The sequence below is a fragment of the Stenella coeruleoalba genome (genome assembly GCF_951394435.1).
Source record: "Stenella coeruleoalba genome assembly, chromosome: 4".
Classification (NCBI taxonomy): Eukaryota; Metazoa; Chordata; class Mammalia; order Artiodactyla; family Delphinidae; genus Stenella; species Stenella coeruleoalba.
In genome coordinates this window covers 620,873-761,275 of record NC_137149.1, presented here as the reverse complement: position 1 = coordinate 761,275, position 140,403 = coordinate 620,873, and the positions used below count along the sequence as shown (strand labels likewise).

The 140,403-nt window shown below is 57.2% G+C and overlaps 3 protein-coding genes across 8 annotated transcripts; 1 reads left to right on the top strand and 2 right to left on the bottom strand.

Annotated features, from left to right (window-relative positions):
• Positions 1–20,973: 20,973 nt before the first annotated feature.
• On the bottom strand, positions 20,974–83,194 carry UVSSA (UV stimulated scaffold protein A). Of its 4 annotated transcripts, XM_079920541.1 has the most exons (14): positions 83,028–83,194; positions 81,969–82,076; positions 80,488–80,818; positions 79,249–79,369; positions 78,159–78,461; positions 77,317–77,429; positions 77,096–77,224; positions 69,410–69,515; positions 64,076–64,220; positions 63,541–63,666; positions 62,673–62,856; positions 62,121–62,244; positions 59,388–59,553; positions 51,428–58,348 (listed from the first exon to the last, which is right to left on the bottom strand). In XM_079920541.1, the coding sequence occupies exons 2-14, from the start codon at positions 82,064–82,066 to the stop codon at positions 58,255–58,257; spliced, it is 2,040 nt and encodes a 679-aa protein (XP_079776667.1). In that variant the 5' UTR covers positions 82,067–82,076; positions 83,028–83,194; the 3' UTR covers positions 51,428–58,254. The 4 variants fall into 4 exon arrangements, 3 of the variants coding, with proteins under 3 accessions (XP_079776667.1, XP_079776666.1, XP_079776668.1); XR_013828217.1 differs by lacking the exons at positions 81,969–82,076; positions 83,028–83,194 and adding an exon at positions 20,974–21,011 and having other exon boundaries at positions 57,341–58,348; positions 80,488–81,523; XM_079920542.1 differs by lacking the exon at positions 51,428–58,348 and having other exon boundaries at positions 59,403–59,545.
• On the top strand, positions 40,757–45,611 carry NKX1-1 (NK1 homeobox 1). The gene is made up of 2 exons (XM_079920898.1): positions 40,757–42,107; positions 44,351–45,611. The coding sequence occupies exons 1-2, from the start codon at positions 41,675–41,677 to the stop codon at positions 45,196–45,198; spliced, it is 1,281 nt and encodes a 426-aa protein (XP_079777024.1). The 5' UTR covers positions 40,757–41,674; the 3' UTR covers positions 45,199–45,611.
• Positions 83,195–90,532: 7,338 nt separating the features above from the next.
• MAEA (macrophage erythroblast attacher, E3 ubiquitin ligase) lies at positions 90,533–121,806 on the bottom strand. Of its 3 annotated transcripts, XM_079919869.1 has the most exons (10): positions 121,725–121,806; positions 106,180–106,362; positions 104,115–104,318; positions 100,089–100,211; positions 99,235–99,348; positions 96,651–96,727; positions 95,599–95,707; positions 92,351–92,484; positions 91,858–92,053; positions 90,533–91,613 (listed from the first exon to the last, which is right to left on the bottom strand). In XM_079919869.1, the coding sequence occupies exons 1-10, from the start codon at positions 121,791–121,793 to the stop codon at positions 91,518–91,520; spliced, it is 1,305 nt and encodes a 434-aa protein (XP_079775995.1). In that variant the 5' UTR covers positions 121,794–121,806; the 3' UTR covers positions 90,533–91,517. The 3 variants fall into 3 exon arrangements, with proteins under 3 accessions (XP_079775995.1, XP_079775996.1, XP_079775997.1); XM_079919870.1 differs by lacking the exon at positions 99,235–99,348; XM_079919871.1 differs by lacking the exons at positions 96,651–96,727; positions 99,235–99,348; positions 100,089–100,211 and having other exon boundaries at positions 91,858–92,049.
• Positions 121,807–140,403: the final 18,597 nt, after the last annotated feature.

Here is a 140,403-nt window from a genome sequence, read left to right as displayed (position 1 = left end):
CCTGGAGAGGCAGTGGTGACAGGAGCACGCGGGGCAGGCCAGCATTCAAAGACAGCATCAGGGACCGGGGTCAGGGGCAGGGGTGAGGGGAGGGAGGGGGGAAGGGAGGGGGAGGGCAAGGGGCGGGGGGCACAGGTGGGCTGCGGCAGGGCTGGCCGGGCACTGGGGAGCAGGCTCCTTGTGGGTGCTGAACAGAAGAGGGCGTGAGCTGACCGTGCCCCTCCCCGTTCCGTGCAGCCGGCCCGAGCGCGGGGTCGAGGGCCACGGCCCTGAGGGCAGGGGGCTCAACTGGCAGGGGAGGGGGCAGCTCTGGAGAAATCCCGGAGGTGGAGCCAGGAGAGGCTGTGGGCAAGAGCTGGGCTGGAGTGAGTGGGCCGGGGCAACTGGCGGGGTGAGGCCAGGTACTTGTGGGGCGGGGAACTCCCGGCCTTGGATTTAGGAGTCTGGAGTTCAAGGTCACCAGTATTCGCATCCCGGGGCTCAGAGAGGGTGGAGGTCCCGGTGTGCACCGCAGGGAGTCGCAGCTGGAGGTCCTGCCTTGGACTCTGCGGTGGAGGAGGGCCGGCCACAGGGTTTGGGTAGGGGGCCCGGCGGCGTGGGGGAGGGCGGCGCAGGGGCCCGGCTCCCCCCCGGCGCCCATCCCCCAACACACCTGGGGCCCGGGGCTTCATCTTGCGCCCCCTGCCCCCAACCCGATAGGCGCTGCGCCGGCGGCCCGGCGGGACCCAGGACACGGGGACACGCGCGCGGGGACGCTGACACCCGTCAGGCCCGATAACGGGCGCAGCGCCGCCGACGCCGCGAGCGCATTAATCTTCCCCAAATTAAAATCTGCAGCGCGGCGTTTAAGATTGAGGCCACCACGGTTCAGCGCGGTGTGACCGCCGATTTTGATAAAAGGGTTTTAAGAGAGGGGAGACGGAGATAAATTGTCTGCGCGGCGACGCCGCGGGTGAGAGGCACGCGGACAGCGGGTCGGAGCCTGGCGCTTCCGCAGCGCGTCCGGGGACACCGGCTCCGCCCGTGGCACCCTCCCCGGTCTGCCGCAGCTGGGAGCGCTCTGGGCGCCGGCATCGCCCCGGTCACTGGGGCTCCGAGCCGGGCCCAGCCCCGCGGAGGGGAGGAGGGAAGGAACGCGGGCGCCTGGCCCTCGCAGCCCGAGGTTCCTTCGTTCAGCGACGTTTCTCGAGCACCTGCTCTTCGGCGCTTGCCTAGATGCTCCACCACCCGGAGTGGAAAGTGGTGGCGGGGCTCCGTACACAGTCGGGGTCTAGCCGGGACCACAGGCGCCTCTGCAGCCCCCTGGATTGCTCAGGTGGAGGGTGGGCTGGGTGCCTGATCACGTGGGGTCAGGCGCCTGGGGGAGGGGTGCTGTGGGCTGCCTGGGGGAAACTTCCCCAGGCCTTCCCTGTCCCCACAAAGAGTGCCACTTCCTCAACTCTCTTTCAAGCCGGCTTTGCCCTTGTCTCAGGTGAGGGCCAAAGCCCTCCCCTCCATGGAGGCTTGCCGGTGGTACACGCCCCAACTCCGCCACCCCCCTGCCCTCCAGTGCCGTTCCCATCGCTGCCCTTCACTCTCCTGCATCTGTCTTTGGAGGAGGGCTTGGACCCCCCTCCCAGGGTCCCCTCTGTCCTCCAGCCATCCCCAGCATTGGTCCCAGCCAGTCCCCCACCCATTCCACAAACCCTCCCAGGCACAGCCTCACTCCCTCCGGCTTCCTGACATCAAAGCCTGGCTGGCTACAGCTGCACCAAGTCAGGGGGGGTTCTGGGGAGACAGATGAGACGTGGGCATGCCCAGTCTCTGAAAGAAGGCACAAACGCTGGCCTAGAGCCTTGGCCACAGCAGGGCCAGTGGTCTGAGAAGGAGCTCTCCTTGAGGGCTTCCTGGAGGAGGGGGCTTTCTCAGCCAACCCCAAGGAAGGAAGAGGAAGGAACGGGAAGGGACTGGCATGAACAGGGTGCAGAGGCACAGAAGTCCCAAGTGGGACTGGAAGGGGGAAGGGAGGGGCCGACAGCCCTGCAGTCAGGATGGAGCAGGACAAGGATGGGACCACTGGGACTCAGGTAAGTCTTGGAAGGCCCCCGAAGAGGGGGGCTGGCATCCCCTCTGCTGGATGCGTCGTTGACAGCTTCCGCCTTTTCTTACAAAGTTCAAGCCAGCAAGAAACACGCAGTTTGCGTCAGGCATGCCTGCCCGCTTCTCTCCTCCCCTGAGCAGCTGTGAAATTGATATTTAAAACTAGTTGTACAGCGCCCTCGGGGCAGCCGGGTCGGGCAGCCCCGGACAGCGCTGTGTTCATTCCATCTCGCCTCAGGCTCTGCCCGTGACCCCAGCCAGGTGATTAAGGGGCTGAGGATGGGGGGCTTATCTCCAGCGGACAGTGGCTGCCCCGCGCCCCGCCCGCCAGCCGGAGCCCCTCCCCCAATCGCCCAGCAGCTGCTAAGCTGCCCCCTCCTTGGACAGTGGCCCTCCCGTCTCATAACATCCAATTACTGCGCCGATTGCTGTCTGGGCTCAGATCAAATCACTCAGCTGCAGTGAGGAGCCCCAACCGGGTCGAGCTCAGCAGGTTAGACACGCTGTCGGACGCCAGACCAAGGCAGCCCGCCTCGGGAGCCGGGGGCAGCGAGCGTGGCCCGGGGAGCGCAGTGCACCCCAGCTCCTCAGTGGTGTCAGCTCTGGCCGCGGTTCAAGGCCAGGGCAGAGAACATCCTCTGGGAGTGCAGGGCACAGTCAGGCATGTACAGGAGGGCGGTGGTCTCTAGAAAGGTCACCAGCAACCGGGACCTCCAGGCTTCCTGACAGCTCCGCAGTCCGTGCCACAGGAGCATCCCTCCAAAATTCCTTTCCATCCAGAACCCACGACTGTGGCTTGCCTGCACAAACAGGGTCTTTGCAAGTGTGGTTAGTTAAGCTGAGGTCATGGTGGAGGCAGTGATGACTGGTGTCCGGTGTCATTATAAGAAGAAAAGAAGAGACACGTATGGGGAGAAGTCGCAGCAGAGATGGGAGGAAGACCAAGCAGACATGGGCAGAGGCAGGAGGGAGCTTCCTGAGAGCCTCCAGAGGGAGCCCTGCCCTGGAACCCGGCTCTGGAGCCTGACACCTTGGTTTCTGAGGAGAGAGTAGATTTCTGTCCTTTTAATCCACCGGGTTGCGGTATTTGCTACGCCGCCCGGGGAGATGAGTGTATCCAGTGCGCTGGCGAAAGCCCCCCTTCCTCCCATGGCCCTCTCGCTTCCCACACCCAGACCCTGCTGTCTGGGGCCTGTCTCTGCCCTGCCTCCTGGTCCAGCCACCCGCGACCCACCCAGAACCCTCAGCCACTCCTGCCCGTCTCAGCCAGGCCACCCGGCAAGGGCTGGTCCCCTGTGGTCCCCACTCCCACCCCAGGGGCCTTCAAAAGCACGCGCAGCACAGCCCCCGGTCCCCGGTGCTCAGCAGACGCTGCTCTCTGCCCCTCGGTGCTGGCAGCCGCCCAGGGCCTCCTCCAGGACCCAGCAGCTCAGTCTGGGGCAGGAGGTGTCACCAGCACGCGGGCTGCTCTCGGCCTGCAGCCACGCCCCAAACGTTACATGGGCAGTGGCGCTCATCGTGTCCTGCCAAATAGGGAGGTGCTCCCGCTTGAGGACCTGCCCCTTGCATTCTACCAAGTTATTAAAAACCTAGTATCCCATTTAATCTAATGGCAACACAGTACAGTCAGCAAGGCAGGCATTACTCCCATTGTCATTCCCACCATCCATCACCCATATTCACTCACTATGATCACCGTTACCTCCATCGCCACCATCACCATCACCACCACCACCACCTATCATCACACACCTGCATCACCACCACCGCCACCATCACCACCATCACCACCACCGCCACCATCACCACCATCACCACCCCTCCATCACCATCACTGCCACTGCCACCATCACCACCACTATCACCATCACCACCACCACCACCATCACCACCACCATCACCATTGCTACAGTTTGAATTGCATCCCCCCAAAGGAATGTTGAAGTCCTAACCCCCGGGTCTGTGACTGTGACCTTTTTTGGAAATAGGATCTTTGCAGATGTAATCAAGGTGAGGTCCCTAGGGTGGGCGCTGATCCAGTAAGACTGATGTCTCTATAAGAGAAAACAGAGGCACAAGGAAGAGGAGGCCATGCAGACACTCAAAGACACACAGACACACAGGGAGCAGACAGTCATGTGATGACACAGGCGGAGGTGAAGTGATGCATCTGTAAGCCACGGAAGTGCTGAGAATTGACAGCAAACACCGGAACCTGGAAGGTACAAGGAAGGAGGCTTCTCTGCAGGCTTCAGAGAGCCCAGCTCTGCTGACACCTTGACTTCAGATTTCTACCTTCCAGAACTGTGAGAAAATCAGTTTTACATGGTCTTAGGCCACCCAGTTTTTGGCACTTTGTTACAGCAACCCTGAGAATGAATACCACCATCGTCACCATCATCATCACCACTGTTGTCATCAACCTGATAATCACCTCCTTGTCATCTTTATCACCACCGTGGGCAACGTCATAACCGTCATCACCACCACCGCCACCACCACCATCATCACCATTGTCACCACCACCATTGCCATCACCACCACCATTGCCATCACCACCACCATTGCCATCACCACCACCACTGTCACCATCACCACCACCACCATCACCATCACCATTGTTGTCATCTTACTATCATCACCGCCATTGTCAACATCGTCACCACCACGTCATCATCCAAAACCAATTTTCAGCTTCAAAGTCAAAGGCCAAGACCCTGGATGACTTGCCCAAGGCCTCTCAGGCAGTTTGTAGAAGAGCCAGGACCCAAACACCTTCCAGCCTGCCGTCTGTTCTTCCCTCCCGGGAGAAGCACCGCCTCAGCAGCCCCCGTGCTGCCCCCACCCCTTCCTCCTCTCTGCTGGACACTTGCTGACTTTCCGGCCTGCGCCAAACCAATTTTGCTTGAGGCCTGTCCCCTGGCCACTGCCTCAGTCATGCCCCGGCTCTGTGAGACTAGAGAAGCCTCTTCCAGAATACCTGATAAATAACCTGGATTTAATTGAATTAATATCGACAGCGTGTAATTGCTCCTCGTTGCTCAAGCCTGCCTAAGAGGGGTGGCGAGGGGCGGAACGGTGAGCTTATTGCTTCAAAGAAATGCCCTCAGCCCCGAGCAGCGTTTTGGCCTTATTATTATAGTCATAATGAGAGCAGCTGATGTGATCTCTCCTTCCACAATAGCGCACACGGCCGGCTACATAAACAGCGCAAGTCCTTTGTCCCTGTGGGCTGTTTGTGGGTAATTAAAATCAATAGGCCCTTCCTCACAGACCTCCTTAGCCCTCCTCCGAGCTCAGGGCTCAGGCCACCAGGCACCAGACCAGCAAATAAACTTGCCCCCTTCCCGCCGGCTGGTGGCCGGGCCTCCTGTGCCCTCCCCCGGCCCCGGGACGTTCAGAAACAGCCACAGTCCCAGAAGGGGTGGAAGGGGGCTTCCAGGGAGTGACGCTGAGCTCCGTGTCTGGGGGTGCAGCCAGTGATGATCAATGGCAGGGCCTCCAAATGGGGTCTTCCGCCTTCCTCGTCCCCGTCTGGGGACCACTGTCCTCCCCCACCTGACCTACAACGTGCGTGCACCCGTGAACCCCGGGCGGGCGCTGGGACGGCCGTGCACTCAGTCTCCTGACAGCTCTCGGCAGACAGGCGCCCATGGCCTCTGCACGCCGGGCCCTGTCCTGGGCTCTTGGGGTGCGTGTTTCCTGGCTCTGCTGAGAGGGGCTGGCACAGAGCACGGGCAGCAGGAGGACCCCCAGAGGCCGGGGCGCGATGCGGGGTGGCCCTGGAGGCGGGGCATCCTGGGAGCACCCTAGAGACAGAGGCCAAGTGTGGCCGTGAGGCCGAGGGGCCAGGGGAGCTGCTGCACATTCCGGAGGAGATGCTGGGAACACAGTGACCTGAACGCGTGAGCAGGTGGGAGACGCGAACCGGGGGCCGCGTCGTGTGGGGTGTGCCCCCAGGAGTGAGCATGGGCAAAACACAGAAGGGACAGGAGTGCCCCTGGGGGTGGGGTGGGAAGAAGAGCCCAGGGCCTGAGCAGGTGGGGGCAGGGGCTCCCCGAGGACGAGCTGCGGTCGTGGGGCTGCAGAGGCCCGGTCACGGTGGCCTGGCAGGGTCCCTCCGCCATGCTCGGAGCTCCCTCGGTGTCAGCCTAAGTCTACACCCATGTGAGGCAGGGACCACGGAGAGCAGAGGGTGCGCTCAGGGCCACACTGCTGTCACCTCGGCCTCCAAGACCACCTCCCCCTCACAGGCCTGGCCAGCCCATCCACTGGAGGGGCGAGGGGTGAGCCCGGGCCAGCGCAGCTCTGGCTGGGCACCCAGCACTTGGCTCTGCTCAGCAGGGATCGCTCCGGGCCGTCCGGGAGCCTGACCGGCGAGTCCTCTTCCCAGACCCGAGGCCTCACCCAGCGCCTGCAGACGCCTGACACGGGAGCCGGGGAGATTCAGTTCTGTACTTCCGCTGGAGCATCGTCTCTGCGCCGTCCTTCTTAATTAAAGGCGACCTGAACTGAATTGCTTTCAGTGAGGGGGGTGGGCGGTGCTGGGCAGCCGGAGGGACACCTCCCGTCGAGCCGGCGGCCCTCGCAGGACAGTGATCCATGGGCCAATATCACTGGTGTCCCTGCATCCGTGTGGCGGCTGACCTCGGCGCAGTCATTAGCTGCTTTTTAATTAACTGTCTGCTGTCCCACCCCAGCGAGGAGGCCCTGGGAGGGGGAGGGGCGTCGTTCCTTCTGAAGCTCTGCTGGCCTGATCCGGGGTCCGCGTCCCCACTGCCCCGCCTCAGGCCTGCGTCCCTTCCAGCTCCGGAGCCAGAAATGCCACCGCGTCACCGTAATTCTTTCAGTTCTCACAGGGCATCCCTGTCTCCAGTCCGCACCTGCGAGGCCGGCCTCAGCAGGAGAAAGGGGCCTCCGGGGAGGGCAAGGCCAGGGAGGGGACGCCCAAGGTGGGAGGGACGGGGGGGGGGGAGGCCGCAGGAGGGTCGGGGTGCGGGGAAGCCCTCTCGCGGGGAGCCGGGTCTCTTGGCCACAGCCCTGCTCTGCACAGCGGGACCTGCTTCCAGGTTCACGCCTGGGGAGGTGGGGCCGTTCACCCCAGCTGGCCCCTGGCACAGGGGCTGCCGAGGTGAAGGGCCCGGAGGCTAAGCAGTGGGTCGGTTGCGCAGTGCAGTGAACGTCCCTGGGGCACCAGAAACTCCCTGCAGCAAAGCTCCCTTGAATGTGAACCCAGGCCCACTCCCGCGTGCAGGCCTGGGCCGGCCGGAGTTCCCGGCCTCCCGGGCAGAGGTCTGGTGGGGAGAGTGGATGGCACACGCAGATAGAGGGGCGCCCTTTCAGCTTGGGCAGGTGGCGGGGGGGGGGGGCTCCCAGAATAGGAGCGACACCGAACTGAGGCCAAGGTCCTCAGGCCGGAGGGTGGTCGGAGGTCAGCATGGCCAAAGCATGAGAAGCATGTGACTGGGAAGAGGAAAGGCAGAAGGGGTGGGGTGAGGGAGTGCGGGGGGCGGGGGGGCGCCCACAGGGAGCGGCGGGGGTGAGGGAGTGCGGGGGGCGGGGGGGCGCCCACAGGGAGCGGCGGGGGTGAGGGAGTGCGGGGGGCGGGGGGGGGCAGGGGTGAGGGACTGCGGGGGGGGGGGGGGCAGGGCACACGGAGGGACGGGCGGAGCTCCGATGGGTCGGGCCGCCCTAGCAGGCTCTGCAGGCCACGCCCCCAGGGGCCGCTGAATCCCCGCCCTGCTGGCCCCCCCCCCCCCCCCCCCCCCCGAGGGCAGGCAGGCGCCCACCAGCAGGCGCTACCTGGACAACAGCTTGCTCCCGGGACCCCCAGGTGAAGCAGCGGGGACCGCACACAAAGGCTTCCACGGCGGACGGGGAAGGAGACGGGGTGGGTGGGCCGCCGGGAGGGCTGCAGAGACACACGCTCACGACGCCAACGCAGCCATGACACTGACACACAACCACCGGCACACGCTCACACCCGCCACACACAGCAGCATACTCGGGTCCCCAGCCCACAAAGGCTCACCCTTGCGAGCACGCAGAGGCTCCCCACGGCGCACACACACACACACACGTGAGCACACGCACACAGGCACGCTAACACACACATGCACACAGCTCCCGGCGCCAGTACCAGCTCACACCCAGCCTGCTGCCGCCACGTGGTACACAGGGGCGTGCTGCAGACACACACTCCCTTGCTGGCCCACACACCAGGCACCCTCACGTGACAACAGGGACCACGGGTGCCGCACGGGCAGCCAGGCGGCTCGGAGGGAAGACGCAGGGCACGACCACGGCCGGGTGAGGCCTCCGTCTCGCTGGCCGCCCTCGGGAAGCTGTCTCCTAGACTGAAGGTGCCCACACTCGCAGGCCTCGTCTAGGGGGAAGCACGGTCCAGCGAAACGCCACCCCTGGCCCTTGGCCGGAGGAGAGCGCGTGGTGGAGGGGTCTGGGCTCTGGTGCTTCCGTCTGGACGGGCAGCTCGGAGCTCACAGGGCGGCCCCAGGGCAGGCTGGGACCAGGCTGTACCCCAAAGTCCCAGCACAGGGTGGGGTGCGGGCAGAGCGCCATCCCAGCAGGCATCCTGCAGTCCTTCCCTTTGCCAGCCCGTCCCCGGGCACAGGGCCACTCCCAGCCATCCCTGCACATCCGTCAGCCACGCCCCCTCGGGCTCCTTCCCTGATCCCCACCCAGGCCGCCTGCGTCTGTTCACCGCACTGGCTGGTGGCGCCTGGTTTCTGGGTTCCTGATGCCAGTTCAGGACCCACTTCCCCCGAGGGAGCGTCTCCCCAGGAGGAGGGCTCTTGTGCATTTCTCTGTGGCCCTGTCCTGTGCGTGCAGGGCCTCGCTGGAGAGCGGATCTCAGGGTCCTTCACCACGTCCAGGACCCCCGGGGGGTCACAGGGCGGGCGGGTGCAGCAGGTCGGTGGGGCTTCTTCCCCAGCCCGGGGTCGGGGGCGCGTCCCCAAAGCCGGTCACCCTGTGTGTGCTCGCGCAGGAACAGGGTCCAGAGACACCAGAATGGGGCCTCCCTGGAGCCATGAGCCGCAGCCAGGCCGGATCTGGAGGGAGTTGGAGCAGGGGAAGGAGGGGAACGCCTGGGGAGAAGCTGACCCGTGAGAGCGAACAAGCCATGATTTCCCGAGTCAGGTCCCGCGGGCGAGCGATCAGAGCCCCTGCAAGGTTCAGGAGCGCGAGGGGGAGGCCGCCGGCTCCACGCTTTGCTCCCTGACAGTATCCATCTTTCCAAATTGATTTTTGATATCCGTAGTGACCTGGAAGGGAGACACGGCGATAACTCTCGGAAAGTGGAAAACAATATTATCGCCACAAATATGAATTACCGGCCGCCAGGTTAAATCTACTGTGCGATGAGTTATGTGACCCCGGCGCTCCTATAATTCTTGGGAATTTTATAGAGTCAGGAGAGGCCTGTGGGCGCTGACGAGCACTTAACAGCCAGAGCTGGTCCCCAGCAACTCTCGGCCGCGTGGCTTAGGCTCCGGGGCACCGCGGGCCGCTGCGTTCTCCTTAGGGACGTCGCAGGACGCTGCGTTCTCCTTAGGGGCGGAGCTGAGGCGCTGCTGGACTCACGGTCTTCGTTTGTCTGTTCTTGTCATTCTCGGGGCTGGAGACACGTGCCTGCCACCCCGCCAGGAACAGCAGAGCAGCCTGCCCGGTGGGGCTGTCGTCCAGGGGCCCAGAGGGAAGGGCGGTGCCGACCCGTGTGGTGCTCACTGAGCGGCTGCATGCCTTCCAGGGGGAGGGAGGGCCCTGGGGCTCACCTGGCCCAGCCCAGCCCAGAAGGGGCCATGTAGCAAAAGGCCGGAAGTCTCAGCCCGAGGAGCAGGGGCCGCGCGCTGGGGTGAGCTCGGCGGGACGCTAGGCGTGAGCCTGTGGCGGGCAGGTGGACCCGGGCTCCGGAGGCCAGGCTCACCCCAGGGCGGGCAGCACAGGGTGGGGAGTTCAGGGCCGTGCTTTAAGCCCTGCCTGCAGCTACAACCCAGTGTCTGAACAAAAAGAATGAGCAAAGAGGAGGTTGGGGGACCCCCCAGCCCACCTAGTCAGGAGGGGCGAGCTCGGGGGCAGGAGTGGGAGGAGGGTGGTCCGCCTGGGCTGAGGCGAACCCCGGGAGGGCATCCCGTTCCTCCCTGCGGGGACCTCAGGCCAGCCTCCCTCTGCCCTGGCGAGGCGCCTGGGCCGGAGCCCAGAGCTGGGGTACCAGAGGCCAGGGCAGGGGGAGGGGCAGGAGTGCAGTGGGAAGGGGTGGCCCGGCTGGGAGGGGAGGGGCTGCTGCACGCAGGGCTGTGCTCAGGGTCTCCCAGGAGGACGCAGGGGACCCGCCTGGCAGTGATAATGACGCTGAAGGCATGGGGTCACTCCTCCCGGACCCCAGACCTGCAGGACTCCAGTTGGGGGTCTGGGCCAGGGGTTGAGAGAGAGGCACGGCCCCTTGTCCAGCCAGGTCCCTTTGGGCCCCTGTCGGGTGTCCCTCACGATGAAGAGGAGGTCCCCGCTCCAGGCCAGATGCCCCATGGGGCCCCCACACTAGGGCTGTGAGGCCCATCGGGGAGGGGGTGGTGATGAGGGACCCCAGGCAGGGACTGCAGCGGTCCTGGCGTGGAGGCGGCCTGGGCTTCGGCCCTGAGGATGGCCTTGGCCGGTTCCAGCAGGGATGACTAGATGTGTCCCCTCCGCTCCTGGACACACAAGACTGCGCCCCTGCGGTAGGGGCCTGCGGGGGCAGCAACAATGGGACAGGACAGGCTTCAGTTTCGGGTGCCAGGGTCTTCCCCGGGAACCTGCTGGAAGCTGAGGCCCCGGAACCCTCGTGCCCAGGAGGCCATGGGGGCCTCCCTCAGTCCTGGGGCCTAGGACCAATGCTGCCCACAGGATGGTGGGCAATCCAGCCACACTTCCTGCACCAGGTGGCCACGGGGCGCTGGTGCCGGGCTGGGTAGAGGGGCCCAGGCGGTGGCCGCAGGACAGGGCACCTGGGGGCCAGTGTCTCCCACAGGGCAGGGAGACAGTAACACAAATGTTATTTAATTTACATGACCAAGTGGTACCATTATTGCAAGCTGACAGAATGCCGCTTGCGGTAATTTCGGAAAATTATTTAAACAATGTAATGAGTTAAATGTCAGCTGGCTAGTTATGTTTATGCTAATTGTTAATTAGCCCTATAATGGAGACAGTCTTAATTAACAATAGTTATGAGTGTGCAAGGAGGTGGGCTCGCCACGGGTGAGCCGCAGCCCCACCCGGTAAGAAAGCCCGTCAGTCAGTCGGGGCCTCTGGCCTCAGCCCGGCTGCGCTGGGCCCAGGGCAGGGGTCCGGCCAGCCAGCCCAGGGGTGCGGGCCTGCCCGCCCCTTCCTGCCCTGCCCTGCGGGAAGGTCCCCATCGCCTCGCCCAGACACGCTCCAGGGTCCGCCCCACATGGGACGGCCAGGAGGCCCAGCGCACCCTCCTCCCCCTCTCCCGCCCCCCCATTGCTCCCGTCTGGCCTCCTGCACCCTACGGGGGGCCACCACTTCCAGAGGCAAATGAAGCCAGCGGCCAGTCGTGCCCAGCTGCCTGTGCCGCCTGAGCCCTGTGGCCGATACGGAGCGAGAGCGGGCTGGAGCACAGGCCTGCCCAGGCCCCATCAGCCGTCCCCACATTCAGGGCCCTGGAAGACGGGCCCAACTCCTCGAAGGGACGTCACAACACGCAGGGGTGGGAGAGGGAAGGTCGTGACCCTGGCCCCCCTCTTTTCTCCAAAGCCCCTTCTGCTGGGCCACCCGGCGGACCGCCCTGTGTGTCGCTCTCAGGGAGCCCCGACGGCAGGGCCGTGCCAGGAACAGGGTCAGCGGTGCAGCAGAGGCTGGATGGGGTCCTGCGGGGATACGGGGCAGAGAACATCCCAGGGCCACCCTGCAGAGCGCCGAGCCTGGAGACCATGCAGAGTTAACCCCTTCAGAGGAGAGCAGAGGGGACAGGAGAGATGGGCCTCCGGGGACGGGCGGGGGTCGCACAGTGCAGGGCCAGGGCAGCAGCTACACCCAGCAGGGGATGGCGAGGACAGACAGAGGGACACAAGGGCACACAGAGTGCTGAGTCCTTTTGGAGACCCAAGCCCAGCATTGTCACCTATGCCCTGTGCCCTGTCACCTATGTCAACCTGCCCCAGCACAGGCCACGGGCTGGGGGCCAGGGGGCCAGGGGGCCCGGGGGGCCTTGCGAACAGCTCCCCAGCATGTGAGGATCGGCGCCCAACTGCTCATCTACGTGGGACAAGCTCCCGGGCAGCACCAAGCGGGGCCAGCTTCCTCTGCTTAGACCGGACGGGGCCCCGCGGTGACAGTGGGCTCTGGTGGGGGCAAAACAGGAGGTAAGCAGTGTCTTCTCCATGGCTCCTGAGCCACTGGGAGTCACACACGTGCGCACATGCACACGCACACGCACACACACAGCACACGTACACGCGCACATGCACACACACGTACACACATTCACACACACACATGCACGCACATGCACGCACACGCACACATGGCCTGCCTCACGCTGAGCTTCACTGCAGGTTGAGTGGGTTCCCCTGCTTCCTAGACCTGGAATCACAGCAGGAGGAGACTCTTGGAGGCTCCACGGGTAACGGACTCTGCAGGGTTCCCTCATTCAAAGACAAGTGGCAGTGACAGGAAGGGATGAGGGGTCCAGGACAGAATGTACCCTGAAAGGCTGCCAGCCTGAGCCAGAGACAGAGGGGGCGGGAGAGACAGAGACAGACAGACAGACAGACCAAGAACAAACAGAAGCAAAACAACACCAGGAACATTTTGCCAAAGAAGAGACAAAAATCTGACCAAACGGTTCTCTATAAAAAGCAATGGATTTGCAGATAAAAGGGGCTTCAAGACAGGAGTCAATCGTTCAAAACAGAAATACAAAAGCTCAAGAAAGAAAGACAACGAAAGGGAATGACTAACGAGCTGACGGATCTCAGGGAGGACGTGAGAGCGAAAAACACAAGCTGCACGTGAGCTGCCCGACCTGTTGATTCAAACAAGGGCACGTCGGATGCAGCGAAAGAGGACGGCCCCGCCGCGGAGCCGGGGCCATAGAGCCGGGGCTGCTGGGACAAGTCTGAGAAGCTGAACCCCACAAGACAGGCAAGGACACCCGCACTTGCCTGACAGCACACCTGAGCATGAACCAAACCAACCATGACACCAAAATCCCAGGAAACTTTAAAAATTAAAGAAAACATTACGGAAGAAGGAAAGATTTGGAAGGACACAGTGTCCCTAGGAAAAACATGGAGAGAGATCAATCAACACTGAATCTTGAAACATACGGTCCAGGACACCCAAGCCAAACAAGAAAACAATCAAGCCACATCTAAGGAGAAGAACAGCGTCAGCAAAACCACTCCGAGTTAGAGACCACGGGAATGGCCTCAAATTTCTTCAGGGAAGAAAGGTAACCAGAAATGACACCTTCTCAAGCATCAGATAGACGCTTCCTGAAGGACTCACAGAAAACTGACTCAACCAACCAAGAGAGATGTGGAGACCGCGGTGGAAGGGCCAGCACTGAGTTTATTTCTGTGCGCGAGAAATAGTGAGACAACCGTGAGCTGACCGCCAGGTGAGACGAAGATAAACTGGCAGGCACGTGGCAGCCATGCGGCATCCGGGGCCACCGCGGGGAGGGGAGGAGGGGCTGGAGGGAGGGGTCGCCCACCACCTACAGCGCAGCAAGGGGGCCGGGAACTCAGAGGAGACGCTGGCCTGCAGGGGGCAGCCTGGAGCCCACATCCACCACGGCCTCACAGGGCGGGGGGGAGAGGAGGACCCACAATCAGCCCCCCTCCCGGTAAACAGGCCCCGTGGGCACCTTACTGCTCATGGTCTGACCACGTCGCTTACTCATGCCCCCAACAGGGAGGGCTCAGAGGTAGGAGGCTTCCCACCCCCTCTAGGGAGGTGCTCACCCCTGCGGGAGCCCACGAAGGCCACCCCCAGCCCCATCTCCTACTGCTGTCCCTGGTCTGGCCTCCTCGACCCCCTCCCCTCATGGTCTGAAGAACAACACAGACAGGCTGCGATGCCTACTGACGGCCACGTGGCAGAGGAGAGGCTGCGCACCGAACACACGCCAGACTGGGCCAGACGGACAAGGAAGATGTACCCTTTGCACACGGGGAAGCCTCCAGAATCAGAGATGTGAACGCAATCCCTGATTCCTCCACCTGCAAGCTCTGTGACCTTCAGCACTTTTCTTCATCTCCGTGAGGAAGGCTGGGATATATATTTACAAAATGAGGATGGCAACAGCCCTCTGGCTGGGCTGTTTTAGGGTGAGGAATAAACGTGCAAAACATCTAGCCTGCAGGAGACACTTGAGAAATGTCACAGGTGATGGTGGTGGTGGTGGTGGTGGTGATGGTGTTAGTGGTGATGGTGGTGGTGGTGGTGATGATGATGGTGTTAGTGGTGGTGGTGGTGGTGGTGATGATGATGATGGTGGTGATGGTGGTGGTGGTGGTGGTGATGATGATGGTGTTAGTGGTGGTGGTGGTGGTGGTGATGATGATGGCGTTAGTGGTGATGGTGGTGGTGGTGGTGATGATGATGGTGTTAGTGGTGATGGTGGTGGTGGTGCAGCTTGGACAAGAGCTAGACAAAGAACAAAACCTCCAGCTGCTGAGGCCATGAAGATGCGTGATAGCGTCACACTCAGTCACTTGGCACCCGTGTTTCTGCCCAACAGGATCAACTTCTGCCCATAGGATCAGCTTGGCTGCCCCTCAGAAGCTTCTCTCCACCTGAAGCGGCATGCAGCCCCCTTTCTGTCCCTCTAGTGCGTGGGATGCAGGGGTCTGCACTCCGCCCCTCACTCTCCCAAGGGATGTAGCCTGAGAGGTGTCAAGGGGTCAGCAAGCTGCTGGGCCGGAGGGCTGAGGAGGGATGGGGGTGGTGCAGGGGCACCAGGGAGAAGAGACGCCTCTAGTCGAGACTGCCCAGCAGGTTCCTTCTCCTCTGAGGGTCTCACACCCTGGGGTCCTTCCTGGCCTCTGTGCCTGGACACGAGCCAGGAGCACGATCACGCTGGTGAGAGGGCCCAGGTCCAAGTGGCCCCAGCACCACCCAGCAGAGGGCATCTGGGAGTTGCAGGAGCCCCTTGGGGGAGGCCAGTGTCCTGGCCAGCCTGGTGCAGAGCCACGGGGATGGTGGGCAGAGCCCGGGCAAACGCATGCAGTCCACGGGCGATTCCAAGCTGTAGGGCGATCTGGCAACCCTGCCACAGACAAGCCAATGCCGATCGTGGGCCAGGGGTTAGAGAGGCCACAAGACAGCAAACTGCGGACGCCAGAGCCACTAACAGTGAGGCTTGGCTTCAGCACCGTTTATGCCAAACAGTAATCTCACATTCACCGTTCGGCCGGCGCTTTTCAAGCAGCGGCTGTGCTGTGTCCCCCTCACTGGCTCAGCAGTGGGGGCTCTGGTGGAGGACGTGGCGGCAGCCCCGGGCGGACCCCTGCGCCAGGCCCGTGGGCGGTGTCGCCCCCACCCCCAGCATCTCTCTGGCTCCCTCATCTCCAGGCCCAGCCCCGCGGTCTCCCAAGGCCCCCTCTGCCCTCTGAACAGAGCTCCTCACCTGGCCGTGACCCCACCCAGCCTGGTGCATGTCTTTCCAGCCCCCTCCCCAATCCTCCGGCTGCAGCAGCTGGGCCTGGAGCCCGCAGCTCCCTCCTCCAATCCCAGCCCCTTGTCCAGGCCCCACTGTGCGTGGTGGAGGCACAGGACACGGACACACACGCACACAGCCTGGTGTCCAGACCTGCCTGCCCCACAGACGGCAGAAGAGGGGCATCAGCGTGCCGGGGGAGTCACCGACGCCTCCATCTGAAGGACTCTCCTCTGGCCACCGCCGCCCCCTCCCCCAACCCCGCCCAGTCACTGCCCGAAGCCTCGGCGAGCTCACTCCAGCCTGCGGGTCCCCAGCCCTCCACGGGGCCCCGGGCGCTCGGCACTGCTCTCAGCCCTCCGGAGGGGCCTGGGGTCTGAGGCCGCCGGTCCCTGCCCACCTGCTCTCCCACCCGGCGCCCTGTGGACAAGGTGCTTTGCCTGCAGCGGGCTCCTCTCAGAGGCCTGGCGTGTCCCCCCGGCCGCACGGGGCACCAGGCCCCCAAGCCAGCAAAGCCATCCCCACATGCTGTTTCAGCCACAGGCCCGTGAGGACGCGGCTCCCTCGGCCCCGGCTCGCGCTCGGTGGGCCGACCCACAGCTGCGCTGGCTCCAGGCCTCCCCAGCCCGAGTGCAGCCTGGGGGCCAGGCCTGAGCCCCCCATCCTGGCAGGAGGGAGGCCGGAGACAGGCCCGCGGCCGGGGGGGTCTGAGGCTGGTCAGCTCAGCCTGCAGGAGGTGGCAGGTGGGCTGTATTTTCCCCTTAACGTGACAGACGCTTAAAGCAGAGAAGGGGCTCACGGCCCCTGTAAAGCAGGGTTTCCGTCTCCTGGGCCTTATTTTACTCCTGGCGACAGTGATAAACGCGCCACCTGTGAGGCCTCCTGTTTCTGGTCCCCAGTTTCGCAGAGACGTCGCTTACCTGAAGCTGCCTGGCCCGCTCACGAGGCCCTCGTGCCGGGAGGTGGGTGCCTACGCGGCTGCCAGCTCCACGCCTGCCGCGGTGCCGGGCTTCCGTCTGCGTGAAAGCCCGGGGCTGGGCCGCGCGACCCCCCGGACCCCGAATCACCCGCAGACGGCGGCCTCAGGTCCCAGCAGCTGCCCCGCTGGCCAGGGAGTGTCTGGGGGCTCTGTGGCCCAGCAGGGCTGCGGGACCTCAGAGGGGGCCGGTCGGGGCTGCGCTGGACATGCAGGCGGGTGTGGAGGGCAACTCCTGATCTGTCTGCAGTTAAGCCCAAGGTGAAGAGGGCTGGCCAGCACTGGGTTCTCAGGAGGGTCCCCAGGGACGGCCCCCTCGGCCAATACCCAGGGGTCCAGAGCGGGAGAGTCAGAGTGGAAGAGAGGAGAGGTGGGCAGGAGGGGTAGGTAATGCCCCCCGGGGGGCGTCAGGGGCCTTCGGGGGGCCCACGAGTCTCTCTGGATGTGTGTCTGGAGAGGGGCTCTGGGCGGCGGGACACCCAGAGGGGCCTGTCCAGTGGGCAGCGGGTGGACGGGCCTGGAGCCCAGGAAGAAGGCCTGCCCGGGAAGCGTGCAGGAGACAGGAGACTGGAGAGGGCTGGGGGGCTTGGGGGCTGGGGGCCGCGGGGGCGACGGGAGAAAGCCAAGCGCACGGCCACGGTCGGCACAAAGGGGGGCGACAGGAGCCCCCAGGGGACGCAGCCCCCGAGCTGGGCCCAGCCTGACCCAGGGCCATGTCAGCACGGACGCCCCGGAGCACCTGGACCCCCACCATCAGACTGTCCTGGCAGCCCAGCCGGGCCCTGAGGAGGACAGAGCGGGGCGCAGGCTCTGACCCGCCAAGCGTGCACACTCAGGCCTGGCCTGGTGCCGGAGGGCAGTTTAGGGCGCATTGACCTCGGCCTTGACACGGAGGCAGCGCTTTGCTGCACAGGGAGGACACTAGCGCCTCCCCGACCACCGGCTGCGGCAGAGAATGGATGCCTCAGAATCAACCAAAGCCGGCGGCTTCTCGGTCAAGTAGAGGCCCGGTCCCGAGTCTCCTGCCGCGTTACCGTCCTTCCTGTAACTGCAGAATCAGACCCTGCTGTTCAGCACCGAGGTGGCCACGGGACCCTTTGTAAGCGCCCCCTTCTCTCCTGCGCATCCTTCAAAGGCCCCCAAGACACACTCGCGCGCGCGGGAAGCACTGAGATCCAATCTGGAGCCAGCGACGGGCTCTAGGAGACCCTCGGGGGCGCTGGGCTGGGTCGTCCGGGCGCCTGCAGTGGGGGCTTCTCTGCCCAGGATGGAGGGGCCCAGAGGACACCGCAGTCACTGTGATGTCCTGACCTGAGGGTCCCCGCGCTGCCCAGGACGGACCTCCCCCCACCGTGGGTTTCGCCCTGAAGTGTGCCCAGGACCACGCGTGAGTCAGGCTCTCCGGAGGGGCAGACCCGCAGGACGGGTCTGTGTACTGACAGGTCCACTTCACGGAACTGGTCTGCGCACTGTGGGGCCCGGCCAGGCAGGGTAGGCAGGGCTGGTGCTGGGGTCTCGCCCCCTCCGGGAGCCGCTGACTAGGGGAGGCCGCAGGGCCCTGGGTCGATCTCCCTTACTTCCGTGGACTGAGGCTGGACGTGACCCCCACCTGCTGACGATACACAGCATCTCCTGGGGGGGGCTGCACCACCAGAGCTGCGCCTGCCAAGTGCCCCACCTGCGCGCGGGAGCTCAGGGCTGGGCTGGCCGCAGGGCCTCAGCCGCCACCCGTACACCACCAGCGCTGCGCCTGCCAGGTGCCCCACCTGCACGCGGGAGCTCAGGGCTGCGCTGGCCGCAGGGCCTCAGCCGCCACCCACACACTCCTGAGGACCACGGGGCTGCTTCTACTCCGTGCTGGGTGGCGGGAGGGGTCACGCACAGAGAACAGGCCCCTCTGGGAACCCAGACACAGCCACCGAGACCCACCCAGCCGGCGCCAGGCGTCTGCGGCTTCACCCCCTCCTGCCCCACCCCCAGCGCTTTCCATGGTCACCAGTGACTCCCCTCCCCAGGCCAGGGGTCGGCCTACCGGCGCCGCTTGTATCCCCTCTCAGCAGGCCCTGGCCCAGCAGGGCACCCACTCCGGCCCAGACACCGTCTGCCCTGGAGAGAGTCCAGCGAGCTCAGTGGCTCTGAATCTGGGCCTGGAGCCTGAAGACAGGGGCGCTTGGTGGGCACTTTCTGGGCGGTCGTCAGGCCCACTGGTTGCCAGGCCCAGGAACGTGGCCAGCGTGGGGTGGGCCGGGTCCGCCCAGCAGATGGAAGGGCAGGCGGGGCCTCTAGTGCCCAGGACCCAGGCTCAGACCACGTCATGCTCACTGTCACCTGCCACCCCAGGGCTCACTGCTCCTTTGGCCGTAGCCCCGTGACCCCATTTCTCTCTCAACCCAGATGGTCCCCTGACTCTGGACCCCAAAATCCAGCTGTCTCCTCAATGTGTCCACTTAGCTGTGCAAATAAACCTGACGAGGGAATTCTCTGGTGGTCGAGTGGTTAAGACGCTGCCTTCCAATACGGGGGGCGTGGGTTCTGCGCAGCCAGATAAATAAATAAATAAAAATAGGGCTTCCCTGGTGGCGTAGTGGTTGAGAGTCTGCCTGCCGATGCAGGGGACGCGGGTTCGTGCCCCAGTCCGGGAAGATCCCACGTGCTGCAGAGCAGCTCAGCCCATGAGCCATGGCCGCTGAGCCTGCGCGTCCAGAGCCTGTGCTCCGCAACGGGAGAGGCCACAACAGTGAGAGGCCCGCATACCGCAAAAAAAAATCCTTAAGAATAAATTTAACCAAGAAGGTGCAAGACGGGTACAGTGAACACTACAAAACATTGCTGAGAGAAATGAAGACCTGAAAAGACAGAACTATATCCTGTGTTCATGTTTTCAAAGACTTAATACTGTTTTAAGATGACAATACTCCCCAAATTGATCTTCAGATTCACTGAAATCCCTTTCAGAATCCCAACTGACTTCTTTGTGCAAATTGACAAGCTGATTCTAAAATTTCTGTGGAATTGCAGGGGACTCAGGATAGCCAAAACAATCCTGAAAAAGAAGGATAAAGTAGAAGGACTCACTCTCCACAATTTCAAAGCCTATTAAGCAATGGTAATTCAGGTGGCACGGTCCCGGCACAAGGACAGACACAGAGACCAGTGGACTAGAATAGAGTCCAGAAACAGAGCATGTGTCTATGGTCAACGGATTTTTGACAAGGCTGCTAAGACCATTTAATGGGTAAGGAATAGTCTTTTTAACAAACAGTGCTGAGAAGACCAGATATCCACACACAAAAGAATGAAGCTTGACTCTTACCTCACACCAAATACAAGGATTAACCCAAACGGATTGAAAACCATGTAAGAACCAAAACTATATAACTCAGGAAAAAATGATAGGGGTAAATCTTCATAGTCTCAGATCTGCAATGGCTTCTTGGATATGACACCAAAAGCACCAGCAACAAAAGGAAAACTAGATGAACTACATGTAATCAAAGTTAGCAATATCTGTGCTTCAAAGGGCACTATCAAGAAAGTGAAATGACATCCCAGAGAATGGGAGACAACATTTTCAAATCATATATCTGAAAAGGACCTTGTATATTCACTATATAAAGAACTCTTAAAATTCAATAACAAAAAGACCAAATAATAGTTTAAAAATAGGCAAACAATCTGAATAGACATTTCTTCAAGGAACATATACAAATGGCCAAAAAACACATAAAAAAGATGCTCAATGTCATTGGTCATCAGAGAAATGCAAATCAAAACCACAACAAGATATCATCTCGCACCCCTAGGATGGTTAGAATCAAAAAGTCAGGTAGGGCTTCCCTGGTGGCGCAGTTGTTGAGAGTCTGCCTGCCAATGCAGGGGACATGGGTTCGTGCCCCGGTCCGGGAAGATCCCACATGCCATGGAGCAGCTGGGCCCATGAGCCATGGCCGCTGAGCCTGCACATCTGGAGCCTGGGCTCGGCAATGGGAGAGACCACAACAGTGAGAGGCCCGCATACCGCAAAAAAAAAAAAAAAAAAAAAAAAAGTCAGGTAATAATGAGTGCTGACAAGGATGTGGAGAAATTGAAACCCTCCTACAGTGCTAGAGGGTATGTAAAATGGTGCAGCCACTTTCAAAACAGTTTGGCACTTCCTCCAATGATTAAACGTAGAGTTACCTATGACCCAGCAATTCCACTCCTAGGTATAGACCCAAGAGAAATGAAAACGTATGTCCACACAAAAACTTGTACATGAATGTTCATAGTAGCCTTACTCACAAGAGCCAAAAAATGGAAACTATCTAAATGTCCATCAACAGATGAGTGGATAAACGAAATTGGTATATCTGTACAATGGAATACTATTAGGCAATAAAAAGGACATGAAGACCTGATATATGCCACAACATGGAGTCCCAGAAGGAGAATAGAAAGTATAGAAAAATATTTGAAGAAATAGTGACCCAAAACTTCCAAAATCTGCTGAAAGACATACCTTTACAGATTCAAGAAGCTCAGTGAACTCCAAAGAAGATAAATAAATCCATGCCCAGAAATATCATAATCAAACCACTGAAAACCAGAGACAAAGAAAAAACCTTGAAATCAGCCAGAGGAAAGTAATTACATATAGGGAAACAATAATACAAAAGACTGTGGATTTCTTGTCAGAGACCATGGAAACAAGAAGGCAGTGGAACAAGATGTTCTAAATGCTGACAGAAATGCACTGTCAACCCAGAGTTCTATATCCAGCAAAAATGTCCTTCAGATATTAAGGCAAAATAAAGACATTCTCAGACAAAGGAAAACTAAGAGAATTTGTCACCAGCAGATCTGCTCTAAAAGAAATGCTAAAGGGGGGTTCTTCAGGCAGAGTGAAAATGATACCAGAATGGAACTTGGAACTTTAGAAATGAAGCAAGAGAAAACATAAACATCTGGGTAAAATCCTATTTTTCTTCTTACTTCTTTAAAATATATATGATAGTTGAGAGTGAAAATTATAACACCGTCTGAGAGAATTTTGAATGTATGTGGTTGTAATAATGAGACAACTACAACTAAAAAACGAGGTAAAGGTGGTTTGGTACAAAGTTTTCTACATCCCACTTGAAGTGGAAAAATATTAATTCTAAATAGCCTGCGACAGGTTCGGTATCTATATTGTAATCTCCAGAACAATCGTTAAAGATTATAATTACACAAGGAGACATAGTGAAAAAAATAGATAAAGTGGGATACTAAAAAAAAATAGAAATCATCATAGAGAAGACAGGGAAGGGAAAACAGAGGAAGAAAAATGAGATGAACAGGCAGGAATAATGAAGTGTTAGCCCTGAATCCTAACACATAAGTAATTGCATTAAATGTCAATGGTCTAACCACCAATTAACAGAGATTTTTACACTGGATTAAGAAAAATCAAATTACATGCTATCTACACAAAATCCACTTTCAATATAGCTATAGAATTAAATTAAAAGTTAAAGACTGTGAGAGCAGTGGCCAAGATGGTGGAGTAGGAAGAACCTGAGCCCACCTCCCCCCAAGGGTGCACCAAAATTACAGCTATTTACAGAGTAACTATTGATGAGAAAGACCTGAAGACTAGCAGAAAAGATCTTCTACATTTAAAGGTGTAAAGAAGGAACTACAACAAGACACGTAGGAGGGACAGTCACAAATGCGAGGATAATTTCAATTGCAGAGGTTCTCCCCAAGGAGCAATGGGTCTGACCCCACATTGGGCTCCCCAGCCTAGGGGTCCTTCCATGAAGAAGAGCCCCAGAACATTTGGCTGTGAAGGCCAGAGGGCCTGACTTTCAGGAGAGCCAGAGGGCTGTGGGAAATAGAGACTCCACTCTTAAAGGGTGTACACAACATCTTACATGCTCTGGGACCCAGGACAGAAGCAGTGATCTGAAAGGACTCTGGGTCAGAGCCACCTGCTGATCTAGGAGAGCCTCCCAGAGAGGCAGGGGGCACCTGGAGCTCACCCTGGGGTTACAGACGCTGGTGGCGGTCACTTGGGAGGAGCTCATTCTACCACGAGGGTGCCGGGGCTGGCAAGGGCCCGTTTGGAATCCTCCATCTAGCTTATTAGCACTGGGGTCCAACCCCACCCACCAACAGACCCCTGAGCCCACAGACACCCCTGAGCACAGCCCTGTCCACCAGAGGGCCCAGGACCTGCCGTTACACACCAGTGCACCACCCTGGGACCAGCCTTACCCACCAGTGGGCAGGCACCAGTCCTAGGATTCCCTGGATCCTAGCACTGCCCACCAGCAGGACAACACCAGCTCTAGGACACATTGGGCCCTCAGCCAGCCAACCCAGGATCCAGCACCACTCATCAGAGGGCTGGCACCAGCTTTGGGACACCTGGGCTCCACAGCCAGCCATATCAGGAACAAGCCCTGACCACCAGCAGGCTGACACTGTATCTGTGACACAGCTCCACCCACCAGTGGCCAGCAGACTTCGCACAGGCTGGGCCTAGCAACCAACTGGACCGGGGCCAGCCAAGCCTACCAGGCTACCCGCAGTAGTCAGCCTGCCACTACGGAAAGACCCACATAGCCCACAGAGGGGGCACCCCTAGAGCATATACCTCTGGTGATCGGAGGTGAGGGTCCTGTTGAACCCCAGAGGAATCTCCTACAAAAGGCCACTCTTCCAAGGTTGGGAAATGGAACGAACCTACGAAATACATAGAAATAAAAAAAGCAAATTAGGCAAAATGAGGCAACAGAGGAACATGTTCCAAATGAAAGAACAGATAAAACCCCAGAAGAAAAACTAAGTGAAGTGGAGATAAGCAGTCTACCTGAGGAAAAATTCAAGGTAATGGTTGTAGAGATGCTCAAAGAACTTGGGAGAAGATTGGATGAACAGAGAGAGGAGATAGAAGTTTTTAACAGAGAGTTAGAAAATAGAAGAACCAAACAGAGATGAAGAATAAAATAACTAAAATAAAAAATACACTAGAAGGAACCAACAGTAGATTAGATGATACAGAGGAATGATCAGTGAGCAGGAAGACAGAGTAGCGGAAATCACTGAAGCAAACAGAAAAAAGAAAAAAATTAATAAATGAGGACAGTTTAAAATACCTCTGGGACAACATGAAGTGTACTAATATTTGCATTATAGGAGGAGAGAGAAAGGGACGGAGAACATACTTGAAGGCATAATATCAGAAAACTTCCCTAACCTGGGAAAGAAAACAGACGTCCAAGTCCAGGAAGCACAGAGAGTCCCAAACAAGATGAACACAAACACATTCACACCAAGACACATTGTAGTTAAAATGGCAAAACTTAACAATAAAGAGAGAATATTAAAGGCAGCAAGGGAAAAGCAACAAGTTACATACAAGGGAACGCCCATTAGGCTATAAGCTGACTTTTCAGCTGAAACTCTGCAGAACAGAAAGGAGTGACATAATATATTTAAAGTGATGAAAGGGAAAACATACAAGCAAGAATATTCTACCTGGCAGGCTTTCACTCAGACTTGATGGAGAGATGAAAATTTTACAGTTTCAGATAAGCAAAAGCTAAAGACTTCACTACCATAAAACCAGCTTTACAAGAAATGTTAATGGGACTTCTCTAAGCAGAAAAGAAAAGGCCACAATGAGAAATATGAAAGTCATGAAAGGAAAAATCTCATTGGTAAAGGCAAATATACAGTAAAAGCAATAGATCAACCAGTTACAAAGCTAGTAAGAAGGTTAAAAGACAAAAGCAGTAAAAATCGTCTATATCCACAACAAGTAGTTAAGGGACACATGAAACAAAATAACGTAAAAGATGATGCAAAAAACATTAAATGTGTGGGGAGAGTAAAAATTATATATATATATAAAATTATTTTTTGTTCCTTTTTCTCTCTGCCTCTGTGATTTGATGAGTATCATTAGTGTTATGTTTGGACTCCTTTTTTCTTTTTTGTGTGTGTATCTATTATAGAGTTTTGGTTTGATGGACAGATCATCCACACAGAAAATCTATAAGGAAACACTGGTCTTAAATGTCACATTAGATTAAATGAACTTAATAGAGATATACAAAACATTCCATCCACAGCAGCAGGATCCTTTTTTTTTTTTTTTTGCGGTACGCAGGCCTCTCACTGTTGTGGCCTCTCCCGTTGCGGAGCACAGGCTCCAGACGCGCAGGCCCAGCGGCCATGGCTCACGGGCCCAGCCGCTCCGCGGCATGTGGGATCCTCCTGGACCGGGGCACGAACCCATGTCCCCTGCATTGGCAGGCGGACCCTCAACCACTGCGCCACCAGGGACGCCTGAATACATATTCTTTTTAAGCACACATGGAACATTCTCCAGGACACATCACATGGTAGGCCACAAAACAAATCTCAACAAATTTAAGAAGACTGAAATCATAGCAGTCATATCAAATCATATATTTCCTGACCACAATGCTATGAGACTAGAAATAGACTCTAAGGGGAAAAAAAAAACCAACAGAAACACAAGCACGTGGAGGTTAAACAATATGCTAGTAAACAACCAGTGGATCACTGAAGAAATCAGAGAACAAATAGAAAATACCTGGAGACAAATGAAAACCAAAACACAACGATCCCAAATCTGGACTTCCCTGGGGGTCCAGTAGTTAGGGCTCCATGCTTCCACTGCAGGGGGCACAGGTTCGATCCCCGGTTGGGGAACTAAGATCCCACATGCTGTGTGGCATGGCCAAAAAAACCCCCCAAAAAACAAAAAGCAAAAATAAAATCTAAGGGCATGGCAAAAGCAGTTCAATGAGGGAAGTTTATAGTAATAAAATCTCACCTCAGGAAATAATAAGAAAAATCTCAAATAAACAACCTAATCTTACACCTAAAGGAACTAGAAAGAGAATAAACAAAACCCAAAGTTAGTAGAAGGAAAGAAATCACAAAGATCAGGGCAGAAATAAATGAAATAAAGACTAAAACATACAGAAAAGGTCAGTGAAATGAAGAGGTGTTTCTTGAAAAGATAAACAAAATTGATAAACCTTTAGCTAGACTCATTAAGAGAAAAATAGGGCTCAAATCAATAAAATCAGAAATGAAAAGGGAGGTACTTCCCTGGTGGTCCAGTGGTTAAGACTTCACACTTCCAATGCAGGTGGTGTGGGTTTGATCGATCCCTGGTCAGGGAAGTAGGATCTCACAAGCCGTGCAGCACGGCCGAGAAAAAGAAGTTACAATTAACACCGCAGAAATACAGAGGATCATAAATGACTACTATGAACAATTATACGTCAATGAAATGGACAGCCTAGAGGAAATGGACAAGTTTCTAGAAATGTACAATCTCCCAACACTAAACAGGAAGAAACAGAAAACATGAAAAGACTAGTTAGCAGCAATGAAAGTGAATCAGTAGTTTTTTAAAAATTCCAACAAACAAAAGTTTAGGGCCAAATGGCTTCACAGGTGAATTATACAATCATTTAGAGAAGAGTTAGCACCTGTCCTTCTCCAACTATTCCAAAACACTGCACAGGATGGAATGCTTCCACACTCATTCTATGACTAGCATCACCCTGCTACCAAAATCAGACAAAGATATCAAAAAAGGAAAATTACAGGCCAATACCACTGATGAACATAGATGCCAAATTCCTCAACAAAATATTAGCAATCCAAATTCAACAATGTATTAAAAGGATCATACTCCATGATCAAGTGGGATATACCCCAGAAATGTAAGGATTGTTCAATATCAATCAGTGTGATACACCACATTAACAAATAGGGGAATAAGAATCGCATGATAATCTCAACAGATGCAGAAAAAGCTTTTGAAAAAAATTCAACGTTCATTTATGATTTAAAATATCCTCTCAAAAAAGTGGTTATAGCGGGAATATAACTCAACATAATAAAGATCACATGCAGGGTGGTGCAGTGGGTGAGGGTCTGCCTGCCAATGCGGGGGACACGGGTTTGAGCCCTGGTCTGGGAGGATCCCACATGCCACGGAGTGGCTAGGCCCGTGAGCCACAACTACTGAGCCTGCGTGTCTGGAGCCTGTGCTCCGCAACAAGAGAGGCCGCGACAGTGAGAGGTCCACACACTGCGATGAAGAGTGGCCCCCGCTCGCTGCAACTAGAGAAAGCCCTCACACAGAAACAAAGACCCAACACAGCCAAAAATAAAGAAAGAAAGAAAGAAAGAAATATATAAAATTTTTTAAAAAATCACATGGAAACAGTAATGAAGAAAGCTGAAGTGGCTATAATAATTTTCGATGAAGGAAAACTATTAGGGGTAAATAGAAATATTACATAATGATAAAAGGACCAATTAATCAAGAAGACATAAAAGCCTACATGTGTATTCACTTAACAACATAACCAACATGACCGTCAAAACACATGAAGCAAAAACTCACAGAACTGGAAGGAGAAATTGCAAACCCACAACTATGCAGGGACCTCAACGGTCCTCTCTCAGTATCAGTGGAACAAGCAGACAGATCATCAGCAAGGAAATAGAAGAACTGAACAACACCATCAACCGATGTTCCTAAATGACATTACAGAACAACACTCCGTCCAGCAACATCAGAATACATATTCTTTTTAAGTGCACATGGGACAGTCTCCAGAGAGACCACATCCTGGGCTATGAAACCAACCTAAGAGATTTGAAAGAATTCAACTTACATAAAAATATGTTCTTGACCACAATGGAATTAAACTAGATAGCAATAACAGTAAGATGTCTTTAAAACCCCAGATGCTTAGTGGTTAACAAACTTCTAAATAATTCATGGATCAGAGAAGAAGTCTCAGGGGAAATTAGAAAACTTTTTTTTTTTGCGGTACGCGGGCCTCTCACCGCTGTGGCCTCTCCCATTGCGGAGCACAGGCTCCGGACACGCAGGCTCAGCAGCCTTGGCTCACGGGCCCAGCCGCTCTGCGGCATGTGGGATCTTCCCGGACCGGGGCACGAACCCGCGTCCCCTGCATCAGCAGGCGGACTCTCAACCGCTGTGCCACCAGGGAAGCCCAGAAAACATTTTTGAACTAAATGAAAAATTTTAAATATCAAAATTATTTGTGGATTGCAGCTAAAGCAGTGCTTAGAGGAAAATTTATAGTATTAAGTGTTTATATTGGAAAAGAAGGAAGACTGCATCAATGATCTAAGTTTCCCTCTTATAAAACTAGAAAAATAAGAGCAAAAGAAACCCAAAGCAACCAGAAGAAAGGAAATAATAAAGATGAAGCCCAGATCATTGAAGTTAAAAACAGAGAAACTTTAGATAAAATCAATGAAATCAATAATTGGTTCTTTGGAAAAGTCAATTAAATTGATTAATCTTTAGCTAGACTGAAAAGGAAAAAAAAGAAAAAGAGAGAGAGAAGATACAAACTACCAATAACAGGGGTAAAAGACAGCCATCACTACGGAGCCCACAGACATTAAAAGGGCGATTAGAGATGACTCCACACACTCAGATTCAACCGTTTCAATGAATGGACCAATTTCTTGAAATCCACAAACTATCAAAACTTCCCCAAGAACGAGTAACGTGAATATCCCTCTATCTACTAAAGCAATTGAATCCGTAGCCAATGACCTTTCAAAAGAGAAAACTCCAAACCCAGATAGTTTCACTGGCAAATTCTTCACAATATCTAAAGATAAAAGCAACCCCAATTCTACCTAATCTCTTTGAGAAAATAGAAGAGATAACACTTTCCCGTTTTATGAGGCCAGCATTATCCCAACTCCAACAGCAGACAGAGACAGAACCAGATAAGAAGCTACAGAACGCTACCTCTCATGAACAACCATGCAAAAATCTTCAGCAAAATACTAGCGAATCAAGTCTAGCAGCATCTGAAAAGAACAAAAACGTTAGGACCAAGTGGGGTTTATCCCAAGAATGCAAGACCACTTCAACACTGCAACACCAATTATCACCACTGACCACAGGAACAGACCAAAGAAACCACATGATCGCAGCAGTAGGTGCAGAAAAGCATTTGATAAAATGCAACATCTGTTCATGATAAAAACTCAGAAAACTAGGAAGAGGAAGGAACTCCTAAGCCCATGGCTATCGTAAATTTCTTAAATTTCAGTTTCCAGTGGTCGATTGCTAGCAGATAGAAATGTGATTGACTTTTTGGGGTCGTATCCTCTGAGCCTCCTAGTTTCTGAGTCCCGGGAAGTCAGTCCTTGGGATTTTCTGTGTGGGTAATGGTGTCACCTGTACGTGGGGTAGTTTCGCTTTTCCTTCCCAATCTGGATACCTTGTTTTGGCTTGTTTCTCTTGCCTGAAATATTTACAGGTGAAGGGACCTGATATCTGATACGCTTTAAAATATTCCAGAAAGAAAAGCGTGGCTGTGAATGGATGAACTCACAGTGACAAAACGTCTGTAATTGTTGAATCTGAGTGACAGCACAAGGGAGCTGACTGTACTCTTCTGTGTTTTTCTGCGTGTGTTTGAAATATTTTAGAATAAAGAATTTCTTTAATCTATTACAACACAATAACCCCAACAGCTGAACAAATAGAAAAAGGGCAAAAGGCAGTTCATGAAAGACGGACACAGGACCAGTTCCTCGCCAGCGTCCGCAGAACAAAAATCACAGCAAGACAGCAGATCCGCCCGCCTCGAGCCCGGGAGCTCCGGCCAAGCGGGGCCTTGCTGGAGGTATCGTCCACGTCCTTCCCTTTAACCCAGCAGCTCGTGTCTATTTCCTCTTGCAGAGGGGGTCACACCTAAACCAGGGCCCCCACCACCGCGCACAGAGCACCCCGAGGCGACCCAGTGATGCCGAGCTCTGGCCTTGGGATGGAGCGGGCCCGGCAGTGGCTGCAGATGGCGTCATCTTGGCTCGTGATGTAATGTGGGGTAGAAGAGCGGCTGCCGCAGCTGGACACACAGCACCAACGTGTGTGTTTCCAAAAAGCAGAAAACAGGATAAGAGAGAAACAGGCGAGATGTGAGCGGGGCCATGGCTGTGCTGTGGGATCATGGGAGACGTTCTGGCTTCTCTGCACGTGTCCCCTCTACAGTCATAGAGTGTGGCAAGGCCGGGCTGGGTCAGCAGGGAGCCAAGGGGCTCCCTTCTTCAGCTGGGAGCCGTGGCCCCCAAACCATCGCTCCTGGCCCTTCGTCCCCGCTGGCCTCCACCTTGCAGGCCTGGGTATGCCACCTGCCCCCTTCTCTGCTTACAGTGCCCTGAGCTGTTCCCACATCTGCAGCGTCAAGGGAGGCGGGAGGGGACCCAAACGCTCACCTGTGCCATCGATGCGGTGACAGAAGGCGCCTGGAAGAGGTGCGGGGAGGAGTCCCAGGGGGCACAACCGGGGCGTCTGCCCTGGGGCTCAAAGAGGCAGCCACCGGGCTCCACCTCTAGTACTGGGTGGGCCGTTAAGATATCACGGAAAAACCCGAATGACATTTCTGGCTAACGCAATATTTGAGACCAGGAGCACGTGGACAGAGCTCTTTCCAGCAATCACCGGGAAACGAAGCAACCAACAGACAATAAGTGCCTGTGTTCGGGGCCCGGGCCGCCGGGGGATGGTGAGAATTTTCTTTTATTGAATTTTTGTATCATCGGTAAGAAATTAACCAATTTAATACTACCATGCAAAAGAGGAAAAGGTAATGGGTTGGTACTTTTAGATCGTATTAACGTATTTAGTAAACTGTTCATCTGGGAATAATTTTAGGTCCAAAGAAGAGTTGCACAGTAGATTTCCTCCTACTCCCCCCACCCCCGGGGTCAGCACCTCCCCGCCGCCCACCGCATGCCTGTCCCTGGAGACACATCAGGGCTGGGAACCTATTAAGGAAAACCCAGATGGGGTTTCATCAACTTTCTCCCACGAGCGTCCTTTCCCTGCTCCAGGATCTGGGGCAGGACATCACGGGGCACCGGAGGGCGCCGTGGGGATGGCGCCCAGAATGACATAGTGAGGTCACCACGTCCTGCGTCTCTGTCTCTGTGTCTTTTTATTTGTGGCCTGCTGTTTACACGTGGTCACGGGTGGAACACAAGGATGGAGACAGGCGTGGCCTGAAGCAACGTGGGGCCACTCCTGGCCGGTCTGGGGCCTGGAGACCCTGGATTCGTAGCTGGCTTCGTGTGAGATGACGCTTACAAAGCGGAAGGAGAAAACGTGCAGTCAGAGGGTTACGGGCGTCCCTACGAACTGTGCCGTGGCCGCAGCTACTGTCTAGACCTTGGGCCGACAAAACACCTTTTCTGGGTAGGAGTATTTATCACTGACATTGTTGAGAATCACTGCGCTGGTGACAGCAGGAAGAGGACAGCCTGCTAGCTGGCTTTACTTGTGTTTTAAAATCCCTGCAGCCGGTGCCCTGCTCCCACCGTCCCACACAGCAGCAGCCCGGCCGTGAGGAAGGGGGCAGGCGAGGGCCAGCCGGGCAGAGGCCTGGGGGCTGACGGGGAAGGGGAGGCACCAGCCGTGAAGGGTGACAGTCCTGCAGAGGTCCTTGCCCCCTCAGGGTGTCCGCAGAGGGTCCTGTCCCCAGGCTCCGCTGAGGCCCAGGGCCGCCCCACCCTCCCGGCGGCCTATCTTCTCGGGGCCCGACTCCTGAGAAGCAGCTGACACCACGGGTTTAGGGGAGGATCCCAGGGAGAGCAGGGTGGCCTCCTGCAGCGGGAGGATGGGCCAGGGAAGGAGCAGTGTCGCTGAGCACACCTGTGGGCGATGCACCTGCACGTGGCCCTCGTCCAGACCACTGTGTCCTGGTTTTGTTCACAGGACAACTGTGCTCAGCAAAGGCCACCCCGCTCAGAGGCAGCAGTAGCGGCCCATCGTTCCTCCATCCCACCAGCATACAAATAACCATCGTCTTGGGCAGACACGGTGCAGTAGCTGAGACAGGACCTTCAGGCAGGTGCCGCTCGACATGAGTGTCAACGAGAAGATGGGGGGCTGGGCGACGGAACAAGGGAACGGCCAGTGCAAAGGCCCTGGAGCGGCAGCAGGAAGGCCTCCTGGCAGGGGTGTGGGAGCCCACGGAAGGGAGACGAGAGGGGGTGGGCTGGGCAGCTGGAGCAGGCCCCTCAGACCAAGGCAGCAGGCTTGGCTTTTGTTCTCTGTGCTGGGAAGAGGTTGGACGAGCACGAGGTGAGGCCTGCGAGCCGTGCTCTGAGCACCTCGGAGGCGGGAGCCCTCCGGCCTAGGCCGTCACTTCGGAGAGAGATGGGGAAGCAGTGGGGGCGGGCGCGGACCAGGACAGCCCTGCAGGGCCTGCAGACCCTCCTTCTCCCCCAGCTGCTCAGAGGCAGAGTCCCTCTTCACGGCAGCCCCACAGCGCGTGACCCGGCAGACCCCTGGTTCGAGGGAGCCGGCTGTGTTGGGCTGGGTTCGGGGCCCGGGCAGCCGGGGGAGGCCAGCGCGGCGGGCGGCAGCGTCCTCGGCCTGCACGCGGCCCTCCTGCACCTGTCCCCAGATTAGATTCCTCCTTTCTCATTACCACCGTAATAGGTCCTTCAGACCTCATTCCAGCCCGAGATATTATCTGACCCGTATAATTAATTAATTATAGCCCCAATATTATAGATTATTAAAAATAGCATAACTAATAGTGTAATCTCTCAAGCTGTCGACTTTAATAGTCAACATTGTCTTGGCGGTGCTTATCAGCCTGGGACACCCGGCGAGAATATTGATTCCGGGTAATTTTCGCCGTCATCTGCCACCCTGACGGCGAATTGTCAGGTCCTCACCCAAGCCGGGGCTCATTTGAAATCGTTAAACCGCTGTGTGGCTCACAGTGGATCTTAATGTTTCCTTTTTCTCCCCCTTCAATATGTTTCAGCAACAGAGGAAAATAAATAGAGAAGTGGAGAGAGAGGGAGAGAGAGGGTGGGGGAGAGAGGGTGGGGGAGGGAGGGGGAGGGCGCTCTCAGGGCAGGGGAGGGAGGACCGATTTGTCTCTCCCCCTGGGGACCCCTGGCTCCCCCCATCCTTCCCCAGCACATCTTCTCAGGGATTCTCCCGGCTGAGCTGTGCAGGGGGAGGGGCTGAAGGACAGGGCTGAGGGGTTGGAATCAAACACGAGGACAAGACGTGCTGCAGCTTGGCCTGGAGAGGGGGAGCCCACCGGGGCCCCTCAGGGTGGCCTCCGCCTGGTCTGCGCCCCAAAGGGCTCCCCAAACCCACACAGGTTACAGAGATGGAGAGTCAGAACCACACCACACACACGTATACACCCAGACACACACACGCACACAGATCCACTCTGGGCACATACACACAGTCACACAACATGGATGGACACACGCAAACACGTGGACACCCAAACACACACACGCAGAGTCACACGTGTGAACGGACACACTGGCACCGGTGCGTGGACCACAGGGACACATCCTCAACCGTGTCGACTCACTGCGGAGCTCCTGGGTGCGGACACAGCAGCGGGGGAGGGATGAATCTCACCCGTGAGGGGACCGTGGAGGGGGGAGGGAAGGGGGGCCTCGGGAGAGGAGGGAATGGAGAAGCGTGAGCTCCTCCCGGCCCGTCACCCCGAAGCCTCCCCCTCGCCGGCTTCGGGCCAGGAGGGCAGCTGCGGGTGGGGAAGCCGCTGGGCGGGGCCGCGGGGGCCCCTTCTCCCCAGCCCCCCCGCCCACCGCCCGGCCAGCCGCGTCTCCGGTCCCGTCCTGCGGCTCAGCGGCCCAGGGGCGCGCACGTCATCTCGTGGTGATGCGCAGCCGTCCTCGGACACGCGCCCACCCCACGGACACTTCCTCTTGGGCACGCAATCTCCCGGGCCGCCAACAGCTCCCCGAGTGCACACGCCCCTCCCCACCGCGGACCCCGCCCCGGGACCCCAGGAGGGCCCTGCACGCCAGAGTCGCTGCTCCGAGGCTTCCCGGAGCCTTACTCAAACTTCTAATTATGATTCATGCGTGTGATAATAATAATTTAATAATCAGGGAGCCTCGCAGGAGGCATTAACCTCAATTAAGCTCATTACGCCGCCTGACTGCCCCCCCACATGCCCTCCTGACCCGCGGCCGCAGGCCCCGTGAGTGTGGTAGGGCCGCTGGGCGCCTACGACTTCTGTGCCTTCGTTTACTGAGCGCCTCCTATGTACCCGGCCCTCGCGCCCTCCCCGCACCCTCAGACCCCGCTGGACGCTCCCTACTCACCCCACCCCTTCCTCCCAGCACCCACCCAGCTCCCTGCTCGCTCTCCTCTGGGCCAGAAAGGGCACCTTCTCACCTCCCTGACCTTCACCCCCACCCGCCCTCCCTCAGGTGGTGTCCGGTGGGCGGTCTCCGCCTGCCCTCCCTGGTGGCTGGGTGACTGCCCAGGCCCCTCGAGGGCAGAACTGCCCATCTTGCTCTCTGCTGCCTCCAGACCCAGCCGGGACTCACCCTGTCAGGCCTGTGGTGGGGAGTGCAGAAGCATGGGCATGCGGGAGGGACACACTGTGACTGTGGTGGCTGAGCCAGCTGGTGGACAGGTGGAGGTCTGGTCACAGAGGGAGAAACGGACGGGAGAGCCACGTGAGCCGGGAACCAAACAGACAAGTGGGTGGGTGCTGACAAGGCCACGTTTTCTCAGCCCTGCTGCGTGGACTGTATCAGTCAGGGCTCTGCTGCAATCCCGCTGTGTAACAAACGGCCCCAAAGATCTCAGTGGTCCACAGCAGTGGTCATTCCTTTCCTGGTGGCAGACCAGGATCGGTTGCCAGTTGGCACCCCCTCCCCTGCCGGATTCATCAGGTGGGGTTCAGGCAGCCTCCATACCTTCATTCCCATTCCCAGCTGATGGACCCTCAGTGCCCTGGAGCAGGTTCTGATGGAAGAGATTGGAAGCTGCAAGGGGCAGAAACTCAGAGGCCCCTGAAGGCCTGGTCACTCCTGCCCCTGCAGTTCACGTGGCCAAGCCCAGCTTCAGCAGGTGGGAAGCATCGTTTCCCCGTTGGAAGGCCTTGGTGGGGAGGGACAATGAAGGGAAGGGAAAGCTGGGGCTAAATTATCCAATCGATGACATTTCTGATTTAACTGGAGCTTTTCCAGTGGCATGGGGCTGGGGGTAGGGGAGACGCATTACTGTAGATGTCCACACACGCACTCGGCACAGCAGGGGTGTCATTCCTCCCTGTACAAAGACTCCCCAGGTCTGTCTCCTGACCACTGACCCCCGGGGAGGCCCGAGCAGAGCCAGCGGCAGCGATTCAGGCGCCGGCGATTCACTGAGGCAGGAGAAATCCAGGAGGGAGTGCAGGAAAGGCAGGGACAGAACAGAGCAAGGATGCCCTCCTTTAGCCCTGCCCCTGGAGGAAGGGTGGTCCCCGGGGACAGGCGCCGCCTGTTAGCCAGGCCAGTTCTCCCAAGCAGATCGTGGTGTGAGCTTGGCCCACCACGCTCAGCAGCTAGACCTGGGGGTCTGGGCAGGCCACCACCTGCATCCACTGCACCAGGCAGAAAACTGATCAGTGCCAGGTCACGCTGTCAGTGGAGGACAGAGCCGAGGCGGCTAGGGCAGGACAGACAGACTAGGGAGTCAGAGCGCCACGGGGGTGGCCGCGCGATGCTCGGCCGCAGGCTCCGCCCCCCGCGTCGCTCCTCGATCTTCCTCATCAGTGTGAACGTGCTTTTGCATCCTGCATCCTGCACCTGCTTTGATGGGGGACACGGAGTGGGTGAGACTCACACAGAATGTCCAAGAGCCCCCAGCCTGGGGCCAAAAGTGAACACATAAAGGTCTCACGACACGTTAAGACGTGACGGAGCGAAGCTCGGGGTTCGGATGGGCACCCAACGCTAAGGTGCGCAGGAAGGATCTGTGTAGACAACAGCCAGGGGCCCCGCCAACGGAGGCACTCGGCAGCCAGACCGTCCAGGCTCATCAGGAGCTCCGGGCACAGGGTGCAGACCGTGGAGCTCCGGGCACAGGGTGCAGAGACTGCGGAGCTCCGGGCACAGGGTGCAGAGACTGCGGAGCTCCGGGCACAGGGTGCAGACCGCGGAGCCAGGCAGCACATCCCACAGGACACAGTCAGGAAGCCCTTGGTGCCAGGCTGCAGAGCCCGGAGTCGGCCCTGGGCCATGGCGGCCTTAAGGAGTCTCTGGAAGAGGAGGAGTGTGACTGGACTTGTGTCTTAGAATGATGGGGATAGACTGCGGGGCTGGGCTCCAGCAGGCGCAGGAGAGGCGCTCACCAGCAGCAGATCCTGATACCCAGGGCCAAAGGCACCCCAGACCCTCCACTCGGGAGGGTCTTCTCACCATCCACCTCCAGACAGAGAGGTCTTGGGCATTACCCTGGGGAAAAAAAAATCCATAGAAACCCCAAATAACTCTAGTGACCACTGACAGTGAAAATGCCTAAGCTTGGAGCTCTGGACCCTGAGGGACAGGAGGGAAGGTGGCCATGCTGGGCAGGGTCAAACCTGGACACCCCTGCTGCCCCTCAGAGATGAACAGTGACAGGCAAAGAGGCTGGAGAGGACAGAGGCCACAAGGGGGACAAGGAGAGACCAGGCCTGCAGAGGCAGGGACCCCCCCGTCACCGGGCACCCCACCTGACCTGGAGACCAGGCCTGCAGAGGCAGGGACCCCCCCCCCGTCACCGGGCACCCCACCTGACCTGGAGACCAGGCCTGCAGAGGCAGGGACACCCCCCGTCACCGGGCAACCCACCTGACCCGGAGACCAGGTCTGCAGAGGCAGGGACCCCCCCGTCACCGGGCACCCCACCTGACCCGGAGACCAGGCCTGCAGAGGCAGGGACCCCCCCCCGTCACCCCACCTGAACTGTCTTCCCTGTGGCATCTGTTCGTGCACGTTAAAGACGCTGGCACCGGAAGGACCCAGCGTTCACATCAAAGCTCCACCACGTGCCGGCACGTCACCCGTCCCCTCCAGCCTCGGTTTGCTCGTCTGCAAGCGGGTGACTCCCACCCCTGGCCTGCCGTCTGGTCAGAAAGCCTGTTGGAGCCAGGGTGCCCTCTGAGGCCGGGAGAGGGAGCTGGCGCTGTGTCTACAGCCCGGGTGCCGAAGCCAGGTGCCCCTGCCTCCACGCCAGCACCCTTGGTCCCCCACAGCCTGAAATCACTCCCATTGTTGATTTTTGTTTGTTTTGGGTTTTGTTTAAAGGGTTTATGGATCTTTTTTTTAATTTATTGTATTTTTGGCTGCATTGGGTCTTCATTGCTGCACGCAGGCTTGGGCGAGCGGGGGCTACTCTTCGTTGTGGCGCGCGGGCTTCTCATCGTGGCGGCTTCTCTTGTTGCGGAGCACGGGCTCTCGGCACGCGGGCCTCAGCAGCTGTGGCACTCGGGCTCAGTAGTTGTGGCTCGCGGGCTCTAGAGCGCAGGCTCAGCAGTTGTGGCGCACGGGCCTAGTTGCTCCGCGGCATCTTCCCGGACCAGGGCTCGAAGCCGTGTCCCCTGCAGTGGCAGGCGGATTCTTAAGCGCTGCGCCACCAGGGAAGCCCTGTTTAAACCTCACCTTTGTATCTGATTCCTTGCCTCCAACCAGGCCCAGCGCTACATGCTCTTTATCTCTGAACTCATGCAGCTTACAAGCAGGCGGATTCAAACCCAGGCAGTGAAAACCCCTGCCCTTTGGTAGGTCGTGGTTTGGCCTAGGTGAATGGGCTGCTGACAGCGCGTTGACGGTGCTGGGAGGCGAAGGCGCCTGGGGCCTGGGGCGCTGTCCGCGGTGTTGAACATGGGCTCCGCGCGCGCTGCCCATGGTTCTGAAGACGCCCCGACGCCCGGGCTGCGCGGGGCTGGGGCCCTCTTGTCCCCAGATCTGCAGCGCAGTAGCCCGTATTCTCTCCCTTCTCTGGTGTTCTGAGTGTAGGGTACCCTTTCTCGAATAGTCAGGAGACCCCAGGAGAGGTATACCTTAGAGAAGATGAGCAAACAAATAAGCAGAAAGTTCCCCTTTCACTTGCCAAACTCCAGGTGAGAAAGCGGTTGTGTGGGTCGTTTGGGGGTGGACAGGCAAGAGGAGGGGGCACGGGGGCTTCTGTCTCCAGGCTCTGCCTCCACCTCTGCCCCCTCCCACACGTGCACAGGACAGTAGCCCGTTCAGAGAGAGCACAGCGTCAGCCGCGGGACCCAGGCGGACTGGAGGAGCCGAGGCATCAATTTGCAGAGGGGGTGGTAACCCCTGCCCTGCACAGTTCACAGCGATGCTGAGAGGACCCTGGGCGGTCTGGGGTGGGGTGAGCTTTGCATGAATCTAACATCATTCAAATTGGGGGTTACTTATCCAGGCGCCCTGGGAACACCTAAGCACTGCTGCCCTTCCAGGTGCAAGATGAGAAGGGAGGCCCCTCACCCCACCACCATGTACAATGAAGGCTGTAAACTTGTCGCCCTTCGACCTTCGAGCGGAGGATATGGGGACCTTAGAGGTCATATGGAATCCAACCCCCATAATTCACAGATGAAGAATGGAGGAGGGGGTTCACAGACACACGGTGAGTTAACGGCAGAGGTGGTGGGATCTCCCACCTGCTCCAGAACCTCCCAAAACTCCGTTGCCGAGGAGAGGATACTGGCGATGGGCTGAAAAGATTGAGTGCCCCGCTCTCCCCCTTCCCTCCCTTTCCAACACCTCCCTTCCCTCCCCTCTTCTGCATAATCTCAGCCCCCACTCACTCATGTTCCCGGGGCCACTTTGAAGGCCTTTTATCACCAGTCTCTCCCCAGATTTCTACCCTCGTCCATGTCGGTTCCTGCCTTGACACCCTCCCCCCCGCCAGCCCGCCAATGACCCCAGCTGGCCCTGACTGATGTGCAGTGTGTGTGGGCTTAGCAGCGAAGGCGGTTTCCTGTCCACTGGGTGGGTGGAGACATCCCCAACTTAAGCACTGATTTCACCTGTCATTGCCCACCTGAGGCCCCACAAGGGAAGCTGGCGGCTTGGAGATAACCTGATATGGCAGATGGGTAGAGATTGCACAAATGACGGTCTAATTGACAATCAATTGTGATTAGGAGCAAAAGGACGTCTTTATAGACCCAGATGCTCTAGGTTGAAGTCGGGGAGATGGGAGGTTGTTTCCAGGTGTCTGGGAGAGGAGGAGGGGTGTGCGCATCTCCACGACAGGTTGCTCCTTAGAGATGGGAGAGGGGTGGGGCAGTAGAGGATGCCGCGATCTTCCTGACCCTTGTCCATGCACAGCACCCCCCTCCCCATGGGAAAGCGCCCCGAGGTCTCCCGTGTAGCTCTGGAGGTCCCCCTCACACCCCACTGCCCTGCCCCTGCTCCAGACTGAAGACTGCAGACTTTGCCATTCACTCCCTGCCTGCCAAGCTCCCAGTAGAATGTTTAGGGGCAGGGAGGAAAGGGGAGGGAAGGACCTGCAAACTCCAGGACAGGCACAGTGCTTTCATCCAAGTAGCACTCAGCCCTGATCAGCCCACCCCTCTCGGCAGGGAGAGCACTCTGCTGCGCCGAGTGTGGGCACGCGCTTCGGGGGGGAGCACAGTGCGGTTGTATATTACAGTATAGTATCCCTTTATGCGTATTACATATCTACTTAACATGTTGTATTCTACTTACTATGCTCTAGTGGCAATCACCATACATTATACTACATCCACATCGTATAAGACGTCATTTTATGTGTGTTTGTGTTCATGTTGAACGAAAGTCCTACCAAGAGAGCTCACGTATCTCCTCCTCACGTGTGCGTATAACGGGGGTGAAAGCAGACCCCTGCCGCCCCCTGCGCACCCAGTGAGGTGTGGCGGCTTGGACTGCTGCGTTTGTGCCTCGCCTGGTGACCTGCGGAGGGACAGGCATGGAGCGTGGGCCTGCCTTTGAGAGGCTCGTGCCACCCAGAGCCAGGTCAGGGCCCAGCCCTTGGGACTTGGCCCCTTAGGGTGCCTAGTAGCTGTGCCTCATGCGGGATCAGGCGGCAGCTCAGGGGACGGGGGACCTCGTGTGCCCCTCCCCCAAGACCAGCCCGGAGCTGGTGGGCGCATCTGTGAGCCGCAAGCCCCACGCGGCGTGCCCGGGGGCTCACGAATGGATTTGCGCTCGTGGGGCGCGTGCTGGAGAATGCGCGTGTTTGTGTGTGTGAGTGCGTGTGCACATCTATATTCAAACTTTGCTGGGGGAGGGGTGGAGAGAGCCTAAGAGTCCCTCCAGGAAGGTGGGGGTGGGAAGGAGATAATTACCTCTCTGTGATGAGAGATTATCCACCCTCCTTCCCCCAGAGGTGATTTATAATTTAAAGATAAAGAATAATCAAGTCCTGGCAAGAAAGGACACAGTGTTGTGGGTCTGATTAGAATCTCAGGACCGACCAGCACGCGGGGGAGGGGACCGGCTGGGGGAGGGGAGGTCTTGCCTGCCCCCTCCCCCACCCCCACCTCCCCTTCCCCTCCCCCGCCTCCTCGAGGCTAAGCATGTCCGAGCTTGGCCCAAATTACAGTCAATCGGTCCCCTATTATTTCTCCCAACTTTTAATTTCTGCTTCCAAAGGATCATTGCCCGCGGTAATTGCAAAGGACCCGTCCTCGTTCGCAGAGCAGGCTCCGGGGACCGCAGTGTGAGGCGGTGCACACCGCTCACGCACACGCCCGCGCGCACACAGCCGCGCACCCGGAAGACACTCGCACGCGCGCTCCCACCGCCGGCTCCCGCCTGGGTCCCGCGGTCGGCAGGTGTGCGCGTTGGCGGGCGCAGGGAAGAGGGAGCAGCGGCCGTCCCGCCCACAGACGCCAGCCGGTCCCTCCACCCCGAGGGCCAGGGCCCTGGGGTGCAAACCTCGCCGCTGTAGACAAATGTGCGCACATAAAGACCCGGACCGAAGGACTTATTTCTCCGGGCGTGGGAAGGGGGAGTTTGCTGCGACGTTTCTCCTTCCTTGAGGCTATCGATTTCTGTGTAGGCCTCCTGCCGTCTGTACGATTTTTTCGGTTCCCGTTTTGGGGGGCGGGGGCGGGAGGACCCTCCAGCCGTCCCCATTTTCGATTCCACGTCTAATGAGCGACCCTGGGGGCCGCCGGCCCCGCCCCCGGCGGGGACTCGAGGCCGGGCCCTAATTTGACGACGCAAAAGGGGCAGGGGCGGGAGGGGACAGAGGGCCGGAGACCCTGAGCGAGGGAGACCCCGAGACACGAGAGGAGACCTCGAGCGGAGCGACGGAGAGAGGCGGGACCGAGGTCCACGGAACGCCTGGGAGGGGGCTGACGACGCGGCGAAGACCCCGGGAGTCGGCCCGCGAGGACCCCACTCCTCGCCCCAGCCGCCGAGGGGCACCGAAGCCTCGGGAGCCGCCAGGGCGCCAGGGCCCCGAGCGCCGGGAGCGGGGGGTGAGGCCGGCCGGCCGCCGGGATGCCCCAGCCAACTCTTAAGGCGCGCCCGGGGGCCTCCGCGGCCCCTCCGCAGACGGATCCCGCAATTATTTAAAAGCCGGGGCTGTCCCCTCCCCCTCCGCCCAGGAGGCCGGCGCGTCGTTTCCGGACCAGCGGAGGCGCAGCGGCACGCCGCGAACCGCGACAGCCGCTCGCGGAGCGCACTCCGGCTCCGGGCTGTGGGTCTGTCGGTCGGGCCCGGAGCGCAGTCCGTGTGTCCCGCGCGGGACCCGCCTCCTCCGCCCGGGACCGTTCGCATCCAATTAGGCGCGCGCGCTAACGAGGGCGGCGGAGCCCGCGGCCGCCTGCGGGCGCACGTGTGTGCGGCGAGTGGGCGCGTGGGCGCCGCCGGCGGGGCCGCCATAAATGAGCGGGCCGGGCGCGGCGGGCGCCTGAGGCGGCGGCGGCGGCGCCAGGCAGCACCGGCCGAGCGCGGGGCGGCACGGGGAGCGAGCCGAGCCGCGGCCGCCGGCACGAGACCGTGCGGCGTCGCCCGGGCCGCCGGGGATGGGAGCCCAGTAGCCGGAGGGGCCCGAGCGGCCGGAGCGGCGGGAGGCCGGCATGAGCGCGAGCGGCCCGGCGGCTACCGGGGACGGCCCCGCGCTGCCGCCGCCGCCGGCGGGGCCCGCACCGCCCGCGCCCGCCGCCGCCGCCCGGGACGCCATGGACGGGCGCGCTGAGCTGCCCGCCTTCCCGCGGGCCGGAGCCCCGCCGCTCGCCGCCAGCGACACGGTGCCCGCGGCGCCCGAGGGGGCTGGGGCGGCCCGGCCCGGCCCGCCGCCGCGCCCCACCTCCTTCTCGGTGCTGGACATCCTGGACCCCAACAAGTTCAACAGCAGAAGACGCCGCTGTGTGCTGCTGGGCCCCGTGGCGCCCGCGGCGTGCGCCCCGGCCCCCGCCGCCCCGGGACGCCCGCCGCGCTCAGAGGAGCCGGAGCGCCGTGCCCTCGCCGCCGCCGGAGGAGCTGGAGCCGGTACCGGAGCTGAGCCGCCGCGTGAGTAGGGCACGGCCGGTGCCGGGTCGCGGGGGTAGAGGGACGGGCCGCGTCTACGCGTTTGCGCTCCCGGGACCCCTCGGCGAACCTGACCGGCCCGGCGCCAAGGCTCGGTGGAAAGTTCGCAGCGCGCGGGGCCCGCACCAGCCCTCCCGCCGCCTGCGTCCGACCCGGACTCCAGGGCCCGCACCGCCCGGTGCCTCCCGGGATGCCTCCCCCAGGCCGGGCCCAGGGCTACGAACTGCATGGCCGGCACAGGTTTGGCCACCGCGCACCCCCGGCATTGGAGGGCAATAGGTGGCAGAGGAGGGGGAGTCGTGCGCGGCGGCTAGCCCGTGACCTCCCCACTCCCACCGCAGCCTCCGGAGACCTCCCTCCCTCCATTCTTTTATTTCCTTTTTTTTTTTTCCCGTTCTCTCTCTGTCTCTCTTTTTTTTTTTTTTGGACAAATCAGACTAATTGTGACAAAACGCTGGTTATCTCTGGAAAAACAATTAAATCCCTTCGATTACAGTTAAGGGGAAATGTGCTTAGCGGCGGAAAGCGGCCGGTAATGGGGCGGCCCGCAACCCCGGCCTGGTCGATATCCCATTACGGCTGCATGCATATCTCTTTCAAGCACCTTGCAAACTCCCCCCGAACATCTAAATTATAGGGTCAAAATTCGGATAATTACTCGATTAAAACCTATTACACTTATTAGGGGCCGCTATTGATCGAGAATTGCATTCGACCGGCGCCTGATTGCTTTTGGTGCCCCCTCCGCCGGCCCTTCCTCCCTCCAACTTCCCGGGCCCTCTGCCCTGCGGGGAGAGGCGCGCAGGGCCGGCAGGGCTCGGGTGGGCCTTTTCAGGCGAGGGGCCTCCCAGCACCTGCACTGGGCTTCCTCCCGGTTGGGCGGAGATGAAAGAGGAACAATCTCGGGAAGGCTGGAGGGGAGCCCCTCAGGTTTTCGGCCTGGCCAGGGTTCTGGGATTTTCCACCTGGAGCCTCTGATGGGGAAGACATCCCAGTCGGAAGGCCCAGTTTCTTGGTAGTTTAGGGAGGGAGCTGGGTCAGGGCCCCTCCTTAGCCCACCCCTGGACAGAGCAGGAGCTGTCAGGGTCACCTGGGGGACTGTCTCTTCTCCTGCTAAGGGGTGTAGGTGGGGGCCAGGATATCTGCCCTGCCGGCCTCCACGCAGCCCGTGGTCACCCTGGAGGAATCGGACTGAATTTGTCCTTTACTCTCCAGTTGTCCGTGCCAACCTGACCGGGGCCTGGTGCCCGACGGGGCGGCATGGTGTTGGGCGCTTGCCCTGGCTTCTCTCCTGGTTGTATGACCACCTGTGGGAGCAGGGGCTGCATAGAAACGCCCTCCCCTCCCCTCCCCGCCACCCCTCCCCTCCCCGCCACCCCTCCCCTCCCCGCCACCCCTGCCGGGCCCTGACCGGCACAGATGCTTTTCTTCCAAGTTTCTGAGATTCACATTGCAGCCACCGCGCGGGCCTCTGCTTGGAGGATCCGGAGCTGCTGCTCAGACTTGACCTAGTGGGGACTCCCATCCCGGCTGGTCTCAGCGCTGCTCTAGACCCCCACTGCCCACTGGTCCCTGGTTGGGACCAGCCTGGACCTGCTGGGGTCTCAGCCGAGGGGCCAAGGGTGGCCAAGTTCCAGGGCCCCAAGTCTTGAGGTAGGGATGGATCCAGGGCAACTTTTTTGGTCCCCGGAAATCGCCTCCTCACAGCGGGCTCCAACCTTACGCCAGGACTCTGGCCCGGCCCACTCTTAAATGCCCAGTAATTGGCTGGCTCTGTTGGAGCCTTGTGGTAATTGGAGGGTAATGTACGCTGAAATAAATTAAATGGCCGTTAACTAGTTTCTACATTACGCAAAATGAGTTTAATTAAGTTTGTATCTGCCCCATGGATCGATGGGATCTTTCCGTCTGCCGTAAGCTCTGCGGCCCCGTCCTGCCCGGCTGGGGCAAAGGCGCAGGGCTCGGGAGATGGCGGGAAGGGGGGCTCTGGAGAGAAGGAATGCACAGGGGACGGAGAGAGAAAGCGCGGGAGGGTGAGAAGAAAAGGAGGGGAGAGGGCAGGGAAACGAATGCGCTAAGGGGAAAGGGAAGCAAGAAGAGAAGCAACGGAAACAGGAAAAGGGATTCGTTAAGGGGAGCAGGGCGCCGGAGGGGCGAGCGAGCGGAAGGGAGGCGCCGGGTCCTAACTGTGCTGTCCTCCCTCCCCGCCCCGTCCCCGCCCGCAGACGCCGGCGACTCCTGCAAGGCGGACGAGGCCGAGGCCAACGGCTACAGCAGCGACGGTGGCCGCAGCCCGAGCGCGGACAGCGGGGACGAGGCGCCCGATGACGAGGACGAGGCGCCCGAGGCGGGGGCGGCGCGCGGCGCTGAGGCGCGGGGAGGCGGCAGCGGCCTCGGGGCCCGCGGGTCGGGCTGCCAGGGCGAGGCCGAGGCGCCCCCAGGCGCTGTCGATGAGGCCGCTGTCCCCGGCCCCCGTGGGAACTCGCCCGGAGCCCCGGGCCCGCCGGGAGCCTCGGCGGCGCCCGGGGACGCGGGGACGACCCCGCAGGGCGCGGCGACGGCGACGAAGCCCAAGCGGAAGCGCACAGGCTCCGACTCCAAGTCCGGGAAGCCGCGGCGCGCGCGCACCGCCTTCACCTACGAGCAGCTCGTGGCGCTGGAGAACAAGTTCAAGGCGACGCGCTACCTGTCGGTGTGCGAGCGCCTCAACCTGGCGCTGTCGCTGAGCCTCACCGAGACGCAGGTGAAGATCTGGTTCCAGAACCGCCGCACCAAGTGGAAGAAGCAGAACCCGGGCGCCGATACCAGCGCGCCGACAGGCGGCGGAGGGGGACCGGGGCCGGGTTCCGGGCCGGGTGCGGGGCTGCCCGGTGGCCTCAGCCCGCTCAGCCCGTCGCCGCCCATGGGTGCGCCGATCGCCATGCACGGCCCGGCCGGGTACCCGGCGCACGGCCCCGGCGGCCTGGTGTGCGCCGCGCAGCTGCCCTTCCTGTCGAGCCCGGCGGTGCTGTCGCCCTTCGTGCTGGGCTCGCAGACCTACGGCGCGCCCGCCTTCTACGCGCCGCACCTCTGAGCACGGCCTCGGATCAGGATGGGACGCCGGGCCGGGCAGCCCCACGAGGCCCTCGCGCCCCTGAGGCCGCGCCCAGGACCCGAGGGCGCCCGCCGGTCGGCCGTTTTGTAAGGCTGCGGTCGCTGACTCTGTATATAGCCGATTGCTACAGAAGAGTTTTAAATTTATAAACGACTGTCCGCGCGCGTTGGGGCCGAGCTCGGCCCTCTGGGAAGCACTTTGCCGAACTCTACTTAATCAATAAACCGCAGGAGGCCGCGCCCAAGTCCCTCAGGCTCCCGCGTCGCCCGCGCCCCGTCCTCCTCGCCGCCCTTCGGTGGGGACTTCGGCGCGACCGAGGCGCTCCGGGGTGCTCGACCCGGCGCGAGCCTTGGGCCCCAGTTTCCCCGCCGCCCGGCGTCCCGTGGCCAAGCTTGCCGCATCCTGCGTCGCCCGGGTACCCCCACGCGCTTGGGAACAGGCGCGCGGCCTCGGTGCTGTGTGCGCTGAGGCTCCGGTCCAGGAGTCCCGTGTCCTCGCTCCTTCCCTTCCCCACCCCCCTCCTCCGCTCGGGGCGCTTGGGGGTGAGGGAAGCCCAGCGGGACAGTGCCCGCGCGGTGGGGCGTGGGGGCAGCGCTCGCGCCGGGCGCCGACCCCGCCCCCGCCCCAATGCGCATCCGCGCGGCCTTCCCTGAGCACCAGGCCGGCCCGAGGAGGAGGGGCCTCCCGCCGCTTCCCAGTGGAGGAAAGCTGGGGCTGGCCGGGATGGAGCAACCTGCCCAACGGCGCCTGAGCCGGACCCCGAGCCCGGCCCGCGGGAGTCCGGCGCGGCCACCTCTCCTCCAATAGCCTGCAGTCCGGCTCTGGGCGTGGTACCCAGGCGGGCTCCTGGAGCCCTGGGGAGAGAGGGGAGGCGCGAGGCGGCGGCGCCTGGGCCGGGTGGCCGACTCGAGGCGAGAGCCGAGGCTCGGGGACGCGGGCGCTGCCGCGCGGTGAGGGGGTCCCCGCCGCAGCCCCGCCGGCACTCAAGGTGGGTGTCCACGGTCGCTGGACGCCAGCGCGGTGAAGCCGTGCGCCTGCCCCGCCCCCTGGCTGCTCCGCGGCCGAGCCTTGCGCCCGCAGAGGGGACATCCCTCTCCATGTGCGACCAGCGAGCTTTCAGACTCTTCCCTGCGCTGTTCAGCCCATCACCCACCACCGTGGGCAGGGCTGGGGCTGAGGCTAGGGCTGGGGAGAAGGACGACCCTGCGGCGGGTGAGTGACAGCACCGCCGTCCAGGCCCAAGTCCGGGAAGCCGCGGCGCGCACGCACCACCTTCACCTACGAGAGGGCGCCCCACGTTGTCCTCTCCATCACCCGTGGGCAAAGGGTGGGGGAGGAGCAGCCCCCGACCACGGTGCAGCGGGGAGGGGCGGAGGCAGCTGGGACCGCCCTGCCCACTGCTGCAGCCCCCGCCGCCTGGGCCTCTGGCCTCCCGCAGGCGGCTCCTCACCTACCTCAGACCTGAGCACCCCCCCCCCCCCACCATGCACCACTCCGCCTCTGCCTTCCCCGTCAGCTTGGGGCGGGCGTTGCTGAAATTCTCGGAGTATTCTCGCAGCTGGTGGTTACAACCGCCATCCGAATCCTCCACCCAACCTGCGGGCAGCCGGACTGTCCCCGAATCTAACCGGCCGGGGTGCAGAAGGGTGAGGACACCCCTGAGGCCTGGGCCTCCAGGGTGTAGACAGCTGACAGAGGAGCCCCAGAAGGCTCCAGAAGGTTCCAGAGGGCTCTCGGCCTCAAATCATCAGCATTACTGTGCACTTAGCCCAAACAGGATGCCAGGGGCTGCCAAGCAAGAAGCCACAGCCTCCACTTCCAGGAGCTGGGGGGAGAGGCCAGAGGAGGGCAAAACCATCAGGACCTTGCAGGAGCTGGACACCTGTCCCTCAGGGGTCCCCTGCCTCCCCTAAGGCCACCTTGCTGGGCCGGAACCTGCTGGAGCAGAGGGAGAGGTCAGGGAAGGGCAGTGCCCCCGACCCTCCACGAGGCCTGGTCCTGCAGCGTTGTCCACGGTGGGGCAGGAGGGGAGGAGGAGGGAGGGAGTTTCAGACTCCAGACTCGACAGCTCCAGTCTCCTTCCTCTCCCCATCCCGCATCCTGCCCTCACTCACCAAGATCGCCCAGAAACAAAGCGGCCACACCGCTGGACCCTTCAACATCAGTCCCCCGTGGCTCAGGACACGGGGGCAGGGGGCCGTTGGAAGCCATGAGGCAGGGAATCAACGGCCCCCGCCCGCCCGGCTCCACCTCCGGGCTCGCAGACTCAGCCCTGAGCGGATACCACAGCCATGATTGGCCCACGCGCTAGGCATACACTGGGCTGCTCTGAGCACCTGTGCAGGCCCTGCTGCGGGCGCAGGGACGGCACCCTGTCACTTCCCTGGGCCCCTCCAGTCTCTCTTTGGTGCGTGCCTACCACGTGCTGGGCCCTGTGTCAGCCCATCTGAGCCTCCCCACACTCGAGTGGCATCCGAGCTGCGGGTATCTGCACATGGTCACGTGGGAAGAAACAGGCCCTGGCCCCGGCCTGGGTGCCCTTGCCCCTCCTGGAGGTGCCGACAGGCCCAGCTCCCACCTCAGCACCCCCGCTCCCTCTCCTATCAGGTGCTTGGAACCCGCCGCGGACCTGGGGAACTTGGGGGTGCAGGCTCCTCTGGCTGCTTCCCCAGGGACCCTCCAGCTGGCCCTACCACCCTTGCTCCCAATAGGCTATGGGGGGCCCCTGCCTGCCCAGTTCTCAGCTTGGGGTTCCTGAGCTGGAAGCAGAGGGCAGTGGTGGCCCCGCTGGTACCTGATCCCTGTTCCCCCCCATGGTCCCACTTTGTTGTCAGTGCCATGAGGACTGGCACAGCCCCCAGGATCTTCATGTACTCTGGGAAGGCCCTCCTCCAGCCCCTAGGACCAGCCCTGGCCCCAGACAGCATCCACCCCCAATCCCAGAATGGTACTCAAGTAGTTTCCATCACGTGGAAGGAGCAAGCAAGACACAGCCCCTGCAGGTACGAGCCCGGACAAGCACAGGCACCCAGAGCCCTCCCTGGGGGGCTCCCCTCCCCACACTGCCCCCCAGTCTCCTGCCCAGGGACTGTTGAGCCCCACCCTCCTCCCCTCCTTGTGCCCAGCCCACAGCTGGCTGGCTGTGGTCCCTTGCTGTGTGTTAGGCTTTGGTTGCATGAAAGAGAAAAACTGAATGAACAGAAGTTGAAAGGAGATTGTTTATTTTCTCTTGTGTGAGGGAATGCTGGCCTTTGGCAGCCCTGGGCAGCTAGGACACCTTCCCAGGGTCCTTGGAGAGCCAGCTCTGTCCAGCTCTCCACTGCCTCATCCTAGCTGGGCTGGGCCCTCATCCTCATGGACCCATATAGAGGGTGAGGCTCCAGCCATCACATCCACGTTCTAGGCAGCAAACAGGAAGAGAGAAGAGGGGCACAACTGCCTCCTTTTAAGGTGATTTCCAGAAGCCCATGTAACAGCTGCTCACATCTCATTGGCCAGAACTTGGTCACATGACCACTCCTAGCCAAGGGAGTTTGGGAAATGTAGTTTTTCTAGCGGATGCGCTCTCATTCCTGGTAAAAAGGGGAGGGGTTGCGGGGGCTGCTGACAGACCTGCCACCCTTGCAGAGCACCCTAGCAGCTGCACCCGTTTCCCTGCCTGCCTGTCCCACTTAACTTTAACCAGCTTTGTTCCGTTTGGGCGTGTTGGAGACCCTCGGCCTTACCCAGTCACGGCCAAACCCTCAGGGGACACACCTGGACTGCGGCGTGCCCCTGGCCCACTGTGCTCACTTCCCCGCTCAGGAGCCCCAGTGCCCACCGCCCCACCCCCACAGCAGGCTCATGCCACCTGCCCGTCCTGCCGCAGCCCTCCCCTCCCCCTTCAACGGTGGCCCTGCTGCCACCTCATTCCTGCCCCCCCCCACGGTCCCACTTTGGTGTCAGTGCCATGATGACTGGCACAGCCCCAGGACCTCCACCCCTCCTTGCCCGGCTGTACTGGAGTCCAAACACACTCTAGTGTCTCCACCCGACCCGGGATTGCTTCTTCCGGCTGCCTGCAGTGTGGCCTCCTTTCAGAGCCCAAGTTACCAAAAGAGCTGTCTACGCTGCCTTCCCTTCCCCCGCCCATCACACCACCCTCTTGCCCGCCCACAGCCCATCCTGCGCCCTTGCCAGGTCTGCTGCTGCTCCTTCCTGCCGCGGACGCTGCCGATTCCTTCTCAAAGCTCGGGGTGGGGGGGGGACCCATTGTGCCCACCCCTGTCCTGCAGAGGCAAGGATGAGCCCCAAGGGCCAAACCCAGCTCTGCCCCATCTCAGATGTGCCCCCAGCCGCACCTCACTCGCCTCCCAGGACCCAGTGAACTCCCGCTCCGTCCCCCCTACACACAGCAGCTCTCCTGTGGCCCCCTCTCCAGGGCCCCCAGCCCTCCCCAGGCCAGTGGTGCTGGCCCATCACTCAGCCTCCTGTGCCCCTCCCCCCTTCCCACCCCTTGCTCCAGGTCAGCCAGCGTGACCTACCATGTCCCCCATCCCAGGGTGGCACCCAGGTCTCCGTCCTGGGCCACTGAAGTGTCACTCAGCTGAGGGACCTTGCCCAGCCATGTGCGGTTTCCTGGAGGGTGTGATGTTTCCACAGGGAAAGGGCAAGGCTGGACAGACAACTCGGGGCGCCTGGGGGCAGGCAGAGGAGTAGTAGCAGGGAGGGGGTGGGGAGGAATCAAACAGGTCATTCTCAGGGATGCAGGGACTGTCACTCAAGGGGAGGGTGCAGAGCTGAGGCACGCAGGTCCACGGGGTGGCGGGGGGAAGTCCCGTCCATTCCACGGCCACATCCCCTGTAGGCAGGCCGCAATTCCGGGTGCCATGTCCCACCCCATACCAGACAGCCGTGTGGTGGCCCCCTTTGGAGAAGCCCCTGCTGGGCACTGACAGGTTCTCCCTCTGGCGAGGACACAGCTGATGGCAGCTGGGCGCCCATCCCCAGAATAAAGCCAACTTCTCCTGCTTTCTGGGCAGCTGGACGATGCCGTGTGACTCGGTTTGGCCAAGTTGGCATGAGCAGGGTGTATGTTGCTGGAGGGGTTCCCAGGGAGGCTCCTCACAGGAAATGGCTGAGCCCAAGGCACGCACCCCTACCCCCCTTCTGCAGACCCAGTGATGGCTGGAGCTCCAGCAGCCACCTTGGGCCAAGAGGTAGCCTTGGGGATGCAGGCCCTGTACGCTGACACTGGGAAGGGATGGGGGCCAGTGGCTCCGTGCGGCCTCCTCCCCAGCCTGGGCACCACCTTAGGACAGAAGCACATTTAAAGCCTGCGTTCACAAGCCACTGTCACGCAGGAGTTTTCCATTCTGTGCAGCCGGCTCTGACTGCCGCTGTAACAGCCCTGCCAGTCCTCCCTCCTGCCGTCCCTCTGCCGCTCCCTGGGCCGGCCCAGCCAGTCTGCCTTGGACCAGGGCACAGCACCTTCCCACCCCGCACCCCACGGCAGCCCCCGTGGTCCCAGGCTGGAGCCGGAGCCCTCAGCGCCGCACGAGCCCTCAGCGCCGCACGAGGACCCGCTCCCACCAGCCCTGTCCGCACTGCCCCACACCACCCGCGCTGACAGGGACTCCCCACTCACTGCTCCCGCCCTCCTGACGAGAACCTGCCTAGCCCAAACGCCAGCACCGACACCCCCTGCTACACGGCTTGAGAGGCCCTGGGACCCCACCCCCCCAGGCAGTCCCACTCTTGCTTGCCAGGTCCTCACTGGAGTGCCGCTCTCCCACATGCAGGTGGGCTCCTCGAGGCACTCGGGGTGTAGCCTTCCCCTGCTGGCTCCAAACCCACCTACTGCCCAGGCTGTCCCCGGCCCCCCTGCCCCGCCCTGACTCACGGGGTCCCAAGAAGCACGTGACAAGACAGGTGGGGGGGGCACTGGGGGCACCAAGGGAGGGGGTGCAGCTTCCTCTGCTTCCGCTGGGGCCTCTGAGGAAAGTGGGACCCACCCAGGACCCCCTCAGCACCAAGTCACTGCTTGGGGGCCCTGGGCTCAGAGTGGTGGAGCCTGCTCCCCGAGGTACCGTCCACTGGGCCCCACCGGCCAGGAGGGCCAGCCCAGCTCCCACTGCTGCTCCCCCAGCCAGAAACACATGGACCTGTGGGTCTGTCTTAATAAACACTCGTGGCGATTCTTTAAAAGATACGATGCAAAGAGCCCCAGTCACCGATCAGTCATGAATTAAACTTTATAGAAACACTAGTTATGTAACTTCACCTGAAGTTATACAACAGAGAACAGAAACACAAGAGGCTTTGACATAGGCATGTACTACCAAGGCACAGTAAGTACAACAGTATGATGAGATGTAAACAGGCAGACGAGTTGATGAGCTAGAACAAAGTTCAGAAATAGAACCACTGTACGCAGGGACTTCAATAAATGATAAAGGCAGTATTTTAAATCTGCAAAAACAAATTAATTCATCACTGGTGTTGGGACACCTGGATGGGTATTTAAAATAAAAAACTGAATTTCCAGAGCCATATTTTATATCAGACTAAATGTTAAGTAGATCAGTGACTTAAACATGAAAATGCAACCTATAAAAGTACTAGAAGAAAAGATGGAAGAATTTTTTGGTACAATCTTTGAGTGGGGAAGGAATACAAAAGCAGAAGCCATGAAAAGTTGGTTAAATTCATCTGCATAAAAAATCTACATGGCGAAAACAACATAAGCAAAGTCAGAGATAAAATGAGGAAACATTCGTGACTCACCATGTACAGCTCGTTACTGAATAAAGAGCTCCCACAGCTTAATAAGAAACCAATAAGCTAACAGAAAAATGGGCAGAGGGTATGGAATACAATTCACACAAAAGGATAAACAATGAATGCTTTAACATTATGAAAAATGCTTGCTCTCACTCCTAAGAGAAACGTCAATTAAAACTATAACACGCTACTTTCTCATGGAGCAAAGACCAAAACATTCATGAAGTGAGAGCCAAGGCAGAGTCAGCAACCGGCTGGCAGAGCGCTGAAGGTGTGCCCAACACAGACACACGCACACACAGCTAGTCGGGAAACCACCAGACTCACTGGATCAAAGCATTTAAGGAAATCTCTGTCCAATCATTAGCTAATCACTAAGCTGCCTTGAAGATACGTCCACAGGTCCAGTCTGAGACACAGTAAAAAGAACGAAGAAAACTGAACAGGCCTCAGAGGCCAATGGATACCATCAACCAAGTGTGTATACATGATGGAGAGGAGAGGAGAGAGGGAACAGGACAGAAAGAATCTCAGGAGAAACAGTGGCCAAGTTTGATGCGAAACAATCTCTACAACCAAGAAGCTCAGCAAATTCCAAGCAGGACACACACAGAGAGACCCTAACTAGACACTTCGTGGTTAAAACGGAGCATAAAGACAAACAGCATCTTGAAAGTAGCAATTACAAACCCAACTCGTGTTCAAGGCTTCTTTCCAGACTAACAGCTAGCTTCTCTCCAGAAACCCTGCAGCCCACGAGGTTGTGGGATGACTTGCAAGAGGGCTTCCCTGGTGGCGCAGTGGTTGAGAGTCCGCCTGCCGATGCAGCGGACGCGGGTTCGTGCCCCGGTCCGGGAGAATTCCACGTGCTGCGGAGCGGCTGGGCCCATGAGCCATGGCCGCTGAGCCTGCGCGTCCGGAGCCTGTGCTCCGCAACGGGAGAGGCCACAGCGGTGAGAGGCCCGCGTACCGCCAAAAAAAAAAAAAAAAAAAAAGTGTTGCAAGAAAAAGACTGTTAAACCAAGAATTCTACATCCAGCAAAACTATTCCTCAAAACGAAGGAGAAATGAAGACATTCCCAGAGAGACAAAAATGAAAAGACTTCACTGCTAGCAGACCTGCCCTACAAGAGACACTGAAGGGAGTGCTTCAGGTTGAAGTGAAAGATACCAGATTCAAATCCTCAAAGAGAAATTAGGGCACTGGGAAAGGGAACTACAGAGCCAGATAAAAGACAGCATAAATGTGCTTGTGCTTGTAAAGCTTTTCTTTTCCTACCTGATTTAAAAGACAACTACATAAAGCAATAATTACAAAGCTATGTTGATGGGCTTACAATCTACTAAGATGCAATTTGTATGACAAAAACAGCAGAAAAGAGCTGGAAGGAAACAGAGCTCTAATGGAGCAGTTTTTGTACATTACTGAAATTAAGTTGTTATTAATCCAAACTAGATTGTATTCAGTTGTTCATTGTAATCCTCAAAGCAACCACTGAAAAAAATTACTTAAAAAACAGTGGTAGAGACACAAGGGAATTAAAGTATTACAAGGGAATTAAACAGCCATTTAACACACAAGAAAAAAAGGTAACAGAGGAAGAAAGATTTAAAAAGATATGTAGAAAAACAGAAAAACGGCAGACATAAATCTTACCTTATCAGCAATTACATTAAAGGTAAGTAGATTAAACACTCCACTCAAGCAGCAGAGACTTGGTAGAACAGATATAAAAACATGATCAAATATATGCTGTCCATAAGACTTGAGATTCAGAGATATGATGCAAGTGAAAGGCTGGAAAAGGATATACCATGCAAACAACCAGAAGCTACGCTAACTCACACAAAAGACACCTTAAGGCAAAAACTGGTACTAGAGACAGAGAAGGCTGTGCTGTGAAGGGTCAGCCCATCGGGAAGAAATAAGAAGTATAAACATACATGCACTTAACAGAGCCCTAAACTACACAAAGCAGAAACTGACAGAGAGGGAGGAACAGACAATCAAACAACAACAGCTGGAGATGTCAATACCCCACTTTCAATAACGGATTTCACTGCTGGGGTAAAGATCAACAAGGAAAAGGAGACTTAAACAGTACTAGAAACCAGCTATAGACCTGACAGAACACCCATCAGCAGCAGAATACTCATCTTCTCAGCTGCACATAAAACACTCTCCAGGATAGATCAGAAGTCTCAAATGTTAAAGAACTGAAAGCACACAAAACGTGTTCTTTGGCTACACAGAATGACATGAGAAATCAAATAACAGAAGGAAGTTTGGGAAGTTCACAAGGATGTGGAAATTAAAGGACCAACTCCTAAATAAACAGTGGGTAAAGTAAGAGATCACAAGAGAAGTTAGTAAATACTTTTGAGATAAAGATGGACACACAACATACCAAAACGTACGGGATGAAGCTAAAGCAGTACTTAGATGGAAATCCATACCTGTAAACACCTACGTTACAAAGAAGACAGGGCTCAAGTCAATAAGCTAAACTTCCACTTAAGAAACTAGAAAAAGAATGAAAACTACTAAACACAAAGCAACGCAATGGAAATAATAAACATTAGAGTGGAAATTAAGTAAAAAATGAAAAATAATAGAGAAAAACAACTTTGAATAGATCAGTAAAACTGATAACCCTCTAGCTAGACTAACCAAGAAAATTAATGAGAGAAGACTCAGATTTCTAAAATCAGGAATGATAGAAGAGACATTACTATCAACCTTACAGAAATAAAAATGACTATAAAGTAATGCTATGAACAACTGTTATGTCAACAAACGATAACAAATACCCTAGATGAAATGGACAAATTCCTAGAAATATACAGACTACTGAAACTGACCACGTGGGATTTATCCCATGAATGCAAGTGCGGTTCAACATATGAAAAACAATGTAACACACCATACGAAAAGAATAAAGGACCAAAACCACACGATCATTTCAATAGATGTAGAAAGTGCATTTGACAAAAACTCAACTCCCTTCACGACAAAAACACTCAACAAACTAAGAACATAAGGAAACTTCCTCAACCTGATACAAGGCCATCTACAAAAAAACCAGCTACCATTACATTCGATGGTAAAAGACTGAAAGCTTTTCCTCTCAGATCAGGGACAAGACGAGGATGTCTGCTCTCTCCAGTTCTATCTGGCACTGTGCTGAGGCTCTAGCCAGAGCACCCAGGCAAGACAAAGAAATAAAAGAAATCCAAATTGCAAAGAAAGAAATACAACCTTCTCTTGCAGATGACATGAGAGTGTGTATAGAAAATCCTAAGAAACCTACACACACATACAACTATTAAACTAATAAGTGAGTTCAGCAAGGTTTCAGGATATAAGACCAACATAAGAAAAGTAGTTGTATTTCTAGGCATTAGCAATGAACAATCCAAAAATGACATTCAGAGAACAGCTGCATTTATGACGACATCAAACAGGATAAAACATTTAAGAATAAATTTAACAAAATAAATACAAAACTTGTACACTGCAAACTGCAAAACACGGAGAAAATATAAAGAAAACCTAAACAAATGAAGATATTCTAAGTTCACTAATTAGAAAATTTAGGATTAAAATGACATTACACGTGGCCCTTGAACGTCTCAGGGTTTCGGCGAGCCTACCGAGCCTACCCTCCATGCAGTCAGAAATCCACGTGTACCGCACCCTCAGCCCCTGCGCCTGTGGTTCTCCTCCAAGGAGTCAACCAGCCATGGCTCATGTGGCCCTGCAGTGTTTACTGCTGAAAAAGTCCTTGCGTAAGTGGACCTGTGTACTTCAGACCCGTGGTTTTCAAAGGTCAGCTATGCTTTCCACAGTGATCTCTAGGGTCGACACAATCCCTAAAATCTCAGATGCCCTTCTTTTTTTTGGTGGCACGAATTCATTCATTCATTCGATCATTCATTTATTTGTGAGATTCCATTACTCTCTGTTTTTAGCAAGAGCGACAGACACATGAGGTGGCTCAAAAATTTGTTTGGAAACGCAAAAGACCCAGAATGGCCAAAACAATGTTTAAAAAGAACAAAGTTGGAGGATTTCGAAACTTACCACAAAGCTACATTAATCAAGACATTGTAGCAGTAGCATAGGATTTATAGGTCAAGGGAATAGAAGTGAGAGTCCAGAAGTGAATTCACACATTTATTGTCAATTGATGATCAAGAAAAGTGCACACAATTCAACGGAAGAAAGAATAACCTTTTCGACAAATGATGCTGAGACAACTGAAGAGCCACATGAATGAAGCACAGACAAAAATTAACTCAAAATGGGGCTCCCTGGTGGCGCAGGGGTTAAGAATCCGCCTGCCAGTGCAGGGGACACAGGTTCGAGCCCTGGTCCGGGAAGATCCCACGTGCCACGGAGCAACTAAGCCCGTGTGCCACAGCTACCGAGCCTGCACTATAGAGCCCACGAGCCACAACTACCGAGCCTACGCTCTAGAGCCTGAGAGCCACAACTACTGAAGCCCGAGTGCCTAGAGCCTGTGCTCCGCAACAAGAGAAGCCACCACAATGAGAAGCCCGCGCACTGCAATGACGAATAGCCCCCGCTCGCCCCAACTAGAGAAAGCCCATGTGCAGCAACAAAGACCCGACGCAGCCAAAAATAAATAAATAAAAGGTAAATAAAATTAAAAAAAAAATTAACTCAAAATGGACCAAAGACCTAAAATGAACAACTACATCTTAAAACTCCTAGAAGAAAACATAAGAGTATATGTTCATGACCTCAGAGTAAGCAACAGCTGCGTGGATATGACACCAAAATCCCAAGTTACAAAAGGAAAAATAGATACATTGGGTGTCATCCAAATTCAGAATTTTTGTGTTTCAAGGAATACCATCAAGAAAGGGAAAACACAGAATGGGAGAAAATATTTGCAAATCATATAAGGATCTAGTATCCAGAATATATAAATTACTCTTACAACTAAAAACAACAATTCAATTTAAAATGGGCAAAGGATCTAGATGTTTCACCAAAGAAAATACACAAATGGCCAATAAGTACATGAAAAGATGTTCAATATCCTTAGTCAAATCAAACCACAATGATACGCCACTCCACACCAAGATGGCTAAAATTAAAAAGACTGATAAAAGCAAATGTTGGCAAGAACATGGAGAAACGAGAACCCTAATATACTGCTGGTGGGGACAGAAAACGGTGCAGCGGCTTTGGAAAATGTTTTGGCAATTCAATCAATAAGTTAAACACAGAGTGACCACGTGACCCAGCCACTCCACTTCTAGGTATAAACCCAAAAGGAATGAAAATATACGCCCACACAAAAACTTGTACACAAATGGTCATAGCAACATCATGCATAATAACCCCGAAGTGCAGACAACCCGAGTGTCCACGATGAACGGATCAACAAAGTGCAGTACGTTCATACAGTGGTGAGTTATCCGGTCATAAAAAGCAATGAAGCACGGACAGAGGCCCCAGCAGGGAAGAACCCAGAAAACTGTGCTAAGTGAAGGCAGCCAGACACAAAGGGCCACAGGCTGCTATGACTCCATTCACAGGAAACGTCCAGCAAAGGCAAATCCAGAAGCAGGAGACCAGAGGGGGCCGGGGCTGGGGGAGCAGGGTTTCTTTGAGGGTGATGAAAAGTTCTGGAAGTAGACAGTGGTGGAGACTGTACGACACTGTGGGTGTATTTAACGCCACCGAACTGTACGCTTTAAAGGCATGAGCGTTACAGTACGTGAGTTACGTCTCAATAAGGTTGATTTTAGAAGAACCAAGAGTGAGGTAGTTCCCTGGATTCCGACGTGGAACCACCACCAGCAGGCCTATGAGCTGGAAACGCCGAGAGCAAACAGCTGGCTCCCCTTCGTGTCAACGTGAAATGTGGGTTTTCCTCCGAGGCGGAGAAGGCTGGGGGGCAGGGCTGGAGGCTGCGCACTCGTCTTGGACGTTGAGCGACCCTGAATCACACCACAAAGGGCACAGGCTGTACAAGACACCCACCTGTGGACACGGTTACCCGAGTTCATCCCGGGCTACTAGGCAGTCAGACCCATAAGCGATGGCCGTGGTCCCCCGCAGCAGGGGAGAGGCCACACCTCTGGGGCACTTGAAGCAGAAAGTGCACCTTTTCTTCACGTTAAATACACACTATAATTGTGGCTGTTGTTATAGCCCAGACCCGGGTCTGCCTTCCCATCCTAGCTCATCAGCAGAAGAAGAGGAGCTGACGATCACAGTGGACCCGGCCTGGCGCTCTAATTCAGCGCGTAGTTAAACTGGTTTGCAAACTTCTCATGCTTCTTCTGGTCCATCTGGTTCATGGCTGTGACCACCCTCTGCACAGCGGCCCTGCAGGGAAAGCACAGCGAGACGTGATCAGGGAGGCACCGGTCAGGACTCCGGGCTGCTCACTGCAGCCTGGCTGGGTTCAGGCACGGGTCCTGGGCCGACTGCCCGTCCGCTCCCTACGGACGGGCGACACAGCTCGGAAATAGCTAGAGCTTCCCCGTCCAGAGCCGGACACCACAGTGAATGGCTCTGCCCCCGAACATGGCCTTGGCCGCGTCCTGGCACCTCTCCCGTCGCTCCCTGAGCCCTGAAGGCTGCTCCCAGGATCCCCAATTCTGCCAGCACCAGGGTGCACCCCAGAACGAGGGCGCAGCCTGCCCAGCAACCGAGCAGGAAGCAGCGTGTGGGCAGAGGCGGTCAAGACACGCTGGATCCACTCAGCCCAGCTTGCTTTCACCCCACTGTGCACAGAGCTCGACATCTGGCGAGGAACACACGTCTCACGGCCAGCCTGGCTGCCGTGACGAGGTAGCGCCTCTGCCTGGGAGGAAGCCGCTGGGGCCTGGCAGCGAGGAGGCCCAGACACGGGCACCACTCCAGGGATCAGGCACGACCTCCCTCACAGATCACAGAGGCTCCGGCCACAGCTCCCAGCCCCTCGGAGGACGCCCCCGGGCCCCGCTCCTCCGGGCGCCAGCACCCACGGCACCACCCCCCTGGCTGAGCCACGGGGAGCCAGCCTCGTGCCCGGAGCCCGGGGGCCGAGCCCTCCCCTGGATGCAGACGCAAAGGCAGGCTGGCGGTGAGGAGCCGTGGGCATTCCGCGGGGTGCTCAGGAAGCTGCCCTCCTGCTCACCCGACTTGGGCAGGGCCCTGGCGCCGCCTCCTCTGCCCAGGGTGGACGGCGCCCATGGGGCCTGGGCGCAGACACCCTCGTGCCTTCTAGGGCACCTAGCAGCGCCGCAAGGAGCGCCTCTGGCCGCCAGAGCGGTGGGGTGGGGGGCGGGCGGTGGGGGCGCGGGCTGGCGGCCTTCTCCACTCTCACCACCAGCGACACCGGGCCTGGGGCGGAGTGCGGGACCCCGCGAGGAGCTCTTACTTGGCGAAGACCTTCTTGGCGATGCGTGCACGCGCTGTGTCCGCCTGCCGCTTGAGGTCGGTGAGGCCGGACCGCCGCCGCCTGCCCTTCCCACCGGGCCTGGATGAGCCAAGATGCACCCCAGTGGCTGCCTCCACGTCCCTCATGAGCTCAGGGTCCTGCCAGGCTGCAAACACACCCGACACTGCAGAAAACTCCCGGCACCGACCTCACCTGAGCCCCAGGCCCTCCCTGACACGGGGGCAGGGAGGGCCACCGGCTGCCCAAGGAGTGGGCGCAAGTCCCCGTAGGCCAAGGTGGGCGCCTCCACTGGCCCCTGAGGCAGGAAGGCAACCGAGGCCGGTGGCCAGGGGCAGTGCCACGCGCAGGCTGCTTCCGCCTCCAGGCTGACGGTGCCCCGCCAGAACCCAGGCGTGGCCTCCGGACCCGTGTGCTGGCCAGAGGGTGTGCACAGCAGGGTGGCCACGGCCTCTTTACTGGTCCAAAGAGAACTTGGCCCCAGGCCCCAGCGATGAGGGTGTCGGTTCAGGCAGGCGGCCCTGCTCCTCCCGCCACGGCCCAGGCCCTTCGGGTCAGAAGATGGTGCTCCGCGGGGAAACAACCGTCACCCAGCCCCAAGGCCTAGTCTCACCAGACCCGGCTGCAACAGAGACAGGTGAGTGTGCCTGTTCGCCAAGACGGGAAACGTTAACTGTCTAGATGGGGGGCTCCCAACGCAGCAGGCCCAGGCATCGGAGTCAGAGGCCCGCGTCCCAACTCCACCCACCACTGCCCTGGCAGCGACTTCTGCCTCGGTCTCCGTCCGCTGGGTCGGGGGCAGGGCTGGGTCGCGTGCAGGTCCCTGAGATGCAGGCTCGGGAAGGCCACCCTGGTCAGGAGTGTGACAGCACAGCTCCCCAACGTGCCCAGACCTACGGACCCAGGCCCTGGCTGGCAGAAGGGGGCTGGACACCCCAAACCCCGATGGCGCCCACCAGGCAAACAAGAGCCCCATGGGGGGCTGCGGCAGAGGGGCCGGGTGGCAGGCAGGGCACGTCCAGTGGGGGGAGAAGCCACGCGCCCAGACAGATAGCGAGGCCTCCCCGAGTTGATTTTTGAAGTGAAGGAATATGGGGCGGCCCAATCCAGATACAGGAACGATTAATCCAAGATTAAGGAAAACTGTCCAAACAGTTTATCTCCCAGAACGAGAAGGCGTCACAGTTTAGGAACCCGGTGAATGGAGCAATTGTTTAAACACAACAGAAAAACGCCGGCACCCAGTAGAGACGGAATGAGCATCTCAGTAAAATGAAGGAGCAATTTAAAAGCCTTTGAAAAAAATCAATAAGAGCCAGGCCGCGGCCGTCCTGCGCGCTGATGGGCCCTGGAGCTCCGCGCGCATTGTCACCGAGGTTAGCGCCGGGAAAAGAAAACTGCCCGGCGTGTGAGGGAGGCGGGGATCGATACTGTAGTTAGTAAAGAGATGCTATTTCACATCTGACTGGCCAGCGCGGGCCCGCGGCCCCGGCCTGATACCTGTTGTTAACAAGTCACCGAGGGCTGCAGAACCCGATACTCTTCAGGGCTGACACAAAAATAGGCACTTAATTTGCTCCCGAGTGGGCCACCAGGGAAGGCCTCGCTTGCGGATTAATGGGTCAGGGCCCCTCCGCGCCGCCCTCCAGGGCTCCAGGCGCCAACCCTGGGTGTGAGGCCGAAATCTAACATTTGTCTCTCGTGACAAAGGGAAAAACCCTGCGAAAGAGGACACACGGCCCAGCTGAAACCCACACTAGCACCACCCCTACAGACACAGCCGCCTTCTGCCTCGGGGCTCTGCGCTGTGGGCCTGGCCTTTCTTTTAAGGAAAGGGGCCCAAGGCGGGACGGCCTCCAGACCCCAGCCCAGATCTGACAAACCACGGGATGTCGACACCGGTCAGGGCCGCACCGTTGGGCCCACCACCCCCACCCCAAGTGTGCTCGGGTGCTGCCCTGCCCAGGACGCCGCTTCTGCGGGTCACCATCCTGCCCGGCTGTTCAGGGGCCTCTGGGGGCCAGGCAGCCGCCACCCCGCGGCTCGTGCCAGAACACAGCGCCGGCTCACGTGCCAGGATGACATGAGCTCCCCGAACGGCGGAGAACAGCGTCTCGGTGGCTTTGGCAACAGGCCTACAGGCCGGAAAATGGGGGCCCTGAGTAGGACCCCAAGAGAGCGCTCCAGGCTCAGAGGCTCAGCAAGGATGCCTGGGACCACCGGGCAGGACCCTCACCTTCTGCCCACACACGCGCACACACAGTCCACGTGCACGCAAATCACACACCGCACACACCGCAGCCCTCCTGCCCGGCCCCTCGTGCACGGCTCTGCAAGACAGCAGGTGACGGAGGGGGGCAGCTGGCGTCCTGGAGGCAGCTCGGGGCTCAGCCAATTAACTTTTCATGCCTTGGTTTTTCCATTTGCTTAAAAACAGGCTTAAGAACCCAGAACCCAAACCAACGATGACAAGGTGGTTTCCGGCCGTGGGCGTGTCCACGGCGCCCGTCAGGAGCCGCGTGAAACGCGGCCAGGCTGGTGCTCAGTGCTCTGCTGGCCCCGAGGACAGCGTGTCCCGGCCACGCTTGCCAGTTATGACTGAGTGGGAGGCGGCAGGCGACCACACGTGGCAACCACGGGCCACCCTGTCGGCTGCCAGGGTCCAGGGCGCCCCCCCCACGCCGTGGCTGCCGCTACCCTGTCCCCCGGACCTACCTGGGCGCCCCCCCGGCCTCTGCAGCTGCTGCTTCTGCTTCTGCTTCTGCTCGCGGGCCCTGTCCTCCGGATGGAGGGGCCGTCCCGTGTCATCTCTCGGGATGATCTTCCCGTGGAAAGGGCACTGAGGCAGAGAACGGAGCAATTCTGAGGCGGGAGCGGGCCACTGGCCATCCCTACCTTCACGGCTCCCGGGGCCGGCCGGTCCACACCACCCTCTGCTCACACACCCCTCAAAGGAGGGGCCCTCGGGCACAGCCGCGACACAGCCAGGCAGCGGATGGAGATCTGGTGTCAGTCTGGCCAAAGCCCCGCCTGGCGCACAGTGCCGCCTCCGTGGACCCCCGGCCCAGCACAGAGCGTGCTCAGGAGACACACGTGGGCAGGGACACAGGAGCCAGGGCAGAGCAACCCAGCCCTGTGCCCGCGTGTCAGACCACCCACCCAGGGGAAGGTCCTGGCACCAGCAGCCTGGAGCCCAGCGCCCCCTCCGGCCCCATCCTGGCCTGGCCGAGGTGGCCACCCCACTGCCCAGCCGCCCACCCTCCTCACCTTCAGGCGGTCTTGGCGCTCGCAGAGCCGGCCGTCGGGCCGGGGGGCACGGCACCGGTGCTGCACGGGCTCAAATCGCCCCGCAAAGGTGATTTGGCGGCTCCGGAGAGACTCAGAGACAGCGGCACTCTCTACTTCCGCGTCCACCTCGCGGGGCTTCCAGAAGCGGTGCTCCGAGTCGGACCTGCACACGGACCAGACGCTCAGCGCCGTCACGGGGTGGCCACCACAGCACCCGCAGCAAGGCCGGCCTGGGCGGCTGAGCAGGGGGCACCCCTGGGCTTGTGAGCCCGTTCGGGACGAGTAGAGACGCTGAGTACGGTGGGGGCACCGCCAGGCACCCCACCCCGGTGGCCCGCCTCCCTAGCCTGGCCTGGACCCGGGGCAGGGGCTCCCTGACGGAGGTTAACAGAGGACAGATCCGCCCACCCCCACCCCCACGCCCACGCCCACTCCGGAGAGAAAGCGTCCAGCGCAGCAACGGGGGCGGCTTCCCAGAAACTCTCTGCGGAGCCCCAGGCCGGGCCCGCGGAGATCCGAGTCAGAGGACCAGAGGGCGGTCATGACGAGGGCCTGAGCAGAGAGCCTGGAGCAGTCCTAGGCAGACAAGCCTCATGCTGTCTGCCATGATGCCCAACCATCAGGGCAGACAACAGGGAACGTCCCCCCAGGGAGGAACAAGGAGGTTCAAAGGAGGTCCACAGGCCTCTGGGCGGGGCTGTACGACCCCGGGTAGGCACCATGCCTACGAGAGCCCGAGAGCTGCGCTTGGCGGGACGCGTGAGGGCCTGCGCGGCAGAGCCGGGCCCTGCGCCCAGGCCGGGGGCAGAATGGGTGCCCACAGGACCCACGGGACGCCCGCGCTCACTTGAGGATCTTCCCAGCCATCGGCTCCTCTCGGCCCCAGTAGCACAAGTCCACCCCGAAGGGCACGACAGGTGCCCGGGCCCGCTCTGCCGCCAGCTTCTTGGCCTCCTCTGGACCCAGCGGCACCCTGGAGACAGCAGAGGAGTCGTCAGTGCTGTGCCGCCGGGAGCCGGCCTCGGCCACCTGCCTCTCCGCATCCCCCGGAGCTCCCGGTCACACACCTGGGCTGCGACCTTTGCCACCTCGGGCCTGGAACCCAGGGCAGCCACTGAAGCCCTACGAAAAGGCTGGCCACCCCAAGACCACACTGGGAGCTGGCCTCAGATCTGCGGTCCTCACGGTGGGCCCAGGGGTGTCCTGACGCCTGACTCCTTGAACCCCAGAGCCCTGGCCCACTCCCATGGCCTGGCCTACACACCAGTGCTGAGGACCCCCGGCCCCTGCAGCCCCCGCCCCAGTACAGATATTGGCAGGTGCTTGCCTGGCCGGGGGTGCACATGTGGGGCTGCCTGGGCAGGGGTGGGTGTCGGCATCACCTGGGGCTCGGGGGTGAGGCCGGGGGCAAGTGGCGCTGGAGCCAGTGCAGCTGGGCAGCCGCAGAGGTGGGGTCGCAGGCCTCCTCACTGCTCCGCGTCCTCTTCCTCGCCTGCGAGGCCGGCGTGGCCGGGTCTTTCTCCGGCCCTGCGACAGAGACGTATCTGCTCTTGGCCACCATCCCCATGACCCCGGACAGACCCCTGGAGGGCGCCGCGTCCCCATCCCACGGTGACAGCACAGCACGTGTGAGGGCGCCGAACCCTCCATCAGCACAGCACCTGCCCCGCCAGCCAGATGAGGCCCCAATGCCAGCATCTCAGCAGCAAGGCCACCGGGCCACCTCTGCAGGCCAGGGTCCGTGCCCAGGTCCCCAGGGCGGGGGGAGGGCAGCTTCTCTGACACTACTGGGCCCCACTGGCCCAACTGTGCCGATTCCCGGGCTGTCCCTGACCCCTGCCAGCCCCTCCCAGTTGGGCACCTGGGCCAGGGGCTGCCCAGGAGGCACGGGGCAGGGTGTGGGTTAGGACCTCAGAGGCACTCCATCCCGAGAGCGAGGGCAGCGCCTCCCTCCCCAAACTCTCCTCCAGACAGGGAACCACTGCCAAGAAAGAGGTGAACAAGAAACAAAATATCTGGAAGGTGAGAAGGAAAGAGGAGCTGGAGACCCACCAGGGCCCCACAAAGAGGGAGCCAGGAAGACGAAGACAGCGGGCAAGCAGAGGAGAGGACGACTCCAGGCCGGGCTGAAGGACAGCAGGGCGGCTGCACACCCATGGGCAGCTCTCTCTGGTCAGAGACGTGAAGGGCATTCACACAGGCATCAACTTCCTCATGACTGGACCCCAGAAAGAGGAAAGATAACTGGAGTGGATGAAATAAAAAGCCCAATCTTCCTGGAATCAGAGCAAGAGCAAGACCGAGGGGCTCACTGAGTGTCAGGAAGGAGACGAAAGGAAGAACGTGCAAGTCACTTACAAGGATGTTTAGGAATGCGAGAGATAAACACAATGGTCTGAGAAGCTTTCCTTCGGAAACCATAAGCATCCCACAGGCACCAGTGTCTTTCAAACAACAGTGAGTGTAAGGTCTGGGGAAAAAATCAAACTCGGAATTTTATACCCAGCTACGCTAGGTTTCAACATGCAGGTGAAGGACACAGCCTCACCTGGAGGTTCAGGAGGGTCTGCGGGACATGGGGAGAAAAGGCCAAGAAATGACTTCGTAAGATTCACTCCCGCCTCCCCCGAAACCTGAGTACCCACAACCATCAGAAGTAAGTTGGTACCTGGACGACCCAATGTGCCGGGCTGGGGGGCCTGAGCGAGCGGGAGCCAGCATGTCCCCCATCCTGTGCAGGCCGTGGGGACAGGGACGTGCTGGGAGGTGCATGGCGAGGGGAAGTGTGAGTGCAACTCTCCCGAGCGGGCGTCACCATCAGAAGCGAAAATACTCGTATCGTTTTATTTATACTGGATGAACGCTTTCAAAACCCGCAGAAAAAAGGTTTACCCAGCAAATAAAAGGTAGGGAAAAGAAAAAACCAAAACAGTAGCAACAACAGCAAACTGAAGAGGAAGGCTGGCAAACAGATGCGCAGCACACTGGCAGCCCCAGCTGAGAACACGGCGGCAACTCAACGGACTCAAGTCACCGAAAAGACACACTGACGACGTGAAAAACAAGCAGCAATTTCCCACTTTGACGAGAACCCCTTAAAACAAAAGGTTAACAGAGACTAAGAATAAAAGAAAAGAAAAGAAAAAAAAACAAAAGGATGAAAAGACGCTCGCTGTGCCAATGGGAACTAGAGGGAAGCTGAGCCGACGTCACCACAAAGAAACTGGGTTCTACGTCAAAAAGCTACATAAGAGGAGTGTGTGAAGGCGTAACGGACGCGAACGGCTCTGCCTCAGGAGCGCCCGGGCAGTTCCGGCCCGGCCCTGGCCAGTGGGGGTGGACGAAGGGTCAGTGAGGCCATGCCTTCTACGACAGACACCCTGGGGCCTCACGTCTGAGAAGTCCTTCCCAGGACACGTGGAAAACTGACAAGACAGCCAGGCAGGCAGCTCCAGGGGCCAAAGGGCCGCCACGGGAGCAGAGCAACACCGACACCGACGCGAAGCGCTGCCCGCGACGCCACGAGCCTGGCCTTCCTGATGGCGCGTCTCCATCCCTCCATCCACGTGCACGGGCTCGAGAACATCCCCCGCTTAGAGTGAGAAACCAGAAAGGAAACGACACAGCACTGAGCGCTGGGCGCCAGGGGAAGTACTTCCTGGAGGAGGAAGGGGAAGTGGGAGGGGGTGGGAGGGGAGAAAGGCGAAAAGGACGGGCTGGGAAGGCTGGCTCAGGCCACCATCAGCTCCGGGCTCTCTGCAGCAGGGCGGGCGGACCTCACGGCCAGGTCCTCCCGGTGTCTGCACGTGGCCTCCCCGCGTGCACGGCCGGAATGCTGTCCAGTGCTTTTGTAGATGATAGCAGGTGAGTAGCTGCGACAGAGGCCTCATACTGCCCACAAATCCGAAACCGTTTACCCCAGGCCCTTCACGAAAAACTGCCTTCCCTGGCTGCTCCAGACGCCCTCCGAGTTTGCGCACGGCTCTGAGAGTACGGGGTCCACCCCTGCTTCTCAGGTGCCTGTGGCTGACAGTGGAGGACGTGGGGCAGAGCCACTTGGCGTGGCAGGGTCCACCTTGGTCACCCGGCAGCACCCTGAGCCCTGAGGCCTGGGTGCTCTCGGAAGGCCGGCGGGGACCCGGCCCCGTCACCAACACAGCCCGGGTCCAGTCACAAAGCCTTCCAGATGCCCCCACTCGGGCACCGACAATGCAGAGTTACCAGCTGGTGCAGACCCCGACACGGGCATGCGCACACATGGGGAGGCGGGACTGGTAAGTGGCCGCTGTGGCACTCATGTAGGTGGCTACAATCGCAACCCAAAGATCGATACGAGAACTCCTAAGAGTTACAGGAATGAAATATATTTTTCATTGATGTGTTGTTTTAAGCCATTAAAAAGATGGGTGAGCGTGCTGAAGCAGAGTAAACACTCACAGCACTGAAACAACACTACCGTTCCCACACTGCTGTAGAAAATCAACCTCCCTGACACACTTTCAAGGTAAAAGTCCTAAAAGCAGACGTGTCCCCCGGCCCCGGGTGCTGTGCTTTCGGGGAGACCAGAGGCCACAGGTCACGGCGAACCCCGCCAGCCCCACCCACCTGCACAGGGGCGTCTGCCTCAAACACAGACTCAGCTCAAATCTGCTCCCTCGGCGGCTCTGAGGAAGAGGCGTGAGAATGCCCAAACCCCCGGGCTGGTTTAAACTGACCCGGGGCCCCTCCGTGCCTGCAGCGCTAGAGCACATGGGGCGGGTGGGATCGATGGCAGGAAATGGAGGGGCGGGGCTCCGCGTGGAGGGCGGCCGCGCGCCTGACACTATTGATTTTACCTAGTTCAGCTGGCCTTGTAATTAAAATGTAAATTTGAGAAAGAGATTACGTCCTGACAGAAATGGGAGGATTAACGGCAAGATAAAAGCCCCTCAGTGAAAATTCAGAGAAAGAAATGAGAAAGGAAACGGGCACCCGTCTCCTCAGCTGTGGATTTAGACGGAATCTACTGCAGTCACCTGAGTTTAATTGAAAAACCAGTGACGGACTATCAACTACAGTTATGGACTGGCACACCCAGCACTTCCTGCAGGGGCCTCGTGGCCCCGAGCTCTGTGCTCCAGACCAGGCACCAGACCCCTCCTGGGAACGGGGGGACAGCACCCAGCCCCCCCACTGCCGCAGGACAGACCCGGAGCTCAGCAGGTCCTGTCGTGCGAGGGCTCCCAGGCTGCCCGGCCCACGAACAATCAGGGGATGGCTCAGCTCCGCTCTGTCACACCTGGGGCCCCGCTGGGAAGACAAGCGGTGGGTCGGCGACACCTGGAGGTGGTCACCCACAGTGGTGCCTGGCGACCTGGGAGCCTCCTGGCGGGGCTGGAGCTCCCTTGAGGCGGGGCAGCCAGGGGAGACCTAGGAGGGCAGTCATGGCACCCCAGGGCCTCCAGCACCCCTGGCAGCCTCACGGGTGTGGGACGAGGCCTCGTGGGGGGCGGGCCAGGCACCTGGAGGACGAGGCAGAACAGAGGGCACGGGGAGTGGCCCAGTGGTCAGAGGAACCCCACTGCTGGGATGGCGCGGTTGGGGCAGCCGGGACGGAGGGCGGGGCAGTGGCCGGGAGGGCAGGAGGCAGGTGGAGGCTGCACCCTAGGGCACCCAGGGAGGGTCACGTGGCGCAGACGGCAGGACCCAAACACTGGAGGGCTGTGAAGCTGGTGTGGTAACTTGGTGTGACACGCCTAATGGGTCATGCCCTCACACTCCAACTGCCTGAGCATCTAAACTAACAAATTCACATCTCATCTCACACGCTCTGATTCAAATCAACTTGTCCACGTCGCCACAAACCCACATGTGATCTTGGTTTTATTAGCTTCCTCTGGACAAAAGATGCCTCCTGTGCAGAAGAGGCTTTTGGAGACTTTTTGGAAAAGAAAAGAATGCTACACGGGAAAGACAGGTCGCGCGGGTAGCACGCCTTCTCAAGGTGTGTCATTGCTCCTGGGCCAGACGTCAGGCTGCGACTCCATCAACGGGAAGGAGGACACCGCCTGACCTGTGACGCCCCTGAGAAACGGAGACTGGGCAGCAAGGGAGCCCAGAGAATGTGGGGTGGTTGCGCCCCACCCACCGAGGCAGTGGCGTCCCCCCCGACTCCCTCCCAGCCCAAAGGGCCCTACCGCCACAGTAACCACACCACATGCCCCCAACACCCTCCCCCAAGCCCAGGAGGAGCTCTCTGCTCTGAGGGTGCCCTTCCAACCCTGGACTCGCTCCCGACGGCTGAGACTTCTATGACCCCAAGCAGGGCTGCCCCTCACCGTGGTGAGGCCTGAAGCTGCAGGGCGGGGGGGTGGTCAGCATGGGCCTGTGGGGTGGGTCAGGGGCCTCTGTGTGTGGACAGCCTGGCCGCACCCACAGGAACTGGCAGCAGGGCCTGCCCACCAAGTGGACTGCGGGAACCCAGGGCGGACCTCGGGGAGGGGCCCAGGCCAGTGAGCACCCCAATCAGGAAACGAGAATCACATGGTTTTCAATGAAGGCAGCTCCGCAGGGTCGACGGGCAGGGACGCAGTGAACCTCAGGACCAGGTGGCACAGACTCGGAGTGCCTACCACGGCCAGCTCCCTGCTCGGCGGGCCCCAGGCCGGACGTGAGGTCTGCCCTGAAGGGCAGCGTCTGGGGCGGGACCTCCTCCCGTTCCCAACCTGGCCACTCACCACACTCAGGCTGCAGGTGCTCAGGGACGCAGGCCTCATAGCCCTCCTTCTCCGGGACCTCCACGAAGTCCTCGTCGTCCTCATCCTCGTCCCGCGGGGCTGCCGCCTGTGGACACACCCCCAGACCTGTGAGTGGACAGCACAGGCAGAGACCCGGACAGCCCCAGTCCTGCTTCTGTGGACTTTCTCCAGGTTGGGGTTTACTGTCGACCGTGACGGCCGCATTGGAGGTCCGCTCCCGTCCCTAAACCACACGAGCTGCACGCGCTCCTCCACCGGCCGGCCCTGAGATGCGCGGATGGGCCCTGCTTCAGCCCACAGAGCCCCCACGAGCGGCAGGTCTCAGCCGCACAGGCAGGGCCTGGATGACAGCCCTCCATCCAGCTCCAGCCAGGCCAAAGCACCTCGTCCTGCCCCGGGCTGGCTCCCCACCTGGGTGTCCAGTGGTGCCGGTGTGACCTACAGCACTTCTGCAATACTCTACCCTCAAGACGGCTTGTTAAGAAACCACCGAAGAGGAAGCTTCCTCTGGACAAGGCCAACCTCCCCACCTGCTCCGTGAGGCAGGGTCACTGTGCTATGCCTGGAGCCCCCTCCACCCCTCAAACCCAGGGACCCAAGAACCACCCAGGGCATTCTTTTCAAGACCCATTCACTCCGCCTCTGCCCCCACGCGCTCCTGGGCAGTGCCCAGCTGGGTAGGAGCGGCAGGGACACGGAGCACGGAGGGCTCACGTTGTGGGGACCAGAAGGCCCTCCAAAAAGCAGGACGACCGACGGCCTCGCACACGTGCCAATGTGCTGGGGCCACGTGCAGCACGGACGAGGTGCTGGCAGCCCATGGCGCGCAGACTCGGAGGCATAGCCCCTCCAAGGCCAGAGCAGCTTCCTGCTCCCCTTCTCCCTCACCCATCCTCAACGGCCCCCCGCACTCCAGGACAGGGCGTGGGGGCCTGTCCTTCTTGAGAGGGTCACGGCAGGAAGGCGCCCAGAAGCCCGGCCCCGCTGCCAGCGCCATCCTGAAACACTCGGGGGGCGCTGCCTGCCTCCAGCCTCTCAGGCCCACCCGAAGGAAACGTCCAGAGAGGTAGCCTGCTATCGGGGTGACAGCAACCAATGGTTGTATCCATCAGGCTTGCCCTCCCCTGCAGAGCCCATCTTGACAGCAACGCCTCAGGGGCACACAGGCACGCCGGAAGAAGGACGGAGGGCCCGGCCCGCCGACCCCCAGGGCAGGAGGCCAGCCAGGCCGCTGCCCTTGGCACTGCCAGGCCCGGGATGCCCCACGCCCCGTGGACCCGGAATCCACGGAGGAGCTGCCCGCGAGGCCTAATCAGATGCAAATGCACTGAGCTTGGACACAACCCGCGGCGTGCGTCTGGGAAGCACGGAGACATTAATCATTGGAAACTGTAATTTTTGTTATCGGTCTAACACTGATCAAAAGGGAAGCCTGTCTCCGCCGCTGACCTGTGAAACGTCCCAATTATACTCTTTGGAAATGACAGGGGCACTTAACTCCAGAGCTGAGCAAATGACGACGATCAATCACGTTTGAATAACAATGAGCCGCGGACCTGAAAATTATTTTTGTATAGAATCTGCCCAGGAATTTATGAAAGGTGGAAAGCAGCCCAAGGTTTTAGGGCATTACGGTCCCGGCTAGTGCAGTGCGTATCAAACACTAAACAGAATTTATGTGTTTTAATTTTCTAAAAGGTAGATGTGGACCGAGTGCCACAATGCATAGCACGTGGTGCCAGACTTTAAATACGGGGCTCATTTTCATACAATACTAGGCTTACTGCTCACACCCTTGAATTTCACCGGGAACTTTTATTAAATTTTCATTTCCTAAAAAATAATTAGTTGCTTAGCTAGCTATTAGGAATGATACCTTCTTTCTCCCCAACTAAAGCTGTTTATCCCCACGATTAAACACTAAAGCCTGGCTCCCTCTGTTCTTGAAGTCTCACTGACGAGGCCATGAGGCCGTACCGCACCCAGGAAGACCGTCTGGCCCTCAAGAGCTGCCTCCTTAGGGTCCCCGGCCAGATCCTCGGGCACAGCTCTGCTGTGAGCGGCCCCGGGCCCTCGTACGAGACCTACCTTGGCCATCGCTGCCACGCTCGCGTCCTAAACCCCTTAGCAGCTGGGGTGACCCTCAAACCACGGCCCTGCGGAAGGAAGCAGGGGCTTCGCTGCTGATACTGAACTCAAGCTTGAATGAACCCATTCTCGAGTTCTAGTTCATACGGGCTGGGCTGGGCTCTGCTGTCCTGAGCACACAGCGGGACCTTCTGCATCCGGCTCTGGGCACGCTACCCTCATGGGAGAACAGCAGTGCAGATGTCCCAAGGCACAATCCCTGCGGCTGGAACACCTGGGGCCAAGGGCCTGTTCAGAGGAAGGGACCCCTGCCCGCAGGCTGGACAGTCCTCTCCAGGCCTCCGGAAAGCACATGGCTGGAGACACTGAGGCCCACGAGAAAGCAACCACCTGTGCTCGAGGGGCCAGCCCAGGGGTCCCAGGCAGTCGCGCTGGCAACCTCCCCTCAAGGCTAAAGGTCACATATCAGGTCAGACGCCACACTGGGTGCGGGTAGAGGCACTACGGGCAGAGCACGGGTGAGGGGAGGCCCGAGGATCCTAGGAGGAGGTCACGCCCTAGGGAGGAATCGGTTGAGGGTGGGTGGCCTTCAAAATGGGGCCAGACTCGCCAGTGGTTCTCAAGAGCAGTTTGCTGGGAGCTGAGCTTCCCAATTGGGAAGAAAGACCACCAGACATGCTTGAGAAAGCAGCCCGCCCTCGTCCGGGGGCCAGGAGGCCATGCCAGGCCGCCCCCAGGGGAGCGCCCACCCTCCCTAACAGGTCAAGCCCCAGGGCCTCGGAGGCCCAGGCAGGCGGTCCGAGCCCTGTGGTCAACCGTCTGGGTGAGGGCCAGGCCCCAAGCTGAACCCTCCCAAGGCCGCAGGGAGGTGTGGAGGACGCCCTGGGCTTTCCTCTGGTTTCACACAAATTGATTCTCGCCCACAGTTAAAAGGATTTAGAAAAATGAGGCTCCCCGATCATAATTAAACAAGCAATAAAAACAGCTAAGATATACAACGTAATCTGTTTACAGAACTAGGGCAGCGGGCTGCTAATTACTTGAGAAGGATGGGAAGAGCTACCTCCCAGGTCTGCCCGCCCAAGGCACACCCGAGATACAGCTGGACCATTAAATAAATTTTGTGCGATCTAATTAACTCGGGGCGCCATGTCCATTACTTTTCACCCAAGAAATCACTTTTGTTCAGTTTCATGTGTGTCTGTTTCCTTTTTAAAAAAGATGATGTAAGGCCTCGTCAGACAAGTGAGCTCCGAGCGGCGTTTGTCTCCGCGGCTTGATGGGAACGCATTGAAAACCCCATTCCATCTTACAAACTAAAAATTAAACGTGCTCAGCTGTGATGGCCGTCATCACATCTGCTATTTATATGCTAATGCCCTCCCTGGACGCAGTGCAAATTGCCCAGCCAGGCCAATATCTCACGCGCATCTCCACTGCCCGGACGCACCTCAGAGGGCAGAGGACGCGCAGTGACCACCACGGGCCCGCGGAACAGGAGGCGGACGGGGCGTGGAGCACGTGCTCACCTCCCGCACGGGGGCCTGAGAGCCACCAGACCGACTGTCCCTTTCTCACCCGCCCCCACGCGGCCGAGCCCTGGGAGCTGCCCCAGCACCTCAGCCAGCCTCCGGGGGTGCGCAGGGAGGCCACTGAATGCCTGGCGTCCATTTCCAACCGAGGCCGGGTGGCCTGGGCCTGTTCTGCATGCAGATGAGCGGCGCTCTCCTCCCTCGGCGCGACCTCCTAGCAAGAGCGAGGCGCTTGCTGTGCCGCCTTGCCTTGGCCAGAAGACCCATGCGGCTCCGCCTAGACTCAGTCTTCCCATCCGTGAGAGGACGGTGAAAATGGAATCGACCTCACAGGGCTGACTTTGGAATTAACGGGACCACACGTGAAAAGTGTTTGGAAGAGAGCGGCCACCCTGGAGGGTGCCGGGGAGGATGGGCTGCAGGGCAGGGAGGGCCCAGGGGCTGTGGGGGAGACGGCTGGCCCCGCCCCCCCCAGCAGCTAACACGCTCCTGGTCCCCGTCCTCGCGAGCACGTGTGCAGCCCCCTCCCCCGGCTCCAGCCCTCACACAGCAGCCTTTGGCACGGTGGTGGTGGTGATGGAGAAGCCGCGTCACCAGGAAGGTTGTTTACTGGCCCTGACGAACACAAGGTCCTGACTGCCAGCTGATTTAGTTCCCTTGCTTCCCTGGGGCGCCCGACACGGTCAACATTTCACTCCCCTTGTTCCCTGCTCCTTCCTTTTCACCTACAGGAAGCCAGCACTCAGCTCCGGCAGCAGAGAAACGCCTCGCCTCCAGCACACAGAACAGCCGTGACAGCAGCCTGGCCTCGGCCCGCGCACCCGCCTGGGCGACCAACAGGAAGAAAACCTCACCCAGAGTTAAGAGGAGCGATCTCCACTTTTGCAATGAGAGGGAGTGTGTCTGAGTTAAAAGCCTGTGGCTGCCACCTCAGACCACCAAGGGGTGAGAACGAGAGCATCCGTGCGGGCATTCCAGCCGTGGAGGCGAGGAACCCGACAACTGAGCAGACGCCCACACTGTCCACAGCTTCAACAGGCTGATACTTGGAATTATTTATTTCTGACTTACTGGTTGGGGGAAGGTTAATATTTTGTTAATTACACAATACAAAGTTAAGTGGCGATCGTAGCTGCGCAGTTAAACAGCAGGCAATTTGGAAGTTTCCGAAGGATTTTTATCAGCTTAACAGATGTAGCAGCCACGGATTACTAGACCTCTCCTCTAGCAGCAGAACCGGAAACTAAATCTACCAAACGATGCTCCGTATCTATCTAGTTAAGATTTTTCCCCGGCCCGCTTCCACAAGGAACTGGGACAGATGCTCTATAAAACAAACGTTGAAACGTATTTAAGCTCACTTAAGTATTCTTTAAAGACAGAACGTCTACGTCAAAAGGAAAACAATACAGCAACACACAGACTGAAACAGGAAATCTGAAAAAAAGGCCCTTGGCCTGGCTGCAGTTAGGCTGCCCAGGAGAAGCCCCTGCACGACCCACTTTCCACGGTCGAAGCCATCGCCTAAGCTTCAGCACGACCGTCACAACAGCTTCGGTCTCTTCCACGTTTGTTAAAATTCTCAAATATTTAACTACACGCTCCCAGCTCAGCGCATGCTAAGTGGGTAAACACCAGGCAAAGGATTTAAGCCCCGGACATTTTACGTGAAAAGAGTGAGCGAGAAAGACTGGGCCGTGATTCTAATCGCCACTGGGCCGCGCGGCGCGGGCACAGGTGCGCAGATACCACAGCCTGCCTATTCTGGGAAGCAGGCTACCCGAGCGAGCGGGCGCTGCCACTCAGCGGCCCAGCCCCAATCACCCCATCAGCAGGCCCGCGCCACCGCTAGTGAACCAGCCAGCACGCTCTCCGAGGATTCAGGGCCTCTGGAATCAACTCCTGGAGGAGCCTGCCAAGGCAGCGCCACTCCCACACCCGACCACGCGCCCACCCCGACAGACCCTGGCCACCCCAGCTCGTGCCCTCAGCCGCCTCCCTGCACGGAGTGCACTCCGACCTGACCGTGCCGCCACGTGCCTCCCGGGCTTTGGGGCTGCCCGGCCACCGTCAAGGATGCGTTGATGTTCCAGCTGGAACCAGACGCAGTGGGCCGTTCAGGGCTCGCTCCCAGCAGCTGGCCTCACCTAGTGGCTCTCAAGGGAGCCACGTCAAGACATCCGGAAGGTTCTGCTACCAGTTCTGGGCTCCGAGTCTTGCCGGCCCGGGAAGTGCAGGCTGGCCCCCGACCCGGAGGGACCAGACTGTGCTGCCTGGTCTCTCCTTGAGGCTCTCCCCCAAAGCCCTGGCTGCTCCAGGATGCCTGCTGCTCGGAAAAGGGGGGAGCTGCCCCAGCCCCACCAGACACGGTGAGGGAAAGGCGGCCTCAGGTGCCTGTGAAGGGGGCACACGGTGTCAACCCCTGATCCCCACACCCCTCACTGCTCTCAGCCCGGCCTTCCACCCTGACACCGCGCCAGGAGTCCGCTGAGGCTCAGAAACACGCCCCCCCAGACCTGAGAGGATGCAGACCAGACCAATTCCTCCCCCGGGCCCAGAAAACACCCTTTCTCATCGTGAAACAAGTATCTCGGTCAAAATTCACAGAACTAACTTACTTCCTGTTCAGTTATGCACCGAGCAGAGCCCTAGCGTCCATGGAAGCAGGGCCAGGCCCCCAGCTGACGACCAGGCCTCGTGCCCGCGTGTCTCGGGAGAAGGTCAAGATCGCCCTCTGCCGGTCCCCGGGGGCTGCACACCCGCAAAGAGGAGGGCAGACGACGGCCCTCGGCTCCGGAAACTCTCGCAGGGCCCATCCCCGTGGGCCCCTGGGGGCAAGGATGAGGCACCCAGGCCCAGGGTGCTGGCCACTCTCCCCTCTAAGTCTGAGGAGCTTCAAACTTGACCTTTTCCTCAGCAAGGAACAGCGCTCTCCCCACCCCAGGGCTTCCTCAGGAAACGGGAGAGGGACCTGCCCCTGCCCCCGCCCTCCTCCCCCTTCAGGTGCCACAGCTCAACCCTGTGGGGTTCGGGCTCTGGGTGCCCCTGGGGCGCAGTGCACTCTGCTACCTGTTTCCTTGCTGGTTCTCACCAAAGGCTTCTTGGCTCTGATGGCTGACGACGTCCAGCTCTGGCTGTCACCTCTCCCCACACACACCCTCCAGCTGTAGCGCCTCCCCGCCCCCCACGGCCCCCTGGAACACCCTCAGAAGACCCAGCTCTCCCTGTCCCTTTCAGGCACGAAGGTCCAGCTCCTGGTGCAAGCCCACGGGAGGGGCCCTGGACGCCACCACCTCTGAGGTTCGGGGTCACCGCACAGGGGCCTGGTGTCCGGGAGCAAGTGGTTTTACCCCTGCCCAGTCCCCAGGGCCCCTGGACCAGGGCCACACGCCTGCCCCCGCCCCACAAGCCTTGCTGGGGACACAGCCATCGAAGATCAGCTCCCCGCTCCCGAACCATGTGGCACCTGGGAGGCGGCGCTGTATGCCCAGCAGATGGCGGGCCTTAAGCACCCTCCCAAAACCGGGCACCAGTCCCCACGTCCACCCCACTTGGCCGCCCTAGGCTGGGACACCGCTCTGCGCGTAAGAGACATCCTGGTCTTCCGTGTCCTGCAACCACCCTCGGCTCCAGTGCACAGACGGGAGAAACGCCCAAGGCTGGACGTTGCTACCGAGTTCACAGGAAGGGGCCTGCTAGGTGCTTGGGCCGGGCGGCAGCCTAGTCTCAGCGAGGCCGCCTCCCACACATCCCTGCCTGGGCCCTGGGAGCCCCCTCCCCAACTAGAGCCTTCCGCCCGCTGCCCAGCCCACCTCCCTCGCCCTTCTGCCAAGACCCGGTCCCAGTCCCTCCACGTGTGGCGAGGGCCTGGCTGTGGCCTCTGGTGCTCAGTCCAGGGCTCCCGCTCGGGGAAGTCGGTTCCCAGGGAGAAAGAGAAGGAACAACGCTGGGGCCCCAGGGACGCCTGCTTGCTTAGGAGGCCGAGCTGGTATCAGAGGAAGGTCCCCTGGCTGTCCTCACGGGCGGACGGGCCGGTGGCACTCACCTCCCTCCTGCAGCCCTCCTCGGGCATGACATCCAGCTCCCGAGATCGCCTCAGGGCGGTTTCCAGCTCGGCCTTCAGGTCGATAGCACCCTCCAAGTGCCTGCCACGTGTCCCTGCGCGGGTGAACAGCTACGAGGACGGGGAAGCGCTCAGCAGGCTGGGCACCCTCCCTCCCTCCCCCGGGCTCGCCCTGGCACCCTCTGCCCACACGCCTGGCCCACCTGGACCCAGGAGCACACGGCTGGCAAGAACTTGTTCTGGATGAGCCTGAGCGTGTCCCGGACCACGTGGATGATGACCAGGTTGTCCTCATCCTCGTGCACCTTCAGGCTGTCTGCAGCAAGCACACAGGTCATCAGAGTGACCACCGTCCGGGCAGATCACCGGGCACCCCAGACGGGCCACCCGCACTGCCATCCACCCTGCCCCAGCCACACATCACCCGGGACCCCAAACCTGACTCCCTAAGGAGACTCACTGCCTTGTGATCTCGGCCACGATGGATTTAGCCTGACCCCAACGCCTCCCTCCACGCCAGGCGGTCGGGAGACCCTCCCCGCACTACTTGCGGGATGGAGGCCGCACCTGCCCCTGGGCCCCAGGGTCCTCCCTCTGAGCTCTGCCACGCCCGCAAGCCTCAGCCAGGCACCCCAACCTCCAGCACGCCCCTGCCTCCATGGCCCCGGCCAGAGGGTGTCGGTTCCTTGGGGCTTGCAGGGCTCCTCCTGCAGCCCAGCTGTCCTCCAGCCCCGCCCCAGGGGCCTGGGCCACATGGGGTTGGACGGGGTGTCAGTGCCCCTGCCCCACCGGTGGCTGGAAAGCAGGAGCCACGTGAGGCCAGCCTGTCACCACCTGTGTCGTCACAAACACGGTGATGAGCTGTTTCTCAATGACTTCTTTCTCCCAGCCACCCTCCGACCCCTCCGCAGGGGCGCCCCATCACTGGCGCGTCAGGCCCACCCTCGCCGCCGGGCCTGCGTGTCGCGATGAGGACCCACAAGCCTAAGTCACCCCTGCCCCCACAGCTCGGGAAGCAAGCCCAAGCTCTGGGCCGGGCCCGCACCTGAGGAGAGCTCCACCTCGAGCGTGTACTCGCGGGAGCCCAGCCCGTGCCGCCGCACGAAGCCTTCGGGGTCGCTGTCCTCGTCCCTGTCCCCCGCGGGCGGGCCCTCCGCACCCGCGGCTCCCGGGCGGCGGGTGCAGGCGGCCAGGGTCTTGCTGCAGCAGGGCTGCTCCTCGTCCCTGCCACCCTCCTCGGCCATGGCGGGCCAGGCAGCCCCCGGGGTCGGGTCGAGGTCAAAGGGCACCAGCAGTCGGAAGCAGCTCTCCAGCTCCATGAGGCAGCTCCGGATCTCCCCGGACATTTCTGGGAGGACGAGACGGGGCTCGCTGGGTCCCATCAGGACTTGGCCGTCGAGGGCGGGGATGCAACCAGCCGCCCGCCCCGTCCCCCACTTCCTCCACAGAGGCAGGCAGGAGCCCTGCTCCAGAGAGCACCCAGCCGGCCGCGGCAAGGCCGTCCTTCAGGACGTCCTGGGTACCACCCTCAGTCCTGACTCATGCTGCGACGGCACCCGGCGGCGTCTATGGACACCCAGCGAGAGCCTCTGTGGGCAGTACTTCTGGAAGAGAGCAGCCAGCCGAGGGGGCACACCACCACCGTCCCGCTCTGGCCGCCCCCCACCCTCCCGGCATCTCCCCCGGGCCGACCACCTCTCCCTGCTCTGCGGCTATCCTAAGGCCAGGCCTCCTCCCCAGGTGCTCCCACCCTGGCTGCCCTGCACGGGAAGGGCTGGCCAATGGCGGGGATCTGGGGAGGAGGCCGGCAAGACCACGGCTGGGGGGTGGGGGAGCGTCAAACGCATGGGGTGTGCAGACCACGCGGGGTGCACGTCTCAAGCGCTACCGCCGGGGCCGCGGGGGAGGCGTGGATGGCCTGCAGGGTGCCTCCTGCTGCCGGCCTCCAGAGGGGAGGGCTGGGGTCTGTGGCTGAGCGCCTCCCCCAGCCCTCAACCCGAGCCAGCTCCGCCCAGCCAGCCTGCCCACGGGACCAGGCCCTGGGACGGGAGAACAGAGGGCTGGGCGGAGACCCGAGCTCTGCCTGGGAAGGGGCAGCCGGTGGGCGCTGGGGCACCCCGTTCCCCACAGCTCACCTTCCATCTCCCGCGCGGCCTGCTCAGACCTCTCCTTGTAGATTCTGTCCAACCGCTTCTGTTTCTCCTCTGCTCGCTTTCTCTCCGCCAGAGTCCTAGCGCCCACATCTTGGAAATCTACCTGAGAAGTCGAGGTAAAGATCAGATCTGACCATCGCGAACCCAAGTAAAACAAGAATCAAAAACGGGCCTGAGGGGGCTTCCCTGGTGGCGCATACGTTAAGAATCTGCCTGCCAATGCAGAGCACACGGGTTCGAGCCCTGGTCTGGGAGGATCCCACGTGCCGCAGAGTAACTAAGCCTGTGCGTCACAACTACTGAGCCTGTGCTCTAGAGCTCGCGAGGCCACAACTGCTGAGCCCGCATGCTACAACTGCTGAAGCCTGCAAGCCTAGAGCCCATGCTCTGCAGCAAGAGAAGCCACCGCAGTGAGAAGCCCACGCACCGCAACAAAGAGTAGCCCCCGCTCGCCCCAACTAGAGAAAAGCCCGCGCGCGACAATGAAGACCCAACACAGCTAAAGATGAATAAATAAAATAACTAAACTCAAAAAAACAAAAACTGGTGTAAGGGAAGACGGAGCCTCGCCAGCTACAACCATGAGCTCTACGGGTCTCGAGTTCACACGCGCTGTTTTAACACACACAGCAACACGCTCAGCTGCGATGTTTAACCCCCGGTAAGAACACAACCACCGGCGTCTCCCAGTAAAATAAAACGTTAAAAGACTTCCATCCCCACGTGTGCTGCATGCAGGCAGGCAGCAAGCTCGCTCCAATTAGTGGGAAGGAAGGCTGCTGGCTGGACCGAGGGGCCTGAGAACAACGCTCGAGTGGACCCCTAGGGAGCGGCAGGAAAGGCAGCAGCCACAGGCCAGGAGCACGGGCACGTGGGGGAGGCTGGCGCTACTGGTACTGGTAGGTACCATCCACCGGGCTGGCCAGAGCCTGTGGCAGCCCAGGCAGCAACTCACACTGAAAGCAGGGGACAGCCCAAGCGCAGAGCCCAGCACAGAAAAGGGCTGCGTCTGAGCAGCTGAATCTCCCTCCTCCTTTTTTATCTTTCCTAGAAACCAGGTCCAAAGGCTCAGCACTACCTACACGTGGGGACAAGCTGCGGCTCTTCCCCCAAAGCTGCTCCTCCTGTCTTGGGAGCCCCTGAGGCCCACCCCCTTCGGTACCCCCAGGGGCCAGGCAGGTCTCCCCGCGGGGAGGGCAGTGCAGCTTGGAGCCTGCCTACCTGTTTGTTGTGCGTTAAGAAGTGGAAGCCCAGGGCCAGCTTCTTATAGGCTGTACCATACTTCTCGTTCCAGCCGCGGATGGCCCGGGTGGCGGCCTGCCTCAGCTTCTGTGCCACCTCTCTGGGCGGTGGCAGAGGCCGCTCGTGGTCGGTGCCCAGTGTGAGCTCCAGGAACTCCTGGAAGTTGGAAACGACTAGCATCCTGAAATGGTGAGACCTGGCAAAGAGCTGGTCCAGGACCTGGAAAGCGGAGAGGCGGACCTCGGCGTGCTCCTGGCTCAGCTGGGCCATCAGCAGGTGGTAGGTGCGGCCAAGCTGCTCCTCTGAAGACCTGAGGACACAGCCGTCCTCACCAGGCGCCTGACGCACCCACAGGTGGCAGGGACGCGGGCCCTCCCACAGCCCTCTGCCCTTCCTCCAGAGCAAAGTGGACGAACTACTGCCCGCGGGCCAAACCCAGCCCCTATTTCTGCACAGCCCACAAGTCAAGAACAGTTTTTCCTTTTTTTGCTTAAGACAAGTCAAAAGAGTAACACTTCCCGACGTGTGAGATTCAGCGTGGGTGCCCAGTTTTATTGGGACCCAGCCAGGCCCATTCATTCATTCAGCGGCTGACCGCCTGTCCACAGCCCAGTGCCCACAGCAGACCTGACCGCCTGCGGAGCCTGAAAGACTCCCCGCCCGGCCGGCCCGCGGGTAGAGGCCTGCCGGCCCTGCACTCGCGTAGCAGAGACCCCACCCCGAGGAGAGACCACACGTCCCAGCACCCCCAGAAAGCTCTGTGGGCCTCTGGGAGCCGCCCTGGCAGGCCGGCGCACACCCTGACCCCTCGTTGCTCCTCCTACCGGCTATCCCCGCCCCTGCACACACCCTGCTCTTTGGGGGGATTCTGGGGCGTGCGGCAAAACCTGATCTGAGCCACTATTTTCTATCAAAACGTAAATCACTAACAGGATCACTTAAGTTTCCCTGCTACGTAACCACAGGATAAGAACGATCAGTAAATCCCCTCGGCTTACGTTCCCAGCATCTGAGAGGCCCTCGGCAGTGAGAAAAAAGAAGGGGTGGTGTTGAGAAACAGGTCCTGCAGAGCCCACCTGCTATGACCTCTAACCTTCCTCCCATCCTTTGTTCCAACAGTAACTAATCCATAAGTACCACACGTGCGCTCAAGGACACACCCACACACACACACACACACACACCCCCACGGGAGTGAACAGACACCAACCACAGCCCTGCTGTGTTCTCCCGCATGCCACACAGCCCCACCTGGGACCACTACCCAGAACACGACCAGGCGCTGCAGGGCCCTGGCGAGACGTCCCAGGCGTGTCCCTTTACTAGTTCTCTCCTGGCAAAGGGTCGATCGTGGGGACAGGCAGGGGAGGGCGGACCCCGGGGGAGCCCCACGGTCTCCCAGGGCTGTCACGGGCTTGCTGAGACAGCCGTCACCTAAAACGTGAACGCTTATGACGTACTTGCAAATTTTCTTCAGCTCCTTCATTTTCTCGGGATTCACTTGGGGCTCTCCTGAAGTCGTGAGCTCTTCCACCAACTCTGAAAGTTTCTGATCCATACGTAGAAACCTGGAACGCAGACACGCTAAATGACCGCCTATTACTTCAGGGCCCTGGGTTTCATCGGCAAGTGTTTGCTGGGCTGCACTCTGTGCTGGGCATCGGGGTGTGGGCGCGAGGCTGGGGCCTCGCTCCCTGGCCTCTGAGAGGTGACCCCCGATGCTGAAATACAACCATTCAAGGAGACGTTCCAAATCAGACCAACAAGACGTTTTTGGTGGAAGTTAGGAAAAGAGTAACAACAGCTCGTGAGCTCTGGAGGTCTACGGTCCGACCCCACCAGCGCGGCAGAGGCTGCAGCCCCGGCTGTTCTCCGCCTCTGGCCACGCACTGCGGTAAGGCAAGGATCAGAACGGTCTAAGTTGCACTTAGTTAAATTAGCTTTCCCACAGGACCGCCGCCGCCCCTCTTTCCTCGCCAACACGACTATCCATCCAAAGGCCACAAGGCGTCCTCTACACCCGGAGCGAGCTGCTGCGACTCGATCTGCGCGCGGAGAGCCGCCCGGAGGCCGGGTGCGGCGGAGGCCGGGGCGCCCGCGCAGCACTTGCGCAGGAAGGAAGGGGCCGGGGTCGCCCTGAGCCTGGGGCGCCGAGGACGCCTGGCTGGCTGCAGGGCTCGGCTTCACCAGTGGAAAGAAGGGCCGGGAAGGTGGGCGCAGCCTCTCCCGTCGCGCCCGCCGACAGTAACGTTTATCGTCGCCGACCCTCGGCGGCCTGGGCGGGAGCCGCTCTCCCGAGCACACGCCAGCACCCGGCTGCCCACGGCCCTGTCAGGGCCGACTCCGCCCCCGTCCTGAAGTCCGGGGAGCGGCCGGACTGAGGAGGGGGCGTCTGGGGAGGGGTGCGGTAGGGGCATCACGGGGGGGACGCAGGGGTCGTCCCCGAGAGAGGGCTCGCCCTCCGGGCCCCGCCCCCGCCCCGTCGCCCCTGCCCGGCGGCGCAGGACCGCGATACCTACCGCGCGACCCGGCCGCTCGCCTCACCTCACCCTTCCGGCGAAGGGCCCGCCCCCTGTCACATGCCCCAGATCGCGACAGTCATTGGCTCGCCCTGGCCCGGGCGGCGCGGGGGCGAAGGTCGCCCCGGCCACGATAGCGTCTACGCCGCGACGCGGCTGCTCTCAAGTTAGCCCGCCCCTTCCGGATGAGGCCCCGCCCACCTCCTGTCACGCGCCGCCGAGCTCGGCAAGCAATGGCTCGCCCTGACCTCCGAGGCGCGGACGTGGGGTCAGGGCCGAGGTCTGCGCGGTGACGCAGGCGCGCTCCCGGCAGGGGCGGGGCGGCCTGGGAGGGCGACGCGCGAGAAAAAGGAGGCGGGCGGGCGCAGCAAGTTCTTAAAGGAGCCGCGTGCGCGGGGGACGGGGCGGGGCCGGGCTGAGGGGTGCGAGCTTGGCGTTCACGGCGTCGCCGCCGGGAGGACTGCTGTCCCCCGGCCCGGCCCCGCCCCTGCGACGGGACGCCCGGGTGGGCGCCGCTGCGCGTTTCTCCGGGAGCGCCGGAGACCCTTCCCCAGACGCCACTCGGAGGACCCGGGAGGGGGCGCGGGCTCCCCGGGGCTGGGGGCCTCGGCAGCTGACCCCCAACCCTCCCCGAGGAGTGGCGCCCCCGCTGTCGGCACTAGCCTCGCCTGGGCGGCTACACTTCCCGGGTCCGATGGCAGCGCTGGGAGCCGTGTCCGGGGGACCCTCCCCGGGAGACGTTGCCGAACGTCCCGGAGGCGGGGACACCCCGGGCTGGGCGTTGTGTCCTCACGCGGCCGGGGACCCCAGGTGCCAGGTGACACCCCCAGCCAGGTGGCCCCGCACCCCAGCCGCCCTACCCGGCGGCCCCTGCGTCCTCGGAGCCCCGCCGCAGCCAGGCCCTCGGGAGGCGCTCGCCCGCTTACCGGCCCCGGGCGCCCGGCCCTCCCTCCGCAGCGCCGCCGCCTCCCCAGCTCTTGCCCGCCTCACTCGGGCTCTGGGTGCCGCGGCGCCGGCACAGAGAGGCGTCAGGGGGCAGCTGGGATGTGCCGCGACCCGGGGTGGGGGCCGAAGGGGGTGACGGCGCTGGAGGCCGCCCGCCCCTGAGCGCGGCCGCCGCGGCCTTAGCGCGCAGCCCAGGCAGGGCCCCTCCCTGGCCGACGGTGACCAGACGCCTGTCTCCAGCCTCCAAAGGGCTTGAAGCGCTGAAACGCCACAACACGAGGGACCTTAAACACAGGACACTGAGTGAAAGGAGGCCGTCAAAAAGAGCAAATGTGTGATGCCACTTGGACAAAATGTCCAGAAGGGGCAAACCCACGGCAGAGGGAAGGGAAGGGAAGCGCCTGCACATGGGCACAGGGGTTCTTTCTCGGGGTGACAGACGTGACCTAGAATTAGAGGTGGTGGCTGCCCAGCCTCCTTACTGTATTAAAACGTTGAGTTTTACATTTTGAAAGGGTGGCTCTTGTGGTATGTGAGTTACATCTCTATAAGTAGCTATTGAGAGAAAGGAAAAGAAAGAAGGAAAAAGACAAAGATGAATTAAAAAAACGACACAGAAAAGAGAGAGGCAGTGGCCACCCGCCCTCTCTGTGCCCAGACCTCAGGCCTCTGGTTTGCTCCGAGCAACCAAGAGCTGCTTCCCTTCTGCAGCTACAGGGTAACTGTCTCCTGACAAAACGAGGCCCGACTCTTTCCAGCTCCTCCCAGCCCTGTGCGGCCCAACTCCTAAGAGCTGTCCCTGCCCCGACCCAGGTTGCCCAAGATGCTTGTGTGGCCCAGTCCAGCCTTGTGCCCGCACCACCTGAGCCACCTGCCCACCGCCCTCTGGTGTCAGCTGATGGATGGTGGTCTGTCCTTCCACTCACTCGGGCCAGTGACCTTGGAGTCCCCCTGGACCCCTCTTCCTCTCACCCGACTTGGAAGTCCAGACAGGCCCACTTTCAGAACATATTCAGAATCCGAGCACTTTCCGTCACCCACAGCCACCAGCAGGTCCCTGCCACCATCCCCCTCAGCGGGTCACTGCAGTCACCCCTGCCCACTCCGCCCTCAGACCCCTAGGGTCCATTCACCTTGCAGCAGCCAGAGGGACCCTCTAGAGGCTAAGGTCAGATCATGTCACCCCTTCGCCCCTGCAGTGGCTCCCATCCCAGAGCAAAGCAAAAGCCTTTATCAGCCCACGGGGCCTTCCTGGTCTGTGCCGGCCGCCCCACCTCCTCCCTCCTGCTCTCCCCTCATCCCTGCAGCCACGTCAGGCTTCCTGGAGCCACCCCGTGCCTGGAAGTCTGTTCATCCCACCCCAGCACTTTCTCCTGCAGCCTGTCGCCTCCCTTGCTGTGACAAGCCTCCCCTCGCCCCGCCCCCTGCCCAGCCTGCCTGCCCTCTAACCTCCTGTACTTTGTCTCACAGCGCTCACAGCTCTATCTCACACTCACGAGATTACAGGCTTGTAATCTTATTACTCGGTTATTGGGGTTTTTCCCCTTCTGCTCTCAGGACATATGCTCCGTGAAAACAGAGATCTTTGTCTTGTACCATGACGCCAGGCACACAGTAGGCGTTCCACACTCGTCGAATGTTGAATCAGTAAATAAAATTAGCCAAGCTGAACTGTGGTGAGAACTAAAAAGATACTGTAAAACAACCAAAGCGGATGTTTCAGGATGCTAACCCCCAAGCAGCGTGAATGTGAAGAAAACCACTCAAGGCACGTCATAATCAAATAGTGGAAAACCAGTGACAAAGACGCACCTTAAAAGCAGTCTGAGAGAAAAGGCGTGTTGCAAAGATAAGAGAGCCGCAGATTTCTCGCCTGAAACAACACAAGCTCCAAGAAAATGGAACAGAACCCTTGCAGCAGTAAAAAAAAAAAAGACACTGTTAACCTTGAATTGTATGTACAGTGAATTGTCCCCCCAAAACTAAACTAAGGTGAAATAAAATCATTTTCAGACAAATAGAAGCTGAGGGAATTCATCACCAGCAGATCTGTGGTGGAAGAAATGTTACAGGAAGGTCTTCAGAATTAAATCAGAATTTAATGACAAAAATATCTGGAAAATCTCCACGTATTTGGAAATTAGCCAACAGACACCGAAATAGTCCGTGGGTCACAGAAAAAAATCACAAGGGAAACCAAAATGTTTTGAACTGCATGAAAATAAAAACAACGTTAAAACGTATGGGATGTTTATGTTAGAAATGAAAGGCCCCAAATCAGTCATCTAATCTTCCCCTCAAGAAGCTGGAAAAAGAACACTTAAACCCAGAATCAGTGGAAGGAAGAAAACGAAAAGAGCAGAAATCAGTTACACAGAAACAGTCAAACAACAGGGAAAATAATCCAAAAGGTGCTTCTTTGTAATAATCTATAAAATTGATAGAAAACTGACTCTAGCGAGACTGATCAAGGAAAAAATAAGGAGAAGCCAATGACCAACAACGGGCATGAGAGGGTACATCACTACATGTCCTACAGACATTACAAAATGATAGAGTACGTCATAGATCATGTGCTTAGCAAAGGCCTAGCAGAACAGAGCCAGGATACATTAAGAATATAACATACCAAGTGGGATTTATCTCAGGAATGCAAGGTGTGTTTAACCACTCAAAATCGAAAAATGTAATTCTCCATGACAACAGAATAAAGAAGAAGTATCATATGGTAATTTCCTTAGACAAACTAAAGAACATTTGACAAAATTCAACATCAGTTTATGGTAATAATTTTCAGGAGACCCCCTCAACCTGATAAAGAACACCCAGGAAAACCTACAGCAAGCATCACCCTTAACAGTGAAAGAGAATGCTTTCCACCCAAGATTGGAAACACGGCAACGGTGTCCACCCTCCTGTTTAGCCCTGAGCTGGCGGCTCTGGCTGGTACAAGAAGGGAAGAAAAAGAGAAGCAAGGCATGCGATTAGGAAGAAAGAAGTAAACTGTCTTTATTTACATATGATACAGTTGTGTACATAGAAAATTCCTTAAAATTTACCAAAAAGCTACTAAGATTAATGAGGGAGTTTAGCAAGGTCACAGGATGCAAGGTCAATATACAGAATCGCTCTATGTCTGTCTGTTACCATATTGGAAATGTTGCAAAGGTAAATTTAAAGATTCAGTTTACAATAGCGTTGATCATGAGATAGGGCTTCCCTGGTGGCGCAGTGGCTGAGAGTCCGCCTGCCGATGCAGGGGACACGGGTTCGTGCCCCGGCCCGGGAAGATCCCACGTGCCGCGGAGCGGCTGGGCCCGTGAGCCATGGCCGCTGAGCCTGCGCGTCCGGAGCCTGTGCTCCGCAACGGGAGAGGCCACAACAGTGAGAGGCCCGCGTACCGCAAAAAAAATAAAAAGATCATGAGATAATTAGGGTTAAAGTAACAAAATATGTGCAAGGTATGTACACTGAAAACTATAAAATGTAAATGAGAGAAATGAAGGTAGATCTGAATAAACATGTGGAGAGACAGCCTGTGTTCACGGGTTAGAAGACTCAGGACTGCCGATTTTCAAGTCCCTGTTACAGACTGAATCGGCACCCCCTCCCCCAAACCCATATCTCCGTGTGACTGGAGGCAATTAAGGGTTAAGTGAGGTCACAAGGGCGGGGCCCCGATGCAGCAGGACTGGTGCCCTCCTGGGAGGACACAGGGAGAAGGCGCCGGATGGGGTCTCGCTAGGACCCAACTACCAGCACTGTAGTCCTGGACCTCTGGCCTCCAGGACCGTGAGGAAGTATCCTCCTGTCTCAGCCGCCCAGCTTGAGCAGACTAAGACTGTCCTCAAATCGATCTTGAGATTCTACGCAATTCCAGTTTAAATCCCAGCGGACTGTTTTTTTTTCCCGGTAGAATTTTAAGAGCTGATTTTAAAATTTACATGTGGGTGCAAGGGAGGTAGAGCGGCTGACACAATCTTGAAAACCTAGAAAATAAGTAGAACAAAAGGGACTCGCACTCCCTGGTTTCAAGAATTCCATTGAAGTTCCTGTGACTGAGGTGGAGTGTGGCGTGAGGACATCCAGAAGGGGACCCAGACAGAGAGTCAGGGGATGGTTTTCCCAACAAAGGAGCCGCCATCATTCAATGGGGAGAAAGTCTTCTGATGTCGGAACAACAGGGTAAACACACTGGGGAGAAACGATCCTCAACCTCTCCCTCGGACCACACACACGGGTTAATTTGTGATGTATCACAGACCTAAACATAAAAGCTAACACTAAACCTTCTAGAAGATATAAGAGAATATCATTCTGATGTTGAGATAGGCAAATATTTCGCAGAATACAAAAAGGCATTCACCATGAAAGAAGAAATTGATAAATTGAACTTGACTAAAATTAAAACCTCGGCTGATCAAACGACAGTGTCAATAAAGTGTATGTACATATTTCTGACAAAGGGTCGGTAGCCAGACTGTGTCATGAATCCCTACTAATGAAGATAACCGGTAATCCAACGATGAAGGGGCAGAAGGCTTGACGGAGTTATGACTAACCTCTCAGCGGGTAGTGAGGCAGACCCAGCCCAGGAAACGCAGAGCACAAACACACACAGCAAAGAATGAGGTGGGGCGAGCGGAGGGGCGTGGACCGTGTGGCCACTCCAGGAAGTCCTCAGTGGCTGCGACGGTAAACCCGTGACGACACCAGGACACAGGGACTCTACTTCCAGGTTTTTACCCAGGAGAGAAGAAGGAATGTCCAGAGACGGGGGTGCCAACGTCCCGGGAAACGCCTGTGTGTCCATGGCCGGGTGGACAACCAGGCCGGGTGCGCATAGGGAAGCAGCGGCCCCCAGAGACCACGGGAGTTTCTGGGTGAGACAAGTCAGGGACCAAGAGCTCAGTCCGTGATTTGATTTTAGTGAAGGCGAAACTCACCTGAGTCATGAAAACTGGAGTGATGGCCGTGTGCAGGGCAGGCAGACAGTCTGGAGGGGCCGGGAGCGCTGGCCACCCGGGCCCGCTGGCTAATGTGTGTGAACATTTATCTAGCAAATCTCATCCAGCTGTTGACTTACGATCTGTGTTTCCACACATACCATTTTCACAACTAAACAAGCCCACAGGGAGCGGGTGCTCACAGCCGACAGCACGTGCAGTCCACGTGGAACGCCGGGCACCGGCGGCAGTGTGAGCGGGGGGGCCCATGCCGGCCAACCGTCTATCTAGCAAAGGTAACACAAGACCGGCACTCCTCCCACAAAACACGTGTGTGTGTTCAGCAAAAGCCACGCACAAGAGCGCTCCGGGCAGGTTTATCTGGAAACAACCAAGTGTCCACCAGTGTGTGGACGGGAAGTCACCCTCCACACGTCCAGTGGGACGCTGCACACAGTGGAAAGGATGAGCTGCCCCTGCCCGTGGGCGAGCCACCCAGGGAGCCGACGGTAGGGTTCTGTTTTCACCAAGTCTGAGAACCGCTGAGCCACTCTCACCAAGAACCACCGCTGCTGGAACACTGGCCTGGGAAGGACCCGGGGGCAGCCCTGAGGGCCCGCTGGCCCTCGGGCCGCACGCACAAGCACACGTGCAGAAATTCATCCTCGTGCGTGTGCTCAGTTAAGACCTACTTCTACAGAAAGGAAAGGGCAGGAAGGCAGGCAGAGAGGATGGGGATGGGGCCAGCAGAGACCCCGCTGCTCCCTCCCTCGGTGCAGGTGGCGGCAAGGAGCTCTGCACCCCTGCGGAGCCGGGAGCCCCCGTGTGCGCTGGGGCCTGACTGGTGGCAGATGGGCACGGGGAGACCCACTCGGACGGCGCTGCCATCCTCGGCCCCCACTGAGCAGAGCACACGGCGACGACCTGGAGACCGTGGTCTCTGGGATGTGGACCCCGGGCACAGGGGTCGGCGTGGGCGCCTGGCAGAGGAGCAGAGAGCTGGGACCAAGGCCGGGAGCCACAGCGGCCAGCACCCAGCAAGCAGCCCGGCGGGTCAAGGGTCAGGGAAGCACAGCAGTGAGGTCAGGAAGGAGGCCAAGGAGCCCAGAAGGCTCGGCCGACATGGCAGGAACAGGCGTGAGGGAGTGGTTAGCAGGGGCCGCAGAACCCAGCGCCGGTCCTAGCAGGAAACGTCTGCAGGAACGACGGGGACAGAGATTCGCAGCACAGAGCACGCCTGGGGCCAGGTGCTGGGGGCCTGGTGGAGCTGGTGGCCCTGCCCCGACCAAGCCGGAGTGGCCTCCAGCTGCTTCTGAGCCCCATTTGGCCACAGTGACAGAAGCTGTGTGAATTAAGAGGAATTTGCCAAAGGGAACTGGGCAGCTTCTGGACTGCAGGGGGCCGAAGCAGCGGGCAGGGGAGGGCCCTCCACCGAGGCACGACCTGCTAGGCAGAGGGGCTCATGCGGTCGCCCGCATCCTAACCCTGAGCCCCCTTGCCGCGCCATCCCTGCCGAAGTTCAGCGGGGAGATCTGAGCAGCGGCCCCTCCTTCCAGCCTGGCACCTTCTCAGCAGGAGACACGCTCTGCTTCAGGTGCCTCAAATGACCCCAGAGGGACCCCCAGTTACCAGGTGCTGCTCGGGGGGCAGCGGTGAGGCTGAAGGGGCCCTGGGGCAGGACTCTGGGACGGAGCTCACGTGGGAGCAGCTCTCCGCCAACCCAGGCCCCACCCCGGACCAGCGGCCAGGTGGCAGACACCAGCGGCGGGGTGGGATGTGCATGCGGAACAAGAAGTAGAAACCTTTTCATTCCCGTGTCTTACATTTACATTTTATTAGCTAATCAACATCAACATGCAAAAATAAGCGCTGAATACAAACCTCTACGATATGGTTTCGTGTAAACTACGACGGTTCATCTGATTTGGAAAGTCATCGGTGCTTACCTCAACTGAACTATTATTGGCTTCTGCAATGAATAGTGTTTAGAGCTAAAGTTACGGAGCCGTCGGCAAGGCCTCTGCAGACCCCGGTCCAGTGGATTTCCACGGATACATTCTCAGGCGGGAGATAAGGCGGCACGAGCGACATGACACCGAGCCTACACACATCCTAACACGGCCCCGTGGGCGCGGCCGCAGGCAGGCGGCGGTCCTGGAGGCCGGCCCCTCCCGCGGTGCTGGCGTTTTGGCAGCAGCTCTACAGAGAAGTGACAGGGTCCCTCGTGGCACCGAGTGGCCGCAGGGCAGTCTGGCATGGCCACCAACGCTCCCGGGCCACGGCCGAGGACTAGCCTGTCCCCCGGGGTTCCTCGTTAGCAAAAGGGAGGGAACTGTGAGAACACGGGGAAGGGATCAGTTCCTATGGTGAAAGGTTCTAGCCTCCCTCCGCGTGGTCAGTCTTTCAAGAAGTTTCTCTGAAAGGGGAAAGCGCTTCAGAAGCGTCGAAGAGCTGACTTGTTACAAAATCAAGTACGAGCTTGTTAAATCTTACTTCTTCTCTTCCCAAGAGTGTCTGTCGTTGCTCACTGATCTTTGGTCGCAAGAAACAGAAAGGCAGGCAGGCAGGGGCCCGCAGCCGCCCGGGTGCGGCGACCCGCCTACATGATGTACACCTTCTCGGCCTGGGAGAAGTGGAAGACCTCTTTGGTTCTCGGGCAGACGACTTTATCATCCTGCCGGATAGACAGCAGGGACTGAAAAGAAAGACCAGGCGCATTAAGACGGGCCAATATGGTTTAAATCAACGTTTCTATGAGAAACCCACAGAACCAAGGCTCGGGAAATAAGTCACTGCATTTCGGAGAAGTTACTTCCGGCAGGTACCCCTGCCCTAGGCCTTCAGGGCCCAGCCCTGCTAGCCCCGCCCCGCCCTCTGACCCCGCCCGCTCTCCCTACAGGCCTCGGCCCTCCCTCCCGCAGCCCAGGCCCCGCCCTCACGTTGTAGCCGTAGACGTAGCCGTTGGGCAGCATCATGGGCGGGTTGTTCTCGTTCATGACGTCCCCCGAGATCTTGCAGACCAGACGCGAGTTGGCGCAGTGCGCCATGGGCAGGGGCTGCGCCAGCTTGTTCAGGGAGCGGCTGCACACTGGGCAGTCGGGGCTCCGCGAGCTGCCGTCCTCCTTGTAGCACTGCCTGCGCGCGGGTTAAGGAGGGCGGGGGCCGGCCGAGGTTCTAGGGGGTCCCCCGGGCACCACGGGGGAGGCTGTTCCGAATGGCTCGATCCGTGGAGTTTGGGCAGGTTTCCACTGGGCACCCCCTCCCCCAGTCTCAACACCGTGGGGCTGCAGCCCAGTTAAGGAACGGGCCTGAAGCCGGGGGATGCAGCGCCCGTTTCAAGGTGGAGAACGAGGGCGCTAAGAAGCGGGGTCTTGGGCCCCAGCCCCACACTAAGAGGGGCACACGGGGAGCCACTCCCAGCGCGAAGGATACGGTGTCTTTATGGCCGAGAGGCCGGCCTGCAGGGTGAGGGTGAACACGGAGTTGTTCCCCAGCTGGTGCAGCCGGTAGTTGTCGTACCGGAACTGCTGGATCAGCATCCGCCACCGGGCCGGGTCCAGCAGGTCCTGGAAGAAGCGGGGCAGAGTTGGGGTGACAACAGCAAACAAACGCGACTCTTCATCCCTGCAGATGAAAGGTGACGGGAGGAAGAGTCACCCCACTAACACGCAGGCGGCCCGCGGCGAGCCCGCTGCTGACTCGCTTTCTGGGACACCGACTCGCTGGGCGGGGACTCGGCTGCCCTAGAGCACGTGTCCTGCGGCCTCGAGGCAAGTCAAGGACTTGAGGCTGCAAGGCCAGCTCAGCACGGAGCGAGCAAGAGCCTCTCGCTAAGAGCATTAAGGTCTGAAAGGAGAAGCCTTATTCCTGGAAACCACTTACTAGAAGAGAAGATTAAATCACGTCCATGCCTAAAACCACCCAGGTTTAGACTCAAGAAGAGAGCGCAGGGAGGGAGGGGGAGACACACACACAAAAGCACAGCCAGAGGTTCTGTGTGAGCTCCTCAAGAGTCCTGGCGTACGGTACACATCACACTCCAACGTTTAAGAAACGCTTTTAATATTTCTTCTATCCAAGTCCACGGAGAACGAGGTCCACACCCGGGGCTGGCACTGCCCAGTGCCGACTCCGAGGCCCTGCGCAGCCTCTGCTACAGCCGCCTCTCAAAACAAAACACTTCGGCCTGTTCCCGCCGTGAGCCGTCGGGACACGCCTGTGACTTCCCACCACGAGGGACGAGGGTTTCGCTCCCTTAACCAGGCCGCTCCAGCGCGTTTCAGGAGTATCTGCCCCCCTGCTCCTGCTTCCAGGACACTCCACTGTCCCAGCTCTGCTTCTGCGTTTCCCGCACCCTAGGTCCCCCGCTTGCTCTGGGCCGAGGTTCTCCTGTGTCATCTTGCTCTTCTCTTTTGTGCTGCTCAACCTGTCTGACCAATCTTCATGGGTGGGAGGCTGTGTGGGGAGCCCTGCCCCGGGGAGGGGTGGCCTGCCCTGGCGGCTGTGGCTTCCGCCCTGGCCCGGAGCCCATTCTGAGGCTCGGCCCTCCTGTCCACAAAGCCATGATGGCAGCACTCGCCTGGCTCTTTACAGCCCCTGCAAGGCCACATCGGGGAGGGAAGGGACACGCTCCGTGCCCTCCTGAGCTGGCCATCTCGCCCCCAAGGGCAGGCCCGCCTTTCCTGCACTTCTAACAACTCTCCAGAGCAGGAAGACCCAACGCTGTGAGTTGAAACCTGAGTTTAGACCTGAAGATCTCTGTGACCTGCTGACTTATATTCCCAAACACTGCAGAAGGCGTGAGTTCAGTCCGGGCGACAAGCTTCCGGCCACCTCCCGAAGGCCTGCGCCACATGCTCTGGGCGGCAGGGGCCGGGTCTGCCAGGGGCCCCACAGAACTCTGCAGGGCAAACACTCAGGGCCTTGGACAGAGACCAGCTTCAAGGCCTGGAGCACAGGGCTGGCTCACCACACAAAGAAGGGGCTTTACCCTCTCCCTGCACACGCTGAAATGCTGAGGCCCAAGGCGATGGTCAGGGAGGCCCTCTGGGAGGGAATGGGGTCACGAGGGTGGAGCCTCGTGAAAGGGATTAGTGCCCCTCTAAGAGCGCTCCCGACCCTTCCGCCACGGGAGGACATAGCAGAAGTCTGCAACTCGGATGAGGGCCTCACCAGACCCCACTGGCACCTGATCTTGGACTTCTAGCCTCCAGAACCATCAGCAGTACATTCTGCTGTTCACAAGCCCCCATCCGTGGTGTGTTGTTGCAGACGCCAGAGGGACTAAGACAGAAACCTGCTACCGGAAGTGGATGCTTTAGGAAACAAATACCTAAACACGGGGGTGTGGCTTTGGAACTGGGCAATGAGCAGCAGCTAGAAGCTTGGAGGTGATGCCACACAAAATGGACCATTAAAAGGTGGGCCCAGGAGGAGGAGGGGAGAGCGGCAGGGAGCGCCCCAGGCTCCGCAGAGAAACCTAGGAGCTGTGGACTGTCAAGGCCACTGTGATGAGGCCTCAGATGGAAGAGGATCATGTTACTGGGAACTGGAGGGAGGGCTCCTTGTTACGAGGTGTGCCGAGCCTGGCCGAACTGTGTTCGTGGACGGGGGAGCTGTGGGTGATGAGCTGTCTCTGAGCAAAGTGCTGAAGGTGCGGCTCGGCTTCTCTTGAGTGTTTATAACAGAAACCAAGAAGAGAGGAATGACTTAAAGATAGAATCGTTCATCAAGAGGAAGCACAACTTCAGGATTTGGGAAACCCTGTTCACACTGTAAACACTGAGACAGGCTGTTGAGGAGAGACCAGTGGTGGGCGGCACCCAGGACTCAATGGGCCACCCCAGAGAAAACAGCCAGTTTGAACCTCAGGGGAAGGAGAAGGGAAGGAATGAAGGGGGGCTGTCAAACTTCTTAGGTTTTACAGGACGGGACTTGTGGTGTTTTTCCAAGAGAAGGTTCAAAGGTCATTAGGGCGGCCCCCAGGTTTCAAAAGGACCACAGCTGTGGGGGGTATGCCCCTGCCCAGACCCACATGGAACCTCAAGGTCAAGGAGAGCCACCCAAGGGGGAGGGACCGAGGACAGATGTGCCCAGTGATCCTGGCGCAGGGAAGAGAAAGCAGATCAGGAGCAAGCGAGGTCAGGAGAGACACTGGCAGAGCCGTGCAGAGGCCCCGGCCTGTCCAGCCCTGACCAGGCACTCCAGAGAGCGGTGCCCCGGGGAGGGGAAGGGAGCGGTCAGGCACTCGGAGCTGCGCTTTGCAGCTGATGTGCTTCGGGAGGTTTTCTGATATAAGCTGTTTTTGGTTTTTTGCGGTACGCAGGTCTCTCACTGCTGTGGCCTCTCCCGTTGCGGAGCACAGGCTCCGGACGCGCAGGCTCAGCGGCCATGGCTCACGGGCCCAGCGGCTCCGTGGCATGTGGGATCTTCCTGGACCGGGTCACGAACCCGTGTCCCCTGCATCGGCAGGCGGACTCTCAGCCACTGCGCCACCAGGGAAGCCCTGATATAAGTTTCTTTTACCAGCATAATGGGAACAAGACGGGAAATGTGACCCTGGGTCCCACGAACCAGGCCCAAGACGGGAAACGAACAAGTCGTGCGTGGGCCACGCTCGACTGTGGCAGTGGCTACAGACCAGACCTTACGAGCGCCCGGGGCCCCCAGGCGCACCCTACCTTGTAGGGGGAGATGTGCGTGTCCGGCGGGAATGCCAGCATGCCCATGACCTGGCGGACCTCGTCCAGCTGGCTCCCTTCGGCCTGACTGAAGTGCTTTCTCGCGTGTCTGGAAAAGGACAGCGCGGCCTGTTGAAGTCTGCGCTCCCAGCGCAGGGAAGCTGAGCTCGGCTCCACGGTAGCTGTGGGATCCTGGGCCCCGCCCCCACCCAGACACGCGGAAAGCCTCGGTACTCAGGTACCCCCTCCTCCAGGGGACGGGGACGGGCTGCGAGGCACCAAGTACAGAATCCCACCTAGAGAACACCCAGAGGCAGTGCCTGAACGCAAACGGTACCTGCCCGAGCCCTTCCAGGTGACCCTGGGTGCCACGAACCGGGCCCAACGACATCCATGGCACCCGGATCCGACCCGCCCCGCCCCTCCTCCTGCACAGCCCCTGGGGCCCCAGAGAGGGTCCAGCCTCCCGCCTCTGCAGTGACCCCCAGAACAGCCTCACTCGCGTCCACCGATCAGACCCGGGGCGCTGAGCCCTGTCTGTGCAGGTGGAAACAGCAGGAGGGGGCGGGGACCCCTGCCGCCACGCCTGCACTCCAGCCTCCTTCCCTGAGGCTCCCCGTGGAGAGCAAAACTGGCCCCGCCCACCCTCTAACCACCACATCCTGGGCTGGGAGCCCCCCAGCCCGGCGCCCCATGCCTCCAGGAGACAGAGCTCAGGGCGCCAGGCTGAGGCTGCAGCAGCGGGAGGACCGACACAGCTGCCCAGGGCTCTCTTGCCCTGGGGACACTGTGCTCCCCGCTGCCCACAGCCTGACCTGGGACGGCCATTTGCTCCAGGGACCACGACGGGAAGAGTGCGGTGGAGGCCTGGCCCTGTCGGGGGCGCCCGTGGCCTCACCCCCGCTCAGCAATGGGAGAGAAGCAGGGCAGTGCGTCCCTGGGCAGGGCCCAGCCAGCCAGAGAAGACCTGCCAGACACCCGCCCTGCCTGCCCCAAACCAGACCGGGAGGGGACCCGAAACGCCCGCCCCGAGAGTCAGGAGGAAGGCCTACCTCACAGCATCCAGCCTCTTGTTCTGCCGGATGAGCTCAATGAACTCCTGGATCCTGAGGCTGAACTCCAGGCAGCTCTGAGGGTGAAGACAAGACAACGGGCAGCTTACACGGGGTCACCGGAGCCACGTGCCAGCTTGAGGCCACGCGCACAGCGACAGCCGCTCCGAGTCGCCAGGGAGGCAGGGCTGCCACTGAAACCGCGATCTCAATCACAGTCATGGCTTTCTGGGCCCGGCCCCTCCCAGCGCAGCCTCGGCCAAGCGTGCCCCCGAGTGCGTCCCTCGGGCCAGGCCGGGGAGGGCAGGGAGGGCCGGCAGGCGGTGCTGGGGGCGAGAAGCAGCGTGGGCCGTCGGCAGCGCAGAGGGCGGTGGGTAACCGCACAGACAAGCGGCCCAGTTCCTGTAAGTCAGCAAGCGTGCGCCCTCCTCTACCTCCAGCCTTGCCGGCCGGCAGCCCTCAGCCACACGGGGCACCTTCCACCGCCAGGCGGCTCCGGAGCCGGGCAGCGTTGAGGCCTGGGCACCCGGTGGGTGGGAGGGAGGGAGCGCTGGGCGCGGACCCTCAAGGTGGGGGCCGTGAGAACTCCGAGAGAATGCTCCAGGCAGAGGGATGAGCCAGTTCAGAGGCCTGGGGCGGGGGGGTGGGGGGCCTGGGGCACTTGGCCAGGACCAGGTGAAGGAGGCAGAGGTAGCGAGAGCCAGTCAGGGGCTGGTTCCTGGAAGGGGCAGGAGCCCCAGGATTTGCCAAGGGTGCGGGGGGGCTGGGGCTGCTGTGCCAGGAGGTGGCCGTCTCCCAAAGGCGTCACCTGGGAGGCGTAAGTCGCAAAGCTCCACGGGAGACTCTGCGGGAGGCTAATGGGGCCCCAACCAGGGGGGTTGCTTGTATGGGAGCCCAAACTAACTTTGAAATCTCGGCGATATCAATCCAATTGGGGCTAAAACCCCTGCGGTTGGGGGTAGAGGGCAAGCAGGCAAAGTGAACTTTCATGACCTAAGGTGAAAAACCTGGATTATTTTACAAGAGAAGTAATTTAGATGATCACATCTCGAACATGGTTTCCACCAGAGACAGAATACCTGGAATTAACAGAACAGGACGCAAACCTCACTGTCACTGCCACAGCGCCCAGGTCGCAAGATGGCGTGAACGGTGCTCTATGCCTGACGCTTCAACTCAGGTTTGCCAACCCCGCGACTCCCCACCCAAGCCCCGGCGTGCACACTGCATTCTGGGGAAGCACCTGGGCCGGACCCTGGGAGGACACCCTACACAAAGCCCCCAGCCCCACCCCAGGGACACGGGGTGAGGCCGGGCTGACTTGACCACCAGACCGTGCTGCCCAGGGCGTCCAAGGCACGGCAGAGATGCAGAGAGCCACTTACCTGGTGCCCACACATCCACCCCACAGGTGCTCAGGGAAGGCGGTCTCCCAGCCCGAGCCCCACTCCCTGCCCTCTGCACGGGGGACGAAGCCCTGGGCAGCAGTCTGTCCTGACCCCCGACTGGCTGGGGAAGGGCGCAGGCCGCCTGGGCGGTGCCGCACGAACCAGTGAAGAGGACACGCCCCCTTCAGAGGCCAGACCAGCAGGGCCGAGAGGGGGAGCATTGGGGAGAGGCCCCGCCTGCCTCCGGGGACCAGGTGACTGCTTCCGCTTGGGGCCGCCGGTGGATGTGCAGCCGAGGAGCGCCACGGGTAAACGCCGGGCCACAGCTTTACACAACTGACACGTGGAAATGCGTAGCGTTATTTACGGTGGCTCTTTGCTCTCCAGGTTAACCTTCAAACAGTCCGCTGAGAGGGAAGCAGGCGGTCACACTCCACGTGGACGGCTACGATCTGGGTGACGTCATGTGCTGCTGGCTGAACACGCCCCGTGCTGTCTGAGAAAGGCGTGGCGTTCTCCCATTTATGACCCCTTCCGAGTTTGCAGACACGCGGCACACACGCTGCTGCCTCTGTTAGCCTGACGTGTCCAGAGACCCAGGTCAACTCCGGAGACTTTCCTTGCTGCGCCTACCCTTGGATGTATTTCTCAACTGCGGGAAACGTGGGTCTCAGAGTTTCTTTTCTCGTCTAGAATCTCATCACTGCTCTGAGGGATCCCTGGCATCTGGCACGGGCACCCCTGACCCCCCGCCCCAGCTCCCTCCCCTCCCCGGCCTGCGAGTGTGATCTAGTGCAGGAGCTCACGTGTGCCCACACATGTACGAACTGTACAGTGCCTGCGCACTGACTTGTGTTCAGACGCTATCTTGTACTGAGCACGTTCCAGTGGCATCAGGTTGTTCTCCAAGTGCGCTTCTGGACGACTACTTATGCTCCTTCAAGTTACACGGCGAGGTCACAGGAATGTACCATCCGTGGATTCGGCCCCTGCCAGCCCGCCCCTGGTAGCTGCAAGGCCCCCGCTTTGACCCGGCCCACGTGGTGTGCCCTGGCCAAGCAGCAGTGTTCTCTGGGAGGGAACAGGGCTTGTAGAAACCGCCTTTCGCGACCGGAGGCCTATTTTCCTTCTGCCCTGGTCCCCACCGAGCGCACAGCCGTGGGGGTGGAGCAGGAGAGCGGGCGCGTGTTACATACCAATTCTGGCTTTCCTTTTATGGTTTCCATACCAAGATCCTCACTCTCTTTAGGGGAGCCACTGGCCACTCTACTTTTCCGTCCCGTCTTCGCGTCGTGCTCGCTTTGGCGGCCCTGGGTGGCAGAGAGTGTCACCCTTGGCTGGTGACTATGTGCACACGACAAGCTCAACGGGGCGGGGTTAGAGGCACTCAGTTTAGAACACAGAAGACAAAGTTTTTCTGACAGAGGCAGGAAAGGTTAATACAATCAAGCATTTCTGCAAGCCCTAAGGCAAATGACACCTTTCAGTAAGGATGTTTAAATTCTGCAATTTACGTTTAAGTGCCTATTTTTAAAGCTGCTTGTGGGTCTCAAGAAAGGCTGTATTGGAGAATATCCCAGCCTGGATCTCTGCACCCTGGCAGGCGGGTACCCGCTCCCACCGGCTTCCCCACGTGTGTGTGGGCCAACCCGGCGCCAACCCCCCCCCCCCCCCCCCGCAGCGGCCACGCGCAGCGCAAGCCCGGTCAACACCTCGTGCTCAGAACTTCTGGCCAAACCATAATGCAGAGGGGGTGCACTTTTCTGGGATTTTACCTAAAACCCAAACGCCACCCCCAATAAAACCCCAAAACCCATACCAAACCCAATAATCCTCCACTATGAATCAGAACCCCAGAACTCTGAACCAACAGGTGAAAGCACTTCGGCTCTACTGCAGGTGGCGAAGCTGCCTCCCCACCCTGCAAGCTCTGCCCAGGCGCGCCCTGCCCCCTCCAAGAACCCTGTCAGGTGCAGCCCCGCCCCTCCAGGAGCCCCGCCCAGGCGCAGCCCCGCCCCCAGGAGCCCCGCCCAGGCGCAGCCCCGCACACCTTCATCTTGCGCAGCCGGGACTTGTTGTCGTGGCACCAGGCGAGGCAGGTGGCTGTTTCTCGCCTCTCCAGGGACTCCTCCACCTCTTTGGCTGTCAGGAACATCTCGATGTTCACTAAGTCCTGCAGGGAAGGAAGTACTGGCTCAGAGCAGGGGACCCCGGACCCGCCGAAGGCCGGCCCGACAGTCTCATCTTATAGGAGCACCCCCGCCCCCTGCCGGGGCAGCCCCTCCGCGGGCCAGGTCTGCACAGCAGGCAGGCCTGCGCCCCAGTTAGATGCTGGCTCCCAGGCCCCCTGAGAGCCCAGGCCCTGCCAGAACCTGGGGCCCTGAAGGGCAGAGGTCTGCCCCCTCGCCTCTCAGGGCAGCCGCGGAGGCCCCAGCAGCTCACACTCTCATTTTCTGTGTTTTGCTCTGCAGATTGGTTTAAAGTTTAGATTTCTGAGAAGGGGCAGCGGGGTGGTTAGGGGCTGCAACTCTGCCCTCCGCCGTCTGCTCCCCTCTCTCCTTCCCCGAGGCCTGGCACTCTGGGAGGGCAGGCCAAGTGCAGCTGCATCTGCGGGGCAGGAGGATCCCAGCAGGGCCAGGGACCCGCAGGAACGAAGCCACCAACTCAAGTGCACACCTGCTGCAGTCAAGGGGGCTCTGTGTGGTGCCGGGAAGAGCAAGGCCCCCAGCAAGAGGTTGGGTTACAGCCAGCGAGAAGGACCTCCCTGGTCGCACACGGCAAGGTGATGAATGCTCAGACATCACAAAAGGAGGGGGGTCATTAGAAGAAAACGAAAATTTCAAAAGGTAAATTTCTCTTCCATCTGGAACAGACTCGAGCAGAAAACGTTAGTGAAGGTCGTTTTCTCAGTTACCAGGTGGAACACCCAACCCAAACATCCCTGGAACCCCGTGTCTCCAGGGTCCCCGCTCAGGCCTCATGGGCTGTTGGGCACTGCAGAGCACAGGACAAGAGAGCTTTCTCGCCCACACTCTCTCGACCAAGGTCTGCCACGGCAAAGCAAGCCAGGAGCTCGCCACCGAACTTCCGTACCCAGGCACCAGGCCATGTCAAGCTCCCTGTGGGAGCTGTGCTGCAAAAGGACACAGGGTCCTACTGGTGGATGCAGCGTTAAGGTGCAAGCTTTTAAGTAAGAGACACCTTTTTTTTTTTTTTTTGTGGTACGCGGGCCTCTCACTGCTGTGGCCTCTCCCGTTGCGGAGCACAGGCTCCGGACGCGCAGGCTCAGCGGCCATGGCTCACGGGCCCAGCCGCTCCGCGGCACGCGGGACCCTCCCAGACCGGGGCACGAATCCACGCCCCCTGCATCGGCAGGTGGACTCTCAACCACTGCGCCATCAGGGAAGCCCCAGAGACACCTATTCTATTTCAAGAGAAAGTCACTGAATGCATATAGCTATTGATGCTGCAGTGAAAACCAGGCACTTACAGCAAAATTAACAAGAAGAAATAATCGAGTACAGTTACCCATGGACCAGCTAGCTCCTGAAGCATCTCCTGCGGAACCAAATGGGTCAAGGGCAGAAGAGCAGCTGACCAGAGGGCCCGGGGTGTGCTCCTGTTGTGTGTGTGTGGGGGGGGGAACACTGGAGATGCCCTGTCAGCTTTCCAGCTCCTGCATGGCCGCTCCAGACAGCGGGCAGGTCAGGGTGGCCACACAAGGGCAGCTCTACCCACGTCCTCAGTAGGGACGGCGGCTGGGCCCGCAAGAGGCACCCCCAACCTCCCCGTCCTGACCGACGATTACAGAACAGGACCCAGTCAGACAGGGCTGGGAGTGTGGCGGGCCGAGCGCCACGGCCGCTGCTCCTCCCGGCTGCTACCTGGCGTTGCCCTCCCGAGGGGAGCTCTGATGACGAGGTACCCCGTGGCTGCCGCAACCAGGACTCACTAATCCAGTTCTCTGCTCACCGCCCTCACTGCAGAGGTGGGCTTTCTCATGTCGCTTCCTTGGCCATTTCTCCACTGTCTTCTTTCTCCTGAACCCTTCCCACTGGGCAAGGCCAGGCGCCCAGACGACATTCTAGTCTTTCTTCTCTCCCATTTCCCACCTTTTCCAGTTCTGCTCTAAATTCCAAGAGGTGGCCTCTCCTGCCTGCACACCCCCCGGCATCCCGGGTCTTTCCAGGTCTTTCCTTTCCTGCTGACGGTCCTCTGACATCCTTGGACCCTCAGTTACGGGAGCCACAGTGAAGATGTTAAACCAGCCGGCGGGAGGCGGGCCAGAGCGAGCGCCAACCACAGTCCGCTCCCAGGAGGCGCAAGCAGGGACCACAGTGGACTCCACCGGGCGTTCCTCCCTTCTTGGCCGTCTGCGTAGCCCGCACTCCCCCTCTTCGTGGTGTCTTTTGATGAAAAGAAGTCCTTGACATTAAGGAGCCCCAGCTGCAGCCTCTTCCTGGGAGGCCTCGCCCAACCCCAAGGCCAAGAGGATGTCCTCCTGCATCTGCTTCTGAAAGAGACTTGGCTTTCCGCGCCCTGTGTGAAGCTGGGGGCTCCTGTGGAAACCCCCTTCCAGGACTGTCTCCTCGACGAGGTGCACGCCGATCTCCTGGGGCTGCGCCCTTCTGCTGAGGACCACCAGCCCCTCCCCCGCCGCCCTCCCGTCCCTCTTGGCACTTCTGCAGACACGTCACCTTCAGCAAATCTCGTCTGACTTCGTGCTTCTCCCCTCTACAAGGTACACGTTTGGGGGCCAGGAGGCGTGGGGAGCTCGTGCCTCACCAACCACCGCAGGTGTGCGTGGCCACGCCCTCGCAGGTGTGCGGGGGGGAGGGGGCGCGGGAGTGAAGCCTGACGCCCACCGCAGATGGACAGGCTGTGCCAGGAATGTGAGGCTAGGAGAGCCCGTCGGTCAGAAGCTGGCTGTGCTGGGCAGCGGAGGGAGGGGTGAGGAGAGCAGGCACCAGGGACCACTGGGCACCGAGCTGAGACTTGTGGCCCTGCCGCCCACAGCAGGAGCCTGGGCACGCGGCACATGCAGCTCCGGGGAGCCGCCCGGGACTGGGGTGCAAGGGTGAGGAGCCTCCCGTCCCCAGCCCCACTGCACGAGCGTGTCAGCCACGTCGAAGGAAAGGCCTAGGGCTGGAACTAGACAGGGACATGGACACAGCAGGAAGTGGGGCCAGGGCGCACAGTGAGGACCTGCGGATGCCGGTGTGGGGGTGACAGCACGATGCTGTCAGGGACCCAAGGCCACCTGCCGGGACAGGGGGCAGGGTCTCATGCTGGGGTTTCGAGCAGCTAGGGCTGAGCCCCTCGACCCAGGGTGGGAGCCACACACACACGGGTGACGTTTAAGCCCTGCCAGGGGATGGGACTGGCGGGGGGGCAGGTAGGCCCCAGGCGGCCAGCAGCGCTCAGACTGAGAACTTGAGAGTGAGGAGGGGCGGAACCAGGGGGTCCCGAGCATGTGGCAGAGGAGCAGGCTGAGACGGGACCCCACGTGGAGACGAGGGAGACACTGCCGTCCACACGGATTCTGCCGCCAGAGGCTCTGGTCGACACAGGACGTGGACAGGGTCGGCTGGCCACGCACTCTGGTCTGAGCAGCCCGAGCAACTGTTCCTTGCCCCCCCGCCCCCCCAGTGAAGGCTGCCCTCGGGACACCAGGGTACCACTGCCCCCAGCCACACAGCCCCAAAGGCCAGAGAAAGGTGCGGGCCGACCTGCAGAGGCCCTCCGCCACCGGCCAGCAGCCTAGGGTATCGAGTACTTCCACACCTGCACCCCCGGGGTCACCACACACGGACAGATGGAAAACGTGCCTGACCCCAGAGAAAGGCGTCACCCCAGGGGGACAGTCACGGGACGCGCCTGGCGGCAGGAAAGCGGGCAGCGGTGCGGGGAGGGATCCCTGTCCACACTCCAGCTCCTCGGAACACGTGCAAACCATGCGGCAGGTGCGACGCACCCCTAGAGCCGTCGCGGGCGGGAGGGGACCTCCCGGCTCAGGACGCGCGAGCGGCCGAGAGCAGCCTCCACGAAGGGCTGGGAGGCCGCGGCCCGCGCCCACCTCGATGCCGCTCTGGCGCGCCAGCTTCACGGCCGTGCTGTAGTAGCCGCAGCGCAGCAGGTGCTCCACCATCATGCGGTCCATGCGCTTCCTCTTCCACACGCTGGCCGCTGCCGGCTGGTCGCTGCTGTGCTCCTTGAGGTGCTCGATCCTGCGCTTGCAGAGCTTGGCGCTCTCACCCTCCGCCTGGATGGACTCCACCGCCTGTGACACGCGAGCAGAGGGGGCGCTCAGGATGGGTGGAGACCGGGCACGCCACCCCCATCGCCGAGGACCGGGAGGCAAGGAGGTCAGAGGGGAGCTGGGGCCCAGGGCCACAGACAGCAAGAGTGTGCGGGGCTGCTGCCACCGAGCGGATGGCAGGGTCTGTCCACCTCCTCAGGGATGTGACTGCTTTACATACGCTGGGGCTATGCTGCCAGAGGCGTAGAGCTTAAACTTTGTCATAGCTTCCTGGTTAATGAAACTACTTGTCATTATAACACGACTTTCTATCTTTTATAATACTTTCCCTTAAAGGCAATTTTGCTCAAAATTAAGACAGCCAGGTGGAAGTGCCCTACGTCTGCGCGTCACATGGCAGCCACTGTCAACCATCTGAAGTGTAGCTCGTGCAACCCCAGCAGGGAATTCTTGATTTTATTCCATTTAAATGTTAGTGGGCACAGGTGGCTGGTGGCTACGCACTGGACAGCAGGTCCAGAATTCTGGTCGGCCCTTGTTTCCCTCCAGCACATTCCACCAAGGTTTGGCTTCCAACTGGCATCAAGAAGTCAGCTGTCAGGATACTTGCTGCTCCTTGACAAGTGGATTTTCCTCCACCTGCTTTGAAGATTTTTCTGTCTCTCTTTTCTTCAGCCTCACTGTGAAAGTCCTAGTTACGTTTACTTGTATTTAACCTGTTTATGTCTCCGCGTCATTCTCCCGCCCGCCTCTCCTGGACTCTGGCCCACTGCACAGTCCCTGCTCTGTTCCCTAATCTCTCACCCTCTCATGCACTCTCATCTCTTCATCCCTGTGCTGTATTCTAGGTAATTTCCTCAGACCCACCTTCCAGCTCACTAACTCTCTCTTCAGCTTGGTCTGATTGTTAAGTGTTAAAATGTTTGTTGTAAGCAAACATTTGAGTTTTTCATTTGCTACTTTTCACTTCTTGTATTTTTACTTGGTTCTTTTTAACTTTAAATGACATACTTTCTACTCCCTGCAGATATTTTCAAGCTATTTTTTCATTCTTTAAGCACAGTAAAGTATGGTACTTGATAGTTTCTGTACCCGAAGTCTGTGCAGATCTCTTTCTATTCCTGCTGTGTTGCAGTCGTGGTGTCTTGTGTACCTGTCCTGGTTACTGTAGTTGAACCATCTGATGCTCAGATGGAAGGCATCCTCCACTCAAGAGAACTGCATTTACTCTACCTGGAGCCTGGAGGCAGCACCTGCTGGGACCACTCAGACCAGGCTGAAGGAGGGGGTGGGCGGCAGTGCTTCTCCCAGCAAGTTCACTTCTGGGCACCCTCACCTGAGGTGTAGTGCTGCTGGGTCCTGCCATCAGGCCCCCAACTCTAAGGGCCGTGAGTCACTGGCCAGTGAGGCCCTTGCTGGGGGCTCTCTCTAGGCAGCAGGGGTCCCTCGCCTTCTAGCCCCCCTGACCCCCTGCTCTCCAATTCTGGCGAATAAAATGTTTTCAAATATCTTATCTCACTTTTTAGGGCTTATCAGTGGGCATACCTACCATTCCCAGAAACAGGATACCCTATGTGCTGTTCTGAGGTGAAATTGTGAAAAAAATAAATCAATCTACTACCCATCCTGGCCTCCCCGACCTGGGCTCCCTGGGACATCTGGAGTCAGGATAACCTGGCCCTACAGGAACAGGAATGTGGGTCGGGAAGCCGGCCTTACAGCTGACAGACTCCAGAGCGCGGACAGCAGGGGAGGGGGGCCCCTCCACCGCAGCTCCCCCAGGAGGCGGCCCCTTCTCAGGACAACTGGGTGAAGGGTGCGCCTGTGGGGTGCGCGCAGCCTGGGGGCAGGGCAGGCAGCATGGCCCGGAAGCAGCACTGACCTTCCTCTTGAGCACACTGAGCTTCTCCACCACACCATCCAGGAGGCTGACCACAGAGTCCACGGCTGGACAGCTGCTCAGGGTCTTCTCTAGCTCAGCCACTACCATGGTGACGTGGCTTGTCTCCCGGTCAATGTTCTTCTGTGCGGCACGGAAGCGCTTGTTCAGTGTTTCGTAGGGCACCTGCAGAAGACAGAAGGCCACTAACTCCACACGGTCAGCGGGTGGGCACCACCCATCGTCCACGCAGGACGTGCGGGCCTCCTTCGTGGCACTTTTTGAGGCAAGAGGCTTCGGCTTCTCATTCTCTAAAAATGTATCTCCTCTAAAACCTGCCCAAGCCCCACAAAAGGCCCGTGTGAGTGAGGGTCTCCTGTGCTCCTAGACAAGGACACAAAGGCTGAGATGCACCCTGACCCACATCTAAGATGTAGTGCAGCCTCCACTCTTCCCAGAAACCTCCACAAGCCAGCAGACAGAAAGATCACCAAGTTCATCTAGAATAACACAGCTAAGGAAATGAGCAAAAAGGAGAGAAGTACTGGGGGCTTTAATCGATGGACATGAAAGCCCACGATGTGCAGCAGAGATGCCGATGAGCCTGGCGGGCACCAGGCTGAGGCCGGACAGAAATCAGCACCTCAGGTGCACCTCAGGGTTAGGAAGGTGACGGCATCAGCACCCATGGGAGATCATAGGCACACATTTAACTGATCTCAACGAGAGGACGCCCATTCCCCTGAGTTATTAAAAACCACCCATTCCGTCCAGAGCATGGGAAGATAGAAAACCCACGAAGCACCACTGAGAAGTCTGGAGAACTGCTGCTCACACACTCGTCGGCCCCCAGGGTCATCACAGCGCAGTAGGCAGGGTCCAGCACCGCACCCCGGGGACCCCTAGGGAAACCCACCGAAGACAGGGACTCCCTGCCAGCACTCCCTGCTCACACGGCAGGTCTCCATGGGATTCTGCGACGGCTGCCGCAAACCGCCCCTGTGAGCGCTTCGTCTTCAGGCCCGCCCAGCAGGGAAGCACCCACTCCCGGGGCACTGCTGGCTCCACCGACACTTGCTAGGCACCAGCCGTGTGCCAGGTACTGTGCCTGGCAGGGAGGAGACCCAGGCCTGGCTCAGAGCCTGGGCTTCCCAGCAGCAGAGACCCTGGGGTGATGGCAGAGCCAGGCTCCAGCCACGGAAGGACCACCACAGCAGGACTCTTGGCCGGAGACCCAGCAAGGCCAGCACCGTCCTTGCCCTCAGCTAGCACTCCCATTCGGCAGTGCATAAACATGCCTGTCCACGCCTTGGGTTCCGCCAGTAGTCTGAGGGGCAGAATGCCACGAGCTGAGCCCCATCTGCCACGTGTGACGGGGTGGGCTCGGCACCGGGTGGCCACCCCGCTGGGACTCGGGCTCGCTGATGACTGCTGTGGGTGGCTATCAAAGCACAACCGAGCTACGAGGCCAAGCCCAGCAGGACACGGGACACGGCCTCACACGGACGTTCGGGGCCACCTGCTGCTGGTGGGCGGCGTGGGTCCCCCTGCATGGGCCACCGGACTGGGCTCTGTGGTCCACCCCCCACACCGGCCGCATCCTCTGGACTCAGTACTTCCTGTAAGAAAAAACGGAGGGGCTCCTTCGGTGTCCACTTGGTCAGAAAGTGACCACTGCGTACAGCACCCAACACGGTGCCAGGCTCGCGGCAGACAGCAAACCGCACGTGGTGAAGGATCCCCTCCAGCTCCTGTGGAGGGTGTGTCCTGCCACAGGCTGGGATTCTGGAGGGTGGAGGCACGACCCAGCCTTCAACCACCACCCGTGGTCTCCACGACCAGGACTGGGGGCGTTGGGTCTCTGCAATGGGAGCGGCACGTAGAGCAACCCCAAGATTGTGTGACGCCGGCACCGGAGAAGATGCCCCAGGGTCCTCAGCTGCCTTCGGTTTGCCCCCCAACGCCACCGTCCTGACCCGACGACCCCCCCAGGCAGCCTCCATGGCGCGCAGACAGGGAGAGACGCCCGCGGGGGGCTGAGGTCAGGGCTGGTGGGGTCACTGATGACTGCACACGCCCTTCCAGGCTGCTTGTTAAACCCAAGTGAGCGCAGGCGTTAATGTTACTGCTTGAAAAAGTGAGCACTCAGTTCCAGAACGACTGGGAAGTGGGTCACCGGCTGTGCCCTCAGGACCAGGGGCCAGGAGCGGAGGCAGCCTGCCCGGGTCCCGCAGGCCGCCTGCGTGAACACACTGTGTATTTGGAATCTGAGCTGGACCGATGCATTCATAAAAGAAAACAGAGTGGAATTACTAGAAAACAAGTTGAACAAATCCCACGATGCACAATGAACAAAGCTCCTAAGGTGTTTTTTATTATCACATCCAGACGTTACAATTCTCTTCCAATAAATATAATCAAAACCACCATGACACAGGAGAAAAGAGTCACGTGCCTGCACAGGCACGGGGGCGACCACGGGCCAGAGAGCCTGCACGGGCCGCGCACACACCGGTACACCCGTGCGCGTCACCGAGGCAGGGGGATTCCAAAGAAAGCTCCGTGGGCTGGGATCCGACTTTCAACTCTTATCCAGAAAAGCAGCCAGCGACGCTCTCACATTCATCCGCAGCCCATCGTCAGGATCCAGTCCCAACAATTTACGCTGTAAGGTAACAGTCAAGCTTACCTATTTCTCTTCTGAGGCAAGAAGCCGACTCAGGGTCTGGCATACGTCCACTGTGCGGGAATGGAACCATGGCACAGTCCGGCCGGTGGTGGGGGTGGTGGCAGCGAGGGTGCCACCCCCGCACGTGGCCCACACCCCGCCCCACCCAAGCTCCTGACGGCTCCGGACACTCCCGTCCCCCAGAGGCCTCCCCTGCACCTGCACCAGCCCCACGCCTCTCCTGGCCCTGGCCATCCTCGCACGCCCCAGGCCACCGGCCCACATGCTCGGGGGCCACGCGCTCTGCAGGGCTGAGCTTTCGGGTCCCACCCTCTGCTGCCCATGCGCCCCTGTGAGCTCGGCCACCCACCCCCTGCACGAGCACCTGGAATCAACGTCCCTCCCGGGGACACCGGGCCGCCCAGGCCTTGCCTCTCCCGCCTTTCCCCAACTGTCCCCTGCTGTTCTGTCACCAACAGCTCCACAGGTTCCTTCCCAAGGGGCTTTTGCCAAAAGAAGGGGTGGAATTTCAGAAATGCTGAAGACTCTAAACCATGCCAAAGTATCACTGAGAACGAGGCACAATTGCGATGCCTGCAGATAGGCAAGGCTCCACACCCCTCAGCAGCCAAGCCCCTTCTGGGAGGAAAACTACTGAGACGGTCCTCGGTGAGACAACAAAACCACAGGGACATGAGAAGTGCAGTGAGGTGGGGAAGCGACAAGGAGCCAGACCGAGAGAAAAGCTCCGTGTTCCCCAATACACTCCTAAAGCACAGGCAATGAAAGCAAGGGTAACAAAGGGGACTACATTAGACTTTAAGACGTCTGAAAGCAAAGGAAACAATCGTCAGAGCGCAACGGCAAACCGGGAACGGGAAGAGATGTTTGCAGACCACACGCCTGGTAAGGGTTACTATCCAGGCTTCATAAGGAACCCCGACAGCTCCACGACGGAGAGACAAATAACCCAACTGAGAACTGGGCCACAGACTTGAACTGACATTTCTCCGAAGAAGAGACGCGGCCCCGACACGTGTGGGGAGGCGCTCAGCACCACTAACACTCGGGGAAACGCCAGTCACAACCACAAGGAGAGCAGCACACACCTCGGGACGCTCCCAGCGGGAACAGGGAGCAGCCGTGCTGGGGGGTGCCGGCCCCTACTCTGGGACTCCACCTCCAGGACCGGAAGGAACAGTGTGTGCTGTGGGGCATTCTGTCAGAGTGGCCCGAGCTGACTTAAGAGAGTCCTAGAGATCTGAGCGCGATACAGCACTGCTAGACACTTAGAAATGATGGAGCTGGTTCATTTGTTTTTTACCTGGATAAAAAAATATCCTGAATGATTTTGGTAACATACGGGCAATGGTGCCTGATTCAAAGCACTGGTCCAGGAAGGCATGGAGACCAAGGAGGGTGGGCGACCTGGGGGGTGGACCCACGTGCATGGTCCGTGTGGCCAACCAAAGAGACAGGGCAATTCAGGGCAGAGAAGACCGGCTGTCTCCGCAACAGAGGTGCCGGGACTGGACCCCACGTGGGAAAAGGACAAACCTCAACCTGTGCCTCATAAAATCTGCACAAGATTCTCTTGAAATGGACCACAGACCTAAACATAAAAGCTGAAACTGTAAAAATCCTCGACGTAAACATAGGAGAAAATCTTCACAACCTTGAAATAGGCGAAGATTTCTTGCAGGTATACAGAATGCACTAACTGTAAAAGAGGAATCAGTAAATTAGCCTTTATCAAAACTAAAACTTTCGCCCTTTGAAAGATAATTAAGGTAAGCTGCACCACTTTTTTTTTTTTAAACCACCCCCCCCCTGCTTTTTGTAATTTATTTTTGGCTGCGTTGGGTCTTCGTTTCTTGCATGTGGGCTTTCTCTAGTTGCAGCGAGCGGGGGCTACTCTTCGTGGCGGTGCGCAGGCTTCTCACTGCAGTGGCTTCTCTTGTTGCGGAGCACGGGCTCTAGGCACATGGGCTTCAGTAGCTGTGGCTTGCAGGCTCTGGAGTGCAGGCTCAGTAGTTGTGGCACACAAGCTTAGTTGCTCCGTGGCATGTGGGATCTTCCCGGACCAGGGCTCGAACCCGTGTCCCCTGCATTGACAGGCAGATTCTTAACCACTGTGCCACCAGGGAAGTCCCCCTGCATCACTTTTTATTTTACCAATTTCTAATTGAGATATAATTCAGATACTATAAAATTCACCCTTTTAATTCAAGTATACAACTTAGTGGTGTTTAGTATAATCACAGGCTGTGCAACCATCAGCATCATCTACTTCCAGAACATCTTCATCACCCCAAAAAGAAACCCGCTGCCTACAGAAGCACTCCCCAGAGCCGGGCAACCAGCCGCTGACCTACTGTCTACCTGAATGGACCTGCCTATGCTGGACATTTCATCTCAACGGAATCATACACTCTGTGGCCTTCTGTGTCTGGCTTTTTCTTTAATTTAGCGTAATGTTTCCAAGGCTCGTCCATGATGCAGCATGCACTTCATTCCTTTTTATGGCTGAATAGTATTCCATTATGCGAATGCCACGCTTGTGTGTGCACTCATAAGCTGATGGGCATTTTAGTCGCTTCCACTTTGGAGCTGTTATGAATATAAGGCTATAAATTCCTGCACAGGTTTTTGTATGGGCGCGTTTTCACTTCTCCTGGGTAGATTATCTAGGAGTGGAACTGCTAGGTCATATGGTAACTCTGTGTAGCTTTTTGAAGAACTACCAGACTGCTTTCCACTGTGGCTGCACCATTTTACATTCCTCAGAGTCTATCAGGATTTTAGTCTCTCCACACCCTCATCCAACACTCGTTACTGTCCATCTTTCTGATTACAGTCATTCCCATGGGTATAAAGCAGTGCCTCATCATGGTTTCGTTATTTCACCAATGATGAATATGTCGTGCATCTCCTCTTATGCTCATTAGCCATTTGTATCTCTTCTTCAGAGGCGTCTCCTCAAACCATTTGCTCGTTTTTACATCGGGTTATTTGTCTTTATATTATTGAACTGTAAGAGTTCTTTACATATTCTGGATACTAGATCCTTATCAAAAATGATCTGCAGGGCTTCCCTGGTGGCGCAGCGGTTCAGAGTCCGCCTGCCGATGCAGGGGACACGGGTTCGTGCCCCGGTCTGGGAAGATCCCACATGCCGCAGAGCGGCTGGGCCCGTGAGCCATGGCCGCTGAGCCTGCGCGTCCGGAGCCTGTGCTCCGCAACGGGAGAGGCCACAACAGCGAGAGGCCCGCATAACGCCAAAAAAAAAAAAAAAAGATCTGCAAATATTTTCTCTCTGTTCTGTGAGTAGTCCTTTCACTTTCTTAACAGAATACCTTTGAAACACAAGCTTCTTCCCTTTAATGAAATCCAATTTATCAGTGTTACTGTAAATAAAACTCTTTTCTTCATTTCCCTTTTCACTGTTCATTTCTAGGATACAGAAATACGAATTATTTCTATTATATAAACTGATCTTGTATCCTGCAACCTTGCTGAACCAGATTATTCGTTCTAACAGGTTTGTGTGTGTGTTGTGTACGTGTGTATTCCTTAGGACTTTGCATACACAAGATGATTTCATCTGCAAATTGAGTTTACTTACTCCTTTCCAATTTGAATGCCTGCTATTTATTTTTCTTGCCCAACTGCCCCAATTGGAACCTCCAGGACAATGCTGAATGGAAATGGGGAGTGGACATCCTTGTCTTTTTGCTGATCTTAGGGGAAAGGTTTGGTGTTTCACCACTAAGCATGATGTCGGCTGTGGTTTTCTCAGAGATGCCCTTTATCAGGTAGAGGAAGTTCTCTCCTATTCCTGGCTCGTTGAGTGTTTTTATCATGAAAGGGTGATGGATTTTGTCAAGTGTTTTCTCTGCGTCTACTGAGGTGATCATGGGTTTTGTCCTTTATACTCTTAGTATGGCATTGCGTTGACTTTTACATGTTGGGCCAACCTTGCATTCCTGGGGTAAAGCCCACTTAGTCACGGTACATAATCCTTTTCATACGTTGTCAGATCCAGTTCGCTGGCACGCTGCTGCGGATTTGAGCGCCTACATCCATCCGTAAGGACTGGTGTGTAGTTTTCTTGTGGTATTGTCTGTCTGGTTTTGGTATCAGGGTAAAACTGACCTCACAGAACAAGCTGGGAAACTTCCTTCCGCGTCCATTTTCTGGCTGTTTGTGAGGCAGCAATGTTAACTCTTTTTAAAACATTTAATAGAATTCACCAGTGAAGCCATCATGTCCTGGGGTTTTTCTTTATGGGAAGTTGTTTTTTTTTTAATCTTTTTACATGGTATAGGCTATTCAGCCATCATTTTTACAAAAGGGTGATTTTATGCGGTTCAACTCAACACATTCTTCCTTCTACATATTTTCTGTTTGTATTCCTCACCCAACACTCAACAAGGAAGAGGGCATTGGAGCTTTCTCATCAATTTGAACCAGGTTTTTATGGTTCACATTTGGCGGATTTTTTTAAGGTTTGTTACTTGCTTTTAAATTCTGGTTTTATCTTATCTGGTTATACCAAAAAATTAAATTTGTATTAGTCAAATCTACTTAATGTTTCCTTGGTAATTTGTTTCACTACAGCTTTTAAGATCATAGAATTTCTCCATTTAATTAGTTGAATGTTAAATTATATTTCCTCCAGTACCTCTTTCCCCTTCAGTGACTCGCAAAAAGTAATCCTTCCTGTTTTCATAACTGAAGCAGAATCCGGCAAACACCCTCATCGAGACCCGTATGAAACACCTGTACTCTCATCCAGCTCCACGGCAGCCCTCCCACACCGCGCCACTTGCTTTGGTACGTGTTTCTTCAAACCTTCTCCAGTGTTTGCTGTGGGTTTTCTCACAGTATTTGCTGACAAAGAGATGCACCTTAGTTTGTTCTCATAATGTGTTCAGCCATTTTTACCAGCACAGGAAGGAAGTATTTCCCCAATGGCAGGAGGCCTTTTATCTTTCACAATTAAGAAACCTCAGAAGAGGTTTCTAAATATTTATCACAAAGCTAACAACATCCTGTAAAGTGTTGCACTGAGCCCTGAATGGCAGCAGACAGCCCTGCCTGGCCTGGAGAGCTGTGCCTCGTGTTCCGGCGTGTGGCACGGAAGTCTCACGAATCACACGCGCTCCTGGGCTGACCTCCCCGGGCACAGCACACACCTGAGGGAGGCTCACGAAGGGCAGGAGTGCTTCAAACCCCCTCTTTCAAATAGGCTTCTTGAAAACTGACATGTTGCTGGCCCACCTCTAGGGGGATGTGATGAGATGGACTTTTCACTCCGTGAAGTGCTGACAAAGCTGGAGGCGGGAAGGGCACCGTCAGCACCTCCATATTCTCCCTCCTGGGGGCAGGGTCCTCTCATCCGCGACTGCTGGTTACTCACAGGCATCTTTTCATGCCACTGGTCCACCCCAGCAAGGGCAGCACGGGTAAAACAGAACACGCTGCAAGTGCTGAGTTAGCCGGCGTGCACACAAGGCAGCCTGGCACCAGCCCTCCACGTGAGCGTCTCCAGGCCGGGGGCGGCTCAAGGACCAAACACGACACACAGAGCCCGAGCAGGCACCGTGCCGACTGTATGCATATGCAGGGGAACACTGGCTCACCTTTTCCATACAACATATAACCAAAGCCAGCAACTTTGCAACAAGGCTGCTACTTTCGCAGTTTCATAGCAGACCCTGGCGTCCAGCAGAGACACCCTTCTTGGAGCTTCCCTCATGATAAAGAAGAAAGGTCTGATCAAGCACACAGAGAAGTCAGATGGTGTCTTTCCAGCTACTGTTAGCATCTTCAAACAGAAACCCAGCACCCTCTGCCGCTGCCAGCCACGGCGCCTCCACTGGCGCCCACTGCTGGTGTGCTGCAGTCACCCGAACGCTTTACTCTTCCTGGCATTTTCCCAGGAGATGTTCTACTGGTTATTGCTGGGATGCAGAAGAGTGAGGACTTCTGTCTGCTTTTCATGTACCCAGTTACTGTGCTGACCTTTCTAATTAACTGCAGTCATTTTCTGGTTAGTTTGCTTGTGTTTCTGGGTACATAAACATATTCTGTCTCATTCGTTCTAACAGTTACATTTACTTGTTTCAATCTTACTTCTTTGGATAGAATTGCCAAAATAATATTTAATAATTCATCTGTTATTTGAAGAGTTATTTCTTCTACGCCCTCCAAAGAGCTTATAATCCCAGTGGTTAGAAACAAAGAAGCAAAACACAGTTAAGTCAAATGGCAGCGGCAGCTAAGGAGAAGAACAGAGCAGAAGAGGGGATGGTGGGACTCCCAGTCTCAATAAGGTGCTCGCACTGAGAAGGTGATACCTGAGCAGAGACGGGGGAAGGTGAGGGAATAAGCCAGACTGACATCTGGGGGAAAGGATTCTGGACAAAGTAAACAAGAGCAAAGACTCTGAGGCCCCCCATGCTGGCACATCCTGTAGCAGCGGGGAGGCCACTGTGGCTCAGTGTCCAAAGGAGTGGAGGTGGGGGAGGAGGTGGCGGGGAGGAGGGAGAGGCGAGGAGGTGGGGGAGGGGGAGGAGGACGACGTCGGGGAGGAGGTCGGGGGTGAGGGGGAGAGGTGAGGAGGTGGGGGAGGAGGACGATGTGGGGGAGGAGGTCGTGGGGAGGAGGTGGGGGGGAGGGGGAGAGGTGAGGAGGTGGGGGAGGAGGACGACCTGGGGGAGGAGGTCGTGGGGAGGAGGGGAGGGAGGTGGGGGAGAAGGTCGTGGGGGAGGACGTGGGGAGGAGGGGAAGGGGGAGGCGAGGAGGAGGGGGAGGGGGAGGGGAGGAGGACGACGTGGGGGAGGAGGGAGAGGGGGCCAAGTCATGTGGCCCCGGAGGGCCACTCTAACAACCTTGGACTTTACCCCGAGTAAGACGGGAGGCTGCCAGGAAGAAGCACGGGCAGTGCTGGGGACAGCTGGGGGCTCCTTCAACAACCCGGAGAGGGCCTGGTTTAGGCCACGGTGGCAGAGTGAAAAGGATGTGAGGACAGGCTGGATGTGAGCTCTGAGAACGGAGGGGTCGAGGCTGGCTCCAAGGTTCCAGCGTGAGCCAAACGGGATGGGAGCGCTGTCCGCCACTGAGACCAGGAAGACGGGGGAGCGGGTTTGCGGAGGAGTTGGGTAAGACAACGAGTTCAGACTTCCACATGCTGAGACACCTTACAGACCCAAGAGGGGACGTCTGACAGGCTCCCGGGTCCAAGGCTCTGGGGCTGGCGAGGGGATCCAGCTGGGAGTCATCGGTACACACGGGGGTCCTCAAACAAGGTCACCAAGTCAGCGAGCAGTCCCAACAAGGAGGATGAGGGGCGGCTGTGAGTCTGGGAGGAGCCAGGCGTGCGTGGTGTCACGGGAGCCGCCTGGGGCCCTACGCCGGGAAGGAAGGGCAGCCTGTGGCACACGTGGTGAGAGGTGGGGGCGAGCACCAGACGCTGTCAGGGGCTCAGGCAGCCCCATGGGGTCACCTGGAGACCCTGGCCAGAAGCCTGCCAGGGATTGCTGGGGCAAAACCAGCCCGGAGGCCGCTCGTGAGACCGGGAGGTGGCCATCTCGAAGGGGGTGCCGGAGGGTGCTGTCCAGCTGTCACCTAGAAGGTCACGGCATGCACACCGTGAGTGGACAGAGGGGCAGGGCGCAGACACTCCTCCCCGGCAGCTGAGCCCTGAAGGAAGGAGAGAGGGGTGCGGGCCGGGGTGGGGGGGTGAGAAAAGAAACTCCGAAGGCTGCCACACCCGGAATGCCGCTCGTGGACAAGAGTGAGATGTGAATGTTTACGGGATTTCTGCCCAGACAGAAGAGATGCTCGCTCGGCCAACAGCTACCGCCGGTGCCCCCCACGGGCCAGGAGCTCTTCCAGGCGCTGGGAGGGCAACAACCGCCCCGACACGGCCCCTCACTGAGGACCAGCGTCCCAAGGGGGCATCTGACAGAAAAAGCGCCAGAGGGTGACCGAAGCCAGAAAGAAAACCCCAGGGTGAGGGCCAGAGCGCAGGGGCCGCAGGGCCGGATCCGGCTCAGGGCGGTGGCCTGGGGCCACGTGGGCAACGACACGTCGGCAGTGCCCTGCCTAGCCGGCTGGTGGAGCGCTAGGAGGCCGGCTCCCATGTGCAGAGACCTGGGAGGGACACAGGATGGGGCGAGGAGCCGGGGGAGGTCTGGCTCAGATGGGGCAGGGCACGGGGGCCGCTGTCATGATGGGAAAGGGGACAAGGCCAGGCCCCAGGGGCTGCGTGTGGTGGCAGGGGAAGGCTGGCTCTGTGGACAGTGAGACCATCGACCCAGCTGGGGGTTTTCTCCCCTCGGCCACATTCTGCGCGATAGTCCAGTTATCAAACTACTCAGCAATATTTAGTTGTTAACTATTGGTTAGTAGTGATTGAAACAGTGAATAATTCTGGTTTTCAAAAGGTTGTAAAAAACGTACACCTGAAAATAACCAACTGTTACCCCGGTGGAAACTGCTTGGCCAGGTTCAGGTCAGCATCAAACATCCCACCTCAGCCTGCCCGAGGCCTTTTCCCGGCCCGTCTTCCCACCCCGCCCCCCGGCCCGTGTCGCCAGCCAGGCACTCAGTGGCCCCTGCCCCCTTTGCAGGGCTCTGGGGACGTCCGAGCTGCCTTGCTGCAGTGGGACCGTGAGCCTTCCGTGTCAGGGTTGCCAAGACTTAAACTCAACCCACATGGCTCCTCCCCGAAACACGCCTCCCCGGCCACCCCCAAACAAGTGCGCTGAAACCCTGTGTCCCTCGTTTAATGCCTCCTGCCACCAAGCGTGTGACCAGGACGGGGCCTCACCCGTCTCTCGGGGACCCCCTCTCCAGGGTTTGTTCCGAGAGTTCCAAGAGCGCAGATGTCACGTGCTCAGTGATCATGGTGGTTACAGACCCGGCGGAAGCCAGGGGCCCGAGGCGTGTGTGGTGGCCACACGGCTCCCCCACCAGCTCTGCCACCACCTGCCCAGGGCTGAGGGTCAGCGCTGGCTCCAACAGCCCACCCCTTACAGAGAAATGGAGATTAGAAAGCCCTTTCCTCTCCAGACTTGAAATCTGCTTAAAACACTAACCATACTTAAAAACACAAGCAGCGAGCAGGGACCCCTCACGTCAACCCACGTCTCTCCGGCAGGGCCCGGCACGGAGGACGCAAGGACAGGACATGCCACCAGGTCGCCTTTGTTTGGTCAAACGTCCCTCCAGCGACAGTGAGAGAGAGGGGAGCGCGAAGCCAGGAGGACGCGCGGCACACACTTCAGAGAGGGGCACGCAGCGGAGCTCTGGGTGTGCAGGGCTCTGGAAGCCAAGGCCACGTGCGGGCTCTTTCAGCTGAGAACAAGCACTGCCCTGAAGGTGTGACGAGGCTGCAGCCTGAGAAGAAGGCAATCATGACGCAAGCAGCTGCGGACCAGAGACGGCCAGCGTCTGAGGGAGGGACTGGCTCACTCGGGAAATCACAAAACCTAAAGTAGAAAGAGGTTAGGCCCCAGCCATGGCCACCACCTGGGACACAGCATAATCAGATACTTGTCTCAAAAGTCCAAACACTTTATGCTACCAGCGTCTCTCAAATTTGAGAACACGTGATTCCCCCAAGCCAGGCTGAGGCCAAGTTTGTAAAACCGCACTGAAAGTTATAACTTTAGCATGTAACTGGCGCACAAACTTTCTACAAGTACAAAGCCAGGATTTGAAATTGCAGGGCAGTACTTGGTCAACAACACTGTCACCACATTAAAAGCAGCAGATTTTTTCAAAGACACAGGAGAATCTGCCTCCAGGCCCAGCTGGGAGCAACGGCCACACTCCCAGCCTGTCACATGTGGCGAGGAGGGGACGGCTGGGAGAGGGGCTGGGGAGCCAGGATGAGGCTCCAGGTGAGCCCAGAGATGGGTCCAGGTGAGCTCAAGGGGAGGAATCAGGGTCCAAAGCAGGTTTCCAGCGACGATGCCAGGTCCCTCCCCTGGGCTGAGCGAACTCCCACCTGACCTGGACGGTGACAAAGAAGGCCTCTAAAATATGATTTTCCTTCAGCTATCCAAATGAAAAAACAGAAATAAAAACTCCAAAAACGAATGGGATAACTAGCAAAGTCATTTGGAGAATAAACACAAATTGCTTTTATACTCAGAAAAAACTTCTAAAAACATAATTAGAACAGGGTTTCCAGTTGATGAGGGTGGATCACGCACTCGAGCTTCCATTTCTCCTTCCCTGAGGCCTGAGGGGCACGGCCCACAACCCCACACACTGCAGGGAAAGGTGCCAGCCAGGGCCAGAGCACCAGGTGCCCGGACACGCCCGCTGCAGTAAGAACAAGTTCCCCACAGCAAGGTGCAGACCAGTGGTTCTCATGGGGACCACCTGCGCCCCCAGCCCAGGACAAGCGGCAAAGCTAGAGGCACCCAGAGGCGTGCTCCCGCCGCCAAGACGCATCCATACGTCCACAGGCCCCAGGGGGAGCAGGGGCTCCGGGGGAGAGGGCCCGGGTCAGGGCGAGCCGGGAGCCGCCACCAAGGGCCGCTCCACCCTCTGGCCACTCTGCCAGGAGAGAAGAGCAGAAGAGCTTACCAGCCCTGAGGCTATGACGAGGCTGCCCAGCCCTCCAACAGGGAGGAGTCCCCATCCTGTGTGAAGGGGACTTGCCGGCTGCACGCTCGTCCCTGCTACCCTGCAGGAGGAGCTGCCTTCAGACTAGAGAAGCACAACCTATGCCTTCCAGAATGCCCACCCTCAGCCCTCACCCCCTGCCCCCCTGCCCTGTCCCCCTGCGCCCCCTGCCTCTTGACTCTCTCCAGACCATGAACAGCACAGCTCCCGAGCCAACAGCTCTTCCCATGTTCCTGGTGAAACTTCCTCATTATCCAGTAGAAATTACTCCTGATAAAAATGTTAACTCAGCAGTGACACACATGTCAAGAGAACAGAGGAATTATCCTGTGGGATCTAAATAATCTGTCAGGGAAAACGCAGATAGTACCTTGCAAAAATTCTACTTTTGAAAATCATTCCAGAAAAGAAGTAAAATTTCTTTATTTGGCAAGCTCACTTGAAATGATACTATAATATTTCTTGGGACTTCCCTGGTGGTGCAGTGGTTAAGAATCCGCCTGCCAATGCAGGGGACACGGGTTCGAGCCCTGGTCCGGGAAGATCCCACATGCCGCGGAGCAACTAAGTCCATGAGCCACAACTACTGAGCCCGCGTGCCTGGAGCCCGTGCTCTGCAACGAGAGAAGCCACCGCAATAAAGAGTAGCCCCCACTCGCCGCAACTAGAGAAAGCCCACGCGCAGCAACGAAGACCCAATGCAGCCAAAAAACAAAAACAAAATCCTTTACCTCTAGAAGTATCTGCCTAACTACATTAATCAAAGCCTGTCTGATAAGTCTGCAACTCAGACTCCGTTCACGGTTATGAAACGCGAGAGCACGACTCGGAGGAGGGATCCTGCCTGTCCGGTGTTCCCCACATTCACCACCACAGTTTTCATCCCTGAACCTTCTTGTCTGTCCGTCAAGCGGCAGGCCCGGCAGGGGCTGAGGGAGACCAAAGCTCACAGTCAGCGGTTCCCACTCACACCCCTTTGTTTTGGTCGGTGCCTCGGGCAGCAGAGAATCGTGGCCTATGAGCCGCAGGGTCTTGGGGAGTGGAGTGTCAGAACAGCACGCCCTACACCTGCGGTCCAGCAAACAGGCATCTGGCTCAGGCCGGCAGCGCTTCCCTTCCTTCCCTTCAGCTACCTTCCCACAGCCAGAGCCCTCTCTTCACCCTGAGCCGACCCAGGCGCCAGGAGTAAACAACCTCAGAGGCGTTGAGGACCCTCCCGAGGTCTCCCAGGAAGTGAACGCAGAGCTCACAGCAACCTGGCCACACCGCACCCCCCCTCTGTCACCACTGACGTGGACAGGGATGCTGGGTCCTCCGGGAGGAGAGATGCGACGTGGCCCCCGGGAAAGGAATTCAGACGCACGTAGGATCGGCCGCAGCTCTCCTGGGAATGTTATAACCTTGAGCGTTGAAGGAATTTACTCCCAGGTGCTTCGCTGTAGTCAATCACCATCGAATCCTCTACTAACTAGGGAAGAACTAGCACCGACCCCTCTCCCGGGAACACCGATTTCATCCCAGCGTTAAGTCGACTTGCCTCAGCGACCATCCAAGGTCACCCAACTGGCGACCGAGTGGCAAGGGCTGTATTTCAGGTTTGGTGACGCCCTGCAAATGGGTTCCCATTGGGTCGTGAGGTCTCTCCTCACAGGTTCCCTAATTAGAGGCTGGAAGCCATCCATCAACACCGTCTGACACGAGCTTCCGGGAGGATAGCTGGACACCAACCGCCCTTCACGGTGGGCACTCTGGCTGGGCGCCCGCGACCCCACAGCCCTGAGACCCCAGCCTCCAAAGTCGCCAGCCTGTCTACGACCAGGACTGTCGCTGATGCAGTTCACGGTATTATAGGACGAAGGGGCCACAATCGGGCTCCGGAGGGAGAAGCGGGGCGCCAGGCAGACGCGCTCCCCGCCCTGTCACGAAGGCAGGAGGGAGCATGGATGGCCAGACGCCACACCCGCCCGGCCCTCAGGTCCCCTGCCCCCGGGGAGCCCGGCCGCCAGCCCAGGACCCCAGAGAGACGGGCCCCCAGCCCCTGGGGAGCCAGGCCCCCAGAGTCCGGCCCCCGGGGAGCCCAGCCCCCAGATCCCCGGCCCCGGGGAAGTCCGGCCCCCAGACCCCCGGCCTCCGCCCGGCGCCCCATGCCGCCCTCCGGCCTTCGCCCCGCCCCTCCCCCTCCCCTCAGAGGCCGCCCGGCCAGGCGCGGGCGCCCCCCGGCCGCAGACCCCACCTTGAGGGTCGGATACTCCTGCACCTTCAGGGTCATGGAGAGCTGAGCCGCGGACTCTTGCACCGCCATCTTGGACCGGCCAAAACATTAGCGGGCGGAGCGGAAGCGCGGCGCGCGGCACGCCGGGTAGTGACGTCGCGGGGCGGGGCGGGCCGATGCCTGCACCAATCACGCCCGCCCCCGCCCCGTGGCGGAGGATGGGCGCCGAGAGGCGTCCACTCCACCCAATCATCGCCGGTCTTTCTCTCGTTCAGCCAATCAGAGGGAAGCATGGCTGGGCGTGGTCTCTCCTTGAACTTGGGGCGGGGCGGGGCGGGGCGGGGCGGGGCGGCTTCTCTCCACCCGTCGCTCGCTTGCTGCCCCAGCCCCAGTGCTACCTTCCCAGAGCGCCCCCGGGGGTTGAGGGCCGGGGTCCTGCTAGGAGCGCGGCTATGGGGGTGACTGGGCTCGCGTGGGGCGGCCCCTGGAGGCAATGACCCCTCCCTCCTGATTAGGAGCCCTCCTTGCAGTGACCCCGCGTGGTAGTCGTGGCCAGAATGTCTGCAGGCCACGGGTGCCTGTCAGCCGGCTACTTTCCATGGGCCCCTCTCCGCAGAGGAATGCGTCTGGAGCTTGACACGGAGCCGCAGGTTCCCGCTGAGGAAGAGGAGAACTGAACTGGTTAAGGAAAGAGGCTCCCACAGTGTAACAAGGACCCGGTGCGGGGAGAGCATCCAGCATCCCTGGCGTCCACACAGATTCTAGTTTCCTTTCAACCACTTCACATTCTTATTCCCTTTTATTCCTTTTAAAAATAGAAATTAAATTAGGTTTCACTAGTTAAGAGAAGACTTTCAAATTAAGCCACATCTCACACTCATTTCTGAAACGATTTTTTAAAAAGAAATATTAAGTTTAGCATTGAAAAAAACACCTAAGGCGACACAAGAAAGCCACTGTCGCAATGGGAGCCACTCGGACTCTCTACCCTCACCCCCACCAGCCCCCACGCCCTGCAGCATTCTAGCAGAATCATGGCAATAACCGAACCACGGGAGGATGAGAAGCTTCCTGTCCTGGATAAAACCAAGTTCCTGGAACCTGATCACATCAACCAGAGTAACAGCATCAAGGCAATCAGAGCCTGTGCAGCTCAAGGCTAAGCTCAAGCCTCTGTCAACTGTAATAATATGACAGCCAGTTATTTCACCAACAAAAGGGAGTTTACTCAGGAATAGTGGAGGAACTTCGATTCGGAATATGCAAACAAGGACAGACCACAAGCAAACCCAGGGAACAAGAAATGGGGACTTGCTTTTATAGGGAAAAGGAGGAGTTGGGAGGGGCTGTGATAACGGAAGAGTCCATTGGAAGAGCTGGGGGGGGGAGCATGGAGGCTTCCCATTGGCTGAGCTGCTGCAGTCTCTGATTGGCTGGGCTCTGGGGGGTGGGGTTGGAGGGAAGTTTTCTTATTCCTGCTGGATAGTAGGTAGAGGCATCTTCCTGTTTGGGATAATTGACATGCATGGTGGGTGTGAGGGCACCCACTGCGGGCCTGTCCTGACTCCAAAGGTTAGTGGAATGCTCCTTAATTAATTCTACATTTTCCCCTTTTGCTCAAGATCTTTCCTTGAAAGCATCACTGATCAAGAGTCAGGATCTCCTCACCTAGTGGTTTGCCCCAGTTAACTTAAAACCAGTAATTAGGGTCAGCATTTGGATCTTCAGAGGCTCTCATTTTAAAGAGGCAGGTTTTCATGGAGGAGGAGAGAGGAAGGTGGTGTTGGGGGCAGGGCCTGAGCACAAGATGGTTTCTAGGGGCAGAGTCTGAGGCAAAGGGAGTGGGAAGACACATAAGACCCTACCTGAGACAAAGAAATTGGGGTCGGGGGGGACACAAGAAGCACAAGGCTTTGGAAGCCATTTTGTTCTCCTTTTTTTCTTTGCTTTTTTTTTTTTTTTTTGGTTGTTTCAGCCAATTTAGAAATGGTATCTTGCAAAGAAGCAATTTTACAGTTTTGTGCATGTTTGGAAGCTTCTGGTTACCAGTGAAAACAAATATGCCATTCATTTTGTTTAATTTTAGAACCACGGTCCTCCAATGTAATCTTAAGAAAAACAAGTTTAGGGAGATTGAACCTTCCCCATAATGGCCACTGTAATTCCAGATTACTTTTGGTTTGTTCAGCCCACTTAGCTAAAAATGGGCATGTGGGGAATCCATAGTTTTTTAAAAATTATTAATTAATTAATTAATTAATTAATTTTTGGCTGCATTGGGTCTTTGTTGCTGCATGCGGGCTTTCTCTAGTTGCAGGGAGCAGGGGCTACTCTTCGTTGTGGTGCACGGGCTTCTCATTGTGGCGGCTTCTCTTGTTGCGGAGCACGGGCTCTAGGGCACGTGGGCTTCACTAGTTGTGACATGTGGGCTCAGTGGTTGTGGCTCACTGGCTCTAGAGCGCAGGCTCAGTAGTTGTGATGCATGGGCTTAGTTGCTCCATGGCATGTGGGATCTTCCTAGACCAGGGCTCGAACCCATGTCCCCTGCATTGGCAGGTGAATTCTTAACCACTGTGCCACGAGGGAAGCCTGGATCCATAGTTTTTAAACATGAAACTGGCTGGAGTCCCTGAAGGAGGGCTGCCCTCAAAACATTTAGGTGACTGGGATCCCATTTCCCTTAGTTCTCCTGGAAACCCAATGAAGTTGCTAAAGTCCTAGCCCAGATTCCAAAAGGAATAAAACGAATTCCTAGAACACAGCTCAATCCCCCCAAAAGAATCTTGTCACTCCATGCTCCAGACAACAACTGAGTACTCACTAAAGGTAAAGTCTTGAACTGGAATGGACAAAACTTTCCCCCTGAAACAACAAAGACTTTCCAGATCCCAAATAAAATTGGAGAGCTCAAAATGCAAAAAGAGCAAAACTTGAAGTCTAAGAAGAGATTCACCAAAACGAAAGCAGGTGGCAATTCATGGAAGTGATGAGCACAAGGGGCTCAGTGTGAGTACCTTGCTCAATTCTGGGGGCCATTGCCTCTCGGGATTTGATGCCTTCAGATCCCACTTCTGACACCCTGTTCCTGCTGGTGAACAGACACAGAATGGTGAGCTTGTCCATGCTAATTTCTGGAGTGTGTGAAAGTGAGAAGGATAGAGATGGATTCCTGTGTATGGTACATGCCCCTCAGGAGACATTTGGAATGAAATTGTTGGTGTAAGCCTAGAAAAATGCATCTGTTCTAGAATTTGTTAAACACTTGCCAAGGGAAAAAAGGGATGTTACCAACTGAAATTGATCAGTTCATCTAATCACAGATCATAAGAACAGTAGTGTTCCCGCTTAGGAGCTTTAGGAAATTGTTTTTGTACTTCAAGCAGAAAAACTCTTCACTTCAACAGTATGAAATGAGCACATGCAGCTTTGGAAAACTGTATTGTTTAACCTAGGCTGTCTTGTTTACAAATTTCAGAAGTATAAAAATAAAATACTCTGGGGACTTCCCTGGTGGCACTGTGGTTAAGAATCTGTCTGCCAATGAAGGGGACACAGGTTCGATCCCTGGTCTGGGAAGATCCCACATGCCGCAGAGCAACTAAGCCCATGAACCACAACTACTGAGCCTGTGCTCTAGAGCCCGCGTGCCACAACTACAGAAGCCCACGCCCCTAGAGCCCATGCTCTGCAACAAGAGAAGCCACTGCAATGAGAAGCCCACACACCACAACAAAGAGTAGCACCTGCTCGATGCAACTAGAGAAAGCCTGTTGCACAAGGTTTCCCTTTTCTCCACATCCTCACCAACACTTGTGATCTTTTATCTTTTTCATAAGAGCCATTCTAACAGGTGTGAGGTGATATCTAATTGTGCTTTTGATTTGCATTTCCATGATAATTAGTGATGTTGAGCATCTTTTCATGTATCTGTTGGTCATTTGGGTGTCTTCCTTGCAAAAATGCCTGTTTAATCTTTCTGCCCATTTTAAATGGGTTTTTTGTTTTGTTATTGAGTGGTATTAATTTTTTAATAGATTTTGAATATTAACCCCTTATCTATGTTTTGCAAATATTTCTTCCCAGTCCATAGGTTGCCTTTTCATTTTGTTGATGGTTCCTTTGCTGTGCAGAAACTTTAAGTTTGATATAGTCCCACCTGTTGGTTTTTTCCTCTGTTGTCTGTGGTTCTGGTGTGATACCAAAAAAAAAAAAAAATCATTGCCAAAACCAATGTCAGGGAGCTTCTTCCCTATGTTTTCTACTAAGAATTTTAGGGTTTTGGGTCTTACATTTACATCTGATTCATTTTGAGTTAACTTTTTTGAGTGGTGTAAGACAGGAGTCCAATATCATGGTCTGCATGTGGTTTTCCAGTTTTCCCAGCACTGTTTGTTGAGGAGACTATCCTTTCCCCACTGGATGTTCCTGGCTCCTTATCAAATATTAGTTGACTGTATATGCAGGGGTTTAATTCTGGGCTCTCTATTCTGTTCCATTGGTCTATGTGTCTATTTTTATGCCAGGACCATGTTGTTTTAATTACTATAGCTTTATAGTATAGCTTCAAATCACGGCCAACTCTTTCTAGAAGGGTTTCTACTCAACCAGAGAAGGTCTTTAAGCCTAATTTGTTGAACATGCCTGCCCCCCAAACACATTGGCCGTAATAGTTGGCAAAAAAGCAGGGTGAATGGGAGTGTATGAGAACACTCTGAACTGCTGTTCAAGATTCCTGATTCCTAATGAGTGAAGGCCGGGTCAACACTGTCACAACATTAGGGAGTTCTTTGGGGTTCTTTCTCTAGACAGTTACACACAGAAAAACGCCACTGCTCAACAGGAACCTTGAATAATTTATAAATTGGCCTACTTTCTTAAAAGGCCCAGAGAAAAAATTGAGTGACATTTCTTCTGTTTTGGATTTTCTCTGATCTAAGAGTTCAAACTAGTTCCTGCTTTGATAAAGTTGTCTTAGTTTCATTCCTTAGGACAATGGTAGGAACTACAGAACACTGAACCTAAAAGCACTGATGTTCAGATGCACTCCCTCTACCTTTTGATCTAAAGCTATAGATGGTCCACGTTTTATGTTAACTGGGTGACTAAAATATGTCATTAAAATTCTTATGTTTTTAAGGTTATCACCTTTAGGTCAAACAACCATCAACTGGTTGTCAATTGTGCATGTCAATAGTGAAAAAGACAGAGCAAAAGGAGAAATAGACTCTTTACAGATATTAATGTTCAGTTAAACACCCTCCAAGTCCAACCTGGGATAAATGATTGATGCTTCCTACTACCTGCATGGGGTTCACTATTTACTATTTTTGTGGGAGTATAACAGAGACAGCATAGTGAGAACACTTTGCACATGTGGCAGGTCATACTTTACTCCTGTGTATTTAGATGTTTGTGGAATACCTATGTGTTAATGGAAGGTATTTACTATGATGGAGGGGAAGCAATCTTACTGCACGTGGTCCTTCAACCCTAACCTCCCGTCACCTACTCTTGCTGCAGGCATCTGTCTACACACGTGGCTAAGTTTCAATATGTATATTTTCCCACTATGGAAAATTTTAATCGGTCTGTCTTGTTTAGATTGCATAAGTCATTATGTCTGACATTCTTGTAACTACCGTGTGATCAATAAGAAATAATGCTTTTAAATATACACACACACACAGAGGTGTGGCACATCCCACATTTTAGTGGGTGTTCATGTTATTTATAGGGTCCTTGTAACAAGTACTTTTTAAAGAGAGGATTTAGGGAAGATGGCAGAGTAGGAAGCACCTGCGAGGTGAGACTCCATCTCCCACCTGGACAATAAATGCAGGGGCAGAATCTTCCCCGTAACCATCTGGGTACTCTGGAGTCTGTTGAAGGCTTGAAATATCCAGGAAAAGCCTTGGATGGTAAATTGTGGTTCATCTTGGTCAATTTTAGTTCTTAACGCAGTAGCAGCTACCTACACTGGACCCCCTATGCTCATGGAAGACAGCTGTGCATGTGTTTCTGGAGCAGCCTACACACAGCTTGGGGAAACCAGGGTGGGGAAAAAAGACCCTGTGCAGATATTGGGGATCTGTGCTCTGATCACTGATTGCTGTTTCTGATCACAGAGGTGCAGATGAACAGGCTGGTGGCCCTTGTTGCACCTCTCTCATTGTTGCAAGACCCTCCCCCTCCAGCTGAAGTGACTTCCAGGGGCTTTAAAAGGCTGGCAGCCTTCATCCCTGTTCACTTTTTTCTTTTTCCTCTTTTGGGAGCCAGACATTCAAAAATAAATGCATATATGGGGAAAATCAGAAAATGACCATGCATGCCCAGGGAAAGGCTCAGAAATGATCTGAGAAGACCTTAAGTTTGTACCTTAGGCTTATCCTCAGCACAGAGACAGCCTATAACGATGAACAACAATAACACGAAGTAGCAAACCCAAGGGAAGGGGGATAATCTGATTTCCAGAGGTATCACATTATTAGATTCAAACGTCCAGTGTTAAGTGTTCAAAAACAACAACAAATCACAAGGCACACAGAGAAACAGGAAAGTATTGCTTATTCAAAGGAAAAAATAAATCAACATAAACTACCAATGAAAAGACCTGATGGTAGATCTTCTAGACGAAGACTTTAAAACAACCACCTTAAAGATCCTCAAAGAACTGAAAGAAGCTGTGGAGAAAGTCAAGAAAGCAATGTACAAATAAAATAGAAATATGAATAAAGACATAGAAAACCTGAAAAAGAAACCAAAAAGATATTCTGGAGCTGAAAAATACAATAACTAAAATAAAAATTCAACACATGGATTCAAAGGCAGATTTGAGCTGGTAGAAGAAAGAATCAGTGAACTTGAAGATAAGACAATGGAAATTAGTGAGTCTGTGGGACAGAAAGGAAAAGATTGAAGAAAAGTGAACAGAGCCTAAGGGACATGTGGGACACCATCAAGCAGAGCAACATTCACACTGTGGGAGTCCCAAGAGGAGAAGAGAGAGAAAAAAGGGCAGGGAGAATATTTGAAGAAATAATGGCCGAACACTTCCCAAATTTGATGAAATACATGAATATAAATATCCAAGAAGCTCAACAAAATCCAAGTAGGATGAACTCAAAGGAACCCACACTGAGACACACTATAATCAAACTTTCAAAAGACAAAGACCTTCCAAGACAAAATCTTGGAAGCACCAAGCGAGAAGCAAATCATCATACACAATCCTGAATGAGATTATCAACAGATTTCTTATCAGAAATTTTAGATGCCAGAAAACATTCTCTAACATAAATCAGAGAATTTATGTTTTCTTAGGTCACTCTCCCAAGGCAATAGAAATAAAAGCAAAAATAACAAATGGGACCTAATCAAACCTAGAAGCATTTGCACAGCAAAGGAAACCATAAACAAACTGAAAAGGCAACTTACAGAATGGGAGAAAATATTTGCAAAGGATGCAACAAATAAGGGCTTAATTTCCAAAATATACAAACAGCTCATACAACTCAATAGCAAAAAGCCAAACAACCCAATCAAAAAATGGGCATAAGACCTAAATAGACATTTCTCCAAAAAAGATATACAGATGGCCAACAGGCACATGAAATGATGCTCAACACTTCTAATTATCAGAGAAATTAAAATCAAAACTACCATGAGGTATCACCTCACACCTCACAGTCAGAATGGCCATCCTCAAAAAGTCTACAAATAATAAATGCTGGAGAGGGTGTGGAGAAAAAGGAACCCTCCTCCACTGTTTGTGGGAAAGTAAATTGGTGCAGTCACTATGGAAAACAGTATGGAAGTTCCTTAAAAGCTAAAAGTAGAGTTGCCATATGATCCAGCAATCCCACTCCTGGGCATGTATCCAGACAAAACTATAACTTGAAAAGATACATGGACCCCAGTGTTCATAGCAGTGCTACTTACAGTAGCCAAGATATGGAAACAACCTAAATGTCTATCTACAGATGAATGGATAAAGAAGATGTGGTGTGTATATACACAATGGACTACTACTCAGTGATAAAAAAAAAAGAATGAAATAATGCCATTTGCAGCAACATGGTTGGACTCAGATTATCATACTAAGTGAAGTAAGTTGGAAAGAGAAAGACAAACGCCATATGATATCACTTATATGTGGAATCTAAAATATGACACAAATGAACTTATTTAGGAAACAGAAACAGACTCACAGATATAGAAAACAAACTTATGGTTATGAAATAGGAAAGGCAGTGAGGGAGGGATAAATTAGGAGTTTAGGATTAGCAGATACAAACTACTATATATAAAACAGGTAAACAACAAGGACCTACTGTATAGCACAGGGAACTATATTCAATATCCTGTAATAAACTATAATGAAAATGAATATGAAAAGGAGTATGTATATACGTATAACTGACTCACTTTGCTGTACACCAGAAACTAACACAACATTGTAAATCAACTATACTTCAATTTTAAAAAGGTAAGTGTGGAGAAATAAACATTTGTGTGTAAATTGAAAAAAAAGAAAGAAATTAGAGGCCAGAAAGCAGTGGGCTGACATGTTAAAAGTGCTAAAGGGGGCTTCCCTGGTGGCGCAGTGGTTGAGAGTCCACCTGCCGATGCAGGGGACGCGGGTTCGTGCCCCGGTCCGGGAAGATCCCACATGCCGCGGAGCGGCTGGGCCCGTGACCCATGGCCGCTGAGCCTGCGCGTCTGGAGCCTGTGCTCCGCAATGGGAGAGGCCACGACAGTGAGAGGCCTATGTACCACACACACACAAAAAAAGTGCTAAAGGAAAAAAAAAAAAAGCCAACCAAGAACACTATACCTGCCAAAACTCCTTCAAAAGTGAGGGAGAAATAAGACCTTCCCAGATGAACAAGCTGTGGAAGGTCATGACCACTAGAAATGCTCAATGGAGTCATGCAAGTGAAATGAAAGGACACTAGACAAAAAACATATGGAGAAATAAAGATCTCAAGAAAGGTAAATACATGGGCAATTATAAAAGCTAGTGTTATTGAAACAATGGCTTGTTATTGCACTTTGTTTTCTATATTATTTAAGACATGAATACATTTTAAAAATTATTAGTTTAAAGGCTAGTATTATTGTAATTTTGACTTATAATTCCAAATCTTGTTTTCTACATAATTTAAGAGAATGATGCGCTTAAAAGAATGTATAATTTATGTTTTGTGCACATGATGTGCAATGATGTCATTTTGTGACATCAACAACCAAAAGGGGTGGATATGGAGCTGTAAAGGAGCAGAGGTCTCGTTGTCCTTGAAGTTAACCTGGTAGAAATTCAAATTAGAGTGTTATAGCTTTAGGGTATTAAATGTAACCCCTATGGGAACCACAAATAAAACAGCTATAGAATATATACAAAAGGAAATGAGAAAGGAATTTAAACATTTCACTACAAAAAAATCAACTAAACACAAAGAAAGACAGTGATGCAGGAAATGAGGAGGGAAAGCTATAAGAAAACAAATAGCACAATGACAGATGTAAGTCCCTCCCTATCAGTAATTACTTTATATGTAAATGGATTAATTTTTCTAATAAAAAGACAGATTGGCAGAATGGATAAAAACACATGCTCCAACTATACACTGTCTGCAAGAGACTTGCTTTAAATCCAAAGACTCAAATAGATTAAATTGAAAGGATAGAAAAGATATTCCTTGCAAACAGTAACCAAAAGAGAGCTGGGATGGCTATGTTAATATCAGAGAAAAATAGACTTTAAATCAAAAAAGGACATTAAATATTAATAAAAGGATCAATACAGCAAGAACTTATAACAAATATAAACATTTACACACCTAATGACAGAACATCAAAATATATGAGGCAAAAACTGGACAACTACATGTAAAAGAATGAAATTAGAACACTACCTAACACCATACACAAAAATAAACTCAAAATGGATTAAGGACCTAAATGTAAGACTGGACACTATAAAATTCTTAGAGGTAAACATAGGAAAAACACTCTTTGACATAAACCACAGCAAGACCTTTTTTGACCCACCTCCTAGAGTAATGAAAATAAAAACAAAAATAAACAAATGTGACCTAATTAAACAAAAAGCTTTTGCACAACAAAGGAAACCATAAACAAGACAAAAAGGCAGCCCTCAGAATGGGAGAAAATATTTGCAAATGAAGCAACTGACAAAGGATTAAATCTCCAAAATATATAAACAGCTCATGGAGCTCAATATCAAAAAAGCAAACAAACCAATTTAAAAAATGGGAGGAAGACCTCAATAGACATTTCACCAAAGAAGACATACAGATTGTCAAGAGGCACATGAAAAGATGCTCAACGTCACTAATTATTACAGAAATGCAAATCAAAACTATAATAAAGCGTCACCTCACACCAGAGTGGTCATCATCAAAAAATCTACAAACAATAAATGCTGGAGAGGGTGTGGAGAGAAGGGAATCCTTCTGCACAGTTGGTAGGAATGTAAACTGATATAGTCACTGTAGAGAACAGTATGGAGGTTCCTTACCAAACTAAAAATAGAGCTACCATATGACCCAGCAGTCCCACTACTGGGCATATACCTTGAGAAAACCATAATTGAAAATTACATATGTACCCCAATGTTCATTGCAGCACTATTTACAATAGCCAGGACATGGAAACAACCTAAATGTCCAACAACAGAAGAATGGATAAAGAAGATGTGGTACGTATATACAATGGAATATTACTCAGCCATAAATATGAATGAAATTGGGTCATTTGTAGAGATGTGGATGGGATTAAAGTCTGTCATACAGAGTGAAGTAAGCCAGAAAGAGAAAAGCAAATATCATATATTAACGCATATATGTGGCATCTAGAAAAATGGTACAGATGAACTTATTTGCAGGGCAGGAATAGGGATGTAGAGAATGGGCATGTGGACGTGGGGGGAAGCGGAGGGTGGGATGAATTGGGAGATTAGGATTGACATATATACACTACCATGCATAAAGTAGATAGCTAGCAAGAACATGCTATAAAGCACAGGAAGTGCAGCTCGGTGCTCTGTGACAACCTAGATGCGTGGGATGGGGGGTGGGAGGGAGGGGATATAGGTATACATATAGCTGATTCACTTCTTTGTACAGCAGAGATGAACACAACATTGTAAAGCAATTATACTCCAATAAAAAGATATATGAGGCAAAAACTGACAAAATTGAAGGGAGAAATAGAGAGTTCTGAAACGATAGTTGTAGAACCCCACTCGTAATATTGGATAGAACAACCAGACAGAAGATACATAAGGAAATAGAGGACATAAGCAATACAGTAAAGCAACCAGATCTAACAGCTGTGCACAGAACACTCCACCCAACGACAACGACATACACATCCTTCTCAAGCGCACGCGAGACACTTTCCAGGATAGATCATATGTTAAGCCACAAATTAAGGCTCAATACATTTAAAAAGCTAGATACCATAAAAAGTATCTCCTCCAACCACAACAATTGATGTTAGAAATCAATAACACAAGGAAAATTGGAATATTCCCAAATTTGTGGAAATTAAAGAACCAATGGATCAAAGAATAAATCAAAAGGGAAATTAGAAAATAATTCGAAACGAGTAAAAAAGAAAACACAACTTACCAAAAGTAATAGACCCACCAACAGTGGTGTTCAGGGGAAATGTACAGCTATAAACACATTAACAACAAGGAAAACCTCAAATCCGGGGAAATGTACAGCTATAGACACATTAGAAACAAGGAAAACCTCAAATCCGGGGAAATGTACAGCTATAGACACATTAGAAACAAGGAAAACCTCAAATCCGGGGAAATGTACAGCTATAGACACATTAGAAACAAGGAAAACCTCAAATCCGGGGAAATGTACAGCTATAGACACATTAGAAACAAGGAAAACCTCAAATCCGGGGAAATGTACAGCTATAGACACATTAACAACAAGGAAAACCTCAAATCCGGGGAAATGTACAGCTATAGACACATTAGAAACAAGAGAAATCTCAAATCTGCACACTAACTTAAGGAACTAGAGAAAGAACAAACTAGACCAAAGCTAGCAGAAGGGAAGCAAAAAATAAAGATTAGGGCTTCCCTGGTGGCGCAGTGGTTAAGAATCCGCCTGCCAGTGCTGGGGACATAGGTTCGAGCCCTGGTCCGGGAAGCTCCCACATGCCGTGGAGCAACTAAGCCTGTGCGCCACAACTACTGAGCCTGCGCTCTAGAGCCCGCGAGCCACAACTGCTGAAGCCCAGACGCCTAGAGCCTGTGCTCTGTAATAAGAGAAGCCACCGCAATGAGAAGCCCGCTCACTGCAACGAAGAGTGGCCCCCACTTGCCGCAACTAGAGAAAGGCCATGCCCAGCAACAAAGACCCAACTCAGGCAAAAATAAATAAATAAATAAATTTATATATAAAAAAAGATTAGAGCAGAAATAAATGAAATAAGGGATAGGAAAACAATAGAGAAAATCAGTAAAGCCAAAAGTTGGTTATTTGGAAAGATCAACATAATTCATGTCATCTAGATGGACAAAGAAAAATAGCTCAAGTGACTAAAGTCAGAAATGAAAGTGGAAACACTAAAACTAATGCTACAGAAATAAAAAGGATTATAAGAGAGCACTGTGAACAATGTACACCAACAAATTAGATAATTTAGCTGAAATGGACAAATTCCTGGAAATACAACACCTACCAGGACTGGATCATGAAGAAATAGAAAATAAGAATAGAAATATGACTAGTAAGGAGATTGAATCGGTAATAACAGCAATAATAAACCTCTCAACAAAGAAACTGGACCTGATGGCTGCACTGGTGAATTCTACCAAACATTTAAAGAGGAACTAATACGAATCCTTCTCAAACTTTTCAAAAAATTTAAGAGGGGGGAACACTTCCTGACTCCTTCTTTGAGGCCAGCGTTACCCTAAACCAAAGCCACACACACTAAGACACTACAAGGAAACTACAGACCAGTACCCTTTATGCGCTCACTGGGCACACACTGGGCACACAGGGAGTACTGGCTCCCTGCCCCTCCCTGTCTGCGCCCCCGAGGACTGCCCTCCCGACCCTTCACCCCATAAATCAGCTTCCTCAAGCTTCATGGAAGTGGACTTGCACAGACCTGACCTTACGTGTTGGCACGATAATGTGAATAGACTTCCTCCCATGCTCGTCCCCTCCTTTCTTTTTTTTTTCCAGCTTGTGGGATCTTAGTACCCCAACCAGGCATTGAACCCGGGCCGCCTGCGGCGTCTTAGCCACTGGACCCCCAGGGAAGTCCCAACTTGCTCCCTCTTCTTGAGACAGCACTGGTCTGGTCTCAGGGGCGCTGCCCACAGCACCCAAGCCCTTCCCGGGGGCCCCACCTCCAGTTACCTCCAAATACAGGAGGTAGGATGTCAACATCAGAGTTTGGGGACGCAAACACTCAGCCCAGAGTTTGCATGTCACAGAAGTGTGTAAACCCTCACAGTTCATGTGCGGCATGCATTCTCGGAATCCACTTATTTGAAGACAAAACTGCATTTGGATTACTTGGTTCTTTCTGAATAAGCTTCATTAGTATAAAAACCTTATTTCCTTTGCGTCCCTCGCCGTAAAGATGGATCACGCCCCAACCCCAGCTTCTGGAACCACGTTGGTCCCGTGGTCGTGTGGCTGGTGCTCTGGCCGGTCAGCTCCGTGGGAATGGCCACCCCTTCATCTCTGAGGGCCCCGGGGCTGCACAACCCCATTCTTTGAGGCAACCAAGTGACTGCCTCTTTTAAACGCTTTTCACTTATCGTCTGTTTTGTGACCGCCCTGGACCTGAGGGACGTTATTACCCCTTTCGCTTTAGCAGGATGTGTGGTGCTCATGCAACACAGACGTCAGGGCTGGGGGGCTGGGGGGGAAGCCTCCTCTGTACTTGCCCCGGGACCAGGCGTCACTTGTTGCCCTCGGATGCAGCTTCCCCGGCAGATCTTCCCTCTGGGACGCCGGCGGTGTCCGGCGCCTGGCGCCCGGGGAGCCCACAGCCCACAGCCCACAGCGTCCCACCTGTGGCGCCCCTGACTCGGGGGCACGGCCATGCTTTTGGAAGTTGTTTCTGGAAGGTTTAGCCTCAACAAAAGTAGAATAAAAGGGGAAAGTCTGTGTCACAGGCGGTGTCTGGGTGAGGGGGACCCTTGTCTGCAGGCGAGCCTGGCTCACCCTGCGGGGTTGCACTGGGGTCCAGAGTGAGGAGGGTGCATGATCTCGGCGGGATTAAGGTCAAGTGGAAAGGCCGCGCTTTTCCGCTAATCCAGATGCTATGAGCCAGCAAGACGCGGCATCTGGGCCCTGGACACAGAGGCGAGTGGGTTCCCGGCCGCCACTGCGCCCCGTCCTCCTGCCGGGTCCCCGCGTGGCCCTGGCGTCGAGTGAGCCGAGGGCCCAGCCACGCGGAGTCGCTCGGGCCTCCGGGATCACAGGTCACAGAACCGTCTCGGGGGAGGCGGCTTGTCTCTGGCCCATCTGTGTTCACTAGACGCTCTCGGAGCGGAGCCTGTGGGAGCCCGTGGGCACGTGTGGCTGAAGAGGTTCTCGTACGACGTGTACCTTTCTGTATTTTACGCCTCTTATTAAAATCTACGTGTTTGTACACTTAACCTTTGTCCATGTGGGAGCAGCGCTCGCGCGCCCAGTTTTCTCTGACGCTTCGTTTCGGGCCATGCAAAGCCACTGCCCCCTCTGTGTTCCGGAAGCACATTTGGGACAAACCTTCGGCGGACGCCTGCCCGCGGTGGGAGGGCGGGGCTGGGGACAGGTCCTCCGGCTCCGGTGAGTCACACCTTCGCATCCTGGAAACGCCTCGGGCGGCTGGCCCAAGGGCCGCACCCAGGGTCCCTCCTGCCTGCGGGGTCTCTCTGCGGGTCCCCTCACTCTGCAGCTCCTGAGGGCGCCGTCGGCAGGGCCCGGCACAGGACCGGGCATGGGGAGGGGGCTCTGGGGGCGGGGCAGAATGGGGCCTGACCAGGCCGCGAAGCAAGACGCGCTCGAGCTCCAGGGCAGAGGGGTAAAAAGGACCCTAGTCCTGAGTAATGGGAGTTAATTCAAGCCCCCCGTGAAAGGGAGAGACGGGAGAGACACAGAGACACAGAGATAGAGATGGAAAGAGGCTGGGAGAGACAGAGAGGTGGAGACGGGGCGTGGAGGCTGCATCGCCTGAGGGAGACCAGGGGCTCCCGGAAGCCGGCTTCCCTCCCGGACCCCACCAGTCACGTGCCCGGCGCGTCCTCCACCATCTGGATGCCCCTCCCCCCGAGTCAGCGCCGCCCGCAGTAGGGCTGAGTCCCGCGGGGCTGCCCCCTCCAGCGCCACCTGTACGTGGGCCCCCACTACCACGTGGGACTTCTCCCTGGCAGTGACAACTTCGGTGGTTCCCACCCTTCCTCTGGTTCACCGATTCACTAGAACGATTCAGATCTCAGGAAAATGTATTTACTTGTTCATGATAAAGGACACAGCTCAGGACCAGTGGAAGAGCCCAGTATGGGGTGGGGGTTGCCGGGGTGGGGGCGGGATGGAGCCACTCACTCTCGGCCGTGAGCCTCCCAGCGTCCCCTCGCATTCACCAACCTGGTGCTCTCCAGTCTCACCATTCAAGAGCTCTGACCCTGTCTCCAGCCCCGTCCCCTCCCCGGAGGTCTGGGGGTGGGGGGGCTGAGGGTTCCCACCCTGGTCACTTGGCTTTTCTAGTGACCAACCCCTGTCCTGAAGCTCTCACAGGCCCCAGCGGCGTCGCCTCATTGGCATAAACTCAGCTGTGCTTGGAAGGAGATGGTTATGAACCGCAGAAGACACTCATCACCCAGGAGATCCCGGGGGTCTGAGGGGCAAAGGCCAAGTCTGCCTTTGTTGTCACATAGCGCCCATGAGCTGCCAGGTCCTCTCCATTCGAGCTTCCAGCATCTCAGGATCCGACTCATCAGCTGTGCTAGGGGTGCAGGGTGGCTCATGCGCGAGTACCAACACCCCCTTCCCGGTGGGTCAGGGGGATCTAGAGAAGAGAGGCTGGCGGCTCCCGGACAGGTCTGTGGGAGGACGTCCCGGCGGGGCTGTGCAGATGAGGGTGGGAGGCTGTTTGTTACAGGATGGGGGCTTCCCTGTCCGGCCCCGGGGCCCCTTCTTTCATCTCAGCTGCCCACAGGACAGCCAGGGCGTCAATAACCCCCCAGGGCTCAGGGACACTGCCCAGTCCGCTGTCCAACCAGAACTGACCTCCGGTGATTTTGATCTCACAGGAGGCGGCTGACACCTGCCCATTCTGTTTAAAATACTGATTCTTGAATCAAACACGTGCCCCACACAGGAGGATAAGATTTTACACGCAGTTAGCTGGCTTACTGGTAAAAAAATAACACTTTTTGGTTTTCCCCTGAAATCATTTAGTAAAACAACGTATAATTAGTTTCTGTGATCAGCCGTAGAGATAGAATCCACCCAGACTACGCGACCGTCATTTTCACAACACCCGCCGCTAAACTCTCCAGGCGGCAGCCTCCAGGGCTGCGAGGCTGGAGGCCAGGGCAGCGGCCAGGCTGTGGGCCCTCCCTGGTCCTGAGTGGGGCTCAGACGTGTGCTCCGTGTTCAAGACCACTCCTGTCAGGGCCCAGCATTGTAAGCGTTCCTTCGGAAAGGTGCTATGAGCCTGAAAATAAGAAGGCTGGGACGCAGGACAGAGCTAAGACCTAGCTGGTGTGTGTCGCTGCTAGAGGGGCAGCCCTGCAGGGACTCGAGAGCTGAGGAAGCTACCGGGAGCGGGGCCGGCCGCCTGGGTCCAGGTGTCCCTGTGACTCTCGCTAAAGAAATCAGGCACCCGTGTGCACGTACGTGTGTGCACGTGTGTGTGTGTGTACGGCCCGTCCTCCCCAACGTGCGGCCCCCTCCGAAAGGACGCAATCGGTGTCTTGGTAAATCTGCCTGGAGACACCCCTACCCCCATGGTTTAATTATGGAAATGGGTGCTGGGAAGGAGAAAATGGTAACCGGGGTGGAGAGTAGATCGTCTGTGGCATGAGGCCGCCCAGGCGGTGTAAAGAGTTTTCTTCTTACTCGGGGCCACGTTAGTGAAATGCACCCACCCTGTCCCAAACTCTCAAGAACCGAGCCCAGAAGGTAATCCAGGCACTCACAGGAGAGGCGCTGCTGAGACAGCCCACCCAGCAGGCTGCAAAGGAGACAGCGGGGCACTGCAGGGCAGAAAGGAGACAGTGGGGCACTGCAGAGCAGACGGAACCTGGGGCACAAAACGACAGTTCAACACGTCAAGACGCTTTGCTGTTGCTGCCGAGATTGTCACAGTCATAACTCATGTGTTCTGGAAAATAAATGGAAGCCACAGGCACACAGGCCCTGTGCCACCCGCGCAGAGACCCCTCGGTGGAGGGCGAGCCCCCAGGCCGAGGAGCGCCACACTCCTTCTCCACATGGAAGCCAGGCCTGGGCCTCGGCCCCACGGGCTCCTGGGCTCCTTCGAGCCCAGGCATGGAGGCTCCGGGCCGAGTGGACGGGTCAGCTGCTGCCACCACCCTCCATCTCCAAGTCCGCTCTGAGGGCCGGACACCCCCAGCTGCTGTGCCCGAGTCCCGGCCGTGCTGACGCGGAGGCCCTGGGGCTCCAGGGGTCCCACAGCTCTGCTCGGGGGTGGGAAGGTGGAGGGGCGCTGAGGGCCAGGGCAGCCGGGCCCTCGGTGTGTGAGCCCTGAATTTGCTCTCGGCACCACCGCGAACCCGTCCTTCCAGCAGCTGGACAAGTAGGGGTGCAGAGGCAGCAGTGGGACCCCACGGCAGGGTGGTGGAAGAGGTCAGAGATCCCCCCGAACGCAGACACACACCGCAGTCAAGATGTCTCATCTCCCAGACTGATCTCCGGGTTTAACACATTCCTACAGAAATCCCAGAAAGTTTTATTTTATAGACACTGACAAAACTATTCTAAAGTTTATATGGAAATGCAAAGGAACTAGGACAGCCAGAACAACTTGAAAAGGGACAAAATGGAAGAATGAAGTCAGTGCACTCCATCGCAAGACGGGTATGGGTGGAGGCAAAGACCCAGGACCAGCGAGAAGAGCAGGGGACCCGGAAGTAGACCACACTCACTCACCACCCGGAAGTAGACCACACCCACGTGGCTGATCTTTGACAAAGGTGAAAAGTCGTTTTAACATAGAAGGATGGTCTTTGCAGAGCAACTAGACAGCCACAGGCCACAAAACAAGGACAAAACAAAGGAACAAAAATACCACGACCTAAGCTTCACCCCTCATACAAAAGTGGACACAAACTGATCACAGCCTAGATTTAAAAGTAAGATGTAGAGCTACAAGACTACCCGAAGGACGCACAGGAGAAAATCTCCAGGACGCAGACGCGACACTAAAAGCACAATCCGTAAAATAAAGCACGTGCTAAATCGGACTTCAGCAAAATGAAAGATCCTGTTCGGATGAAAAGACAAGCAAGCTACAGGCTAGGAGGACACACCTGCAAACCGCACATCTGACAAAGGAGCTCTCAAACTCAGCGGTAAAAAACACAAGCCACCCGAATAGAAAATGCACAAAAGACATGAACAGACATTCACCAAAGAGAATACACAGGGGGCAAATAAGCACATGAAACATTGTTCGG

Excerpts from the sequence above, each read along its gene's own strand:
- NKX1-1 (XM_079920898.1), top strand. The coding sequence starts at position 41,675 with ATGAGCGCGAGCGGCCCGGCGGCTACCGGGGACGGCCCCGCGCTGCCG. Across the intron at positions 42,108-44,350 it reads TACCGGAGCTGAGCCGCCGC|ACGCCGGCGACTCCTGCAAG; the intron begins GTGAGTAGGGCA and ends CCCCGCCCGCAG.
- UVSSA (XM_079920540.1), bottom strand. The coding sequence starts at position 81,087 with ATGAATGGGCCTGGCTGGGTCCCAATAAAACTGGGCACCCACGCTGAA. Across the intron at positions 77,430-78,158 it reads CGAGGTGGAGCTCTCCTCAG|ACAGCCTGAAGGTGCACGAG; the intron begins GTGCGGGCCCGG and ends TGCTTGCTGCAG. Across the intron at positions 59,554-62,120 it reads GAGGCCGGGGGGGCGCCCAG|CCTGGCAGGACCCTGAGCTC; the intron begins GTAGGTCCGGGG and ends GTGTGTTTGCAG.
- MAEA (XM_079919869.1), bottom strand. The coding sequence starts at position 121,793 with ATGGCGGTGCAAGAGTCCGCGGCTCAGCTCTCCATGACCCTGAAGGTG. Across the intron at positions 99,349-100,088 it reads CCCGGCTGCGCAAGATGAAG|GGCCGCCAAAGCGAGCACGA; the intron begins GTGTGCGGGGCT and ends TCTGCCACCCAG. Across the intron at positions 91,614-91,857 it reads GCTACGTCTACGGCTACAAC|TCCCTGCTGTCTATCCGGCA; the intron begins GTGAGGGCGGGG and ends CTTTCTTTTCAG.